The following is a 118,763-nucleotide window of genomic DNA, read 5'->3' on the forward strand; positions in this document are numbered from 1 at the left end:
CTACCCCACCCAACGTGTAGGCTCAACCCAAGTTGTTTTCAGTGACATTTTTCATACAAATAGTCTGTCTTGCCTCATGCTTTGGACTTTCCTAAAATCTTTCAAACAAGCAGCATCTGACCTCTGTATACCCTGTATCCCTTGTTAAGTGTCCTTAGGCCCAGCACTAACAGAAGCTGGCCTTGGTTTGTAGCTTGGCCTCTCCTGTGTATCTCCAAGCCCAGCATAAGTAGCAGCCATCTGCAGGTCACTGTAGCTTGTGCCAGGTGGCCCCAGGCAGGGCACAGGTGGTGGCTGACCTTGTACATCTTGTGAGGTCACAGAGCCAGTGTACCTTGTGGACATCTTCAGACCATGCCAATTACAACCCTATCACCTTCACGAGCAACACATTCAAGGAGCAAACTCAGCAAGCACCAAAGTCCACTAAAGCAATTCCTGCTTCATAGGGTTTACTCTTACCCAGCAGCTCCTTCACTGTAATTGCAGCTAGTACTCACAACCAGTCAGCCTGAGGGTCAATCCTTCCCAGTGAAGCCAACATCAGTCAAGGCTCAACTACAACAGGAAAGTGCACACAGTTCACACATGGATGCATCCCTGGAGCACCCAGCTCAGGTGACTGGGGAGGCTGCACCACTGGGCCCTATGGAACACTACCAAGTCAGGGAGATGTAGCATCTCTACCTAGTACATAGAAACCAGCATAAGGAAGCAGACAAAATGCAGAGACAAAGAAACAGGTCCCAAATGAAAGAATAGGAGAAATCTCCAGAAGAAATAAATGAAATAAAGGCAGGCAAACTACCAGATACAGAGTTCAAAACAATGGTTATAAGGATATTCAAGGAACCTAGTGAGAACTTTAGGGAACTTAATGAGAACTTTAATAGCATGAAAGAGGATGTAGAAATCATAAAAAAAAAAGAACCAGTTGGAAATGGAGGATACACAAACTGAAATAAAGGATAAGTTACAGGGTATCAACAGTAGAATAGATGAAGCAGAGAATCAAAATCAGTGATTTGTAATATAAGAAAGCAGAAAACACCCAATCAGAATAGCAAAAAGAAAAATGAATTAAAAAAAATGAGGAGTGTAAGGAGCCTCTGGACAACTTCAAATATACTAACATTTGCATCATGGGGGTACTAGAAAAAGAAGAAAGAGAGCAAGAAATTGAAAACCTATTTGAAAAAATAATGATGAAAATTTCCCTAAGCTTGTGAAGGAAATAAACATGCAAGTCCACAAAGTACAAAGAGTCTCAAGCAAGACGAACTCACCTACACCAAGACACATCATAATTAAAATGCCAAGGGTTAAAGACAAAGGGAGAATCTTAAGAGCAGCAAGAGAAAGTCAGTTATCTGCAAGAGAATTCCTACAAGAATGTCTGCTGATTTCTCAACAGAAACTTTGCAGGCTAGAGGGACTGGCAAGAAATATTTCAAGTGATGAAAAGCAAGGACCTACCACCAAGATTACTCTACACAACACAGCTATTATTTAGAATCAAAGGACAGATAAAGAACTTCCCAGAGAAGAAAAAGCTACCAAACCAGTATTACATCACCACAAACCAGTATTACAAGAACTGTTAAAGGGTCTTCTTTGAGAAGGAAAAAAAGATAAAAATAGGAGTAATAAATGGCCATAAAGAAGAACAGCTTGCCATTTGAAATAGCATGGATGAACTTAGAGGGTATTATGGAAGATGAAATAAGTCAGAGGAAGACAAATACCATATGATTTCATCTATATGTGCTAGCTAAAGAATAATATAAACAAACAAACAACAGAAACAGGCTTATAGATACAGGGAATAGACTGATGATAGGTAGAGGGGCCAGGGACTGGAGGACTGGGTGAAAAGATGACAGTATTGAGAAGAACAGGTTGGTAGTTACAAAATAGTCAGGGAGGTGTAAAGTACAGCATAGAGAATATAGTCAATAATAGTATCATAACTACATATGGTGGCAGTTGGTTACTGGAAATAATCAGGGGGAACACTTTGTAAAGTATAAGATTGTCTAATCACTATGCTCTACACCTGAAACTGTTATAGAACACACAACAAGGGGGGACCTGAGACAATATACTATTATTGAAAGAAGGCCCTGGGTCCGTTATGTCCGCCGCCAGAGGAAAGACGTCTCTCAATGCCAGAGATTCATGAAAAGGAAAGGAAATGTTTATTTAATGCTATACTAACTTAAAGTAATGACCTTAATGTCTTTATCAAAAATCCGAAAGTCCCTAAAAACACCCACAAACACGCACAGTCCTTCCTTCCTTCCCCCTTTGCCCAGCCCAGAGTACCATATCTCAGGAAAGAAAATAGAAGTCCATGGCTCAGGCAGTCCTCTGGTTCTTCCCAGTTAGTCCTCCATCTCAACTGGGAGACCTCCCTGGGTTCCCGGCACCCTCGGCTGAGTCGCCGGGCTCTCTGCTAGAACCAGGTGGTGGTTCCCCTTCTAAAGCTGTGGGGGTCCCCGCTCTGTCCAGGCCTCGTGGTTCTCCCTCTCAGGGCTGCGGGAGTCTCTACTCTGTCAAGGCCGCGTGGTTCTCTCTCCTAAAGCAGCATGGCTCTCCTTCTCAAAGCAGCATGGTTCTCTCCCCTCTCTGGGATGCGGGAATCTCCACTCTGCTGAAGACGCATGGTTCTCTCCCTCTCAGGGCTGCGCATGGGTCTCCTTCCTAAAGCAGCATGGTTCTCTCTCCTAATGGCCGCCAAATCTGGGTTTTAAATCCCCGCAGCCAATCTTCCTCTGCAGCCTCATTTCCGACTCCTCCCACACTCGGCTTCACATGCCAGAACTCGTATCCTTCCAGGTTTACTGGGCTGCCATCATGAGTCTGGGCAGGTGTGGCCCCATGTCCTGGAGCCAATCTTCTCCGAGCTCCCACGCAGGCGCTGTAGCTTGGGGGATCTGCCCCCGTCACGTCTTGGTGGGGAAGTTACTTCCATTCCCCTGGCTCAGAGATGATCACAGCTATTTAACATATCCATGCAACCAGCCAAAGGCTATAGATATGTTAAATGACCACGCCAGAGCTTAGCTGCAAGGCTGTTGCTATGCAAAACAGCTCTCAATGGCCCTGCTCCATTTGTCCCTTCCCCCAACCCACACTGTGGGGGGGATGGAGACATCTTAAAATCTCCTGGACACTTTAAGTTCTGGATCCCATTTCAAATGCCCATTTGGGGTCCCCCCTCTTGGCTGCACCCTGTAACAAAACTAATACAAATTAGTTTTGCATTGAATGTAAATCGTAATTGAACTTTAGGCCAAGATGGAGGCATAGGTAGATACACTTTGCCTCCTTGCACAATGAAAAGAAGGAAAAAAAATTTAAAAATAGCCAGAACTGCCAGGAAATCGAACTGTGTGGAAGTCCAACAACCAAGGAGTAAAAGAAGAAATGTTCATTCAACCAGTATAAGGACTGGAGATGGGCAGCCAGGGTTAAGAAGATGCGTGGCAAGGTGACAGCTGGAGTAATGGACAGGCAAGTTGGCTGCTGGCAGATGGGGCAGTCTCACATTTGTGTGCAGATAAACCAGGAGGAACAAACGAGGAGCAAGACAGTCTGGGCAACCCAGGGTTCCAGCGCTGGGAAATAAAGCCTCAAAATCTTTGACTGTAAAAACCTGTGGGCATTGTGGCAGCAGGAGAAACTCCCAGCCTCACAGGAAAGTTCATTGGAGAGACTCACAAGGTCCTAGAAATATACAAACCCACCCACCCAGGAATCAGCACCAGAAGGGCCCAATGTGCTTGTGGGTAGCAGGAGAAGTGACAGCAGGAGAAGTGGCATTGTTCCCTCTGGGACCCCACATACAGTGCCTCAATGCAGCCAAGTGGGCTGCCTTGCCCTGGCGAACACCTAAGGCCCTTACAACGTAATAGGTGTGCCAGGACAAAAAAAAAAATATGGCCCAAATGAAAGAACAGATCAAACCTCCAAAAGTAGAACTAAACAATGAAGTGATAGCAACCTATCAAATGTAGAGTTCAAAACACTGGTAATCAGGATGCTAAAAGAAGTGGTTCAGTATGGTCATAAAATAGAGGAAAAAGTGAAGGCTATGCAAAGTGGAATAAATAAAAATGTACACGGAACCAACGGTGAAGGGAAGGAAACTAGGACTTAAATCAGTAATTTGGAGCAACAAAAAGAAATAAACATTCAACCAGAACAGAATGAAGAAACAAGAATTCAAAAAAAATAAAAATGAGGAGAGGCTGTGGAACCTCTGGGACAACTTTAAACATTCCAACATCTGAATCATATGGGTGCCAGAAAAAGAGGAAGAGCAAGAAATGAAAAACTTATTTGAAAAAATAATGAAGGAGAACTTCCCCAAACTGGCAAAGGAAATACACTCCCAGAAATCCAGGAAGCTCTGAGTCCCAAAGACATTGTACCCAAAGAAGCACACACCAAGGCACATCAATAATTACACTAGCCAAGATTACAGATAAGGAGAGAAGCTTATTTCTCTTGAGAAAGCAGCAAGAGAAAAGGAGACAGTTACCAACAAAGGAGTTCACATAATACTATCAGCTGATTTCTCAAAGGAAACCTCACAGGCAAGAAGGGACTGGAAAGAAGTATTCAAAGCCATGAAAAGCAAGGACCTACATGCAAGATTACTCTATCCAGCAAAGCTATCATTTAGAATGGAAGGGCAGATAAAGTGCTTCACTGAATACTAAAGTCTCATTCATTTTCCAAGAAAGGAAAGGGGCCAAGCTTGGAGAAGTACACCAGCCCCTGCTGTTGTGAGCTTCTATTGAGTTATAAAGGGCGAGGGAGTTGCAGTCAAGTAATCAGGGCTATCACAAAACACGATGCTTCAGTTGATTTTGTGCAGGCATCACTCTATTTGGATGTTATCTTTTGGTTCAGGGTCCACTCATTGTGATAATAGCACACCCTGTTTTACAAATTTTCAGAACACCTGCGCCTTTAGGGAGCTTTCAGTAATTATACCATCCTAAGAACAGAGGCTCAGAAAAACAAGTTACTTATGCCTGACAGGGTCAAGGAAAGGACAGGGAGCTCTGATAAAGAGGGCCTAAAAAGGGCTTTTTGTCCTATTGTCAACAGCCCAGAGGCAATAAACCACAACTCGCAACGCCCACAAGAAAAGCTGGTTACCACCCAGCCCTGCCTGATAGGACTACAACTCCCTGTTTCATCCTGCAGCCAACCTGCCAGGTCTTCCCTCAACTGCAGGTTGGAGTCCTGCCCCTTTCTTCCTCCCCGTTGTTAGGGCTGGAATAATAGAAAGAAAACTGTCACGACTTCCTTGTTCTTTGCTATCCTAAAGCAGCTGAAGCGCAAGCCACTCAAACGACCTCACCTGCGGTATTAATAAAAAGCCTCAACCCCAGCACCCACCCTGAAGTTGAAACACGTACGCAGCGACGTGCGGACGAACTGCCGGAGCTCTCTTTGGCGCTTGCGCCGAGGGTCTAGCGGGGCGCGGCAACCTCATTGCGCAAGCGCCAGTGCTCTCCCAAAGCCCTCATCGCGCTCTCTCTATCTAGCTTGAGTCGCCGTTCCTGCGTAGGGGGCAGGGCTAAGGATGTCAATTGGCCTATTTTCATGCCAGTCAATGAGGTGGGCACGGTGATTGGTGGCCACCCGGAAGGCAGCGGGTTTAGGTGTAAGCCTTGAGGAGGCAACGTTTTTTGCTCTTCTCTCAAGTTCTCTCCAGAAGCTTCTGCCTTTGACATCTGGGTACCTTTGTCTGCGTCGCGTCGCCATGATGGGCCATCGTCCTGTGCTCGTGCTCAGTAAGTTGTGAGAAAACTGGGGGAGGGACCCCCTTTTCTCCCAGCTCGGTCCACGTTTTCCAGGGTTGCCTCATTCCAGTGCCGCCGTGGGACGGCCACTGAGCCTTCCAGTTCCAGTCATCCTCATTTGGGGCCGATGCCCCTTCTCCCGCTTTCCTGCCATCCTTTAACTCATCCCTCCCCTGACAATCCATCTGACTTTCCGGTCGCTGGGCCGTTGTCTTTAAGGCGACTCGTCTCAGGAGGCTCCTTGCGGTAGTAGGCCTTCGTTCTTCGCACCCTCTTATTCTGCACCCTTCCTTAGTGATTTTCAGTGTGGTGGTAAATGAGTAAGGGGTTTGGTTTGGTTTGGTGTTTATTTTGGCCTAGCTTTATAACCTCGGCCCATCCTTTAGTAGCCGCTATGGCCGCGGCTAAATTGCTTGTTTTCCATCTCTATTATTGGGGTTAACAGTATTTCCCCTTAGAATCGTGAGGGTCAAATGAATAAGTAGGTAAACTGTTTAAAAGAATGACACACAGCAAGCGGTATCTTGGGTCACTTTTCTTTTCAGCAACAGCCTTCTTGATTATCCCCTCAGCATCCCCTGTCTGTTCCTGAAGTAAGTCCGCTTCCCTCACTGCCTGAGATGTAATTACTCAGTGTCTCCCGCGTTGTAGTCTATCCCAGTAACCAACCCGAGTTTCCTCAAATTGACTCATCCTCTTCACGAACATTCCAAATTTCTGACTGTTACGTACCTCGTTTATTGTCTTTCCCTGGTGTGTTTGCATTCTGTATGTAACTTATCTGTGACATCTGCAAGACCACCTAAGATGGCCAACTCGCCGTTTTCCCTTGTTTGCCATCTTCTGTAGACTGAATGCCGTTCAGAGATTTTATCCATTTTGTCTATACCTGGAAAGTAACTTTTCAGAAAAAAAATTCTCTTAACCCCGGGGGGAAAAACTATTCTTTTTGATGAATCCATCAGAAAGGTTCATGCAGGATTTTACTTATAGCTGCCTGAAATGGAAATCTAAATCCTGAGAGTTGTGAACGTTTAGACTTGAAGGGACTGATTTGAAAATTTTACAGGTTTATTGTAGGAAGTGTGTAATTTGGGGAGAGGAAAGAAGTGAACATGTGTTGGTTGTTTTTGGTTATAACCACTTGCTTGTCCATTGAGAGCGCCCTGGGGATAGTGGTGCATTGTGAAAGCCTTTTCAGGTCTGTATTAATCCCTGGCATTAGTGGCTGGAACCTGTTGGACTCCCTGTTGAAATATGTACACAGCTCTTACTGATGGGGAATGGACTACTGAGGCATTCTTCTTATATCCAAGCATGGAGTGGCAGTATCTTGCAAACTGGGATACTTTTCAAGATTTGTGTTTCATAGCATACTGGGGGTGGGGGGGCACTATCATTCACTACCAAGAGTATGATTCTCCTTATCCAAGTAGGAACATATGAACCCCCATGCTCTTTCCCTTTTTACATAAAGTAGTGATAGGTTCTTTGTTAGGGTCAAGCCTTTTGAGAATCTAATGATAGCTGTAGAACCATTTCCCAGACAAAAATGCAGTCACTCCCATTTTATCAGGGATTTCACTTTCCCACTGAGGCCCATTCTCGAATCTTAGGTTATGAATCCTTGCTGTAAATACCTGAATGTTTGGTTAGAAAGTGATGAGCAAGATTCCAAAGTTGAAGCATTATGGGTTGTTTCTTAGCATACCAGGAGTTGAACTAAATAAAAAAGTAAGTAGCCATAAGTACATGTTTATTTTTTAACAGTTTTTGAGGTATAATTGACATATAACAAGCTGCACATACTTAAAGTATACAATTTTGATAAGCTTTTATCTACATATACACCACTGAAACCTGTGTGTTTTTGTTTCCCAAGGTTAGGGAATAAATAGCTTATCTACAATGTGACAATCCTGGGCTGTTTTCTTTTGTTTTTACTTATTTTAGGCCAGAACACAAAGCGTGAATCTGGAAGAAAAGTGCAATCTGGAAACATCAGTGCTGCCAAGGTAGCGTATCTTTGAAGTTGTTTATAGAATTTTCCTCCAGTTGCCTTCCCTATTATTTCTGTATCTGTTTGTAGTTAGGCAAAGGAAAAGTTGACTTCCCTTCTTTCTGGACATTTCCTTGAAGGTGGTAGGGAGAAGGAAGCTCTCCTCCTCTAATTAGGCCTTCTTACAATAATTTATGCATAATTTAATTGCTGTATATTGTTTTATATTTTATTTGTGTTTGTCTCTCATACTAGACTGAGTTACTTGAGAGGAAACACTGTATTAATTCCTCGTTGTATTCTTAGTGCTGCTGTAGATCCCAAATAGGTATTCAGTAACTTTGGAATGAAATAGCTCTAGGTCTGATTTAGCATGGTGTGAAGCCACTGTCATGGAAAGAAGTACTAGGACATAAGATTTCTGTTTTTCTGGACTACTGGGAATCTGAAGCTCTGGAAGGCATATCCCTTTTTTCTTGAGAAAAGTCACTTCTTTCTCTATCCACCCTGAAAACATTCCCAAGGGGGAAAACAAACAGAATCTAGCCATATGGTATGCAGTGTCTAAAGAAGCTGCCCACCCTACTTCAGAGGTGACATTGCTAAAACACTGGCACTGTGGGTCACTGATGCCTCTCTTCCTAGCATACACACTTGCATCATCCTCTGATTTGTGCTTATATGTTTTTCTATTTTCTACCCGATAGACTATTGCAGACATCATCCGAACATGTTTGGGACCCAAGTCCATGATGAAGGTAGGTTTATGTCTTGTTGAAACTTCGACTACAGATTTTCCCTTTCTGTTATCTGGAACACTGAAATACAACTTTTACTTTTGTCCTAGATGCTTTTGGACCCAATGGGAGGCATTGTGATGACTAATGATGGCAATGCCATCCTTCGAGAGGTGTGACTTTTCATTATACTTTCTAACATTTTTATAAAGTACCCATAAAGATGTGCGTAGATCATGATTAGTTTCTTAGGGCTGCTGGAACAAATTACCACAAACTTTAAACAACAGAAATTTATCTCATTAAAGGCTAGAAATCTGAAATCAAGGTGTCATGCTTCTGAAGGCTCTAGGGAAGAATCCCCCATTGCCTTTCCTAGTTTCTGATGGTTGACCACATTCTTGGCTTGTAAACTCAGCCTCCTCCTCAGCTGTCATATGGCAGTCTCCTGTGTGTTTCATTGTAATAATGCCAATGGATGGATTAGCCTACTCTAACATTCATGTGACCTTATCTTGTTTACATCTACAATGACACTATTTCCAAATATAGTCACATTTACAGTTTCCAGAGGGTAAGACATCACCCTGTCCTTTTGAAGTACACAATTCAACCACAACAGTGGTGCTCCACTGTAGAAAATATAATGTAGAAAAAAGATAATGTTCTGTTCTCAAAAGACTTTAATAGTTCAGTTTTTCCTTAAAAAGAAAGGGACTTGGAAAGGTGGTTTGCTTAAATATTTTGGGGGTCACTTTTAACCTTTCAAGTTACAGTAAAACAAGGAAAATGAAGTAAGTGTGGAAGCAAGAAGCTTAAGAATTAGGGCCAAGCAGAGCAAATTGAAGGGTCTTTGAATAATGTTGATTCTAGTGGTTGACTACATTTTCTTTTCAGATTCAAGTTCAGCATCCAGCAGCCAAGTCCATGATCGAAATTAGCCGGACACAAGATGAAGAGGTTGGGGATGGGACCACATCAGTAATTATTCTTGGTAAGAGGAAAATGGAAGGTTGATGAGGAAAATTGGATTGAAATGGGAGGATTTTTGCCAGAAACAACATCTGTGTCATATTTTAAGAAGGAAATTGTTACAAATTTAATTACAAATATTTAAGTAACTTGTTGTTGATTACCTATGTATTCTTTCCAATTGAGTATAAAACATTCATCAGTAGTGTAGCATGAACTGTATAAATCTGGTTGAATAAAATACAGTTAATTCTTATTAGTCATAGTAAGTTATATTCTATTAAGTAACCACAAACTGAATTAGTGTATACTAAGCCATCAGTCCTAGGGGACATGTGGGATTAGGTTCCTGTGAGCTCTGGGCACATTCATTAACTGAATATATACTTTATTTTATGTGGTTTGTTGTTTTTTTGTTGTTGTTTTATTGATTTATGGCTAAACAAAGCTAATGTGTTTTTTCTTTTTTTTAATTGATTTTAGAGAGAGGAAGGGAGAGAAAAACATCAGTGTGAGAGAGAAACATTGATCAGTTGCCTCATGTATATGTCCCCCAACCAGGGATTGAACCCACAACCTCTTGGTGTATGGGATGATGCTCCAACCAGCTGAGCCACCTGGCCTTGGCAATATGTTTTTTTTATAAGGCACATCACAGTGTTCTTGCATTTAAAAACTAGACAGCATTTGAGTGCTATGCCATTTTAACAGTGAAATCACCAACAAAATGCACAAAAATGTGGAAAATGTAGTACTAAATATACCACATGAGGATACTTGCTTATAGTCAGCTCAAAAAAGGCAGAACATTGTCTTATTTTTCAACTTCACCTGGGAATGTATTCACTGGAGGTTCAAATTTTTCAACTCTGCGCATGTCTGTGAGTGACCATAAAATTGATGTAAATACCTACTTTGATAGTAACAGGTTTTTAACAAGTAGTCAAATTGACATACGAAATTTGAGAATGAGTCTTGATTGTTCAAGTTTTAATGACTGGTCTTTCCACATTTACTAGGATCATAAAGGATCACTTTTGAAGACTTGACATATTGCTTTTATTTGTTGTATCAGTTTTTAAGTTTGTGAAATGTTTATAACAGAAGGGTTCGGGGTTTTTGTCTGTTTTAAGATTTTTATTTTTTTAGAGGGGAAGGAAGGGAGAAAGGGAGAGAAACAGCGATATGTGAGAGAAGCATCAATCGGTTGCCTCTGGCATGTGCCCCCAACCAGGGACTGTAGGCAACCCAGGCATGTGCCTTGACTGGGTAATAAACCAGCAACCTTTTGCTTCTTGGGACAGTGCCAATCAACTGAGCCACATGAGTCAGGAGAGCAGCATTCATTTTTTAAAATCTAATTGCAGCAACACATTGCTAGGAAATGAGAAAAGAACTGTATTTTAGAGGTGCCAGTTTATAGTGGTGGTTCACATGCCTAAAAAGTAGAGTTCTTAAAATTATTACATGAACTTTTTAAAAAATAACCGTTTAAATTATTTCTAGAATGCCTCTGTACTGCATTTTGAGAATGGTGAGTTGCGTGGGGAAGTTTTCTTGCATCATCACCAACTAATCTCATCTTTAGGTTCAATTCTTTTGAGGATTGGGTTAACCAAAAAGTCCATTTAGTTTTTTCCACAAAATAAAAGATGCGTTTTTCATTTTCACCAATAACTTTATTGATTTGGGTATTTTCAGTACTTTTTGTCTATCTCCCACTATTGGCTCCTAGTGGGTAGAGGCCAGGGGTGCTGCTAAACGTCTTCAATGCATAAAACAGCCCCACAGCAAAAATTGTGTGGCCTGAATGTCAGTAGTACCAAGAAACTTTGCAAACAACTTTCAATACATTCGATCAGTCACAGCACCTTCTCCATACCCTGCACAAATCTCATGTTGCGTTTCTGTTGTGTTTTTACCTTTCTTGAAGTAATAAAGCATAATACACCAAAATGTTGCATATTTTCTTCAATATTAAAATGGCTACACAAATATTCACCAATTTTAATTTTGTTTTTTTAATGCACCCTGGTATAACAGCTGTCACTATCTAACAAAGTTGTTTTGAATGAAGTTAAAGACAACTAAGCACTACTAGAGCCATCGTATGCAAAAAAGTAAATGGACTTTTTGGCCTGCCCAATACATATGATCAGTTCTGTACTTTGAAGCAAAACTTGGAAGATGAAACACAGAGAAGACTTCAGATGCTTTCTCACTATTTTGGGTAGAAGGTGAGCTTTAGATATCAGGCAAAATTTTCTAGCTGATAATTTTAATCGAATCTCCTGGAGATACTAGGTAGGATAAATATCCTTAAGTGTAGGTATCTCAGATATGGGTTGCTTTATTTTATTTATTTTATTTATTATTTTTTTGCTGTCACTAAAGACATCTTTTGTGTTGCTGTTCTATTTAACAGGGCATATGCTTTCTAAGCTAACTTATTTGAGCATCTTTTTAAGTATTTGATTATCTTTTAATATACATGGTGGTCACTTAGGAATTAGTATAAAGTATTGAATTCAAACATTTGAGCACATGAGTATACATGTGAACTTCAGCACATTTGAGTAAGTTTTAAAAATTAGTGTTAGATAGTATAAGCAATTTAATCTTCACCTGAGGATATGTTTTCATTGAGTATTAGAGAGCGGAAGGGAGAGAAGAAAAATAAGACATCAATGTCAGAAACATCGGTAGGTTGCCTCCTATATGTGCCCCAACCAGGGGTTGAACCTGCAGCATTTGGGTGTACAGGATGACGTTCCAAACAACAGAGCCACCCGGCCAGGTCTTGTTATACTTACTTTTGGAAACAAGGTTTTTGCGTATCTTTGTATTTTGTGTGTGAATTAATTACAAAGTAAAGACAAATTTTAAAAGAAAGGGACATTTTACCAATAATTCCTCTTCCAACAGGTAAATTGTGTACATTTTTGTGGGTAGTCTTCCAGGTGTAAAGTTTTTGTGTTTTGTTTCTTTTTTCTTTTTTTTTTTAAATTAAATTTATTTATTTTTAGAGAGGGAAGGGAGGGAGATAGAGAGAGAAACATCAGTGTGCGGTTGCTGGGGGTCATGGCCTGCAACCCAGGTGTGTACCCTGACTGGGAATTGAACCTGTGACACTTTGGTTTGCAGCCCGCGCTCAATCTACTGAGCTATGCCAGCCAGGCCTTGTGTTTTGTTTCCAATACCAGCAGTTTGCATCCTAGGTGTTGAGACAATAAGTCAATTTTATGTTAAGTATTTTTCTGTTTTCTAGTCTTTGGAAATGTTTGTTTGTTTGTTTGTTTGTTTGTTTGTTTAAAACACTGGTAACATTTAGTTAAATCAAAAGACTAAGTAAACCCTAGGATCAATCTCTGATTGTTTAAACTATGTATGATGAAGTTACTTTCTTTATGAGTTGCCTTGTACAAAGTATAAAATTTGGAATAGTATTAACAGCTAAATTGCCTATTTTAGGAAGAAGGTAAGCTATCTTTAGAAGCATAATAAAGTTGCCTTTATAGCCAGGTACTTTTTAAAACATGACATTTTTATCCCTTTTTCAGCTGGGGAGATGCTGTCTGTGGCTGAGCACTTCCTAGAGCAGCAGATGCATCCAACAGTGGTGATCAGTGCTTACCGAAAGGCATTGGATGATATGATCAGCACCCTTAATAAAATTAGGTACTGAGGGAGGACCAGAAATGGGTAGTATCAGGTATGGGAGGCCTGGAAGAGGGTTCTGTTCTTAGGTAGGTGGAGCAAGTCCAGGTGTGTCACACACATGGTGGTTTATACCCTTGTGTCATTTTGTGAGAAAGAGGACAAAGGGGAGAGCAAAATGAAGAAAAGGATGAGGGAAATGAAAGTTAGAAAATAGCAGAGAATACAAAGCAGACAAAAGGAGCTAGGTTTAATTCTTTATAACATATTTCAGTTACCTGGTATCTTCTGGTTTCCATGTAAGGTGCTGCCATGGGCAATGTATAATAAGTAAAGTAGACCTACCTTTCAAGAACTTAGCTTCTCGTTAGGAAAATAAGAAGTTAAAGTAACGATTTGGGATTTAAAATATCTTACCATATGTGATTATAACTAATTCAGCCAACACTCTAATAAAGCACCAGAAAGGATGGTAGCCAGCAGATTTCCATTAAAATAAAAAAGACTGGGACTGAAAATGATAACTTGAATCCATGTAGTAATTGAAGAACTTTATGTTAGCCTCTATTTCTGAGTGCTAATAGGGTAGTGAAAGGAATATAGAAATGAATGACTTCTAACTTTAGGGAATGTTAGTTAAATCATGACATACACAGAATGCAAAAACAAAGCCTGTAATGTTCTACCCTTTTTTATGGCAGGGTCATTGAATACCCAGTAATTTAGTGAGCTCTGTATTATACTGCCTGCTATTAATAAAAGTATATGATAATCTGGCACTTTTAGGGAATGGGGTTATTTAAGTTACATTTATGAAGTAAACTTTATAAGAATGTAGAAACACAGAGGATTTGAGTGTGTGGAATCAAACCATTAGAAAGTTTTCCTGCAAAAACTACATGCATATTTTAGGTAATACTTTTGAAGCAATTGTTTTTTTTTTCCCTAAAATATATATTCAGTAGCGTTTAGTGTTTGTATATTATGTGCCTTACCCTCTTTTATAAAATTTCAGCAATATGGAAAAGTTTGGACAAGATGGTATTCAAGTACTATTACAAATTCATTTTATGGTTCTAAATAGTCTTACCATGTACAAATGCATACTGTTGTTAGAGGAGGCAAACACATAAAAACAGTGAACACTGCGTGGCACACCACGTATTCAGGTGCTGGGTAGAGTGGAATCAGGTGTTCAAATGGATAGTGTGGACTGATGCTGATTATTAAGAGGAACTCTCAGAATTCATTAGAGGTCAGGCTTCAAAGACCAGATGTGTCTTGACTTAGGTTGTAAAAGTTTTAGAATTTACTTGGTTGAAGCAGAAGGTTAAGAACAAATTATTTTACTGTAAGATATATATGTAAGTGTGGAAGAGTTGTCAGACATGGGAACAGATTACTCAGGGGTTTTATACACCTTGTAGGGATGGGTTAGTTATAATCTTGCTGAAAAGGCAGAGGTTTGGACAAGATTACTTGATGTCACATTTCTTTGTAGTCTCCTACAAAGAAACATATTCCCCTAACTGATGTATTATTATAGTCACTGAGATGTAGATGAGAGACTTCTTAAATATCCAAGACCCCTGTTCGGCATATTATCCATTTTTCTTTTCTCCAGTACCCCTGTCGACACTAATAACCGAGATATGATGCTGAACATTATCAACAGCTCCATTACTACCAAAGCAATCAGTCGATGGTCTTCATTGGCTTGCAACATTGCCCTGGATGCTGTCAAAACTGTACAGTTTGAGGAGAATGGTAGGAAGGAGATTGACATCAAGAAATATGCAAGGGTAGAAAAGGTAAGCTCTTCTGGTCAGTACTTGGAGACGAATTGTTTCCTAGCAGGAGTCATCCCACTCGTGCAGCAGTAGGTTTAAATCAGAGCAAGATATCTTGGTAGTTAGAACTAGGAAGAAGAATATTTGCTGTCTGGAAAACAAAAACTTGGAAAAGGGATATTTGGGAAGTAATTCTGTTATCTTCAGTGCTGTGCTAATAAACACAAGGTTTATTAGGAGCTAGGGAATAGTTTATTAGTGTGTTCATTTTTGTGCATTTGTGTACGTATCAGCCACTTGGTTAGGATATAAACAATGTCTCTGTTATACTGTTAATAAATCCCAGAAAGTTTTCTCCATTTCCCTACTAATTTAAAATTAAAAAGTAGCATTAATTTCTTATAGCCAGTAGATGGAGCCCTATGCCTAAAATTCTATGGGACTATCTCAGGAAGTAGAAGAGATCTGAGCCCCTTTAATTAAATCTTTGTCCATTGCCAAGTTTCTGTGAGCTTCAACTGATCTTCAAATTAGGTGTCATGGTCTAAGATGGATGTGCTTCCTAGAGGGGGAAGAAATGTGCAACAGTATTGTTTTTGAGTTTCGTGGAAGAAAGATACTTTAGAAACCCAAAATAATCATCCTTTGGGAAAGATGAATATTTGGGAAAAGAGTTGAGAAATTGTCTCCTCCTGGTTATGGATTAAAGTGGCTCTTTCGTTCAGATACCTGGGGGTATTATTGAAGACTCGTGTGTTTTGCGTGGAGTCATGATTAACAAAGATGTGACCCATCCACGAATGCGGCGCTATATCAAGAACCCTCGCATTGTGCTGCTAGATTCTTCTCTGGAGTACAAGAAAGGAGAAAGCCAGGTAAGGTTCCTGGTTCTATTCCTTAAAATTGATATAAGAGCCCTGGCCTGTGTGGCTCAGTTGGTTGGAGCATCATCCTAACCAAAAGGTTGTGGGTTCGATCCCCAGTCAGGACGCATACCTGAATTGCTGATTAGATCCCTGCTCCAGGCGTGTATAGGAAGGCAACTAATCAGTGCCTTCTCTCTTGAATGGATGTTTTTCACTCCCCCTTCCTCTTTCTAAAAGCAATGAAAAAATGTCCTTAGATGGGGATTAAAAAAATAAATAAAATTAATGTAAGAACCTATTTTAATATGTACAAGGGAAATAAAAGGTATGTTTATTACTAAATGTCAGTTACTAACTTTTACATATACTTTCTGAATCTTAACAGCCCTTTATAAATAGTTGGTATTGACTTCCATTTTACAGATGAGGAATCTAAAGCTCAGAGAAGTTAGATTGACTGGTTAAGGAACACAGTTGATACTGGCCAAATCAGAATTTCACATCGACTGTTTGGCCTCAGGTCCACACTGCCGTGGAGCCAATTTAGCTTTGAAGTGCTAAAGAATAATTTCCAGAGGGCAGGAACCTCACAAGGCACTTGCCCTTGTATGAAACAAAGTACTTTGAGTTTATCAATCAAGGATTTCAAATAAGAATCAATTCATTGGTGGGAAGAGTTCAGACCCAAAATTAATGAGACACTGAACAGAAAATTAGAGGTAACGTTGGACTGAGGGGTCAGAAATGTTAGGTCACACTCTCCACTAACTGCCTTATGACTTTGAATACCAATCACCTTAAAATTAAAGTGTTAGCCCTGGCTGGCATAGCTCAGTGGATTGAGTGCGGGCTGCGAACCAAAGTGTCGCAGGTTTGATTCCCAGTCAGGGCACATGCCTGGGTTGCAGGCCATGGCCCCCAACAACCGCACATTGATGTTTCTCTCTCTCTCTCTCTCTCTCCCTCCCTTCCCTCTCCAAAAATAAAGAAATAAAATCTTTAAAAAAAAAAAGGTGTGATGTCATGGCTTTAACATTATTCTAACTCATACTTTCTGGGATACATGAGAGGGATTGTAGTAGCTGGGGTGACCCTGATTGGTTCCTCTGCTGCTGTTAATGCAACTTTAGATTGCACCCACTACTTCTACACTGATGCCTATGCTCAGATACCAATCTTCTTATTTTTTTTACCAGAAACATTTTATTTTATTTTTTTATTTTGTTTTGTTGAATATCTTTTTTTAAAATATATTTTATTGATTGTGCTAGTATAGTTGTCCCATTTTTTTTTCTTTTTTATTCCCCTCCACCCCCTCCCACCAGCATTCTCTCCCTCTTAGTTCATGTCCAAGGGTCGTACATATAAGTTCTTTGCCTTCTGCATTTCCTGTACTACTACTCTTAACCTCCCCATGTCTAGTTTGTATTTACCATTTTTGCCTAGTCCCTGTACCTTTTCCCCCATTCTCCTGCCACATCCCTACTGATAAGCATCAATGTGATCTCCATTTTTGTGGTTCTGTTTCTGTTCTAGAAGTTGGTTGCTTAGTTTGTTTCAGTTGTTTTTGGGGGCGGGGGGGTCAGTCTTTGATAGTTGTGAGTTTGTTGTCATTTTACTGTTCATATTTTTGATCACCTTCTTTTTCTTAGATTAAGTCCCTTTAACATTTTATGTAATAAGGGCTTGATGATGATGATGAACTCCTTTAACCCGACCTTATCCAGGAAGCACTTTATCTGCCCTTCCATTCTAAATGATAGCTTTGCTGGATACAGTAACCTTGCAGTGTAGGTCCTTGCCTTTCGTGACTTTGAATACTTCTTTCCAGCCCCTTCTTGCCTGCAAGGTTTCCTTTGAGAAATCAGCTGATGGTCTTATGGGAACTCCTTTGTAGGTCACTCTCCTTTTGTCTTGCTGCTTTAAGATCTCTCCTTAACTTTAATCTTGGCTAATGTAATTATGATGTGCCTTGGTGTGTGCTTCCTTGGGTCCAAATTCTTTGGGACTCTCTGAGCTTCCTGGACTTCCTGGAAGTCTATTTCCTTCTCTAGATCGGGGAAGTTCTCCTTCATTATGTTTTCAAATAAGTTTTCCATTTCTTGCTCTTCCTTTCTCCTCCTGGCACCCCCATGATTCAGATGTTGGAATGTTTAAAGTTGTCCTGGAGGTTCCACGGCCTCTCCTCAGTTTTTTGAATTCTTGTTTCTTCCTTCCGTTCCAAATGGTGGGTTTGAGTCCCAGTTTCCTTCCCTTCACTCTTGGTTCCCTGTATGTTTTTCTGTATTTCACTTTGCATAGCCTTCACTTCTTCCTTCATTTTGTGTCCATACTCAATCATTTCTGTGAGCATCCTGATTACCAGTGTTTTGAACTCTGTATCTGATAGGTTGGCTCTCTCCTTGTAGCCTAGTTCTTCTTCTGGAGTTTTTCTTTTTATAAATTAAAAAAATATATATTTTTAAGGAGGGGAAGGGAGGAAGAGAGGGAGAAACATCAGTATGTGGTTGCCTCTCAAGTGCCCTCTACTGGGGACCTGTTCCACAACTGACACATGTGCTGTAGACTGGGAATGGAACCCACGCTTTGGTGCCCAGGCCAGCACTCAATCCACTGTGCCACACTAGCCAGGTTTTTCTCGAGCTTTGATCTGTGCTTTCATTTGAGTCATATTTGTCTCAGAGAACCTGTTACATTGTAAGGGGCGGAGCCTTAGGTATTCACCAGGGTGGGGCAACCCATGGCACTATGTTGTGGCATTGTGTGTGGGGCAGGGGTCAGAGAGAGCACAGTGCTGCTTGCTGGGCTCTTACCCCACTTTCAGTCACTTCCTCCACTACCCACAAATGAATTGTGCCCTTCTAGCACTGATTCCCAGGTGGGTGGGTCTGTGTATATTCTAAGACCCTGTGGGTCCCTCCAAGGGACTCACCTGTGAGACTGGGAGCTTCTCCTGCTGCCTCAACCCCCCACAGGTTTTTACAGCCAGAGGTTTTGAGGCTTTATTTCTCCATGCTGGAACCCTGGACAGCATGGTCTCACTCCCCTGTTGTTCCTCCCAGTTTATCTGCATGCAAATGTGGGACCACCTTGCCTGCCTGCCTGCCTGGTCTGCCAGCTGCAGCCTTGCCAGCTGGGGCCTCTCTGCCCCAGCTGCCTCTGTCCCTCCTACCGGTCTGGGTGAATGTTTCTTATTCAACTCCTTGGTTGTTGAACTCCCACACAGTTCAATTTTCTGGCAGTTCTGTTTTTTGTTTTTTGTTTTTTGTTTTTTAATTGGTGGTGGTTGTCCTCCTTTCGGTTGTATGAGGAAGCAAAGTGTATCTAGCCTATACTTCTATCTTGGCCAGAAGTCCTGAAAACAGTCATTTTAATGCTAATTTATAAAAAAAGATAAGTCTGCCCAACATCACAGAATATATCAGAGATCCAAATCAAATTTTATATTTCTTCTTGTTCTGAAATTGCCCTGGGCATGTGTGCATATACTTCATTGACTCTACATGCCCATGAGTGGGGGGGAAGAGTGACAAATAAGAAATTAGTCCTGCATTTATTAAAATTGGGTCATACACATACTTACTTAATTTACCTTTCTCTTTGCCTGCCTTTGCATGATCTTTAGTAGAGTTTTGTTATTAGCCTTGAAATCTAACTGGCTAGTACAGAATGAAGTCTATTTAGAAATGACCACTATAGGGCATATACATGTTAGGTATGTGTAAGAAGTCATTTGTCTTAAGATTTTAAAATCAGAGTGACTTTTCTTCACCACACAGACTGACATTGAGATCACACGAGAGGAAGATTTCACCCGAATCCTCCAAATGGAAGAAGAATACATCCAGCAGCTCTGTGAAGACATTATTCATTTGAAGCCCGATGTGGTCATCACAGAAAAGGGCATCTCGGGTAGGACTCTTTTTTTATAGTCTGCTGTTAAGGTAGAAGAAGGTTGGTGATTTTATTTTTCCCATATTGGCATAGAGTGAACATAATAAATGTGATGGTTAGGGTACTTTGAGGATTTGAGGATAAAACCAATTTAAAACCCAGGAGCTGTGGTTTTGAGCTTGACACCTCTACTCTTGGGTTTGCAGATTTAGCTCAGCACTACCTCATGCGGGCCAATATCACAGCCATCCGCAGAGTCCGGAAGACAGACAATAATCGCATTGCTAGGTGAGTAGGCCAGGTAAAAATAAGATTCTTCCTTTGCATGTGTTTCTGTTTTGTAGCTTCATAATGCATCACCATTACCTGAAAATGTCTAATATAGGATGTAGTCAGCCATATGAGTTCCGGATGGGAGTAACCTGAGTTTAGCTGTCTGTCGTCTTCAGAAGTCCTCGTGTATTCGGAAAATTGTCTCCTGCAGGAGTCCCTTCCGTACTGCTCCTAACCGGTTGTAACCAGCTTACACTTAAGACTTCTACAATCACTACCTTGGTGGGAATCTATTAGAGTAGCCTGTTTTTAACCAGCTCAGAATATAGCAGAACCATCAGTTGCCTTGACTGGCTCCTTAGCTTAGCTACTGTTAATACAACTTTAGATTGCATTCACTACTTCTGCCCTGACACCTGTGCTCAGATATCAGTCATTTTTAATGCTAATTTATTAAAAAAATAATAAGCCTGCCCCAACATCACAGAATATATCAGAGATCCGAATCAAATTTTATACTTTTTGCTCTGAAATGGCTCTGGGCATGTGTGCATATACTTAGTTGACTCTACATGCCCATGAGTGGGGGAAGAGTGACAAATAAGAGATTAGTCCTGCGTTTATTAAAATTGAGTCAGACATACACTTACGAGGGGGCACCCAAAGAATAAAAGCAGAATTATCTTCCGGTTGGCAGACCCCTTGTAGTTCAGGCCTCCCCCGCTAGGTGAATGTTCTAGGAACCCCTCTGTATCAGTGCACCAGCTGGCGTTGTCGTGAAAGGCTGCCTTCCTGCTTCGGTGAATTTTTTTTGAAGACTATTTCAGTGTGTTTGCCCATTTTGTGATGGGTGAATTACGAGCACGCCTGAACACACCCCGCAGAATGTTCAGCAATTTTTGACCAAAAATGGCATGACCCCTGTGTCCCACCCTCCCTGTTCACCCAATATCTCCCCAAACAACTTCCATTTCCCCGGATGAAAAAAGTCCTTGAAGGGAAATGTTTGCCAATGTGGAAGAAGTGAAACAAACAACAGAAGCACTAAAAGGCATCAAAATTGATGAGGTCAAAAACTGTCTTGAGCAGTGCAAAAAAGGTCTCTAAGTATATTGCATCAGATGGAGAGTACTTTGAAAGTGACTGAAGTTTAAACATGTAAGAATACCCAATTTTTTTGTAAGTTCTGTTTTTTTGGGGGTGTCCCCCGCCCCTGAGTGCGGGGGGGCCCGCACTTTTGGTTTGAGGGAGGTAGGGGAGGGGAGAGAGAGAGAAAAGAAAATGTCAGTTTGTTGTCCACCCTTCCATGCACTCATTGGTTGCCTCTTGTATATGCCTTAACCAGAGATCTATCTGCAGCCTTATCAGGACAAAGCTGTAACCAATCGAGCTACCTGGCCAGGGCTGCATTGTCTTTAATAGAGTCCTATTATTGGTCTTGCAATCTAACTTGATAGTAAAGGATTAATTTTATCTATAAATAACCATTATGTGGTATATACATGTTAGACATGTATAAGAACTCATTTGTTCAAATTTTAGTATCCACAAAATATTACTCTGAATTAAACTATCTGGTTATGGTAGTTGTGTTAAGTATGTGCAATTTTACTTACAAAGCCTTATTAGCCCTGGCTGGTGTGGCTCAGTGGATTGAGCACCAGCCTTTGAATCAAAGGGTTGCCAGTTTGATTCCCAGTCAGGACATGTGCCTGGGTTGCGAGCAAGGTCCCTGGTTGGGGGCGCATAATAGGCAACCACACATTGATGTTTCTCTCCTTCTCTTTCTCCCTCCCTTTCCCTCTCTAAAAATAAATAAGATCTTTAAAAAATAAAAATAAAGCCATGTTAGTTTAAGGAAACTTGACCTGTACATGTTTGAAAATCTATTCCACCAGGCAACCAAGACCTTTTGAGTTAGGTAGCAGTGTTTCTAGCATCCGCGTTTCCCTGTTCCCAATCATAGACCCTAGGGACTTGAGAGATGAGTAAAAGTATCTGAGATCATCTGGTTCCTCCTCCTCTCTCATTTAATCAATAGAGCCTGTGGGGCCCGGATAGTCAGCCGACCAGAGGAACTGAGAGAAGATGATGTTGGGACAGGAGCGGGCCTATTGGAAATCAAGAAAATTGGAGATGAGTACTTTACATTTATCACTGAGTGTAAAGACCCCAAGGCCTGTACCATCCTCCTCCGGGGGGCCAGCAAAGAGATCCTCTCGGTGAGTCAGCCTTGGAACTGTGACTGACTGAACTGCAGGTCATTCCATTTCTTGACTTTCTCAGAGGGCTTAAATCACCCTGCCGTCCACGTAATAGCTATTTGCTTTTGATCTGTAGCCACAGGTATCTGTCTCTCCTGCTTGCTTTTTGAGTCATTCACATTCCTGTACAACAGATCTCCAGAACTTCTTACACAACCGAGACAATGTTTATTGAACAGTGATTCATCGTTTCCCAGCCCCTGGCAACCACTGCTTCCTTATTTAAGTGGAAATCATAAATATTACTTTTTTTCCTCAGAGAGGTTAAGTAACTTAAAAAAGGCACATAGCTAATAAGACAACCTAGATTCACAGAGTGACACCTCTTCCCTACCTACCAGCCCTTTTGCAGTTGTAGTTATTGTGTTTGTCCAAAGCAAAGAGCTTCTGCCTTGCCCAGTAGGGATTCCAAGGACCTTTCTTAGGTGCTTTGCTTGGTGGTTTACTGAACTTGGCAGTCAAGAAGTCCTTTGATATCTCTGATTTGTCCCTGAGTCATCAAGCTTTTACTTCATATTATCTGTTTGCTTTCCCAAGGAAGTAGAACGCAACCTCCAGGATGCCATGCAAGTGTGCCGCAACGTTCTCCTGGACCCTCAGCTCGTGCCAGGGGGTGGGGCCTGTGAGATGGCTGTGGCCCATGCCTTGACAGAAAAATCCAAGGCCATGACTGGTGTGGAGCAATGGCCGTACAGGGCTGTTGCCCAAGCCCTAGAGGTCATCCCTCGTACCCTTATCCAGAACTGTGGAGCCAGCACCATTCGTCTACTTACCTCCCTTCGAGTGAGTTCCTTTCCATGCTATTCTCTTGATGGGGTAGGGAAAGCTGAGTTTGCCTTAAGAGGATGGTTGACATCTCTCTATTCACGTTCTCTTTCATAGCTTGTTTCTTTAATATCTCCTAATTTTTGACTTGTTTGTTGTCGTTTTCTCTTAAATGTTCCTTACTAATTGAGTGTTTTTGGTTTATTTATTTGTTTTAACCTAATGTTTCCTGCCAGCCTATTTGTTTCCAGTATTTTCCCCTCCAACTGTTTATACTTGTTCCAACTATAGGCCAAGCATACCCAGGAGAACTGTGAGACCTGGGGTGTAAATGGTGAGACTGGTACTTTGGTGGACATGAAAGAACTAGGCATCTGGGAGCCATTGGCTGTGAAACTGCAAACATACAAGACAGCAGTGGAGGTGAGGCATATGCTATGCTGTTTATTCCCAGCTAACCTAGTGTGTTTGGTCCCACCATGAAGGGGAGGGGGTATAGAAGGCAAATCTCCCAAGGAATTCCATTTCCCTACTTCAGCTCATAAAAAGCAAGGTAATAGCACAAGTTGCATTCCTTGCTTAGGGAGAACTATGTTTAACGTTCGAGACTCTGAAAAGGTAGCTTTCAGATAAAATGGTAATTATGTTGGAGGTGCTAGATGGTAATGTTTGAAAGAAAACGAATGTCCCTCCCTTCTGCTAACCTCTTTGGGATGGTGGTTTTTCTCCTAGACGGCAGTTCTGCTGTTGCGGATTGATGACATCGTTTCAGGCCACAAAAAGAAGGGCGATGACCAGGGCCGGCAAGGTGGGGCTCCTGATGCCGGCCAGGAGTGAGTGGTGGGCAACATGACCTCAACACACAGAGCCACCAGTCTCCCTCTTCACTGAGCCAGACTGCCGGGACACTGTGGGTGTCTTTGTTTGGAAGGGATCAAGCTGAGGGGCAGCCCCAGTCCCTTTCTGTTCCAGCTCAGTTTGCAGAAGACACTGACATGTAATTCTTCTGTTGTAAGCTTTCCATTCAGTTTGCTTCCTATGATTAAATCTAAGTCATTTGAGACCGTCGTTCTGTGTTTTTCAACCTTGGGTCATATCTCTGCCTCCTGACAGAAAGGGAGGAGGCAGAACACCTTACTGGGGAGTAAGGAAGGTGGGAATAGGGTCATTACGTGTTTATCTGACTTCTTGAAGCAGTATTCTTTAGACTTCTTAGTAGGTGCTGGTTGAAAAGACTTTTGGAGTTCAAAGGATGATACTGTAAAGCTTAAAGAAGGATCACCTTATGTTTACCAACCAAACAACAGGAGGAACCTGTCCAAACCATGGGTGTTCCCCATCTGTTGTTATGTAGAGCAACGCCCAATTCATGCTAAGTTTCAGGCATGTGTCCTAAAGCACGTAGAATATCTGTTTATCATATTGCAGCCTGTACCTTACAGAATCGATCCTATCTCACCTGGAATTCTTTTTCTCTGCCTCCTAATGATCTCATCTATATTTTGGCTTTTTGGCTTACTGCCAGGGCATGCTTTCTCACAGTAGGACCTCTGCCCTCCCTGCTAGCTGAAACAAAATAATTTAAAATTCATTTTTCACTTTGTTTTTATTGAGGAAAAAACTTCAGTAGTGGCCCTGGAATGTTGGAGGCTAGGTAGACCTAGCCTTTAATGTCATCAGGGTCCTTCCTGGCTGTTGGGCCTTTCACCCATTGTCCTCATGGTGTGTATGATGAGCTTTTATCTCCTTCCTGACTTAGTTGTGTTAAGTTGAATACTAGGTAGAATAATAGTGCCTACTGTATAATAGACATGTTTTAGTCACTTTACATATATTAATGAATCTTCACACCAACCCTGTAAGATAGGTAATATCTCCCATTTAATTGTTTTTTAAAGATCTTGAATTTGTTAGAGAAATAGGGAGGGAGAGAAATATCCGTGTGCAAGAGATACATCAATCAGTTGCCTCTTGTACACTCCCAACTGGGGACCTGGCCTGCAACCCAGGTGTGTGCCCTGACTAGGAATCGCCGTTAACCTTTTGATTTGCAGCCGGCATTCAGTCCACTGAGCCACACCAGCCAAGGATCTTTTAATTTTTTTTAAGGTTTCATTTATTTTAGAGGGAAAGGGAGGGAGAAAGAGGGATAGCAATATTGATTAGTTTCCTCTCACACTCCCCCAACCAGAGACCTTTCAGTTCGTGAGATGGCACCCAACCCTCTGAGCCACGCTAGTTAGGGCACATACTCCCATTTTATGATGGGGAATTGAAAGCATAGATAAAGAAGCTTGTTGAAGGGTGACGAAGTGGTTAAGTAGAGACTTAGACTTCCTTTGTAAGCAGTCTGGCTATAGAAGCCGTGCCATTAGAGCTGGATATGCTGGCTGGATTGAGGTGTAAGGTGGAAAAGGTCTTGGGACAGGGCCTCTGGAGACTCTGCTGTGTTCATACTTAGTTTTTAGCTTCCTGCTTATCCCAGTCAAAAGCCCTCAGCTTTTCCTCTTCTGTAAGGAGCTCTAAGATACACCTACCTACTTTTTGTTGAAGTTCTTGCCTTTGCAATGTTGATAACTCCCTTGAGTTTTAAAACCTTAGGTTAATTCTGAAATAAGTAAAAAAGATCTTGGAAGAGATAGTGCTTGTGCCCTGAGTGATGTGGCTCAATTGGCTGGGAGTCAGCCCACAAAGCGAAAGGTCACGGGTTCAATTCCCAGTCAGGGTAGTGCCTGTGTTTGGTCCCCTCTCAGGGCACATACAAGAGGCAACTGATCATTGTTTCCCTCTCTCCCACTCTCTTAAAAACAAAGAAAAAATGAAAAATACCATCTTTATAAAACAAAAAAGTGAAACCATGAGAGTACTGGAAGAGTATGACTTTAAAATACATTGTGGGGGAATAATAAATGCAACTACATTAAAAAGTTTGTATGGCAAAAGACTAAACGGGACAGGGAGGATGTTTCAACAGTATGAGTTGATTTCCTGAAGATACATTTAGGACTTGGCAGTTGAGAAGAAAGGGTCTATAGAAAAATAGGCAAGAGTGGACTTCTGGCCAAGATGGAAGTGTAGGTAGATAGACTTTGCTTCCTTACATAACTGAAAGGAGGACAACCACCACCAATTTAAGAAAATAAAAAAAACAACTGCCAGAAAATCGAACTGTGTGGGAGTTCAACAACCAAGGAGTTGAATAAGAAACATCCAGACCAGTAGGAGAGACAGGTAGCTGGGGCAGAGAGGCCACCTGGCAAGGCTGCAGCTGGCAGACCAGGCAGGCAGGTAGGCAAGGTGGTCCCACATTTGCATGCAGATAAACTGGGAGGAACAACAGGGGAGTGAGACCATGCTGTCCAGGGTTCCAGCATGGAGAAATAAAGCCTCAAAACCTCTGGCTGTAAAAACCTGTGGGGGTTGAGGCAGCAGGAGAAGCTCCCAGTCTCACAGGTGAGTCCCTTGGAGGGACCCACAGGGTCTTAGAATATACACAGACCCACCCACCTGGGAATCAGTGCTAGAAGGGCACAATTCATTTGTGGGTAGTGGAGGAAGTGACTGAAAGTGGGGTAAGAGCCCAGCAAGCAGCACTGTGCTCTCTCTGACCCCTGCCCCACACACAATGCCACAACATAGTGCCATGGGTTGCCCCACCCTGGTGAATACCTAAGGCTCCGCCCCTTACAATGTAACAGGTTCTCTGAGACAAATATGACTCAAAATGAAAGCACAGATCAAAGCTCGAGAAAAACCTGGCTAGTGTGGCACAGTGGATTGAGTGCTGGCCTGGGCACCAAAGCGTGGGTTCCATTCCCAGTCTACAGCACATGTGTCAGTTGTGGAACAGGTCCCCAGTAGAGGGCACTTGAGAGGCAACCACATACTGATGTTTCTCCCTCTCTTCCTCCCTTCCCCTCCTTAAAAATATATATTTTTTTAATTTATAAAAAAGAAAAAACTCCAGAAGAAGAACTAGGCTACAAGGAGAGAGCCAACCTATCAGATACAGAGTTCAAAACACTGGTAATCAGGATGCTCACAGAAATGATTGAGTATGGACACAAAATGAAGGAAGAAGTGAAGGCTATGCAAAGTGAAATACAGAAAAACATACAGGGAACCAAGAGTGAAGGGAAGGAAACTGGGACTCAAACCCACCATTTGGAACGGAAGGAAGAAACAAGAATTCAAAAAACTGAGGAGAGGCCGTGGAACCTCCAGGACAACTTTAAACATTCCAACATCTGAATCATGGGGGTGCCAGGAGGAGAAAGGAAGAGCAAGAAATGGAAAACTTATTTGAAAACATAATGAAGGAGAACTTCCCCGATCTAGAGAAGGAAATAGACTTCCAGGAAGTCCAGGAAGCTCAGAGAGTCCCAAAGAATTTGGACCCAAGGAAGCACACACCAAGGCACATCATAATTACATTAGCCAAGATTAAAGTTAAGGAGAGATCTTAAAGCAGCAAGACAAAAGGAGAGTGACCTACAAAGGAGTTCCCATAAGACCATCAGCTGATTTCTCAAAGGAAACCTTGCAGGCAAGAAGGGGCTGGAAAGAAGTATTCAAAGTCACGAAAGGCAAGGACCTACATTGCAAGGTTACTGTATCCAGCAAAGCTATCATTTAGAATGGAAGGGCAGATAAAGTGCTTCCTGGATAAGGTCGGGTTAAAGGAGTTCATCATCATCATCAAGCCCTTATTACATAAAATGTTAAAGGGACTTAATCTAAGAAAAAGAAGGTGATCAAAAATATGAACAGTAAAATGACAACAAACTCACAACTATCAAAGACTGAACAAAAAAAACCCTAAGCAAACAACTAGAACAGGAACAGAATCACAGAAATGAAGATCACATTGAGAGTTATCAGCAGAGAAGGGGTTGGGAGAGAATGGGGGAAAAGGTACAGAGAATAAAAAGCATAAATGGTAGGTACAAAATAGACAGGGGGTTGCCCTGGCTGGTGTGGCTCACTGGATTGAGTGCTGGCCGGGAACCAAAGGGTCACTGGTTCTGTTCCTAATGTAGGGAAGGTTCCTGCATTGCAGGCCAGGGTCCCCAGTAGGGGGTGCACAAGAGGCAACCACACATTGATGTTTCTCTCCCTCTCTCCCTCACTTCCCCTCTCTAAATAAAATCTTTTTTAAAATAGGGGGAGATTAAGAATAGTATAGGAAATGGAGAAGCTGAAGAACTTACGTATACAACCCATGGATGTGAACTAAGGTGGGGAATGTTGGAGGGAGGGATGGAGGCTGGGTGCAGGACAAAGGGGATAAAGGGAAAGGGAAAAAAATGGGACAACTATAATAGCATAATTACTAAAATTTACTTTGAAAAAAGAAAAGAAAAATAAGCAAAGGGTGTAAATGACCCCAGAAAAGCAAAAATAAATAAAACATGAAGGGAGGCTTAACCTTAGTCCTAGGGATATGCAAATTATGTAAGTTTTATAAATACTTGGCAAGGGTGTAGGGGAATGGGTTTCAACACACGCTTTGAGCAGCAATTGGTAAGCCTCACAGGGCAGTTTGACCTGGCAATTCCACTCCTGGGTGTTTATCCTATGGATTTGGATTCAAATACATATGAAATGCTGTACATACTGGGATATTCCTTTCAACATTGTTTGCCACCGTGAAATGTTGGAACTAGGAAGGTTCTGGCTAAATAATATCCATGGAACGTTCCCCTGCAATGAAAGACTTATGGAGAATGTGACAGCTCCAAGTGCATTGATGCAGAAGAGTGTTCAATATTCAGGTGAAACAACAAACTGCAGACCAATGGATGCCCTTTTATGATGTGCACACCTATGTATGTGATAGGTATTATATACCTGAGAATGCATGGAATACCTTCAGAAGGACACAAACTGGTAATGGTGGTTGTCTCAGGAAGGAGCCAGGTTGCTGCAGAATAGAGGTGATATACTCTATGGCATCTTGAGAATTTTGTGCCATGTGCATTTATTATTAGTGAAAACAATTTTAAGCTTGAGAGGAAAAAAAAGAACAAAGTGTTCATTAAGTCAGGCATGAGCTCTTTTTGACAAATAACATGTTCTGTTCTCATATCATATTTTCAGAGGTATCCTTTTTCCTCAGCTCTCCCTGGGGGCTCAATAAATAATAATTGGCATAAAGAACCTTCTAGAGTGTGCTGTCTTCCCCACATAATTCCTTTAATTCCTCTCTGTGCTTTCCCTACTAGAGTCATTTTTGGGGATCCCATTTGGCTCTACACATCATGCCCACTTACAGGTAACTGACTATTCAGTGCGATCAGTTGGGTAGAGAGGATGGGAGTATGTCTACTTGTCTGTCTAGTCTGGAATGCCTTTCTTGCCAGCCAGGTTGGGGGTGACAAACTTCTAACCTTTCTGATTCTGTTCTCACTGAAGCCTAGACCTGGGTTGAGTGAGGCGATCTCTTTAAGAACTGGCGTAATGGTCCCGCCCTTTAAAGAGATCAGCTGAATGTAAGTCACATGACTCTGGTGTCTTCCGATCTCTGAAGCTGGGGCTGCATGCGTAGCTGTGAGGAACCCCGCTGGGGTTGGGGCCGCTATGACCCCAGCCCCATTCTCTTCCTGAGTCTTCTGTCCGCAGCTCCATTTGGCCTGCTGGGGGAAGAGACCCGCCAGGTGAGGGGCTTGAGCATTAGAGGTTTCAGGAAATGCTACCCTTGAAGCTGGTTTGGAATCTAGGGCAGCGGGTGGGGCAGGGAGGGGGGGTATGGGGGTGTGGCCCAGGGAGTGGCTGCATAGAGAAGAGTTCTTCATCTTGGGGCTGGGTATGAGGGCTTCCTGTCTTCTGGGAAGTCTGGACCCTGACTCAGCCCTGAGTGACCCAGGTGCAGCAGTGTTAGTTTTTTCCTTCTCTTATCTCTGTTCTGATCTCTTAACCTGGGTCCAGGCAGTTCTGGCTCTTCCTCTCCTTCACCCACCTCTACCCTTGCACCAAGATTGCCTTTGCCCCCACATGAATTTCTCTTGTCTAGGTCCCACCTTGTCCCCAGCATTTCCCAAGTTCCCTGCCTCTCCCCGCAAGCTTCTCCTTTGCCCTGTGTCTCTCCCTAATCCTGTTTTCTCCACTCTCCCGTACGCCAATGTTCCAGGTGTCTCTGGTGGTCATCCCTAACGATGTGGGCCCCCCCCAGAACCTGCTTCATATCCGGGCAGTGGGCACCAACTCCACGCTGCACTATGTGTGGAGCAGCCTCGGGCCTCCAGCGGTGCTGCTGGTGGCCACCAATACTCCCCACAGCATCCTGAGTGTCAACTGGAGCCGCCTGCTGTCCCCTGAGCCTGACGGGGGCCTGATGGTGCTCCCTAAGGACAGCATCCAGTTTTCTTCTGCCCTTGTCTTTACCAGGGTGAGGAGGTTGGGGGAGAACCGAGGGGAAGAGGAGAAGGTTCATCAAATTAGAGGAACGGAAGCCTGGGTGGGTGAAGCAGAGTCAGATGTGAGATTCTGGGCATGGGTTCCAGTGAGTGCTGGGTGGGGGGCATGCTTCAGGAGAGTGCTGGACTCAGGCAAGCCCCTCCCCGCCCCACTCCACCTGCCAGCTATTTGAGTTCGACAGCACCAACTCGTCTGATGTAGCAGCAAAGCCTCCAGGAAAACCATACCCCCCATACGCCTTGGCCGACTTCTCCTGGAACAACATCACTGACTCACTGGATCCTGCCACCCTGAACGCCACCTTTCGAGGCCACCCCAATCATGACCCCACCGGGGCTTTTGCCAATGGCAGCCTGGCCTTCAGGGTAAGGGTGTGGGAGTAGACAAACTCAAAAGCTGGTTTATGAGGGTGGGAGTTAATGATGGGGGCGGCCTTCAAGCACAAGCTACCATCTGCTTCCTACGCCCCCCTGCCTCATCTGTCCTAGGTGCAGGCCTTCTCCAGATCTGGCCGATCGGCCCAACCCCCTCGCCTCCTGCACACGGTGGACACCTGCCAGCTAGAGGTGGCCCTGATTGGGGTCTCTCCCCGAGGAAACCGCTCCCTTTTTGGGCTGGAAGTGGCCACCTTGGGCCAGGGCCCCAACTGCCCCTCACTGAGAGAGCAGCACTCCATCGACGATGAATATGCACCGGCTGTCTTCCAGGTCAGGCTGCCAGCGGAGAGATGGTGGGGGATGTAGATGGAACCCCAGGTAGCACCTCAGACAATCATTCAACCACTTACCATTTAGCAACACTTTATTTAGCTCTCTTAAGTGCTGGGCACCATGCTAATGAATTTGGCCCGGACGGACAGAAGGCAGGCAGTGCAGGCAGGACTCAGTGCTCTGACAAGGGGGATGTGCAGGGGCCTAGGGACCCAGAGGAGGAAGTGAGCTCAGGCTTGCAGAGAGACAGGGCTGGAAAAGCATGTGTGTTCACCCAGTCCAACTCCCCTCTCTACAGAGGAAAGGTTGAGGTTCTGGCGCAACAGCCTTTGAGTTCTAGAACCAGGCCTAGGACTCAGGACAACTAGTGACAGGTGGAGTCCGAGAAAGGGTGGGGTACAGAAGGGTCAGACACAGGGCCATCCTCCTTACCTTGCCTCGTGTGCCTTCCTCCCTAGCTGGACCAGCTACTATGGGACTCCCACCCATCAGGATTTGTGCAGTGGCGACCAGTGGCTTTCTCCCAGAGGCAGGGGAGCCGAGAATCAGCCCTTCCCTGCCAAGCTTCCCCTGTTTATCCCACCTTGGCATACCTTCTCCCCCAGTCACCTATTGTCCGAGCCTTCTTTGGGTCCCAGAACAACTTCTGTGTCTTCAATCTGACCTTTGGGGCTTCTACAGGCCCTGGTTACTGGGACCAACACTACCTCAGCTGGTGAGAGTCGGGTCCTGGGCAAGGGTTCGGGAGGTTGAAGGGGCAGAGGACTGGGCCTCTCAGCCTTCCCTCCTAAGCCTGCTTGCTTCTCTTTCCCTGCTCTCCCTAGGTCGATGCTCCTGGGTGTGGGTACCCCTCCAGTGGATGCCTTGTCCCCGCTTGTCATAGGAATCATGGTGGTGGCCCTGGGTGCCCCAGGGCTCATGCTGCTGGCAGGAGGTCTGTTTCTGCTGCTGGGCCCCAAGAGGTACTCAGAATACCAGCCCATAAATTGAAGCCCATTCTTTAAAGGGCTTCAATACTACTGGACCTGTGTGCTGTGCCTCAAACCCCTGCAGGTTTGAGGGTCAGTGTTCCCAGCCAGCTTCTCCCATCTTGCTTTACTACAGAAACTCAGAGACTAGCCTCAAGTCCTGGGAACCACTGGGTGGGGCTTCCTTCAGACTCTGGAGAGGGACCAGGGACAGGGTTATTGCTGGAGAGAGGGTGCCCTTAGAGTTGGCTCCCTGCCCCTCCAGCCCCCACTTCTCTAGGATGGGACTCACAGGCCAAAATGAAAGGCTTTCTGATGGCTGCTGCCTTGCGGGCATGAAATAGACTTATTTTTTCCACAGGGCTTGCCTCTCTGTGTGCGAGTGTTATTGGGTTGATTCCACAGAATGAGAGGGCTAATAGATGGGTGTGGAAGGCAGGTTTCTGCGTATGGCCCCGTTTTCTCACCAGGTATAGTTCTCTGTCCTGACATGAGACTGAGGTTCCTGCCAGCCACTCTCCATCATGTGCAGCAGGGAGGCTTCTGGGGCAGTAAGAATCAAACAAGGAAGGGACACTTGAGACCAGGGTGCAAGCACGAAGAAGGAAACCAAGTAAGACTGTGGTAGTCGTTTATTGTTACACCCACCCCCACGCACACCTCACATGGAGCCAACACCAACCATGTGCCTCCCAACCCCTCTCCGGCCACCACATACACGGATGCAGACAGACGGACACACACTCCTCTTGGGTTTTCCTGTCTGCTCCTCTCTTCTGAGCAGTTTGGAGGTGGGACTTTACAGGGGCCTAGTTGGCTGGAGGGGAGAAAGCAGCAGCTTTGGGCTGGGGCAGTTGTAATAGTCTTCGCTGAGGCTAAAGGACCTGTGAGGGCCAGTCGTGGAAGGTCCTCAACCCAGGCCCCCAGGATGGTTTTATGGGACATAAGAGTCCTATTTGACCTGATGTCCAGCCTTTACCTTTAGGCATGAGCAATATTTCCAGTCTCTGTGAGGCCCTCCGCTTAGACAACTGGCACAGCAACGGTCAGAGTTTTGGCTGCAGCTCTGCCCACTGCCTCATAGGAGGCTGGAGAGTGAAGCCGAGTCCAGCAGGGGTGGGCCCTAGTGGCTATGGTGGGAGGCTGCTCAGGAAGGAACTTCCTCCTGCTTCTCCTCCTGGCCCTAGCCCCACACCTTCAGCATCCTTAAGGAACATGGCTGTCCACCTCCTTCCCTGCGAGACGATGTCAGTCTACCTCCCCCACTCATGACCACCCCGGGCCCAGAAGGTGAAGGGCAGCCCTGACCGAGGGAGAAAGGTGGGGGCAGTCCAAACTCTGATTGGATGGGACCCTGTCAGGTCAGCGGGGTTCATCCCATGCAGGTACCCAGGCTGGGGACGGGATAGCTGCTCAGCCCCAGGGGCGGGGCCTGTAGTCCGAGCGGGCGTAGTCAGGGTAGTCCAGGCGGCTCTCGGTGGCAGTGAACATGCGCTCAGGCTCCACCACAAACATGTAGTAGAGGTTCCACACTAGCATGGACAGCAGGGGCAGGAACGTCAGGCCATAGCCAAAGCCTCGGAAGGAGCGGCCCACGGCGAAGGTCAGCCAGTATATCAGCCTGCCAGGGTGAGAAAAGGTCAGGCTACCCCCAGGGTAGCTAACTGGCAGTAGGCGAAGGTGGGAAGAACAGAGGGCCAGGGAGGTAGATGGGTGCTGGTGGATACGACTGATACTTTACGTGGTTCAAAATTCAGAGGTACCAATGCTTCTAGTCAAATGTCTTCCCCCTCTACTGACTGACCCACAGCCTCTTTTCGCTCTCTTCCCTCTACTCCACTCCAACCCCGACCCCCATCATCCAATATTACGGGGTTTTGTGCAAGAAGTGATTTTTTATATGTATATGAGCAAAAAGATTTGTTTTCCTCCCTCCCCCAGTTCTGCACATTGACTTTTCTCCCATTTTGTATATCTTAGGGATTATTTTTATCAGCATATAAACATCTTCCTCATTTCCCCTTTTGCAGATGAAGAAACTAAAATTCCAAAGGGGTTGAGTAAGACTGATTCAAGGTCACACATCTGGGAAATACCAAAACTGTGATTTGAACCCAACCCTGTTCATCACCCTCTCCTTCCATTTCAAAGAGGCAGAAGAAAAGAAGAGAGTAAGGAAGGCAGCTTCAGGAGGGCTTAAAGCCCAGAGGAATAAATGAGCCATAACCACAGCTCCCCTCTTATAAGATCCACTCAAAATATATACCCCTCTGGGAGAGGGCAGCAGCTTCCTCTTAATATATGAAGGACCACTTATTACAGAATTGATGTGCCTGTGTATTTTCACCTGTTAAACAGGGAAGAGTGGCTACTGTTTCTCTGCTGCACCAGCAGGCAGCATGTTCTTCTGGTGCAGCAGAGCTAATGAAAGTTCACATTTAGCAAACCGTTACCCAGCACTAGGCTACTGTACACACTCTACATGAATGAACTCATTTAATCCTCACGACTCCATTTTATAGATGATATGGATGATGAAACCGAGACATGAAATGCTTAAGTGACTTGCCCATGGTAGAGAACAGAACCTTGGATAAGGGAGGGAAAGGACTAGGATTCCCATCCTGCCTTTTCCGCTGGCTGACCTGAACAGCTGTTCTCCCCAATCTGTCATGATTCCCTCTCTATGAAATGGGTCAGATGGACCAGACAATCGCTGAGTCTTCTTTAGCTCCCTGATGATTCTTACTGCTTAAGCCAACCTGTATCTGAGACCAGCATTCCCCTACAGGGAGGTGGGGTTACGTGAGCTGAACATTTATCTCAGGAAATATCTAATGCAGGGCTGGCTGATAGGAGGGTGGAGGGGTTGGTGACCACTAGACTACACTCAGAAGTAACAGGAAGACAAGCCCTGGCTGGTGTGGCTCAGTCGACTGAGTGCCAGCCTGCAAACCCAAACCTGAAGTAACAAATTTTAGCTCGATAGGAAGAATGTTTTAGCAGTTAAAGCAATCTGGAGTTGTATATCAAAAGTGACAAAAGGAAACATATTACAGAAAAAAATGTAAAGACCTGCATTTATTTGGCTTCAGAAATTAAAAGGTACCTTCTGAGTTAACTGGGGTTCACCTAAAAGTACCCCTAAGGATTTCAGGTGACTATAAATTCTAAATGAAAGGAGAGTGATGTGGCTGCCATGAGAGCTAATGCAGATTTGGTTTGTATGAACAGAAGGACAATACCCTTGACAAGCACGAGAAATTCCTGCCTGAAGGACCCAGGACAGTGAAGGGATCAGGGCCACTTGGCAGAGTAAACACTAGGGGGGGCAGGCTGTTCGACTGGGGGAATTAAGAGCTGTTGTCAAATGTCCAAATTTGTCCTAGGCAATTCCAGAGATCAATCAGGGCAGCGGTTTATAGCACAACGTAAGGAACTGTAGTAATGAGAACCCTTGAAGAATGAAACAGACTGCCTTACAAAGAACTGAACACTTGGGTAGAGGGGGTGTTCATCTACAGGCTAACGGCTACCTGATCAGACTGTCACAGAGGAGTGGCTGCAATAGGTGAGAGGTTGGTCTGCATGACACCCGAAAGCCCTTTCAGTTCTAGATGGTATAAGTATCTCTGAAATCAACTTCCAGTAGGAAGACATACAGGCTGATCACCTGCCACTAGGTAAGATAGGATGCAAGGGAGAGAGTGAACTCACCTTTCCAGGGCACACATTTGGGCTGATGCAGGATCCAGAGAGCTCCCTGTCCCTGGCTCACCAGACATTCAGACTTGGGTCCCTCCGGCACCATTACCTTCCCTGTGCCCCACCCCCATCCCCAACTCACCGGGAGACCGCAAAGAGGCCGGTGAGCAGAGGGAGCAGTTTGAGGGTATCTTGGGGCAGGTAGGTGGAAAGCACAGCCAGGTTGAAGAAGTAGAGGATGAAGAGCTGGACTGACTGGGTCACATACTGCCGGTGGATCTCCACCTCCCGCCGTGGCTCCCCAAACGGTCGCAGCGCAGAAAAACACAACAGGCTCAGCCCATACACCAGGATCCCTGGGTTGGGGGTGGGAGCGTGGAGAATAGAACTAGGTCAGAATAGAACCATAGGCAGGAAGCAAGGGCAGGGTTTGTAGTGGAGAGCTCATGGGCATGGGTTTTCCACAGGGGGTCCTGGGAGGGGACAGGCACACCCTGCCTAGGGTGGCAGGGTGTTCGAGGCCCTGAGGGTTCAGGTTGAGTGAAGGGAAACTCTCCTGCTCCCCAAGCCAGGTAGGCTCTGACCTCAAGTCCAGTTTTCAGACGCCCCATTCCCTCAGGGCCCCAGCTCACCCAACACGATGGGGAAGGTGGCGAAGACCCCGCAGCGCAGCGTGTAGATGAGGCGGGAACTCATGGTGGGCAGCCGGGGGGCATCGAAGGGCAGGAAGGTGTATGCTCCGTATAGCAGGCAGGGGAAGAGGATGAGGGCGGCTCCCACTGAGGCCACGGCCCTCAACCCCTCATGACCCCCACAGCTCCTGCAGCTGCTACAGGCGTGGCCTGGTGGCCTTACCACAGCCTCAGCCCACTTGCACTCAGAGGGCTCTGGGTGGGCGGTTCGGATGGGCAAGAAGGTCTGGTGGCGCTCGCCCTCACCTGCCTCACAGCACACGAGGTCCTCCTGAGGCCGCCGCTCAATGCATTGCAGGTCGATGGGCACAAAGGCCCGGACTGCCTTTTCAGGCAGCAGGTTGGCGTCATCTTCAGGCAACTCCTCTAGCTTACTGAGTGGCTCCGACTGCAGGGGCTCAGGCTCAATGTCCCGCCAGCCAGGGGGGTCCGGGAATGGGGTGCTGAGCTGGGGGCCAGCCCCCCAGGGCAAGGTGGCAGCCTCACTTACTGTGCTGTCTAGACCATCCTCAGCCTCCTCTCCAGCTGTGGGAGACCCAGCTGAAGACCCCACTCTAGAGGACTCAGCACCGGGGGATTTGACCCCACTCTCCCCTTCTGGCTGCTGGCCATTGGGGACCAAGGCCTGGGGTGGGCTCTTCTCCGGGGCCTCAGGCCCCTTCACTTCCAGCAGGGCCAGGGTCTCGGGTTCTGTCATCCTGGGACCTCAGTTCTGGAGGCTATGGTGAGGTCATGTCACTGTGGAGGTTAGCAGAGGAAAACTGTCAGAAGCTCCTCTGGCCCTTCGGATGGGTTGATAGAACTGAAACTCTCCAGGGCAGCTGACCTCATGGGATTTAGCCCCTTCTGGGACCTTAGGGAGAACACGGTATGGAGGAAGGTGTTGAAAGAGAAGGAAACAGGATGGAAGTGAGCAGCTGAAATGGAGACACCCTTTCAACATCAAATGCAGTCCGGCAGGATAGGGTGCATCAGAGGGCACAGGCCCTGGCAGCTTTGGCCTCAGCCAGTCCCCACCCACACCTTCTACCCACCTCCACCAAAACCCCTAGGGTCATTGCCACCCTAATGCAAGAATGGGAGGAAGAGGAGGTGTCTAGAATTTTGTTAAGAGCTCCTTTCCCACTAAGGATCTCCTTGTGGACAGAGAGGCTGCCCCCTTCACCTTCAAACCTCCCCTTCTCCCTGCAGATCCCCACTTGGAACTTTCCTGGCAACTGATACTAGTGATCTGCTGACAAATCTGTCCCAAAGAACTGGCAAAAGAAGTGTACCCTATTCTTCAGTCTCCAGTCTGGGTACTGGGCAATCTCTAAACTCCTCACTAGCTCACCTCATCCATCTCCAGAGGGCCTAGATCTGTGCATTCTGACTCCTAAGTCCAATCATGGCTGTTTCCTATGCCTCTGCTCCTGTCTTTCTCCTCACCCTGCCATTCCTCCTCTCACTGCTTCCTGATGGGTCTGACACCCTCCCTCCACCTCCTGAAAGGTCTCCTACCCCTTGCCATTTGGACCCATGACCTCCTCTTACTTTCCATCTGGAGAGAGGTGGAGGGTCCCCAGCTTCTGTGAAGGAGCTGCCCAGCTCCCTGCTGGCTCTGCAAGTATTCCTTTCTTTTGCTTTACCTGTGTCTCCAAACCAGTCTGACCAGAGCAGGTGGGGCCCAGATTAAAGGGGCAGGCCCTGCCCTACTGAATCTGCCGACAGAAAAAGCATTAGAGGAGGATGTCATCCTTTCTGAAAGTGGAGGTGCAGCTGGGTGTAGAAGTAAGTGTGTGTATTAGGCAAATGGGATATATTGGAGCTCCCAGCTCAGGAAAAAAAGAGGGGGACCATCGTGTTTGTGCATCAAAGGATATTTGCAGTAGTTCAGAATACCCAGAAAAGAGGTGGAATTTCTACACTTATTCATTCAATATTTATTGAGCACCTAGTTTTAGCTAGGCACTATTCTAGGCACAGACAGGGGAGAGAACAAGATGACAGGCAAGGACTCTGCTCTTGAGGAGCTTGTTCTACTGGCATAACATAATAAAGAAGCCTAGCAACTAAATCAGTAAGACTGGCCCTGGCTGGTGTGGCTCAGTGGATTCATTGTCAGTCTGTGAACCAAAGGCTCACTGGTTCAATTCCCAATCAGGACACACACCTGGGTTGCTGGCCAGGTCAGCCCAGTGGGGTCCTCTTGAGAGGCCACCACACATTGATGTTTCTCTCCCTCTCTTTCTCCCTCTCTTACCCTCTATAAAAATAAGTAAGTAAATAAATAAATAAATAAAATCTTAAATCAATAACACTATTTCGGTAGGAAAAACCTCTTTTCCAAGGTGCCATTTGAGCTGAGACTTGAAGGGAAATGAGGAGTATGAAAGTTTCAGGCAGAGGAACAGAAAGTGAAAGACCAATGAGAGGAAAGACTTGGGCTGTTTCAGGAACAGAAAGAAGGTTGGTGGCTGGAACCAGGAGCATAGTAGTGGAAGGGGGATTTATGTTCCCATTACAACAGGTACACAGGGTCCCTAAACTCCTTGCTTTTTAGCTTAGGTTTAAGGCCAAGAAAGCAATAGGAATCCAAGTTGATCTTTCCAGTGGGAGGACCAGGGGGCAGAACCGCGAGGGAGTGGCTTATTCCTGTGGGACCTTACCTCTAAAGTCATTTGAGCTTTGTGAGGGCGGGAGAGTGACTGGGTTGCTCATCTTTGTGTCTCCAGAACCCAGCATTGTGGCTGGAAAACAGGTGTTCAATAAATGTTTGCTAGACTGTAAATCTTTGGGAGGGAGAGCTGAAGGGCTCAGGCACTTGTACAAGTCAAGTCTTGGAAGGTCTTACTCGTGTTCAGTCCTTTACAAGAAAACTTTCACATACATTTTTTGTTTGTTTGTTTGTTTGTTTGTTTGTTTGTTTAAATAATGGAAAAAAGGGGAAACTTGTAATCACTCTAACCAGTAATCTGAAAGGGACTTGGGAGGAACAGAATGATAGAGCTAATAACCACCATAGGACAAGGCAAAGTTAGGATCCCAGCTCCCAGCGTGAGCTCATCTACCCCACTCAGCTTCAGCCCCTTGGCTGGGTCCACTGTCCGCACTCTGGTAGCTTTGTCAATAAAGTTTTTCTTACGGGCTTGAAAAAGCCGGAAAGAGGATTTGCTGCCCATAGTTAGTTAGGGCAACTTCCCGGGAGGGAAAATGAACTTCGCGAGATTTGGTGGTAGCAGGCCACTGGTCCACTACTGTGCAGCTGCTATCGCGAGATTTGGTACGCGGAGGAGGAGCTGTCGGAGGCAGCCGCCTCACAGCGATGGCGGCCAAGCAAGGCCGGCCGTGGTGGCGACTGGGGCTACGGTCGGAGGCGGCCGTGGTGGCGGTAGCGGTGGGTGGTGGGGGCCTGTGACCGGGAGCCATCCTCGGGCCCTGGAACCATGAGCCAAGGCCCCGCCACAGGGGAGAGCAGCGAACCCGAAGCAAAAGTCCTCCACACTAAGCGGCTTTACCGGTGAGAGGGGCCAGTGCGTGAGTGCAGCAGCAGAGGGAAGTAAGGGGCAGCGAGGGGTGGGGCCTCTGGGCGGGCGGTGCCTGGGTGCTCGCGGAGGTGGAGGGTGCAATTTTGGAGGGAACAGGGGGCGGGGTCCCGTAACCCGGGCTGTAGCTGAATGAAGGAATTGGGTGGGTGGGAGATTTGGATGGAAGCACGTGGGGAATCCCCTCCGCAGTGCGTAGTGAGCTCGGAGCGGGTACCCAGCTTTGCGGATTTGGGGTAAGGCGGGAATTGAGGGGTTGAGAAGGTAAAGGGTGGGGTCAGAGATGGAGAAAACCCAGGAGGGGAATAGTGTTAAGAACCTTGTAGGACTTCTGGGAAGAGCTCTGAACTGAAATCAAGAGAGCCAGGTTCAGGGCCTTGCCACCTCTCACTTTGTGACCTTGGGCAGGAGCGCCATCATCCTTAAAAGGAGAGATTTGGATTTGATAACACCCTGAAGCCCGTTATGGCTCTAGTTTTTGGGAATCTGAATGAAAAGAAAGGCTGGAAGACACTGTTGGACTGGAAGGGCTATGATGGACTTTGAGTCCTGAGAGTTCTTAGGTCATGGGAGCCCATTTAAGGGCTCCTGGGACTCCTGATTTTTGCTTCTGACCTCATGACTACAGTCTTTTGCCAGGCAACTTACATCCTTGGTTTCTGATTTCCACAGTGCCACTCCAACATCTTCAGCCCTCTGTTGGGAACAAGCTAGTATGAACTCTCCCACCCTGGGTCAAGGATTTTTTGTGTGGAGCAGCTGGAACATGGGCTGTAGAACTGGATCAAAATAGAATGAAGCATAGAGATCAAGTTGAGTTTTCTGCCTTCTAATAGGGAGTAGGGCTTGCAGTTTTCATTTAGCTCAGGCTCTACTGAACAGGACTGTTGGCATGAGAAGACTACTCTGTGATGAGCCCCACGCCCCATCCTGGCAGGGAAAGAGTGAAGAGCATGTTGTCTTTTCTCCTTTGAGAAGGCATCCTGCCTTCTCTGGCTTCGTAAGTCAGAAGACTGGGGAGTATAGCCTTTTCCCAAAATAGAAAAGTGATCCAATCCAGCAGCTCCTGGGCTTCCACTGGGCCGCCCCAGTGGTGAGGAGGTGGCTGGGGTGGGACATGTGCCTTGTCATGCTGTCAAGTGTCAGTGCTGCCCATCAGACAGCCATGGGCAGTGTCTGCAGGATTCCTGTGTCTTAGTAGTGAATGAGATGCAGGTGAAGGCTGTGGTCATCTTTCTAATCATTGTCAAATGTAGCTCTTCCTCAAGTCACAGCCTTCATAGGACTGACTGATTCAAGCTGATGTGTTTGCATGTGTGGTTAACATGGGTATCTCCGCCTGTAGTTGTGTGCTGTTGGCTTTGAGCACAGTGGAAATCTCAGGCAGCTCTCTGTTTTTATTCTTTAAAAAAAAAAGATTTTATTTATTTGTTTTTAAAGAGAGGGGAAGGGAGGAACAAAGAGAGGGAGAGAAGCATCATTTGGTTGCCTCTTGTATGCACCCTGACCGGGAACCAAACCCTCAACCCAGGCATGTGCCCTGACTGGCAATTGAACCAGCAACCGTTCACTTTGCGGGTTAGTGCCTCTCCAACCGAGCCACAGCAGTCAGGGCTCTTTTTATCCTTTATTATAGCAAGGAAGATGTTATTTCTCTGCCAAAGATAAATTTGTTCTTAGACTACAAAACTGTTAGTCTGAGCTTTAGTAAATTTGGGACAGTCCCACAGTGAAACTGTTTTCAGAAATGAAATTCTGGGGAAAAAATTTTAGATTTTATTTATTTATTTTCAGAGAGAGGGGAAGGGAGGGAGAGAAGCATCACTAGGTTGCCTCTTGCACACCCCTAACTGGGGAACTAGCCTGCAACCTAGGCATGTGCCCTGATTGGGAATTAAACCTTTTGGTTTGCAGGCTGGTGCTCAACCCAGTGAGCCACACCATGCAGGGCTGAAATTCTGAAATGTTTTAAGCTCCTTAGAAGAAAAAGCAACTGGAGAAGAGATGTTGGAAGGGATACAGGCACCAATTAATTAATTATGCCAATTAACTTAAAATATATGTGTATATATATTTTAGAGGAAGGGAGAGAAGCATCGATTTGTTGTTCCACTTATGCACTCATTGATTAATTCTTGTATGTGCCCTGACCAGGGATCAAACCTGTGACCTTGGAGTATCTGAATGACACTCTAACAACTGAGCTACCTGGCCAGGGAATGTTTTTCTTTTTTTAACACTGCTTGTCCTGGGATTACAATGGTGAATGAGACACAGGACAGTTTTGTGGTTTTGTTCTAAAGGATATTACAGTTTAGTGCAGGAGCTTGTGATCTGATGTGGAATGGAGAAAAATGTCCTGAGTACTCTCATGTTTAAGAATTTGTAATTACCCCTGACTGGTGTGTCTCATTGAGTGCTGGCCTGCGAACCAAAAGGTCGCCAGTTTGATTCCCAGTCAGGGAACATGCTAGTTTGTGGGTTGAGAGGTAACCCATTGATGTTCCTCTACCTCTCATTCTTTTTCCCATCCACTCTCTAAAAATAAGTAAATAAAATCTTTCTTTATTTTTTGAAAATGGTGAGTGGCTTCTTAAGCGCACTGGTAGAAGGAATGGCAAGGAAAGAAGAGACATAGGAAGTATTTAAATATTTTATTTATTTTTAGAGAGGGGAAGGGAGGGAGAAGGAGAGGGGAAAAATCGATGTGTGGTTGCCTTTCATGTGCTCCCTACCGGGGACCTGGCCCACAACCCAGGCATGTGCCCCAACTAAGAATGGAACTCGCAACCCTTTGGCTCACAAGCCCACACTCAATCCACTGAGCAACAGCAGCCGGGTGCAATAAATAAAATATTTTTTCAAAAAGAATTTGCAACTAGAATGTGTTAGAGTAGTGGTTATTAAACTGTTTGCATTGAGGATCTAAGGAGAGCTCTGGAGCCTGTCCATAAAAACACACACACATACACACACTCCTCTCACCTACTGTGGGCTGAAGTTAAAAACCCTGCCATGGGGACTAAGCTGGTATGGAGTAGATCACTGATTGCTGCCTGACGCTGCCCCTGGCATCAAGGGCCGGGCTGAGCAGAAGTGCTTGGCTCCCATGTCTAGGCAGTCAGTTGGTTAGAGTGTCGTCCAGAAAGTGTTTGGAGAAATGCTGAGCTCTTGAGATTGCTTGTGAGAAGGCCTTGATTACCCTCCTACCCATTCATCTGGGTTCTGATGGTCACTTTGCCCTGTAAAGGGCAACTTTCAGTGGTGTACCACCTGAGGCACTACAGGGGGCTCACCTGCTGAGGCCCACCTTCCCCCGCCCAGGAGCACACGTTTCAGTATTCTGAAACAATCCTGGATTGTTTTGGGCCACAATGATCACTGCTTGGTTTTTGGTTGCTTTTGTGTTCAGAGTTATAGCCAGTTCAGCTGTTTTCCCAGCTGCTGTCTGTCATCCTCTGGGTTTTACCCTTCCAGAGATGACCTACATCTGGCACTTACTAGCCATCTGTGGAGTTTCCTTGGCCTTTTCTGTTAGTGGCTGGAGTCTCTCAGTCTTTTAATAAGAAGGATGGAGTCTCATACATATTGAGCACTTAATACATGTGCGGCACTGTTATGAGTGCTTTTTGTATTAACTAATTTAATCCTCACAAAGTAGGTGATAATGTTATTCCTGTTTTATAAATGGGAGAACTGAGAAATAAGGAAGTTAGGTATTTTGCTCAGGACCACATAGCTGGGAAGAATTAGAGCCAGGATTTGAACCCAGGCAGTGTGGTTCCAGAGTCTATACTCTCTGTATTGAACAAACAATTCCTTCAGCAGAATCTAGGAAACCTTATGATAAGGAAGCTCAGGAAGCCCCCCACCCTATTTTCCCATACCCCACTATTCCAAAGCAGAATTTTATATTATGAATACGGTTCCTTTCTGTCAGAGATAATATGTCCTTATATTATAATAATTCATTCATCCCACCATTATTGAATACCCACTATGTACCAGTGCTATATATAAATTATTTTATTTAACCCTGACAACAGTCCTTTGTGGTAGCTGCTGCTATTTTCTCCATTTTTATGGATGTGGTAACAGGCTTGAAGAGGTTACGTAATTTGCTGCCCAAAGTTAGAGTTAGTAAGGCGTAGCCAAGGGTCATTCCCTAGATTTTCTGCCTGGGATCATAGCCAATGCTCTTTCCCTTGGGAGGGTCTACCTTCCCATATCACAGGGTTTCTCTTCCTTGACACTGTTTACATTTTGGGTGGGATCGTTATTGTGGTGGACTGTCCTGTGTATTGTGGGGTGTCTACCACTCTCTAAATGAGTTGTGACAATCACAAATGTCTCTGCCAGATATTCCCTGAGCAGGGGGCTGCTGTACCGGGATGGAGACTAATGATCTTGTCTCTTTCTTTTTTTTTTTAAGAGCTCATCCTGCATCCTTCTCATTTCCCCACCCCTAATTTTTTAGCTCTTACTTTAGGGTCAGTGTCTTAGCACGCTAGGCGGATCATTTACATGGCTCAGGGGCTGTTTGCCTGTATTTCCCTGCAGGGCTGTGGTGGAGGCTGTGCATCGACTTGACCTCATCCTTTGCAACAAAACCGCTTATCAAGAAGTGTTCAAACCGGAGAACATTAGCCTGAGGAACAAGTAAGCTGGAGATACTAAATCATAGATCCTTGTAGTTTCTCTACCTCTCTTGACTGGAAAGCATCATGTATAGATTCATGTTCTCTCTTACCTTCTGTCCTTGTGGTACAGTAATGTGCTGTGGAGTCTCTGGTCCTCCTAAGAAAGGAGATGGCGATCCTTCACTCTCTCTGCACCTTCTACATCTAATAGACTGGTGCCATAGAGTGGCATTTGAGTTAGGGGAATTGGCCATACTACACAACAAAAGGCAAAAAAGAGGGGATAAAAAGGAGAGAAGGATGCAAGGAAAGAAGGAGAAGGTTATTAAAGTTCTTACTGCTCCTGTCTGTCTTTCGGGGCTCCCGCTGCCTTCTAGCACAGATGTTGTCCTGGGTCATACTGACTGAGCCCAGATGTCTCCTGGGAGGGCCAGAGCTTTGTTGGTAGGGTATTGGCAGATACCTCCTTGCTTTCATTTCTTGTGTTGTTCATCAAGGAATGGGCAGTCTCTCATGGTCCTCTGCACCCTTCCAGGCTGCGTGAACTCTGTGTCAAGCTTATGTTCCTGCACCCAGTGGACTATGGAAGGAAGGCTGAGGAGCTGCTATGGAGAAAGGTATACTATGAAGTTATCCAGCTTATCAAGACTAACAAAAAGGTAAGGGGAGATCCTAGGTCTTGGGAAGAAATTTTTTTTAAGAGGGGAAGCTAAGGAAGGAAGAGATAGCTAGGAAAGTGGGCTGGAGCACAGATAGAGATAGGAAAGCCAAAGAAGAGATGGCAGAAGGGAGAGAGGGCATTAGATAGAATTAGGACTGGGGAAGGATGGGAGCCTGATACCAGAAGGGGGGAGACCTAAGGGCAAAATAGATTTAAAGATGTGGGGATGGTTCATAATTAAGAGGAGTTGTGGATTAATTTCCAGAGCCAAGAAGAGTTTATTTCCTCAGTGAGATGAAAGAGGTTAGGGAGGGAGAAGCAGTACTCTGAGTTTGTTGCTTAGCCAGTCACTTCCCTTTCCAAATCTCTAGCATATCCACAGCCGGAGCACCTTGGAGTGTGCCTACAGGACACACCTGGTCGCTGGTATTGGCTTCTACCAGCATCTCCTTCTCTACATCCAGTCCCACTACCAGCTTGAACTGCAGTGCTGCATCGACTGGACCCATGTCACCGACCCCCTCATAGGTTAGTGAACTCTGAAAGGTGAGCTTAAGGGGCATGTTCATATGCCTCCACCTCTGGTCATCTTATCCCTCAGGGTTCACGTAGCTTGTGACCCAGCCAGGCCGAGAAGGTTCTGGCAAGACCTACAAATAGTGCATGAAGATTGGATTTACCCAAACAAGTATATGGATTAGGGTGAAGATCTTAAGAAGAAAGAGAGCCTTCTGATGGTCTGAGATTGTAGACTGACGTGGAGTCAGGAGGAGGGATGGAATGATCTGGAGGAAATCTGGAACTAGAAGATGGTCTTAATAGCGTTTGTTTTCTTCTCCCAGTTGAATTTCGTTGGCACTGTTTCTTTTAACTTCAGAGATTATTTCCGAGGGTTTGATGAAAGTATTGAAATTTTTAGAAATGTTGGCAATATTATGGACATTCTTTCAACCTAATGCAAATCTCTTTTTCAGCCATCTCAGGTACTGGCAGCTACAGTTTACCTCCCTTTTCTATAGCTGGTAGTTTTCTCTCCAATTCAGCCTCCCTTTAGTGCTCCTCCCTTCTTTCTGCAACCCCGCTGCCTGACCAGGGCATGGACATTGCATGCCGGAGGTGGAGGTTTTGTTCATGCTGCCACGTGGAAGCATTTTCTGGTCAGAAGCCCAGCACTGTATTTTGTGCATTTAAAACCATCATTTAAAAATAAACAACATTCATCTGATACAGCACGCATAGGCTTTATACCAGATGGCCAGAGGGTTTGTAGCCTAAAAAGAAGATTAAGAACCTTTACTTCAAAAGGTTGGTTCCCCAAACCACTTTAGTTTTTTCCCCTTTATTGATATTTTCTCCATTCAGCCAACTAAGAAATGTCTCTCTAGAAACATTAGGAAGGGCTTTTCAGAATGGGAGCTGCAAACCCAGGAGAAGGGTGCAAGGTGGAGTAGGTGAAAGGGTGGTCTCTAGAGCCAGACTTCCTTTGAATCCCGGTTCTGCCACTCCCCCACTGTTGGACTGTGGTTTGTTTGACTGTTACTTCCTTAGCTGTAAAATGGGAGTCAGAGGAGTAACTACCTCGTGAGGCTGCTGTGAAGCTCAGCTAAGTTGATATTGTAAGACACTTAGACCAGTATCTAGCACATGGGAGACTGCCTCCCAACGAGCTCAGGCTTTCTGAGCTGCAGTTTCAAGGAGGTGAAAGCCCAGCCACCACCATCCTCAGGCAAAAGCAAACTCACCTTGTCTCCTTTGTGTTCAGACTGTCCAATCTGCTGCCTACTCCTCTGTGGTTCTCTTCTCCTAGGCAGGAGCCAGGAGCCTCGTTCACATTCCATTCTTTTTTTTCTTTCTTTTTTTTTTTTTTTTTTTTTTTAGATTTTATTTATTTATTTTCAGAGAGAGGGGAAGGGAGGGAGATAGAGAAGGAGAGAAACACCAGTGTGTGGTTTGCTCTCAAGTGCTCCCTACTGGAGACCTATTCCGCAACCCAGGCATGTGCCCTGACTGGGAATCGAACTGGTGACCTTTGGGTTCACAGGCCAGTGCTCAGTCCACTGAGGCACACCAGTCAGGGCCCACATTCCATTCTTCCTGGACAAGTTTCTATTCTTTACCCAAACCTTTTATCTTTATATAGGAATCTTCTACCCAAGGCACCCATAACTGTCCTCACACTTGAACCTCATGCATTCTTCCTTTCTAGAAGCCTTTCTAGGCTTTCTAGAAGGTCTAGGTGACCTTTCACATGAACTTCCTCCAGGGAGCTGTCCTAGGTTGAGGACCCTAGTCCTTCTCTTCCATTTCTTCCTGTCCTGTGAATGAGTCCTACCTGCAAACCTGTGTGTCTCTTCCTATGTCCTTTATGAGTGTCCTCTGTTCCTTAAAATAGTGTTCCAAGACTAGCCCTGGATTCTTGAATTCTTTTGTCCACCTAGGAAAGTATTTCCTCATAGGTAGGGGGAGAGGAATAGGCTCATAAATCGCTCTCTCTTTCTCTCTCAGGATGCAAGAAGCCAGTGTCTGCCTCAGGGAAGGAGATGGATTGGGCACAGATGGCATGCCATCGATGTCTGGTGTACCTGGGGGATTTGTGTAAGAATACAAACTTTTCATTTTCTCTGTTTCAGGCTATAGGACAGGCTCAAGCTGCTTCAGTTGTTGGTACCACCTGTTATGTTATTTGAGAGCAAGACGATTATTTTGGCCTCTGATAACGTTCTCCTTTTCGACTGCTTACAATGTTCGTTTCTTTTCACTGCTCTTCTGTAAGTCAGAGAAGATCAGTGAATACAGAAGAAGGAAAATGTCTTTGAGCTTTGAGAAAGTCACGGTGCTAACTCAGTTTCAGAAGTGCATTAGGAAGATTTTAATTTCTCCTTTGAGTTTTTTCTTCTCCATGGTCCTAGAAGAATTGAAATCAGTCCTCAGGGAGGACTTACCTGACCGACAGCAGTTTCTCGGAATGGAAAAGTACTCTCTCTGTGATTCCTGGGTCTCCCGTCCTTATAGACAAAAGGTACTCATTAGGCTGCTGGTGTGTGGCTATTGGGTGCATTGTCTTTTATTGAGCTGAGGCTCCTTCTCTTCCTGCCCCAAGCCCACTCCTTGGACCCTCAGAGGCAGGTTGCACAGAGAGAATGAGCCATTTCACATTAGACCGAGTGCCATTAGTAACTTCTTCTCTCTAGAATTCAGCAGTTGCATTCCAGAACCAGTATCAGAGGACTTTCCGAGTAATTATATATGCTGCTGCTTCTCATTGGGACAAGATCATGAAAAGAGCTTGTTTATTTTACAAACACTAGATATACTTTATATAGAGTAGAACTTACCAGCAAGGAAGAGAGAGTTGAACAATTCGCCCATAGTCATGTACGTTTAAGACTGTTGGAGGCCCATGCAGCTGGCCTCCTAGTTCGGGTGTCTTCCTCCCAGCATCTTAGTGCAGCTTCTCAGAGTGGACTGCCGGATGAGGGGTGGGTTTTCTGAAACATAGGACCATTGCATTTCTTTCTTCCTCTTTCTCCTGCAGCACGATATCAGAATGAATTAGCTGGTGTAGACACTGAGCTGCTAGCTGAGAGATTTTACTACCAAGCCCTGTCAGTAGCTCCCCAGATTGGTAAGTGGACCCTTGTTTGGGCCTCCCAGCCCAGCATCATTTCCCAAGAAGAGGACAATGTTGAGATGGCAGGCAGGCCATACTCACTTTCCCCTGGGTCTTTCCCTCACTCAGTTCTCCTGTACTTCACCTTTGTTATGCATTCTCCTCCTTTGTAATGCGCACTAATAAGATGGTGGAAGGGGAAGAGAAATGGGAAAGTCTTGAACGAAGAAGGGAGGCTGAAGAAAAGGAGAGAAGAGGGCTTCCCTGTCCCTGAGATCTGTGTAGAAAAAGCAGACTGTGCTTCATCTGCCCGCCCCCAGGATGCACAGGGAGAGAAGGGATTAGGTTCCATTACAGGGAGAGATGGGGATTAGCGGAAGGAGATCTCAGAGGTGGGAAACTGAGCTGGGTTAGAGGACAAGGCCCCATGGAGTTCTGTCAGCCGTGGAAGAGTCCCGGCTGCTGCTGAAGGAACGGGGCCCATCAGTGCTGAAATCCTTAGCAGGCCAGGGAATAGACTGAGTCTGTGATCATTAATGCCCTGGAGGAATAAAATTAAGCTGCTAATCACCTAGACACCTGCAGACCCAACTCTTTTCCCCACGAGTTTTCTCTAATGTTTAGCTTTGGTTGGGCCTGGCAGCTTTGGGTGAGTATTATGGCTACAGGCTGTGTGACCTCTCTCCCCCCTCCCCCCCAGGAATGCCCTTCAACCAGCTGGGCACGCTCGCAGGCAGCAGGTACTATAACGTGGAAGCCATGTATTGCTACTTGCGCTGGTGAGTACTTGCCGCTTCTTCCCCAAGCCTGTTTTCACGTCCATGCCAGTCCTGCTTTGTTTTCTCTCCTCGTCCTCCCTTCTCTAGCTCCAGGCTGACGTGTACAGGGGACTGCTGAGATTGAGGGGTCCCTCCTGTCGAGGGCACCTGGCAAGTTCTGCTGCTTTTCACCCAGCCACCTGGATTTGTAGGCACTTGGGCAACTAATGTAACTGTTTGCTATCTTATGCAAAATACAGGATTGTCATCTTGGAGGAGGAAATAAATTTGACAGAGTTGATAAAATGTTACCAAAGTAGCCTCTGACAGGAACCTCGGAATTGTAGAGCTTCTGCGTTTTGAGGTGACAGGGATAATAGTGTGGGGGACCAGCTTCCTCAGATCTGATAATCAGCTCATAGGATAAAAAACATTTTTAAAAATAATGTTTTATTTTTCAGTTATAGTTGACGTACAGTGTTTTAGTGTCAGGTAAACACTTTCACAGGGCATCCAAAGTTGATTATGCTACTGAGTCATCATCACCAAATGCACGTGAGACTGGTAGGTAAACCAGAATGCCATCGATTACATTCTGGTGAGAAATAAGCTGCCAGGGGAGCCGGGAAACTCACTGTTGCTACCCAGCCAGGGCTGGAGTCTCCTTGTGGACCCAGTTATTCTAGAAGAGGTTTTGTAGTGAATTGGGCTTCAAAGTAAGAGAATAAGGTGGTTTTCATAGCTTAGGTAGTCAAATACTAAAGGGGAAAGAAAAATACTTAATTCTGCCTTATAAATCCATGTGTCACGATCCTGGGTTCACTTGGTCAAGGAAACCTATTCCCTATACCAACAAAGTGCATGCTCTTGCAGTGCCCCGCCTCCTTTTCAGTACAGACCGGCCGCCTCTGCCACTGTACTTACCCCTAAATATGATTGTCTTGGATCCCTCATCACATTCATAATCATGATTTAGGGTGATTCACTTCCAAAGAGAGTCAAGCACATGCAGGTGTGGAAGGTGTCCACAGAGGCCCTACTCTGCTCTGCTGAGACAGTTACACCTCATGGTCTGGGGCTTTGGCATTTGGGTAGGTTTAGTTGGGCAGGTAGGGTTTCTCACTGGTATTCAGCTGACCTGGAGGTCTCACATGTCTGAAGGGCTGGCCCAACGGGACGGACCCCTCTCCCTTTCCACATGGTCTCAGTCTCCATGTGGTTTCTTTCTCAGAGTAGACGGACTTCTTTCGTGGTGGCTCCAGGCTTCACAGTAAATAATGACCCAGGGGACTTGGAAAAAGAATCTACCCGTCTCTTAAGGCCGGACCTGGAGACCGACAGAGTTACTCCCGCAGGGTTCTGTCGGTCAGAGCAGTGTGCAGCAGTCCCCCTCTCCCCATGGCCCCGCCAAGGTTTAAAGAGCTGAGGAGACAAAAAACCCTCTTCTCAATAGAAGGAGTATCAAATTTAACTCTCCACAAACATATATTTCTTCCTTACTAGACCTTGTTTTTTATAATTAAAAGGGTTTTTTTTTTAAAGATTCGAAAGTGTAGCACACTGTTAAGGTCATAGACCGCAGTGAGACAGACTCGGGTTGGAGACTCAGCTCCACCACGTATTTAGCTGTGTGACCTTGGCAGTAGTGCTTGTTCTCCCAGGCTTCGTTTCCTCACCTGAATATGTGGACAATATTAGGGTACAAAGCCTGGCAGTAGTGTGATATATTTGCATTTGAATGAGCATTATGAGGCTCAGCCGAAATGGTGTATGTAAATATCCTTGCACATCGTAAATCCTTGTTAAATGCTGCCTGTTAAGTGCTCAGTGCTTTAGAGAAGATGAAGGATAATGTATTTCAAGGACAGTAACTAAGTTAAGTTTGTAACATGAAGTAGGATCCATTGTCTCATTTCTAGATATAGAGGAGATGTAGATGTCATCTTTACTGTGACTAACCTGGAAGCTGTAGTGTGCATGTGTGTGTGTTTTATCAGGAGAAATAGCTTTCATCCTTAGTGTATATGGAAAGACAGGCTGGGACTGACTGTATTTACCAGAAGCATTGTTCTATAAAGCCCTGGCAGAGTTCCCCCCTCTCCTCACCCTGTCCCTGCCAAGACTCAGTAGCTTGTGCTCTGTCTCCTTCAGCATCCAGTCGGAAGTGTCCTTTGAGGGGGCCTATGGGAACCTCAAGAGGCTATATGACAAGGCGGCCAAAATGTACCACCAGCTGAAGAAGTGTGAGACTCGGAAACTGTCCCCCAGCAAGAAACGGTGAGTGAGGCCTGTGGGAAGGAGAGACTCTTTCTACATCTGCTGCAGCAGAACCATCAGAACTGTGGAGCCACTCACCCTTTACCCTGGACTCCTCTCATTTCAGGTGTAAAGACATTAAGAGGTTGCTGGTAAACTTTATGTATCTGCAAAGCCTCCTGCAGCCCCAAAGCAGGTGAGTTGAAGAGAGCCTAAGCAGAAACTGTCCTGTGGGCCCACCTGTGAGAGCTCTGTTACGGAGGATGCTTGAAGAAGAGGGGGTAGGCTATTGAATTCTGCTCAGATGGAAATTTTCTAGAGTTAGCCTTTTCTTGGCATCCCTCACTGTTTGGGCCAAGGGTTCTGCTCCCGTTCTCCTGGGCATCTCTTTCTCTGGCACAAAATAGGCTCTTAACTGGATGTTGAAGGAGCACCCGAGTGGAAAGCCCACTCATATCCCTTCCACTTAGTGCCTGCCCTTCCTGTGTTTTGTCTTTTTAGAGACCAGCCCAGCACCGAGTCCCCCTGCTGTGTTCTCTGAAGTCTCCCCTGCAGGACCCCTTCGTCTTTTTCCTGAATCCTCTGACCCCAATTCTTTTTGCCTGCCCAGCCTCCATCACTAACCACCCCTGTTACTCCTGCTTTCCACAGCTCTGTGGACTCAGAGCTGACGTCACTTTGCCAGTCGGTCCTGGAGGACTTCAACCTCTGTCTCTTCTACCTGCCCTCCTCACCCAACCTCAGCCTGGCCAGTGAGGATGAGGAGGAGTATGAGAGTGGATATGCTTTCCTCCCAGATCTTCTCATCTTTCAAATAGTCATCATCTGCCTTATGGGTGTGCACAGCTTGAAGAGAGCAGGTAACTCTTCCTGGGTTCCTCTTTTCTCCCTGACTGGCTACCCTTTTCTGCAACTTCTTATTCATAAACTTCCTTCCACAAGCAGCTCCTTAATTAGTATGTCACTGCTTGGCTGTGGGAAAGTATGGAACACGGTGCCTTACCCTAAAGGGGCTGCTGAAAAATGAACAAGGCAACAGCATATTCCCTTTCCCTTCCTCCTCACTCCCTCCTACACACACCCTTGGCCAGGACCCAGGCAGACACGCGGTCAGTCCTGCAAACTTCCCTGGCGGAGACGTGTGTAGAGCCAGGTTGGAAGGAAAGAAGGGAGTGGCAGGGCTGGACGTGAAGGTGCTTGGGCTTTGAGGAGCCTGTGTGAAGGCATCAGAGCCAGGAGGATGAGGTGGGACGAGAGGGTACGCTTACACGAGGAGGCACTGGGTGAGCTGGCACACTCTGAATTATAGAATCACAGTGTGGGGACCTGGGAAATTTATTTTGCTTTAGAAGAAACTTTGGGATGAAGCTCAATCCTTGGAAGGGCTGAAACTACGAGAGATGGGGTTGGAATTACTGGTGCCGCCTCCTCCTCGGGGTCCTGGGCCCTGGACCCCTAATACCTACCTGGCTTTTCCTGGCTTTAGGATCCAAGCAGTACAGTGCAGCCATTGCCTTCACCCTGGCCCTGTTCTCCCACCTCGTCAACCATGTCAACATAAGGCTGCAGGCTGAGCTGGAAGAGGGGGAGAACCCCGTCCCGGCGTTCCAGAGTGACGGCACAGGTGCGAGGATGGGGAGGATGTGACTGGAAATGTGAGCGTGCGGATCAGGGAAGGGGGAGCACAGGCGTGACAGGGTGGCAGTGTCTGAGGGTGCCTTCCAGCTTCCAGCCTCCAGTTTGTCTCTAGGCCCCACCTGACCATCCTCTTTCCACAGATGACCCAGAGTCCAAGGAACCCTTGGAGAAGGAGGAGCCTCCTCCTACAGAACCTCAAGTGGGCGAGGTCCGAAAAAGCCGGAAGTTCTCCCGCCTCTCCTGTCTCCGCCGCCGCCGCCGCCACCTACCTAAAGTTGGTGATGACAGTGACCTGAGTGAAGGCTTTGACTCTGACTCGAGCCGTGACTCAGCCCGGGCCAGTGAGGGCTCAGACAGTGGCTCTGACAAGAGCCTTGAAGGTGGGGGAACAGCCTTTGATGCTGAGACAGACTCAGAAATGAACAGCCAAGAGTCCCGATCAGACCTGGAAGACATGGAGGATGAAGAGGGAACACGGTCTCCAGCCCTGGAACCCCCTCGGACCAGGTCAGAGGCTCCTGAGTCTCTCAATGGCCCTCTGGGCCCCAGTGAGGCTAGCCTTGCCAGCAATCTACAAGCCATGTCCACCCAGATGTTCCAGACCAAGCGCTGCTTCCGACTGGCCCCCACCTTCAGCAACCTGCTCCTCCACCCCACCACTGAACCTCACAGCTTGGCCAGCCACAAGCCTTGTGTCAATGGAGATGTGGATAAGCCCTCAGAGCCAGGTATTTGGGCCTCTGTTTATCATCCTGCTCTGGTCCACACCTCCATGTCATCAGCACTTACCCAAGAGAGGCCACCTCACTGTGCTAGCACCTCTCACCCTGACCCTGGCTGCCTGCCCTTTGGCCCTCTGCATAGCCAGTAGTTTTTTTCCTGACAACCCTTCTGCTCACTTTCTCATCCCCAACTCCCAGCCTACTTCATGGTTTTATTTCTCTGCCTTCACCCTGTCTTGTGGATTTGGGGCTTTCCTCTCCATGTGACAAGTGCACCTACGTTTTTTTCCCCTGGCACCATCCCAGGTCCCACCATGTCTCCTGGAAGTCAGAAAACCAGCACCACCAGGGCAGGTGGATTAGAGTTGAGATTATCTCCTGAGAGTCTTCCCTGCAGAGGGGCCGCCCAGTCAGCATCAGCAGTGAGCACTGCTTGAGTCTGCTGTCTGCCAAGCAGTAGGCTGGGCTTTTTTGGGGTGTTGTCTTAACTGAACTTTCACAGCAATCTGATGGTGGAATAGTCACGATCTGTGATCTAAATGCTGTCCTTCCCCTCCAAGCTGCTGTGCGTGGTGATCCCTTGGTCTGGAGTGTATTTTTCCTCTCTCATCCCTGTTGCTTGACACAGTTCTTACTGGCTGTATAGATTTTACCTTAAAAATCGCATGGTCTGGGACTACCAAGGTTAGGTTAGATTTTCTTCCTGTGGGCTCCTGCAGCCTCTGTACCTCCTCAGCTTCCAGCCCTGTCCCACTCAAGTGAAATTGTCTGTTTCTTGACATGTCTGTCTCTCCAACTAGCCTGTGAGCCTCTTGAGGGCAGGATGGTCCATGTTTTATCCTCAGTGTCTAACGCAGTACCTGGCATGTGGGTGGGCGTAGGAAATTCTGGCTGAATAAGAGAAATACGGAAGCTGATGCTCAGGTGGAACGACCCGCTCAGTGTTCTGACCTGCAAAGTTGAAGAGCTAGGAGCTGGAAGTAGTTCTTGTGATTCTGTGCCCTTTTCTTCCTCCCTACAGCCCCCTTATCTCTGCCCTGCCTTCTAGCAGAGTAGCACTTCATAAATATCAGTTGAGTGTGGCTGTAGACCAGCCTCACAAATTAGCTTGAATGAAAAAGAATCATATTTTAAAGGGTACCAGGCTCTTGGTTTAAAAGCAACCAGTTAAAAGTTAGTAGGCCTGGAAAAATTAGGCAGAGGTCTGTAAGTAAATTCCCTATCTTTCATATCAAAATTCTTCAGAAGAACCAGACAGGCTGGGGCACACTTCCCCCACAGAGTTGAGACCTGTGCCAAATGCCTGCCGGTTCATCGCGGTTCTCTTCACCCACCTGCAGCCTCTGAGGAGGGTTCTGAGTCGGAGGGCAGTGAGTCCAGTGGGCGCTCCTGTCGGAATGAGCGCAGCATCCAGGAGAAGCTGCAAGTCCTGACTGCTGAAGGCCTGCTTCCCGCCGTGAAGGTCTTCCTGGACTGGCTGCGGACCAACCCCGACCTCATCGTCGTGTGTGCACAGGTCTGCTGCTCCTCCCCCTAGTCGGGTCTCGGCGTTGGGGGCGGGCGTCAGCCAGAACGGGACCTGGGACTCCCACTGATGGTCTGATGAAGATAAGAATTGTTGCCAAGGGCCTACTCTGTGCCAGGCACTTTCCACAAGAAGATTAGGCCTGATCTTTGTCCTGGAAGAGGCTGTGCCCTGGAATACAAATCGTGTGGATGGGAAAGCAAGAGAGCAGCCTACTCTGCTCTGTGTCTCCAGTGTCGGGCACGGTGCCTGCCGTTACGATGAGTGTCGACAAGAGTATTTGTGCAGGGTCTCTGTAGAAAGGAGAGCACGCTAAGTGGTGACGGAAGAGATGGGGTCTAGGGAACGGTGGGGTTTTCAGACAAGGGCCTTGAAGGTGCTCTGGGCAGGGGAGCAGCTTAGGGAATAGCTTAGTCCTGCAGCCACAGCTGAAGGGGTCAGACTGACAGCTCAGGAGGCTGGCTGGGGTGGTGGCTGCCCTCGTCTCAGGTTCTGAGTCTCAGTCTTGAGCCCCTGGTGCCCTGAGGCTTTGTTTCAGGGATGCCGTACCCTGAGTAGCACACCTGCCCTGCGCAGAGGTCCCCTCTCCCTGCAGGTTGCCCTGGATGAGAGAGAGGTCAGGTGCCCTCGGGTGTGTGCTTATGTCTGATGACAGCCTGACTATTCAGTCACTGTCAGTTACTGAGGGAGTTGTGGTAAAATGGACGTGCAGTGTCATATCCCTGAGAAATACTCCCACGTGGGCATGGTGAGAGTTTGTGCCAGATGGAGAGAAGCCTCCTGCAGTGTTCTGGCTTTTCCCGCCACTGTATCCAGAAAGTGCTTCCTGTGGTCTCATGCCTTCTCTTTTTTTGAATCCTTTAGCTGGTGGTAAAATTCATCAAGGTTCCGGGGCCCCTTTCATTCCCCATGGGACCAGCTCCATGTTTCCAAGTCCTCCACAGCCCTCCTTGGCCTCTGTTCATTTTTTATCAGATCCCTCTGGGCTTGTGACTATAGCCCTCAGGCCTCCCAAGTGTAGTGGATTTCTTGCTCACTGCTGTCCCCCTGCACTGCCCTGGCTGAGGTCCTCCTCTGCCCTCTCTCCCCAGAGCTCTCAGAGTCTGTGGAACCGCTTGTCTGTGTTGCTGAATCTGTTGCCAGCTGCTGGCGAACTCCAAGAGTCTGGTGAGCGAGTCCCTGGTGTTACTCTCCTTTCCCGTCTCCCTCATTGGTCCTGTGAAGTCCACCCCCCACCCCCTTCCTGGTAACCTGGCCCCTTGGGTAAGGAGGTTAATGGGATTCACCGCCAAGCCTCCCTCACACACAGCAGTCATTGTGGCCTTGGCCTCTCTGGTTTCTCACCCCAGCACTGCCCCACTGGGCGAGCGCCTGGTCTGCCAGGGAGTGTGCTCCCTGGGGATAGCAGTGGAGTGGGCAAGAGCAGAGTGAGGGGAGCCTGGAAGCCACCCCCAGTCGCTGGGGTCACACTGGTGCGTTGGTCATTGAGAATTGATCTTGACCTCCAGTACTCATCTGCCTGGCTTATTCCCTCCTGCACCTTCTGGCTGGAAATCTCTACCTTCTCGTACCTCTGGACTCGCCCAAAGGCTATTCATTCCTTCCTCCAGAGCCCTTCTCTCACTTTCATCCTCATGTAATTGCCCTGCAGTCAGGGAGCCTTACTCTGAGCTGTCCTGGTTGTCACCACCTGCTCTGCATCTCCAGCCCTTCCAGCTCTGGGCCTCTAGCGCTCTGCCGCACAGCCCCATGCATATCTCTCTCCTTTCCTCCCTTCACCTCTCCCCCGATTCTGGCGCAGGGATATGTCCTATCTCATTAGCCTGATAATTCTCAAAGGGCAGGGCAGGTGGTCTCACAGGTCCTCTTTCTCCCCAGGCTTGGCCTTGTCTCCCGAGGTCCATGTTCTTCTTGAAAGTTGTGAACTGCCTGACCTCCCCTCTACCCTGCTGCTCCCAGAGGACATGGCCCTTCGCAGCCTGCCTCCCCTCCGGGCTGCCCACAGACGCTTTAACTTTGACACGGACCGGCCCCTGCTCAGCACCTTAGAGGAGGTGAGGACATCATTTCTCAGGCCACAGCTCTGCTGTTAGTCATACACAGCAGCCAAGTAGGGGCTCAGAGTCGGAGGGGGCAGGCGAGAAGCCCTCCCATCCTGGCAGGTTGCGGGCTGTGGTTTCCTCCTTAGTCATCGAGCCCCTGGAACTTTCTTTCCTTCTTGGCAGGATGTCTTGCTGTGGGTGGTGTCTCCTGTTGTAAAATGAGCCTTCCTCCCTTTATCCACCTTTTGTAGAGGGCAGAGCAGATGGATTATTAGGGCTTCGACATCTTTTATCAGGCTTTCTTTACTGTGGGCCCAGGCTCATTTGAGCTGAACATCAAACAGAGGGTTGGAGCTGGAAGGGCATGTGCTGCCTTAGTCCAGTGACCTTCACCCTTGTGTTGCCACATGGGCCATCTGGGGGCAGCAGAGGAAGGCCGAGCCAGTGGGTCTCCCGGGCTTGCTTCCTCACGTGCCCCCACAACACACACACACCTTTTGTTTGCTCCCGCTCTGGCCAGAGCAGCAGTTTAGTCTATTTAATATTTCTGGGTTCTAGATAAGATTTTTGTTTGATGGGGAAGAAGCGTTCTGCTGACAAAAAAGAGTAAGTTGGAAATGTTGGTCTAGCTCAGTCCCTCATTGTACACCTGAGGAGCTGAGACTTGGAGGAGAGAGACGGCACTAGAAGCCAGGTCTCAGTCCCAGCCCGGTGCCACAGCTCGCTCTTCTCAACCCAAGTCCTGGTTCTCTGGTCCTGTGAGTCTCCCCGCCCTTCTTACTCCTTTCCTGGCAGCTATGCTAGAGCCTTTGGGCCTTGGAGCTCCTCTCTCTCCCGCTCTGACAGACCACAGGCCTCTCCGAGGAGCACTGTGGCTAAGGGGCCTGGTACAACAGGGAGGCAGGAGGGTGGTGGGAGCCCCGGTGGGCAGGAGCCCTGGTGGGCGGTCCTGCTCATCTGGGCTGGGCTCCCATGTCTCTTCACAGTCTGTCGTACGAATCTGCTGCATCCGCAGCTTTGGCCACTTTGTCGCCCGCCTGCAAGGCAGCATCCTTCAGTTCAGCCCGGAAGTTGGCATCTTCGTTAGTACTGCCCAGTCCGAGCAGGAGAGCCTGCTGCAGCAGGCCCAGGCCCAGTTCCGCATGGTGAGTTGGCCCCTCCCCAGGTACACTCTGCTCCCATTGGGCTCATTGGGGAACCAGGGTAAGAGGCCCAAACTGGTGGCCCATGACTGAAGAACATGGTGAGGGGGTTTGGGGAAACCAAGCTTAGGGAAGCAGGAGGCAGGGAGGGAACTGAAGGATAGTTGATGGACAGGAATGAGCGTGGCTTAGAGCAGAGGCAGCATGGCTCTGCACCAGTAGCCAGGCTGCCTGAGGGTCGAGGGCCATCTCCGTCACCTCCTTGTCTGTGAATTGAGCAAGTCACTGGCCCTTGCTAAATCTGGTGCCTTATCGGGTATGTGGGAATAATAGAATTAGCTTTTGGGGGTGTGTAATGGTAGAATGATAGTGCCTGTGGGGCACCTTGCCCGTTTTCACAGCAAATGCTCCCTTCCCGCCCCTTTCCGAGGGATGCAGACTGAGCGATGGAAGGGAGTAGAGGGACCTTGGTATCAGGAACAGTGTGCAGGAACCCTCCCATCCCAGACCTGATGCCATCCCACAGAGGCCCTGAACAGGACGAGATGGCCTGTGCTGTCCTCTTTTCCATTCAGTAATTCATTCCATAAATGTTTACTGAGAGTCTACTGTGTGTCAGTTTTCTAGGCACTGGGGTTACAGCCCCAAACAAGACAGAGCTTTCTCTTGTGAGGCTGACACTGTGAGCAAGGGTCTAGGGTCCACGGTGGGGCCTGCACAGCCCTGGGGCACGTTGTCCTTGCATTGAGTGGCACCAGCACGTTTGGGGGTTGGGGGATGTCTGGCACAAGAGGCATGGCCCCTGTGGCTCGGCAGGCCTCCGGCTCTTCTTCATCCTCAGCTGGTCCCCTCCCCCGAGTTCTTCGCTTCCTGGGGGAAGCTTCCCAGGCTTCCCCATCTCTCCGACTGTCCTCTTCCTGTGGACACTCTGTGGGAAGGGGCACAGGCTCCCCAGACACTCCCTTCCTTGCCGTCTTAAAAGCAAATACATCTTGTTAAAAACAAACCCTTTCTGTTAAGACTTTTATTACCGTTCCATAGGGGAAAGCACAAGGGAGTTACATGGGGAAGTTATACAGCTTCAAAAATATTAGTGTTTTTGCAGGCATTTCCTCCAGTCAGATTTTTTTTTTTTTTGAGGATTTTATTTATTCATTTTTAGACAGGGGAAGGGAGGGAGAAAAAAAGGGAGGGAAACATGAGTGTGGTTGCCTCCCTCGTGCCCCCTACTGAGGACCTGGCCTGAAATGCAGGCATGTGCCCTAGAATTGGAATCGAACTGGTGACCCTTTGGTTCGCAGGCCAGCGCTCAATCCACTGGGCCACACCAGCCGAGCATAGCCTGAAATTCTTGAAGACTCCTCCTGGGGGCAGGCAGTACCTGTGGATATGGGCCACATTGCCTGCTGGGGCTGCCTCCTGCTGTGCCTGAGTCACAGGTTTGCACCCATGGAGTTTATGCCCTAGCAGCAGTGTGGTCATCATCATATTGCCATGCCATCTCCTGTCATTTACTGAGAGCTCTCTATGTACAAAGCCTGGTTTGCATGTGACATGTCAACCCTTACAGCAGTCTTGTGAGGCGTGTGCTGGACCCTCATTTTATAGATGAGGAAGTGTTGGGGCTCTGAAATTGGACAGCCCAGGCTCTTGTCTTTGTTCCAACATAATGTGGGGCTCGGCTTTGCTACAGGCAGGTAGGTGCCAGAAGCCACTCTGACTTTCTGGGTTCCAGCAGCTGTCTGGTTTAGGGACCCCTCTTTCCTGATGGGACCTTGGGTTTCCCCTGAGGAGCATATATCCCACTTCTCTGAACCGCTGGACCAGTGATAGCAGAGCCGAGATTCATGCAGCTCTCCTCTGCCTGGTCCCAGGTGGATCCCCACTCGCCTGCGCTGGTTCTCTGGCGGAGACTTACCCAAGTGCCCACGTCCCCCTGTCTGGAACATGGGGTTTCACAACTTGAATTTTAGCCTAAAAGTAAGATTCCTGGGCTTGATTTCTGCAGTGAGAAGAGGGGTAGTTTGTCCACAGTGCTCCACTTTCTTAGCAGTTGGCCGACAGGGCCTTTTAGGAAACAGCTCTCACTTAGGCTCCAGTCTTCTTTCCTTCTTCTACCAGCATTTCTCAAAGGGCACACTCTTGGCATTTTGGGCAGGACCACTCTGTGGTGCAGGACTGTGGGGGTGGGGGGGCGGTTGAAGCGGGGTGGATCTTGTATAACCTTAGTGTAATTATCAAAACTAAGAAAGTAAGGAATGGTACATACTGCTGATGGTACAATTTATTTAGATTTCACTGTTTTCCACTAATGTCTATTTTCTCTGCAAGGGTCCCACATTGCATTGGTTGTTCTGTCTCCTGTCTCCTGCATTTTGTGTCAGTTTCTGTCTCTCTGTCTTTCACGACCATGACACTTCCGAAGAGTATTGGTCAGTTATTTTGCAAAGTGTCCCTCATGTTGGCTCATTCTAGACTCATGTTTCAAAGCACCACTCTGATGCTGCCACTTCATTCCCCATAGAACCTTCAGGGGTTCCCCATATCTCTTTAGGGTAAGCCCGCATCCGCAGCCTCATCTTTCAGACCATATTAAGAAATCTGGACTTCATCCAGAAGACAGAGGAAAACCAACAAAGGACTTTTAGCCAGGGCCATGACAGACGCCGGCTGGTTTTTAGAAGATGCCCTGGTTATAGGTGGGAGAAATGGATTGGGTTAGAGGCAGAGTCAATAAGGAGGTGGTTACAATGGTCCAGGTGGGAGGTGCTGGCTTAGACTAGGCTTGTGCGGTGGAGATGGAGGGATGTGGAAGGATTTGAATGAATGATTTTTGGGGAAGTACAGTTGACAGGACTGGGAAGCCAGTAACTGATGGGGCTGAGAGAAGGAAAAGTCAAAGCCAGCTCAGCTTTCTGACTCTGGCAGATGGTGCTTCATTCGCCGTGCTGGGGAACACTAGAGGGAGAGGAACGAGTATTGAGCAGAGGAGGCCGCCAAGCAGGCAGTTGGACACGTGGGTCAGGGGTGGTCAGGTCTGAGCTGAAGCTGCAGATTTGGAAGAAGCTGGCAAGTGGATGGTGATGGAAGGCGAGGGGAGTGTGTGGTTTCCCTGGAGCAGAGGGGCAGAGCTCAGACCCTGAGGCACAGCCAGGCGCTGCGCTGTCTGCTCCCCATTCCTGGGTCCTGGAACAGAGTGAGGAATGTGTTTCTCCCATGTGCCTTTTTACCTAGCAGGATTGACAGCTGACTGTGTGAGGCCATACCTACTGCAGGCCTCAGAATGCTTCCTGGTCGTCTTGATCTCTGGAGAAAGGAGTATGGTCCCAGCCCCTCTTCCCAAGCTTAGCACTTGGTTTTTTCCCTCACAGGCGCAGGAAGAAGCTCGGCGGAACAGGCTGATGAGAGACATGGCACAGCTGCGACTTCAGGTCGGAAACCAGAGCCCAGGTCCTCCTCCTGCTCGTGACCTGTTATCGCCTCAAGCCCTCTGTCAGGCCCTCATCCTTCAGCTCAGCACCCGCCCCTGCTCACCTGTGGCCCCCCACTTTGCCCAGCATACCTTCCTGGCTTCCCAGGTCCCCCTCCTGAAGCCCATTTGTCACAGAGCCTTGGTGTCCTCTTGCTGCCTCCACTTATCTTTCCCTTCTCTTCCTCTCTACGAACCTTGGATTCTGTTTACTTTTCTTTCAAGGCCATTGGTTGAAGGAATCCCCTGTCCCTGGGACATTAAGAGGAACCCCTTAAGAGCCCCTTGGAGTACCATCTCCACGCCCCCACCCCTACCCCGGCCCAGGCTGCGGGCACCACACAGCTCCACCCACTCTGCCTTCTCTCACCAGCTCGAGGTCTCTCAGCTGGAAGGGAGCCTACAGCAGCCCAAGGCCCAGTCAGCAATGTCACCCTACCTCGTCCCTGACACCCAGGCCCTCTGCCAACACCTCCCCATCATCCGCCAGCTGGCCACCAGTGGCCGCTTCATTGTCATCATCCCAAGGACAGGTGAGCATACTGGGGAGGTGGGAGGACAAATAAAGTGTGATTAAAAGACACTGTGTGCTTGGGATTGAGAGAGCCTTACCTGGGGTCCAGTTTATACACAATGGCCTTGGTCAAGTCCTACCACTTCTGAACTTCAGTCATTTCATCTGTGAAATGGGTGTGATAACCCCTGGTAAACACTGGCTCGTGACATGGTCGGGAAAAGTATGAGAATGTGTGAGTGAAAGCACGTGGTAAACTGCCAGGTGCCTGGCTGGCAGATGGTCATATTTTGAAAAGACTTCAGGGGCCCTGTCAGACCCATGGTCCCCTCCTTTTCCTGCAGTGTGCCGGAGGGGCTCAGACGCCCCCTGCAGAGCCCCATGTCACAGCAGTCTGAGTGCTTGTTTTGTCCTTGCCCACTAGTGATCGATGGCCTGGATTTGCTGAAGAAGGAACACCCAGGGGCCCGGGATGGGATTCGATACCTAGAGGCAGAGTTTAAAAAAGGAAACAGGTGAGTGAGTACGAGCCTGCCAGACCTCTGCTTCCAGACGACAAGTGCTTACGTGTCACTTGTTACCTGTGCCACACAGTTGCAGTCCCTGCTCCCAGTTTGCTCATTGATGGGGAAGAAACCCAAAGACGTAATAATAAGCCCAGGTCTTAGGTGCAGAAATAGAGGGTGATGGGGGGAGCCAAGAGCCCTGCAGGGGAGCACTTACCTGCTGTCCACTTGCCAGTGGGGCGAACATGGAATCAGCCTCACGGAGCGAGGGGAGCAGACCCCCCCAGCTCCAGGCTGTGGGTGCCTTTGCTAGAGTTTCTTCTGCTTTAGGGTTAGGACTGGTGATCAGGTTTGCTAGGGCGGGAGCGCTTTCCATGGTGCTGCCTGGGGCTTCCCACCTCCTGCCCAAGCCACCATGAGCAGACTGCAGCACGTCGGTGCTCAGCCCCATACAGGCCTTTCCCTCTGACCTCCCTGCTAGCTGACACCCCTCGTGCCCCACCCCACCTCCACGTCTGCCCTCGCCTGCCCAGGAAGCTGCACAAAGCCTGCTTGTTTGGACCTTGTCTCCAGAAGCCCTGGCTTGAAAAGCATCTGCTGCTCTCCCTTCCCAGCTCCTCCCCCTGGGAGGAACCGAGGAATTGATGTTATCAGGAAGAAAAGCCAGCCGGCCAGGAAACTTCAAAACCGGCCATGACTCCCAGTAGACCTGCAATGGGAGAGATGGGCCCCCCCCCACTGCTGTAGAGCCGGGCCTCTGAGCCACAATGGTCTGCTTTGTATGCAGTGCCTTCCCTTCGCCCTCACCTCCACTCTCCTGTGTCCTTTGCAGGTACATTCGCTGCCAGAAAGAGGTAGGGAAGAGCTTTGAGAGACATAAGCTGAAGAGACAGGATGCAGATGCCTGGTAAAGTTTCAGCCCCCACCTCTAGAACCTCAGATAGGCTTCCTGCCTCGCTTCTCTGTGCCACCCCCTGAGAGAGCAGGACAGGGCCAAGGAACTTGGAAACAGGTAGCGGGACCAGCCTGGGGCCTCCTGCAAGTCTCATCTTGGAGGAAGAAGCTGCTTCAGCACCCGAGTCCCTGGGGCCTTGAGATACTCAGTCGTGGTGTCCTCCGTGCGCCCTTGCCCACTCCCTGTAGCACGGCCTCCAGTGTCAGTGTTGAGGACCCGCTGTCTCGGCTGCCTGCCTTCGTTTGCTCCCTGCTGTCCCCTTCCCTGTTCCCTAGCTTCCCTGTGCCCTGGAAATGCTGTGTTCAGGCTGTGCTAATACCGGGCCTTAGCCTGCCTTCCCTCTCCTCCTCACCAGGACTCTCTATAAGATCCTGGACAGCTGCAAACAGCTAACTCTGGCCCAGGGGGCAGGTGAGGAGGACCCAAGTGGCATGGTGACCATCATCACAGGCTTTCCACTGGACAACCCCAGCGTGCTCTCAGGCCCTATGCAGGTGGGTTACGGGGTGAGGTGAGGGGACTGGAATGGGGAAGAGGTACCAGAATAGACTCCTCCTCAGATCTCCCAGACAGCTGCTCTTTGCTCATCCAGCCCCTCAGTGACGTAGTTCAGGAGATTGGACTCTTGCCCATCTGTCCTGCCCTCTTCTACAGGCAGCCCTGCAGGCCGCTGCACATGCCAGTGTGGACATCAAGAATGTTCTGGACTTCTACAAGCAGTGGAAGGAGATTGGTTGAGACTGACCCCCAAGCCCTGCAGTGGGGCTGACTCCAGATCTCTCCTGCCCTCCCTGGCTGCCAGGACCACCTGTAGTCACCCCACCACACGCAGACTCACGCACGCACTCAGAAAGGAAGCCCAGCTGCACAGGAGCTGAGGGAGGGCCCAGGAGCCAGTTGGGAGGGTGGGGTCCCCCTGTTGCCAAGACGAAGTCAGGAAAGTGCTTGGAGCAGGAGAGGCCTGTGGGCCCCTAGACAGCCTTTCTGCCTCAACCCTCCTGCTGTCCCTAGAGGTGGGTGGCAGGCATGGGTGTCTATGTTTCATTGGAGTGATTCCTGGACCTCCAAGGGGAAGGGATGGCAGAAGAGGCCCTTCTTCCTTATCCAAGACACAGGGTGGTTGGGGCTAGGAGTTTGGACCTGCCAGCCCTGGGGGAAGAGTGGGTAACAGCCATCTGAGTGGTTTTCTGCAGACCCTTCTCAAAGACCACCCACTGTTTGATTTCCCCTTGAGCGGGCTGGGCAGCTCTGGAACTTCGGGGACTCAGAGAGGAGTGGTGTGGAGCTGACTGCACTCGTAACAGGGCCCGGGCTTGTACGCTGCCTCACACAGGGGGGCTGCACACCCAGTTGCCCTGCTTCTGCTTCCTGTCTCCCTCTGTCTAGCTTCCAGGGTGGGGGGCAGGCCCCGCCAATGGCTGCCGGCGGTCAGGCCTCTATGCCAGTGAAGGTTCCTGTGCCCACCAGACCCGCAGTCACCGTGCGTTGTGCTCTTGGCTGCTGTGCTGGGGCAGAGTGGGATACCAGTTGGGGGGGTGCAGTTTGAGGCCAGCACCCCCCGACTGGAGAAAGGAGAGGCCTCCTGAAGCTGCTTAGTCAGGGGTCCTTGTCCTGATGGGCTTCCTACTGTGTCCTTCCCCAGGCCTGAAGGCCTGGTGGGGTGGAGCATGGGGCTAGTATTGGAGTGTGGAGGTGACTGTGTGAGCTGAGATCATGAATAGCTCGGAGCAGTGAATGGAGCAGCCAGAGCGGGGCTGTGGGAAGTGGCTTTAGCCAGGATTGCCTTGGCCACTACCCCTAGGGGGTGGAGGGTGGGGAATTTCAGCTCTGCTGTCCCTCACCCCCATGCTAGTCTAGCTTCCCAGGCTGTTCTCTGAGGAGAGCAAGTTCCTGCCTCCTTCCTCCAAGAGAGCAAGTCCGAGACAACCTGGGGTGGGGAGTAGGGTCACCCCACTCCCAATCTCTGACAGAGACTAAAGCATCACTTAATAAAGATCCCTGGTGCCCACACCTGTCTCCTGGTGCCTTTCTGTACAGTTTTGTTGAGATGTTGGAGATGGTATGCAAAAAATGGCATTTTGGAAAGGTTTCTTTAAGGTGGACTCATTGGAGGAAGATGTTGGCAATTCCAGGAGAAAGCTCCAGAGATGGTTTTGGGACATTGTCAGGTTCATTGATCTTGTGAACTGAGCTGGTGCCTTCATAAGGGTGATGAATAAAGCCAATATTTTGAAGGCCACAGTGCTTCCTGGGCCTAGTTGTCTGTCTCCAGCTGGGTCCTCTGAATCAGATAAACTTTTCCTCAAGGGGGAGGAAGGGATAAGCCTTGAAACAAGCCTTAACCCCTATGTCTGCAAGGACTGGCACCTCAAGTGTGTCTCTGGAGGGTAAGCTTGGCAAATCCCTTGTGCTTGAACCAACATACTTGCAAAAGGCATTTGCTCCGGACACTGCTAAGTACCAGGTGCTAGGAGGCAGTGAAGCACTGTGAGGTAGTTTCTGAAGTCCAAACCCAGGATTTAGAAATTTCTGCCTAGCCTGTGGCAGAGCCCACTGTCAGCTCCTGGTTGAACCAGAATGGTGGTGGGGCGTGTTCTGAAGGGGGCTTGCAACACACTAGCTGCATCCTGGCTGGGCCACAGCCTATTCTGGCCAGTCTGATCTCAGTGGGTTTGAGGCAGCTGGAGGGGCGGCTGTGTGCAGAAGGCCCAGTGAGCTGCCTGCTAATGGGGTTGGGCCACCCTCCTCTGTTCCCTGGAGGCTGCACAAGGCTGGGATTGTTCCTGGCTCCCCTTTGTCTCCCGATCCCGCCCAGGCCCAGCCTGCTGGCCTGCCACTCTCCTCTCCCTCTTCTTGGCCTGCCTGGCAGGAGGACCCCAGGCCTGCTGACCCACCTGCTTAGGATCGCCAGTCAAGCTCTGGGTAAGGAAGCTCACCTGGGGCTCTGCCACCCATTCTGGGGAATTAGGACCTGCTCCAGCTGCCACCGCCCCCATCTCCAAGGCTACAGTACACACTACACAGGCCTCTAAACCCTGTGCTAAGTGAAGGGACCCTGAGGGCAGCTAGAGTGCAGGCAGCAGCATCTTTCCCACCCCTGCCCCAGGTTACTGGGCAGCACTTGGGTTGGGTCAGACCACCCTGATCCTGCTCCTTTTGAGGCTGTCTTACAGCTCAACCAGGGTGCAGGGACTAGGGACCAGGGTTGTCTAGTGCCCAGCCCAGTCCAGGAGCACAGAGCCCCCAAACTGGGGACTGACCGACTGGTGGTGTGAGGCCCACTGTACATCAGGGAAGCTGGTAGCAGGAAGAGGGACGGGCCTAGGCTGTGAAGGTTTGGCCCTGGGAAATGGCGGGGTGTCCTGTTCTCCTTCCTGAGGTGGTTCCAGCCGCCTAGGCCCAGCCCCACCACTGGTGCCAAGGAATGTGCCTGGGAGAGGGGGCCTGAGGCCGGTGAGGGCGGCAGAGCCACCGCCACCCAGAGGCAGCACACAGGTCTGGGGTGGAGGGGCATGGGGCTCAGGAGGGCCAGGGACCCTGAACATCCCCAGGGGCACGTGTCTCCCCAGAGAAGAGTCAGGCATCTTCCTAATTCCTTGACCCTGGCATCTGGCCTCCTGGAATTCTCCCTCGGAGGACCAGGAGTTTTCTGTGCTCAGCCTGCCAACATCTATCAACATCTGGACGTGGGCCAAGGGCTTTTGGTGGTGGGTGGGCTTGGGGTCTCTGTGCGCTGACCTCTATGAGCTAGGCTTCTCTTAAGACAGAACTGGGGGGTTGGGGACCTCTGCCCAGAGTCTGGGGTTACTAATTGAGGCAGCATTCCCACTGGGGAGGAAGCCCCTCCACTCTGCTGGGCTAAGGCTGACCAGCCACCCAGTGGGGAAACTGAATGCCCACAGGCTAGGATCGCGAGCAGTCAGGGAAGCTGGGCCAGCCTCCCCTGGCCTAAGGGAAGCAGCTGGGGGACCAGCTACCAGCTGCCCCAGCACCCATGCACGCACAGCCCACCGGGGTGCTCAGTGACCAGGTGTAGCCTGGACCTGGGGAAAAGGAGTCGATGGGTGGGGGCAGACACCTGATTTCCCACACCCCCACTCTGCCTCTAGGTCAACGTGGAGGTGCCCAGCCACCATGCTCAGTCTCAAGCTACCCCAGCTCCTTCGAGTCCACCAGGTCCCCCGGGTGAGGAGCTACACTCTCCAACTCCTACTCCCCAGGGGACTCACTGGGGCTGAGGTTCTTCTCTTTTAGCAGTGGGGAAGTCCCTCCTGCAAGCCAACTCTGTTCTCTCCCATTCCAGTGTGACTCTCTGAGGACAGGCTTGTGACCCCACTCCCTAGGCCCAGAATTCTCCTTCAGTCCCCTTCTCCAGAGTGCCCTGTCTTCGCCCCTTCTGCTGACTTCTGTTTCTCTTCTGCTTTCGGGGTTTTGGAACCTGTGCTAAGAGGGAGTCAGATTTATTTTGGCTTTGGGGCCATTGCGACCCCCAGCCCATTCTCTTTAATCCTGCTTCCAAAGCTCTCTCATGGAGAGAGACAGTCCAGCGTAGTGACCCCCGCCCCCCACCCCACCACCACTAGGTGTTCTGGGAAGACGGCATCATGTCTGGCTACCGCCGTCCCACCAGCTCGGCCTTGGACTGTGTCCTCAGTTCCTTCCAGATGACCAACGAGACTGTCAACATCTGGACTCACTTTCTACCCACCTGGTGAGGGAGGCTGTCCCCAGCTGCGGCGGGAATCGAGACACCCCCTACCCCCCCCCCCCCCCGGCGGCCCCCTGAGCCTGTGCCACCGCCGCAGGTATTTCCTGTGGCGCCTACTGGTGCTCGCGGGGGACCCGGGCTTCTGGGCGGAGCCCTACCACTGGCCGCTGCTCGTCTTCCTGCTGCCCGCCTGCCTGTACCCTTTCACTTCGTGTTGTGCGCACACCTTCAGCTCCATGTCGCCCCGCGCGCGGCACATCTGCTACTTCCTGGACTATGGCGCGCTCAGCCTCTACAGCCTGGGTGAGCCCCGCGGGAGGCGGGGACGCCGGGACAGCGGGTGCCATGGCGGGAGAGGGGAGGGTGGGACTTGCCCCTGGAAAGGGGTGGGGTGTTCCACCCGAAGCACGCCCTTCGGGCCTCAGCGCCTGCCCCGCCCCCTCAGGCTGCGCCTTCCCCTATGCTGCCTACTCCATGCCGGCCTCCTGGCTGCACAGTCGCCTGCACCGGCTCTTCGTGCCTGCCGCCGCACTCAATTCCTTCCTGTGCACTGGCCTCTCCTGCTACTCGCGGTGTGTTCTTGGCCTGTGTTGGAGGGGATGATGGAGGGACAGAACAGGGCGCCCACAATCACACTTGACACTTGGGAGGCCAGCAGTCCTGTGCCTGTGCTTGTCTCTGGAACAACACTAAGAGCAACAGGACCATTTATTGAGACTGACTGTATGCCAGACAGAGCCTGTGTGCTAGCAGCATACCTACACTGTCTCCTTTAATTCTCCCAGCCACCTAAGAGGCCCATGTCTTTACCCCCATTTTGCAGATGTGGTCATTTAGAGAGGGGTCATGTGTCACTAAGCTACAATGACATTCCATCCTGGTCAATGGCTCCCTGCTTTCCTCTGACCCCCACCCTAGCACCAGATGGTGACCAGCTTTTCTTCCTGCCTCCCAGGTTCCCTGAGCTGGAAAGCCCTGGGCTTAGTAAGATCCTCCGTACGGGCGCCTTCGCCTACCCCTTCCTGTTTGACAACCTTCCACTCTTCTACCGGGTAAGGGCGCCTGGGACCCCTGCCCAGGCCCCTGTTTTCCTGTCCTGGGCCTCACAGTGCCCCTTCCAGTCCTGCCACCCTCCCTGCAGGCCCAGCACCCATCCTGGCTGTGCACCCTCCCACCCCCATTCTCACTAGATCCCAGACAAACCCCTCCCGCTCCTCCCTGCTTTTCCTTTGCCAGCTGGGACTGTGCTGGGACAGGGGCCACAGCTGTGGGCAGGAGGCACTGAGCACCAGCCATGGCTACCACCTCTTGTGCGCACTGCTCACTGGTTTTCTCTTCGCCTCTCACCTGCCTGAGCGGCTGGCACCGGGACGCTTTGACTACATCGGTGAGAGCAGGCCTGCCTGGCCTGGAAAGGGCAAGGGGGAACAGCTTTCCAGAGCACAGAGTGAACTGAGTAAATGGCGTATTACAGCCGGAGGATTGGAGGGTCCTCAGGGCCCAGGCCCACTCACACTTCTCAGATAGCAGCAAAACTAGTAGCATGTACACCAGGGCATATGTTTTATGTATACCAGCTCACTCACTCCTTCCAAGAATCAGGTTTTCTTACTCCTAATTTTAGGATAGTAGCAGGTCCAGAGGGTGGGGTGACTTGCCATGGGTCAGAGGGTGAATTGGGGCAGCCCTAGGAATGGGGATATATGGTGACCGCCCACCTTCCCCACAGGCCACAGCCATCAGCTGTTCCACATTTGTGCGGTACTGGGCACCCACTTCCAACTGGAGGCGGTGCTGACTGATATGGGATCTCGCCGAGCCTGGCTGGCCACGCAGGACCCCCACCTGGGCCTGGCAGGCACAGTGGCCACACTCGGCTTGGCAGTGGCTGGGAACCTGCTCATCATTGCTGCCTTCACAGCCTCCCTATTCCGGGCCCCCAGTGCTTGCCCCCTGCTGCAGGGTGGCCCACTGGAGGGGCATACAAATGCCAAATAACAGTGAGTGAGGCCTCATCACTGAGCCTGTCCCTGGAAGGAGGCAAAGGCCAGGCCTTGGTGTTGGGGAGTAGCCCAGACCCAGAGCTGAAAAAGTGGGAGCACATTGGAGCCTGGAACCAAGAGGGACTGAGGGGAGAGTGCAAAGGATAAAAGGCAGAGGAGGGGGAGGTGCTGGTGGAGCTGGCAAAGAGCAGGGGGTCTGTGGGGGTGCCCTTGATGGGGCTTGAGGAAGTGCTGAAGGTCTGAGAGTGGAGGTGACTGTGTTCAGGCTGGAGAGCCCCCAACCCAGCAGAGGCTGGGATGGGGGTGGGTGTTGGGGCCCTTTCATCTGGTCCTGTTTCTGGTGCTCCTGGAAGTCTCTGCCCAGCCAAGGAAGAACTAACATGACCAGCCTAGGCCTACCCTGAACGCTTGTCAGCCAGGCCAGCAGGCCCACTACTGTCCCCCTCCCAAACCAGGCAGTGCCTACTGCTCTCCTTGCCTGTAGCAATGAGTCTGTCCTGGCCACAGTCATGTACTCAGAGTGCCCAGGCCTTTGGGGTCTGGATCTATTTGGGTGTGTCATCATGGATGGTGCAGTGGGCTAGGGTGAGGGGAGGGTGCTGGGTCAGAGGGGAACCCTGGTTAGACTTTAGAAAGCCACCTTCAATGATTCTGAGGCAGGTACAAATAAAAAAATCAGACTTTGGAAAGCACTTTTTGGGACTTGCCACACCCCGTTCTCTCAGTAAACCTTCATCCCACAACTCCATAGATGGACAAAGAGTCGGAACCCACCAATTCCTCTTCTGGATTTTATTCTGGAGCAGCTGGGCAGATGGTGACCCCACACTTGTAGGGCAGGGAGGTCAGGGCGAGGGGAGGGGAAGGGGTCATAGAGAGAAGCCAGGGTGGGAAGTGGGTTGGGGGCCAGCAGGCCGGCAGGGGTGCAAGCTCTAGGCAGTGCCGTAGAAGCGCAAGTAGGCCTCCTGGAAGCCGATGTGGTCAGCTAGCTCGTCACAGTCCGGGTTGAGCTCACACACCTCCCTCTTGGGCTCCAGAGGGTCCGGGTAGGGGGCTGGGGCTCTGAGAACCCAACACAGTGGCATCAGCCTCCACACAAAATGCCCCCTCCCCTCCCACTTCGAGCAGGGCTCCGGAGTCCTCACGGGGGCCCCTCCTGCCCCCCCCCCCGCCCCCAGCATCTCTCTCCTCTCACCCCAACCCGTGATCCAGGTAGCGCCGGAGTCTCTTCACTACCTCACTGCCCTCCTGCTTGGACACGAAGGCTGTGGAGCACAGGGGCGGGGGTCAGGTGGCTGTGAGTTTGAGGGGATGAGGTGGGAAGCAGGCTGGCCTTTCTGACAGCCAGGCAGGCGCCAGCAGGGTGGGGGGAATGGGACCGAGGGGACCCGGGTGAGGGGGTGCTGGGCAGCTGAGTGGTGTGGCAAACGGTCCCCATCAGGCCTGCCTCCTACCTGCACCTCTGCCAGACTCTGCACCGCTGGGCTTTGCATCTGTGAAGTAAAGAAGCTGGGTTCACCCCTCCTCACCCCTAGGTCCCCTCCTCCCCTCCCGCTCTGGCAGCTTGCTCTTTCCCCTCTCCCTCCACAAGGACAGGATTGGGGCAAATGGACTGAGGCTATGGGAGGGTGGTTAGACAGCCAAAGGGACTGCCAGTGGCAGGGTGAAGGGAAGCGAGGCCTTGGTGCTCCCTTCCTCACCGGCTGGGGTGGGCAGAGGGACACTCACCTGCCTGGGCAGCGAGGCAGAGTGCAGCCAGGGCCAGGAGAGCGAGGAGCATGAGGGGCCTCATGGTGCGTCTCAGAGTCTGCGTTTGGTCTGCTGCCTGGGACTCTGCTGGGCTGTTTCCATCAGCCTCCAGCACCATTTATACTCTCTGGGCTGTGCCCCGGAGGCCAGGGTGGGGACGCCTGGTCATGGTGCGGGTGGGTCATGGGGAGTCTGCCAGAGCTATTTGGGGGTCATCCGCCCAAGATCTATAGGCCAAACCCCAAAGGATGTTGTGGTTGGAGCTGGGGCAGCCTAGGCAGGCCCTGGGAGTGAAGGGTGGGGGGTGGTAACCGGGACTGCTAGCCTCTGGATGTCCCCTACCCCTCCCTAAGGGAGTCACCCACAGTCCCCCAGCCCCTACTCCCTCTTGGAGACCCAATCTCAGCCTCAGTTTAAGCACCAGCTGAGCAGACCAGGAGGGGCATGGGGGGACCCAGAGAGGAAGGGGCCCAGGAGTCCGAAATAGATTGGAGCAGAGCTGGGCTACAGCTCTGCAGATTGTGATTTCCACTGTCAGCCATGGGCAGGAGCCAAACCCCAGGGAGGAGTGCCTGGCGATGGCCTCATTCACCCCCGAGACACCAGAGGCAGGCCTGGTGTGGGCTGGCTCAACTCTGGTCAGGCCCTCTGTGTCGGGACAAGAGAAATAGTCAGGCAGCACAGGGCCAAGGGCCAAGAGCCAACACAAGTAGGGCTGGTTGGGCATGAGATTAAGGACAGCCCTTCATGGGGGCAGACCAGGCGGTCAATGTGGTGGGGACACCCTCTCTTGTGCCTTGAGGAGCAGGAAGAGGGAGAGCACCTCTGGGCTCGTGCCCCTCCCTGCCCTTGCAGCCTCCCCAGTATGGAAAGCCCAGGGGACCTGTCCTCCAAGGAACAGAACATCCAGCCTGAAAACCCCCATCCTACACCTGAGCTCTGCCTCTGCCTCAGATCAGTCCGGAGAGGGGAGGACGACCCCACTCCCCTGTTGGGCAGGTTGAGGGCTGTGGCTCCAGGGCCAGAGAGAGGACCATGGGCTCAATTTAGGGGTTGGGGCCGAAGTACAAGCAGGGGCCACCTGGTACCTCCCTGAGTGTCCCAGTGCTCCCAGACAGGCCCACCCCTACCACTCTCCACAGAGTTGGGGTGAGACCCTCACCAGGGAAAAAGTCTGGCCTGCTCACCCTCTCCTCTTCACTTTGTGATCTGGAAGAAGCACCCACCCCGCTGGTGCTGGGCCCCTCCTGCTGCTCTGCTGGCCGAGTGAGGTGTGAAACCCAAGGACTAAGTGCCCAGCTACGTGAAGGGCTGTGTGTACGCACTGACCAGATGCAGGCATGGAGGCCCACCATGGGCCCTCTCCCAGAATTAACCCAAACTGGCAAAGAGAAGTAGGCTCTTCTCCCTTGAAAGCTTGTCCTGGTCTCAAGGAACCCAGGGGTCCTGGTTTCTGTGTCGAGGGCCTTCATTATCCTTCTGCACGTGGTGGTCAGATACACGCCTGTTGACCCAGCCGAGACTGGCGTCTCTCAGTGGGCTGCAGCAGAGGCCTCGAGGAGCCCGAACTCAGGAGCCAGGAGGGGTCTCGGCCCACGAGTGCCCCAGGCAGAGGAAGCATCCTCACAGATTACAGTGTAGTGCAGGAAGTTTATTTACGGATGTGGAGAGAACATGGCAATCAGTGGAGATTGAAAACAGATTCCCTGAGCCAAGTCCTAGGGAGGGCTCAGCAATGGGCAGGGGTATGTGGGGTGGGATGGAGGTAGGTTTTGCCAGAACCTAAAAGAGAGAAGGCATGGTGACTGATTCGCAGGTGGGACCTGGCCAAGAATCCTTGTTATAAGGAAACAGAAAGGAATCTGAAGGTTGTGTATGACACCTCCAGGGAGTCCCAAGGCACAGTGGCAGTGGGGACTTTTCAGACATCGGCCCCCAGCAAATTCCTTCACTGCTTAGGGGTGGGGCAACATTTCAGCTGTTCCTAGGGGCTGCTTGCCACAGGATGACCTTGACCTTGACCACCTTTTGCTCCTGGGCCTGGCCATCCTCCTCTTACTCAGACTCCCTCAGCACGGCCACCAGTTCCTTCTGTCCTCTGTGTAGAGCCTGCCATCAGTGGGAGAGAAGAGACAGACACATTCGGAGAGGAGGAAATCCAAACCCTTTCCCTTTTCATCTACTGTCCTTGCCCCCAGGCTGGGTTCCCCCAGAATGGTATGGGTCTGTGGCTCATGTCACAAACTCAGCAGGGCATGTGCAGAAGTCCCCCCGCTCCACTTAGCAGTTGCTTATGGCAGGCTGGGTGCCTTGGCGACCTAGCCTGGGCCTCTCCAGAGTAGGACCCATCTTCAGTAAGAGCCCCAAAGCATCCCCCTCATCCTCTGACCTCACTTGGCCCAGCTGCAGCAGGGGAACAGGGGGCTGAGGGCAGGGCCAAGGCACTCACCTGCCAGGCCTGCCACTGGGCCTGGCCCTGCAGCTGCAGCTCCTCCACCTGCCTGCGCCCAGCCAGGACAGCGTCTGCCAGCTGCCTGTTCTCAGCCTCCTGTTTCTGCACACAGCGCTGCAGGGCGTCCCGCTGCTGTAGGAAGTAGGGCACCAAGGTGCTGCGCAGGTCTTTCTCTGGTATCCCACTAGGGCGCCTGGAGGGTGGCAGGGAGCATGGGACGGGAGGCGGAGGACAGTGTGGGGTGAGAGCTCTACTTGCAACTCCAATTGGTGATCTTCCCACCTCCAATTTCAAGTTGGACTGGCTTTCAAGGTCTCTCCTTGGGTCCCTCTCACCTCCTTAGACCCAACTGCATGGCTCATGCTCCTGATAAAAACACTAACCTCCTGCCCCTCAGCTTTAGTGCCCAGGAATCCGCCTCCCCCCTCTCACTCTGCCAGTAGCCTCGCCTTCCCAGCTGCACTCACACTCTCCTCCCATCCACATGCACTCCCCATCTCTAACACTCCAGGGCAAGAGGTGACTTTTCAGCTTTTGCGTCTGTCCTACTGACCAAGCCGGAGAGGTGTGGGGGTGGGGGTGCAAGATGAGTCCTCCCAGATGGAGTGGTTGCCTGAAAGTGGGCCCAGACCTGGGGAGGCCCTGGTATGAGCTAACAAGGAAGCATAAGTAAAGACAGGTCTGGGGAGGCAAGATTATAGGGGCTTCTGAATGTCCAGAGAGGAGATGGGTCAGTTCTGACGAGCACTAGGGTAGAAGCCACTGTAGGTTCTTTTAAAATTTCTTTTTCAGTTTAAAAACTTAAATTTTTTAAGTATTGTCCCAGCTGGCATAGCTCAGTGGATTGACCTCGGGCTGCAAACCAAAGCATCGAAGGTTCGATTCCAAGTCAGGGTACATGCCTGGGTTGCAGGCCATGACCCCCAGCAAGTGCACATTGATGTTTCTTTATCTCCCTCCCTTCCCTCTCTTAAATAAATAAATAAATATTAAGGTCACAAAGCATTAAAAAAAAATTAGAATGCACAAAAACTGTTTTTATTCCCTCTCCCTAGCATCCTATTCAGGCGGAAGAGGGTGCCAGGAGCTCAGGCCACTTGTGGTCTTGGTGGCCTCAAGTCTCCTCTTGTCTCAGGGCCTCCTCTCCCCCCTACACAGGATACTCCAGGCGGCAGAGCTCCCACTGAAATGCCAGCTCAAGGGAGCAGGTCTTCTGTGTCTTGTTCACTGTTAACTCTCAGGCATGTAAAACAGTACTGGGTGTACAGTTCGTGCTCCCTAAATATTTGTTGAATGAACAAATGAATGAAAACCAGATGTCTGGGCCAGCCTAATGAACATAAGACTCCAAGCATACTATTCTGCCTCCTTCTACGCCCCTCCCTACCCTTCCTCCCACAGGCTAGATAAACCCTGAAACCCCTCCCCAGGAAGGTTTCTCTCGGTCCAACACAAACCCTGGACAATATGCGCCTGCCCCGGGATTCTTTCCCCAGAGCGGGCTGTGCATTTCACTGTTTTGGGTTACTCTCTGGTGCCTGTCCTCCCCACCTGTCCCTGTCCCAAGGTCCTCTCCGTGAGCCCAGAGTCTCGTGCATATGGGTCCATCACAAAAGCTCCTTCAAGATCCTAAGATGCTTCCTGTTCCTCCATGAGCCCTCCCGTGGTTCTTTCTCACCAGGCGGGCTCCTTGCGGTCTTTGCCTTCTTCCACAATTGTATCCAAAGCGTTCAAGACAGCCTCCAGGTTCCCCTCTGCTTTGATGTCAGAGATTTCCTCCTGAAGAGAGGGGAAAGCTACAATACTAGACAAGCCTATAGTGGAAATATGCTAAACTGCTAACAGCACTTAGTAAGATTTGGGCTAAATTCTATTGTGCCTTTATACAAACATTCCAGTTTCTCTACATGTGACTTTCACATGAAGAAAATAAAGGATAAAATGGGAAACATTTAAAAAGAGCCTGCAGTACATTGACAAGTGTGGCTCAGTTGGTTCGCTGTTATCTAGCAAAGTGAAAGGTTGCCAGTTCGATTCCTAGTCAGGGTGCATACAAAAGGCAACTAATTGGTGTTTCTCTCTCACATCAGTGTTTCTCTCCCTCTCTTTCTCCCTCCCTTCCCCTCTCTAAATATAGATAAAATCTTTTTAAAAATAAGGAAAAAGAGCTTGAAGCAATCAAAAATAAAATATTTTTCAAAAGAGCTTGCATCAAGCCTTTCCTTCTGCCCATCATCCGGGCGCCAGAGGCCTTGCTGTTACCCCCACATTCTTGCTGGTTCCACACTTGGGTGCTTAAGAGGCTCATCCTGCAGTGTAACAGCAGGGCAGTTTAATTCTCAAGAGAGATCGTGAAGGGAACACTGTCTTTTTTCGTATTCCCTCTAACACACAGTTCTATTGGATCCGACAATCTGTGAAAGGCCTCCTTTGGGCCAAGCACTGCACTGGGTGCTGAAGACACAGAGGAGTATGACCCAGTTGTGCCCTCGCTGAACTCACAGGTCTGGCGGGCAGACAACGTATAAACACAAAATTACAATACAGAACAAGGGGCATTTAAGACACCCACGTTGTTGAAGGGAGGGACAATTGCCACTGCAGCCTGATGCACACAAAGGATAGTTATAGGGCCTGAGGACAGAAGGGGTGACAGCATGGAGGCAGGACCTGAGCCAACAGTACCTGCTGGGCTTCTCGCCACTCACCCGGACAGACGTCTGCAATTGAGTCATGAACTTGTCATAGATTCGCTGTGTCATCTCAGGCTGCAGCTGGTAAAAGCGCTTGTAACAGTCAGTGAACCTCTGGTAGCTGGTGGGAAGGAGAGAAGGCAAAGGTGGGGAGGTTCAAACACATGGCCAGTCATCAGTCATCAACTTTTGCTGGGGCACCACTGCCCGCCATCACGGGACTCTGGGCCTTGTCTTCACCGCCCTGGTCAGAAGCAGTGCCATCTGCAATGCCAGTCAGTCACTGCCGAGGGCTCACCTGCCCTGGTCTTCACCAGTCTCCCCGCTTCCCCTCTGCAGAGTCCCCCGCAGTGGGGGAGTTCAGGCATTTCCCCCGAAGGGTGAGTCACAATTAGTCCAGCCACATTGTGTGGTTCCCATAACTTCACTGAGCATCAAATCACCAGGAGGGCTTTTTAAAACAGGTTGCTCAGCCTCATCCCAACATTGTCTAACTAGCTCCCCAGTGATGCCTGTTTTGCCGGAATGGGCACCATACCATGAGAACCTTGGCCATTGCAGTCCCCTTTCAAGGCTGGATTAGAAGGCATGTGGCCTCTGTGAGAACTTCCCTTGTTTCTAAAGAGCAACACAGGAAGGAACTGATGCCCTTCCCACAGGATGGGACTATGTCCAGGTGATGCCAAGTCCTCACAACCACAGAGGGTCTGGCCTGAGGGCCGTTTATCCCTAAGGAGGCTGAGCAGAAAGAGGGAAGAACTGGGGTCGCTGAACATACTGTCAAACTGCTGAAAACAGCACCTGGAGCCACCCTACCTTGGGGCTTCCTGTCAGTGAAGAAATGGATTTTCCTTATGGTTCAAGTAATTTAAAATAGCTCTCTGTTCCTGGCAGCTAAGCACACCTCATTGATACATCCCTTGTATCCAAAGGCACTCGGGACACTCCCAGTGGTTGTTCCTCTCAGACAAAGGAACCAAGTAAGTTAGATGGACTCCCCTGGCCGTCTTCTCCCCTCTCTAAGGACTTTGACTGAGTGCCCGCTGGGTGCTGGTCGCCCACCAGGTACTGGGCGGTCTCGCCCCAGAGCTTCCATCCCCCGTAGGGGTGTCCAACCTTTTGGTGTCTCTGGGCCACAATGGAAGAGTTGTCTTGGGCTGCACATTAAATACACAACATGAACGAAGACTGATAAGCAAAAAAAAAAAAAAAAGTTTTTGAGTAAATCGACGACTTTGTGTTGGGCTGCATTCACGGCCATCCCGGGCAGCATGTGGCCTGCAGGTTGGACGCCCCTGTCTCTAAGAGATGGCAGCAAACAGCGAAACCCACACATGAATGTGGTGGTGGCCATTTGTGGAGAGTGCCTCTGGGATTACAGGACTAAGAGTGTATCGTGGGGATCGTCTTGGGGATCTCCCCTGTGTGGGGAAGGAAGTCAGGGGACACAGTAAAGGCCTCTCTCATGAGGCAATGTTCAAGCAACCTACAGAAAGGAGTTCTCGAAGGCGCGGAAGCTCACGGCTGCGCTTTGCCGGGGTCTGGACGCTGCCCTGCAGTGTGTGGCAGGCCAGCGGGCCGCCAGACAAACAGGGCAGGTGCCTGGGGCCCAGTGCATAGCCCCCGCTTCCTTCCCCACACAGGGAGCTACTGCTGGGTCTTCCCTTTCCCATGGCTCTCTAGGCTCCCCACCCTACATGAAAATTCCTTCCCCATAGCAATGTTTTCTGAAACAGAGGAAGAGTAAGAGCAGTAATGGGCTGGATGGAGCCCACTCACAGTAGCTTGCTAGAGATAATTGTTACATTTTCAGGAAGTCTGTGAACCAGTTGTTACATACAGCCATTATTGAAAATTAAAGTTTATAAACTTACAATAAATTACATTAAAAACAAAGGTACTACTAAACTAGTCAAAACATACTTCCTACTTATTCTAACACACTTTGCTCTGCCCTTGAGACTGCGGACACTGCTGCCTTGTCCACAGGAACACAAAGCACAGATGTGCTGCCGCCCGCCTCCTCTGCGCTCTGCACACGGCGACACTGTGCGGCTGCGATCAGGAGTGTTCACACCTCAGACACTGACAAACACATGAAGCCGGGGCTTTATTTTGAGAGCTGGTTGTAAGCGTCCAGCAGCACACCTCTGGGTAAGCGTGACATATCTCTCACCTTTCTGGCAATACACATTCGATGTTAGCACCCGTTGGAGGGTGACCTAGTCACAAAAGGACAACACAAAGACCAGATGACGGTCAGAGTCCCAGACACCTTGTTGTTTTGCTGCTGGCCCCACCAGCCACGCAGTCTGCGGCCACATGAAGGGTGTGGGAGGGGGGCATGTGACGCCTGGTCAAGCGGGGCTGGAATCGAAACCAGGTAATTGTGGCTGGAAACGGGTTTGGCTGGGACACAGGAGATCCTGCTCCTCCTCCCAGCCCACTCGGCAGGCAGAGGGTCTGAGCTGGACACATCTCTCCTCGGTCCAGGCAGCAAGCAGCAGAGAGGGCCCAGGGTGGGGCGGGGCAAGTTCTGCGCACCAGTGCTGCTCACAAACTCTTCTAGCGCCCCTGTGGGGCCTGAGAATTCTGTGAGAGTGAAGGGCCCCAGAAACGAGCACACTCGTGTAAGATGGGGAATGCTGCTGCGAACACTAAGAGGGAAGGCAGCCAAGCTGGAGGCCAATGTCAGTGAGGAAAGTGATTCTTCTCCTTTTTTCCAGCTTTATTGAGATGTCACTGACATCCAGCACTGTGTAAATTTAAGGTGTACAGCATAATGATCTGAGTTACATGTATTGAAATGATTACCACAGTAAGTTTAGCTAACACCCATCACCTTTTGTGAATAAAAAGTTTTTTCCTCATGATGAGAACTCAAGATCTTTTAATAGCTTTCAAATAATCCACACAGCAGTGTTAACCAGTCATCATGCCATGCATCACATCCGTTCAACATGTTTATCTTATAACTGGAAGCTTGCACATCTGACCACCTTCATTCCATTTCCTCTCCTCCCATCCCCCAGCAATTCCTTTTTTGAGAGCCAATTCAGACTTGGGAATGGTTTGAACATCCTTATGAACTTCCTGAAAAAAAATATATAATCAGGGAAGCACAGAAAAAATATAAAAATATAATCAGGGAAGCACAGAAAAAGTAAAGCACTTTAGAAAACATTCATGATCATCCACCCCCACCCCAGAACCGCCCATCCACTCTCTCATGTAAACTGCAATAGTCTTGTGGATAGGGATGCCATCTACAATATCACTGTCATCTCCGAAGTTTCCAGAACAGTGCTGGATACATAACAGCACACAGAACATGCTGTAGACTAGGTGACTGGGACTGAGGTGAGGCAGGCCCCCCTCCCAGCCATCTCCCCAACCCTGGACCCCCAGTGTACCAAGGCCTGAGTTACAGGGGTAGAGGAATACTCCCCCAAGAGCATCCTCGGAGGACTATCTGCCAAGCACCCCTTTGTCCTCTCCTGGAATGGTCTTCCAGACTTGGCCTTCCAGGAGTGCATAAGGGGCCACCCATCTAGGCACTGGGTAAGTACACTGGCTCTGAGGACAGGCTGCCTGGGTTCAAGCCCTACCTCTTCCACTCATCAGTTAAGTGACTTTGAACAACTTCTTTACCTCCATAAGTTTCAGTTTCTCCTGTGTCAGATGGGGTAACAACTCTCTATAATTCATGAAATTACTGTGAGGATTAAATGAGGTTATATATATATAAAAATACAGTTCACAGTATATTGAAATGCTCCACATTAGCCACAATTACTATTACTAGTCTTAAAAGAACAGTCCTCACCTGTTCTTAAAAGAACAGTCCTCCACCCTCCTCGGAGGTATAGAACATAGCAACTAAACTTCCTAGAGTTAAGAAGGGTTAAAGCAACCCAGCTGCAGGAAGAACAGATTGGCCCCCAGTAGAGAGAAAAGATTAAATTGTGCTCCATCCCTAAAAATGCTACAATTGCCCTGGCTCTGTGTGGCTCAGTGGACTGAGTACCAGCCTACAGACGGAAAGGTTGCCAGTTCCATTCCCAGTCAGGTCACATGCCTGGGTTGCCTGCCTGGTCCCCAGTTAAGGGTGTGAATAGGCAAGCCATCGATGCATCTCCCATGCATTGATGCTTTTCTCCCTCCCCCCTCTCTAAAAGTAAGTAAATAAAATAAAAATGCTACATTTATCATCAATGAAATTTTTAAAAATTGCCGTTACTGAGTTTCTTTCAAAACAGAAATGATTCCATTAACTGAATTTTAACCTATTTTTTCGCTTAAATAATTATGCAATATTTGAGATGCCTTCATTGTTTTTAAACTCATTTTGTCACCATTTCATTTACTGTACTTAAAAGCTCACTATAAAGTGAGTTTTCACAGAAATTTAACTTTAAATTTTAAAAATACATTTATTGATTGGAGACAGAGGAAGAGAGAGAAACATCAATGTGAGAAAGAAATATCAATTGGTTGCCTCCCATATGCGCCTCACCTGGGGATCAAACCCCATAGCTTAGGTATGTGCCCTAACTAGGAATCAAACCTGCAACCATTCAGTGTGTGGGAGGACGGACACTCCAACCAACTGAGCCACATGGGCTAGGGCCAAGTTTAACTTTTTTTTTAAGCTTTTATTTATTTACTTTTTAGACAGAGGGGAAGGGAGGGAGAAAGAGAGGGCGAGAAACATCAATATATGAAAAATACATCAATCGGTTGCCTCTCACACACCCCCAACTGGGGACCAGGCTGGCAACCCAGGCATGTACCCTGACTGGGAATCGAACCAGTGACCTTTCAGTCTGCAGGCTGGCACTCAATCCACTGAGCCATACCAGCAGGGCTAACTTTTGAAAAATTGACTTCAAAATATTTAAGCCTAGAATCAAGCCCTGGTGATGTGTCAGTCTGTCAGTTTATACAGGCAAACAGACTGTGCAAGGAAGGGAAAGATGAGAGGCACAGACAAGTAAACACACACTTCCACAGTAGTGCTAGGGAGCCCCAGCTTGCCTTCCTCTGCCACAGTAACTTGCTTGTTGCCCAACTGTAGGCCTATTTCATAGACTGTCCACCAGAGGGCAGGCAGGGACTGGCACTTCAGTGAGATCAAGACTAGCTGGGGATGGAGAAGACAGGGATCCTTGTGACAGAAATTGATGCTCTCTGCCCAAACCAAACCCACCACCCAAACCCTCCCCTTTTCATTAAGAAATGTTTCTCTGGTCTTTTTCCGGCTCTTCTTCTCATCCTGTGTACACTAGGCAGCCCCAGGACTGAGAAAGGGAAAGGGGGAAAAAACAAACAGAAATGTCCCTTGATGAAAATAAGAGGTCAGTGACTTATGATGAAGACTGTATTAAACAATGTCTTTTAGCCATGGCTGGTGTGGCTCACTGGATTGAGCACCAGCCTGCTAACCAAAGGGGCACTGGTTCAATTCCCAGTCAGAGCACATGCCTGGGTTGAGGGTCAGGTCCCCAGTTACAGGCATGCGAGAGGCAACCACACATTGATGTTTCTCTCTCTTTCTCCCTCCCTTCCCCCTAAACATAAATAAAATATATTTTTTAAAAGTCTTTTAAAAATTAATCTCAATTATGTCTTCAGGTTATTAGGGCTCTTGGGTTAATTTAAACTTCTTTGGAAACTTCTAGAAACTTACTGAAAATTTGAAATTCGGATACTTTTTCTGAAAAAGAAAGAAGAAAAAAACTTCAGATTTGATAAGTATTAGCATGGAGATAAAAATACCATCACAAGCCCTGGCTGGGTGGCTCGGTGGATTGAGTGCCAGCCTGCAAACCAAAGGGTCACTGGTTTGATTCCCAGTCAGGGCACATGCCTGGGTTGCAGGCCAGGTCCCCAGTAGGCGTCGCATGAAAGTCAATCACACATTGATGTTTTTCTCCCTCTCTTTCTCCATCTCTAAAAATAAATAAAAATATTTATAAAAAATACCATCACGATAACTATATTCACCTATACATTTGACACTGAGCACTGACCTAGCTCAGTGGTACAAACCCAAGTACAATTCCTGCCTTTAAAGGGGGTACAGTCTATAAGGAAAGCATCAATCACTGGAAAATGAGGATGGAATGCCATGGGGGGCCTAGCTGGGGGCTCAGGAAAGACTCCCTGGAGGAAGAAACGTTGGAAATCTAAGAGAGAAGTAGGAGTCAGCTGGAGGACAGGAGAGGTCCAGCCTGCATAGCTGAAGAGTGGTGTGCACACTCAAGTGCATGTGTAAAGATGTACAAACAGGAAATGGCTATTGACCACAGGCTAGAACCAGGCACTATTCTAAGGACTCTACATAGAGGAACTCACTTAACCCTCACAATTACAAGGTAAGTTCTACTACCATCATCCCCATTTTCAGAAGAGAAAGCTGAGGCAGGGAGAAGCTTGCCCAAGGCCACACAGCTGAGAGATAGATGGTGGAGCCATCTGGCTCTGGGTCAGGCGCCCCAGGCCTCCCTGGCACATAGCCTGCAGGTTGGCAAGGTAAGCAGGGAAGGGCCAGACACACAGAGGCTGGACTGTGTCATGACCCAAGGAGCTAGAAGGGTTTTAAGCAGGTATGGAACATCAGATGTGTACTTTCGAGAGCTCCCTCAAGCTGCTGTGTGAAAATGGACTCGAGAGGCACAGCTGAGAAGATGGCAGACTCATGCAAAGCAGACACAGTGGGGGCAGAGATGGGGGGATGGACTGGAAACATGAAGAACAGAATCAGCTCGATGGGGCTGAAGCCGCAAACCACAGTCTGATGAGTCATACCCACACTTCAGAAACAAATCACTGACAGCGGCTCACATCAGCAGCAGACTCAAAAAGGGCGAGATATTGTATTTCTGAGGCATTTATTCAGAATATTTTATATATTAAACCACTCTCTTTCCTGTAAAGAACTGTTTCCTGTGAACACCAATAGTGTTTGCCACTAGTTTAAAACTCTACCAACCAGTTCATGTACAATTGCAGTTAGTTCTCTTTCCTCTGTTGCTGTCAGATGTAGGCTTTAATCAGCTTACCATACAAATCATACTCTGCACAGCACATTCCAGGATGGAATTCCCGACCATGCCAGGACAGGCATGGACACAGTCTGGCATCCAAGAACCTAAGAACTGTCAATCGCCTCTGGCTCCCTCAGCCCCACAAGCTGACACCACCTGAGGCACAGCTGTGGGGTGCCGTGGGCAGCTGCGGCAGACCCACCTTTCCTCTGAACAGCGCTAACTGGTCTGCAGCCAGGGCCCCGCCAATACCACCTCTGTCTGACCAACAGCCTCTTTTGGAGGGTCCTGATCTGTAACAAACATAGAAAGATGATAGATAGCCACAAAAGAATGGTTGTTTCTCAGAAGGTCCAGGACGCTGTGAGGGCAGAAAAGAACCCTTCATTTTCAAAGGACAAGGCAGAGGTCACAAATGGTAAACTCCTTCAGGGCCACATTTCTAAGTTCTGAAGCCTAAGGGGACAGATGCCAGAATCTTTGCCTCAGCTGGTCCAATGGCAGGAAGAAGCCTCAACAGAAGATGGTAAGTTGTAGGGTCTGTGGGATCTGAGAGCTCAATGCGATTGATTATCTGTCAATTAGAGGTGCATCACATAATTTGCCCTCCTAGTCAAGTGAAAATGTACATGAAAAATATGCTAAGTTCTGGGGAAAGTCATTCTGGGGTTTAAAATATCCCTTTGGATCACTGACATGTGAATAAACTAGCTTTTACTATGTAGAGACTTCTGTCCTGAGTATAAGTATTTGGTCTTTGAGATTGAGGACTTTTAACTAGCTGTTGGGGTCACTTTCACTGAGAGGGTACAGGTGGCAGGGAAACAGAACTGGCTTGGAGTATGAGACTCATGGGTTCACTGAGGGCCCAGCTAAGCCCAAGACCATGATTTTGTGGAAGCACCATTTTCCACCACAGGTGAGACTCTGCAGTGCTGCTCAGCAAGGTGGGTGTAGGGACAGAGGAGTACAGAGAAAACACTGAACGTGGGGTTTTGCCAGTGGTTGCAAAGATGAGTTAGCCAAGGAGCCATAAGAAACAGAAGTGTGGCTGTCTTGCAACTCCAACTGAACCTGTTCAAACAGATGTCTTGATTTGTAACCCCAGACCTGTTTCTCCTTAAACTCTCCGGGGGTGGGGCAGGATTTTCTCCCCATCTCAGTAGATGGCGCCACCCTCCACCCAATCACCATCATGAAGCGATGGCAATCTCCTGGAGTTCCCCTTTCCCTCATCTTCCCCTCCAAACCATCCTCCCTCCAATTGGCTAGCATCCACCCACATTTCTCCGCTGCATCATGTCTCTTACCTGGGCCTCTGTGGCCCCACCATGGGGTTAGCACCCCAGGCACAAAACTTTTGGCTTGACAAGCTTTTCAAAGACAAACAAAACTTTAGACTTAAAAAAATTAAATGGCTTTAAAAATAAAAGCTCCAAATTGAATAATTATTATCTTAAATGAATAAACAAATCTAAAATATATTATATCAATTGCAATTTTAACTAGATAAAAATTGTAGTTAATATGAGATATGTTTTTCTCTCCATAATCAATTTTAAAATTTAGCATTATAACATAATTTTTCCATGTGCCAATATTAGTCAAAAATGGCATTTTTAGGAATTTTAAATACCTATATAATACTTTATTACATAAAGTTATTATACTTATGTAACCACCACTATTCAAATGTTGAACATTTTAGGTGGTTTTCAATCATTTTCTACTATGATAACTTTTTGTACAAAAACTTTTTTGAACTTTTCATTCTGAAGTAATTAGAGATTTATATGAAGTTGCAAAGAACTATACTCTCCTCAGTGTTAAAATCTTATATTAAGTACATCAAACCAAGAAACTGACATTGGTGTAACCCACAGAGATAATTCATATTTCAACTGTTACACAGATGTGTGTGTGCACGCACCTTTGCAATTTTAGCACAAGTGTGGCTGCGCACAACCACCACTTCAGTCAAGACACTGGGTGCTTTCTAAATGCATTTGACGTGATGTGCGCTGGGGTCTCACAAAAATCAGAGTCTAGAGCCTAGGAAGACTGTAGATGGTCTGGTCAATAGTCTATTCTCTACATAGCAGAGTACTTTTTAAGAGACCTGTCACTGTATTCAGAGCACTGCAAATAAATGAAGGTTTTTAAGCAAGTAGAGAGGGCCATTTATCAAACATTCTAAAACAATAGCTTTCCATTTCTCTTAGAATAATAAATTCCCTTGCTGCTAATAAAAATAATAACCCCTACATATTTAATGCAATACAGATAGACTATGGAAAGAAATAAATATAAGCAACTAGGATCAGAGATTTTATAATAGAAATGGATGGCTCAATTAAGATTTTAAAAATAAGCCCTGGCCAGGGGGGCTCAGTCAGCTGGAGCATTGTTCTCGGTTAGGGCACCTACCTACGTTGCCGGTTTGATGCTCGGTCCTGCATGTAAGGGAGGCAAATGATTGATGTTTCTCTCTTGTATCAATGTTTCTCTTTCTCTTTCTCTAAATCAATAAATGTATCCTTGGGTGAGGATTGAAAAAATAGTAAAATAAAAATGAGCATTTAAAAAATTTCAGTGATATTTAAAAGTTCAAACTAATAAATAAGTATAGAATTTTACACTCAAGAAACAGAAATTGCAGCCCTGACTGGTGTGGCTCAGTTGTTGGGTGTCATCCTGCAAAACCAAAGGTTGCCTGTTTGATTCAAGGTCAGGGCACATGCCTAGATTGTGGGTTTGGTCCCCAGTTGGGGCACATAGGAGAGGCATCCGATTGATGTTTCTCTCCCTCTCTTTCTCCCTCCCTTTCCCTCTATAAATAAAATTTTAAAAAATTTTTTGAAAACTCTGGCTAGTGTGGCTCAGCAGAATGAGTGCTGGCCTGCAAACTGAAAGGTTGCTGGTTCAATTCCCAGTCAGGGCACATGCCTGGGTTGCAGTCTAGGTTCCGAGATGGAGGCATGCAAGAGGCAACCAATTGATGTACCTCTCACATATTGATGTTTCTCTCCTTCTCTTTCTCTTTCCCTTCCCCTATCTCTAAAAATAAATACATAAAATCTTTTTTTAAAAAAAGCCCATTATCTAGTTATGCACAGTAGGAAATTGATAACATACTTGGGTTCTGTAAAAATAGAGCTTAAAAAGAATTTTTTAAAAAAGATTTTACTTATTTATTTTTAGAGAGAGGGAAAGGAAGGAGAAAGAGAGGGAGAGAAACATCAGTGTGTGGTTGTCCCTCCCATGCCCCCATCTGGGGACCTGGCCCACAACCCAGGCATATGCCGTGACGGGGAATCAAACCGGTGACCCTTTGGTTCACAGGCCGGCACTCAATCCACTACACCAGCCAGGGCAGAAAATAATTTTTTTAAAAAGAACAGAAACTACATTCTTTTCAAGTCCTTATGTACCATTCACAAAAATTGACCATATACTTACACTATAGTGTCAAAGTGCAAAATTCCAAAAAAAAAATCAACGTCATACAGACTGTGATATCTGACCATAAGGCAATAAAATTAGAAATCACAACAAAAGGAGAAGTTTTTAAAAATTACATGTTTGGAAAAAAATAACATACTACTAAATAACCATTGAGTTAAAGAGAAAATCATAGGGAAAATTACAAAGTACATAAAATTAAGTGACTACATTCACATATAAATGAATGAAATTGGACCCCTTTTTCTTTAACTTTTATTTATTGATTTTTTTAGAGAGAGAGAGAAGAAGGGAGAGAGAAAGAGAAACATCAATTTGTTGTTCCACTTATTTATGTACTCATTGGTTGATTCCTCCGTGTGCTGACCAGGGGACTGAACCTACAACCTTCACATATCGGAATGATGTTCCAACCAACTGAGCCACCCAGCCAGCATGGACCCTGTTTTCATACTATATACAAAAACTAACTCAAAATTAATCGAACACCTAAATATAAGCTAAAGCTATAACATTCATATTAGAAAACATACGTTTAAACCTTAGTGACTTTGAATTAGACGAGTTCTTAGATACAGCACAAGCAATCAAACAAAAAATTCTTCGCAATTTTTATCTAAATAATAAAATCTAATTTGGACTTCTCAAAATTAAAACTCTTACAAGTTAACAATAAAGACAAATAAGCCAATTAAAAATGAGGGAAGTATTTGAATAGACATTTCTCCAAAGATAAACAAATGGTCAATGAGCACATGAAATATCCTCAGCATCATTATTCATTAGGAAAACGCACGCATGAGCCACCATGAGATACCACTTTATACCCAGGAGGATGGCTATGGACTGTAATAAAAAAAAAAAACAACAGATAAGCCCTGACCACTGTGGCTCAGTTGGCTGGGCATCGTTCCTCAAAGCAAAAAGTCGCTAATTGGATTCCCAGTCAAGGCACACATCTAGGTCGCAGGTTTGGTCCTGGTTCCCAGTCAGGGAACACATGAGACAATCGATTTTTTTTCCCTTTCTCACATCATGTTTCTCTCCCTCTCTTTTTCCTTCTGCTCAAAGAAAGAAAGAAAGAAAGAAAGAAAAAGAAAAAGAAAACAAATGAAAAAAAGAAAAAGAAAAAGAAAAAGAAAAAGAAAAAGAGACAGACAAGCTCTGAGGAACATGGCTCAGCTGGATGGACCATTGTCCCATAGCCAGAGGGTTGCAGGTTGGATTCCCAGTTAGGGAAATCCAACTAGGTTGCGCCTAGGTTGTGGTTCAATGGCCGTTCCGAGTGTGTACAATCCTCAGTCTGGGCACATACAGGAGGCATCAATATATGCTTCTCTCTCTCGCATCAATGTTTCTCTCTCTCCCTTCCTATCTCTCTGAAAGCAATGAAAAAAATGTCCTTGGGTGAGGATAAACATTTTTTTAATAAATAAAAATAAAAATAAGAAAGATTAAAAAAATAAAAGACAGACAATAACAAGTGTTGGTGAGGATATGGATAAATCAGAACCATCATAAACTGCTAGTGGATATAGCTGCTTTGGAAAACAGTTTGGCTATTCCTCAAAGAATTAAACGTAGAATTACTGTATGATCCAGCCATTTCACTCATAGGTAGATCCCCAAGAGAACTGAAAGCACTCATTCACAGATGTTCGGAGCCGCATTATTACAAAAACAAAAAAAAATGAAAACAACCCCAAATATCTATCTAATGATGAATGGATAAAAATGTGGTATTACCTATACAATGGAAAATTATTCAGTTATAGAAAAGAGTGAAGTACTAATACATGCTAAAACATGGATGAACCATGTTTTATGCCAAGTATAAGAAGGCAGGTAGCTCTGATTGGTGTAGCTCAGTGGATTGAGCACGGGCCTGCAAACTGAAAGAAGCCAGGTAGATAATGCCACATATTGTATGGTTCCATTTATATGAAATGCCCAGAAGAGGCAAATCCATAGAGACAGAAAATAGCTTAGGGGTTACTACCAACTGGGAGATGGGGGTGAGAAATGTCCAGTGACTGCCAATGAATACAAGGTTTCTTTCTGGGGTGATGAAAATGTTCTGGAATTAGGTAGTTGTGATGGTTGTACAACTTTGTGAACATACTAGTTGTATACTTTAAAGGCTGAATTTTGTGATATATAAATTAAATCTCAATGAGAAAACTGAAATGACACCCTGGCTGGTGTGCCTCAGTGGACTGAGCCTTGGCTTACGAATTGAAAGGTCACTGGATTGATTCCCAGTCAGGGCACATGCCTGGATTGCTGGGCAGGTCCCCAGTTGAGGGAGTGCTAGAGGCAATCCATTGATGTTTCTCTCATACATTGATGTTTCTCTCACACATTGATGTTTTTCTCCCTTTCTCCCTCCTTTCTCTCCAATAATAAATAAATAAAATCCAAAATAATTTTTTAAAAAAGATAACATACTATATGATTTCACTTAATAAAGTTAAAAAAAATAGGCAAAACTAATCCATGGAAACACAAGTCAGGAAAATGGTTGCTCTTCCAGCTTAAGGTAAAGAGGGAGTGGAGCACATGAGTACCTCCTAGGGCTCTGACCATTGATTTGGGTGCTGGTTTCACACATGTGCTCATTTTATAGCATGTTATCGAGCTGGGCACCTATGATTTGGGTACTTTGAAGGAGGTTAAACTTTAATAAGATGAGCAAGACTGTTAGATACAAAACAATCTTACAAAAATCAATAATTTCTCTAAGACATCTGCAACTAATTTTAAAAGAAAACGGAAAATAAGAGCATTCACAATAGTAACAAAACTATAAAGTATTAGGCAGTACCTAATAGAGAATGCATGTTCTCTAAAGATCTTTGGAACTTCATTGTACATTGCAGAGACAGCCAGTTCTCGCAAACTGATCTATAAACTCTTTACAACCCCAACCAAAATTGCAGCTGAATGTTTTGAGGAATGAGAAAAATTCACTTTAAAGCTTACAAGGAAAAAATCAAGGTCCCCTGGGCCAATTTTAAAGAGGAGGGGATTTATGTGCACCACACCTAAGGTTTCCTTTGAAGGCCTGGTGTTAAGAATCCACATGCATAGGCACAAAGATGGCCAACACATCAATGGCGCAGAAGAGAAGCTGAGGGGCACAGTAGGCAGAGGGACTTGCCATGTGATAAGGGGGCTCCATAAAGCAGTGGGGATGAGTGAACTGTTTAGTTGACAATGACTGGGAAACAAGAAAAATGAAACTGGCTAAGGCCACCACTTTCACCTTAATCCAGAAAGATGATAGATTTTAAGTAGAGAGTAAAATGATAAAATAGCTAACAGAAAAAAACATTGGAGACTATCTTAGTGACTTAGGTGTGAGTATAGCCTCTATAAACAAGACCCCCAAAGCACAAAACTATAAGGGGGGAAATGTAATCACATGAAAATTAAGAGTTTAAATAAAGTGTCCCAGGTTCGATTCCCAGCCAGGGTACATTCCTGGGTTGCAGGCCATAACCCCCAGCAACCGCACATTGATGTTTCTCTCTCTCCCTCTCTCCCTCTCTCCCTCTCTCCCTCTCTCTCTCTCTCTCTCTCTCTCTCTCTCTCCCCCCTCCCTAAAAATGAATAAATAAAATCTTAAAAAAAAAAAAGATTTCTGTTCCTCAAAGGACATTATAGACAAAGTTAGCACCTAACAGACAAAGATAATCCCTTCTTTGGTCTAAAACTGATAGACTGATTTCTACACTATACCAGGAACTGCACCAAATCAAGATAAAAACCTCCAATTTTAAAAAATGGGACTGAAAAAACAACCCTGGAGGAAATGAGTAGGCGGTTTGCAGAAGAGGAAGCCAAATAACAAACAGGTATATGAGGAAATGCCCAAACCTATGAGGAAATCAATAACATGCAAATACAAACAATAATGAGATACCCCTTTCACAACTTCAGAATAGCAAATACTAGAATGGTGGATACCCATTGAGGGCAAAGCTATAGGAGATAGAAACAGCTTTTCTGGAAAGCAATCAGATAAAACTCTTAGGCTCAGTGATCCCTCTCCATTACAGACTCAGAAATTCCAGCAATGCTCCAAGAGGGGACGTACAAGATATTCACCCTGACGAAATTTGTGGAGGCAGGAGTTGGAGGCAAAGAGGTGTCCATGAGAGACAATGGGTATGAGCTGGATGCTTATCATCGAAAGACAAGCAGCTCTGAACCACAAGCACTTGCCAGACATGGTGAGATCTTTTTAAAAAATGGCATTGATGTGACCATGTCCTTCAAACTAGATGTGTGTTCACTGCGTGTTATATAATTTGTGGTTCCTTTACTCGACATGCCTAGTTCAACTTTTTCCTCCAATTGATCACATCCTGGAATCCAATATTGCATGTCTAGTGCATAACTATTCTAAAGGATCTTATTTTGTGTACTTATGTATCAGAATAGTGTACACTGACATATAATGTAAAAAGTCTATATGTCAACAACGTAGCCAACTATCCAAGTGTCATACCAACTAAAACACCAAATAAACCTTAACAGTGAAAAAAAGGTGTTGAGTGAAAAAAGATATGTAGTATAATAATCATTTATATAAACTTAAAACACACACAAAACAACATGCTTTACAAGAAAACAAACATATTAAAATGTCACTTCCTTGCACTCACACTAACCCAGACCCCTCTCCTATTCCTTTCTGTTCCCTTACCTTGATTTCCTTGTCTTTTAAAAAAAAATTTTTTAATGATTTTATTTACTTTTTTAGAAAGAGAGGAAGGGAGGGAAAAAGAGAGGGAGAGAAGCATCAATGTGCAAGAGAAACACCTACCCACTGCCTCTTGCACACCCCAAACCGGGGACCCAACCCACAGCCCAGGCATGTGCCTTGACTGGGAATCAAACCAGCAACCCTTTAGCTTGCAGGCCAATCAATGCTTGATCCACTGAGTCACACCAGTCACACCATTTTTCTTTATGGCACTAGAATGTCTACTCCATGAGAACAGTACCTTCCTGTCTTGATCACTGTTATATCTCCAGCTCCTAGAACAGAGCCTGGGACATTGTAGATGGTTGATAAGTATTTGTACCTGAATAAATGAATAAATGGTAGACATAGAGCCAATAGACAGCAGGGCCTACGAGGAGGGGAAAAGGGCAAGGATGAGTAGCGGGAAATCAACCAATCAAAGAAGGGACATATAATAGTGTGTCATGAATGATCCATAAAAATAATTACAATTATTTTATCAAATTCATTACTGTGGAAATTAGACCCTGCATGATAAGGCTGTCACCTGGCTGTCCGGCTTCCTCTGATTTTACTCTCTCTGCCCACTATGTTGTAGCCAACCAGACCTCCCTCTGCCAGTTCCTAGAATGCCCTCACTGTCTCTGTGTCTTTGCACAAGCTGTACCCTTTGCCTATATGCTTTTTCTCTAGTACTTTCTCTCATTCTTCAAGTTTCAGCTTAATATCACTTCCTCAGAGTGGGCTCCCCTAATCATCCTAGTTAGTGTTTTCCTTTCCTCCAAATTACTCTTATCACATCACCTGTTCTTTACCTTTTCAAGCTCTGTGATTATTTTGTTCACTGAACGTCTCTATCCATTAAATATAAGGTCCAAGATGGGGGCTCCATCTGCTTGGTCTTATCTCCAGCACCTGACACAGTGCCTGGCAGAGCGGGTACTCAAATAATTGCTGTGCGAATCAATGAAAGAATAGATCATAACGTTTCTGCGGAAAGGAGGGAGGGAGGAAGACTGGGAGAAAATGGGAGTCCTGAGGCGGTCAAAGAACAGGTGTGGGGACAGACAGGGCTGGAGGGAGAACAGGCTGCGGTCAAAGCCCTTGAAGTTCTTGTAACTGTTTCAGCATTAACATTTTGGGTGGTGGGATCATGGGCAAAAAGCTTCCTTTAGAATTCCAATATTGTTACAATACTGTCCACATAAAATGAAAATCAGGACAGAAGTGTTTCTATGGTAATGCACTAAGTCCTCACCCAGTGAAGGCATTATTATTCCCAAAATAACTAAAATCTAATGCTTTCTCTGTGGCAGGCACTGTCTAGCGCCTTTCATGTATCTACTCATTTAAATCCCAAAAAGACCTCTGAGAAAGATCCTCTTGTTGCCATTTTACTGATCGGGGCGAGGCACAGAGCGGTTAAGACTTGCTCACATTATGTTGGGCCATGATTCCAACCCTGCTCTAATTCCAAAGCCTGTACCTTCCCTCTCAACCACCTGAAGTTCAGGCGCAAACTAGACTGGCTGGAGGACGCTGTAACTAGTCGTTCTCGGTAACTTGCGTAAGCACACCTCACGTGACTCGCTAGGCTCCGGGACGCGCAGCGGTCGACTAGACTGCCAGTCGATACCCTCTCGCACCCGGGACCCACGTGACGGACCTTTCTTACCGTTTTACCACCGCAGTCTCGCGGGATTTACACTGACAGACCAAACTCGGTCCTCTGTGCTTCTGCGAGATGGGTTCTCGTCCCCGCTTCCTCCACCTTACCTCCCGGCAGCGACTAGCTTCTGGAGAAAAGTATCCACTGTGGTGTCGAGGAGTTTCAGTCTGGAAATGGTAGTGCTGTGGGGCACGGGTTCGGCAGACGACCCCTCAGGCCCTTTTTCCTCACAGCTGCCGCCTACACTGGCACTGTTTGCTTCGGCCATGTTGAGGTCGACCCGCCAAAACTAACTGGCCCGGCTGCCCCACCCACCGGGGCCTCCGATTGGCCGCCCCCGGCATGGCTGCTTCCGATTGGAAGCTGCGGAACGTCTCTCAGCGAGTCGCTGGAGGTTGACGGTTGACGGCAGATAAAAGCATTGCTGTAGCGCTCCAGAGTATTTCGTCCGCAAGCCGGCAAAATAAGCGCCAGCCAAAGCTCAGGGGCTTAATACAAACTTTTAATTACAATTCACAGACTTGGTACAGTGCAACAGTGAATGAGTGTTTGCAGTTAATATTCACAAGAGTCCACTTTATCAAATGTTACCGCATCTGTCTTTTCGTTCCTCAGTCCCTCAATACTCGCATCAGGTTTCCTGTCTCGCTCGGTCTCCCGAGTTTCTTCCAGTTTTGCCCACGGACCAGTACATTAGAACTGCTGTCTACGGTCCTGGGGAAACGGAAGCCCACTGTCCCATTCCCACCAAGTCATGGTTTAATTGAACCCAATTAGATGGGAAAGTAGGGGCCAGGGGTTCTTTCATTATATAAAAAAAATAAGCTCATCATCCTTTGAAACAAGAGAGGGAGAGAAAGAGAAAGGCTGAAAGGCTATGAAATACTGTACAAGAAAACAGAAGGAAAGGAGTCTGGAAAGGAGAAACATCCTAAGGCATGAGGGGCAGGAGACTAGTCCTGACTGTGACACTCCACCCACTTTGCCACAGTGGAGACAAGTCTCTAGGGAGGGGAAGGAGTGGAGCTGGAAAACAATCTCCAAAGGTGTCACTAGAATGAGTTTAAAGAGAGAGAAGGTGAGCTTCTATTATGTTGGGGGTTCTAAGGTAAAGGGGTGGCTGAGGGGCAGGAAAATTCAGAATGATCTGTGGCCCAACCCTTTGGATGACCATTTGTAGACAGAAATAGAACCCTTGACAAAGTACAAGAAAAGGCAAATAAAAATAAAGATAAGTTAAAGGGAAGATAACCCTCAAAGATAAAAGACCAGGATGGACAGTGGTGGTGGTGGTGAAGGTAGAAAAATGTGGTTTTCAGATTCTGATCTGAATCTGGCCAGGATGTCAGAGTGTGGGGCAGCCACAAGAAATAGAAAGGCTTCAGAAGGCAGCTAGCACCTTTCAAATTGGCACCATGGCCCTTCCCGGGGGGTGGGACCAATAAGAAGGTTTGAAGAATCATCCTGGCCAAATGTCTCATGTAGAAGTGCAGGGTTTGATACGATTTCTTCTCATCCCGTTTCCTGCATCTCTCTTCACCTGCAACACAGGCTAGGTAGACAAGGTGGGGAGGATGAGGCAGGGAAGCAGCGTTCATCATCTAGCTCCTGCGAGCATCAACAGTCTCGGCAGTATCAGGCTGGTACGCAGTGGTCCTGGTATTGGGTGATTTCCTGACCCACTCTTTACTCTCTTCCAAGCATCCCTCTAAAGGGCACCGTGACTGGCATGAGTTCACATTGGGGAGAAGAAAACGCAAACAGTTCCACATATCAGAGACTCCCATTATGAGACAACCACTGTTTCCACGAGTCCAAGTGATTGGGTATATATGCGTTATGTTATAATTGCTTGGGGCTGAAAACCTACAGTGCCCTCTCCTAGGCCTTGCCCAGCTGGTCTGGGGAGATGGGCTGGAGCACACACACCCTCTTGTTGTTTTCCAAACCTGACTTTTCAGGGTAGTGCTCCAAGTTCTGTGTGCCCCAGACAGCCCGATCTACTTAGAATTATGCCTACCACGAGTCATTTGGGTCAGAGGAAGACAACAGCTTATATGTCCTGGGGCTACAGAGACGGAAAGGACATGGAAGGAATGGGGAACTGAGATTGAGGGAAAAGCTACATTACACTTTTCCACCTGTCTGTGGGAGGGGTAAGCACTGACTGTGGGACTGTACTGGTGCTTTAGCAGGACAAAGACAGTACCTGGTTCACAGATGTTAAAAATTATAAACACACAAAATAAAGTATTAACATTTCTCCCCAACCTAGTAACTCCAAAGAGAGGATGAGTACTCTGAGGTTTTGTTGCTGTTTCTCCTCCCTGTGCAAAAGTGCCTGGCACCTTGCCCCCAGTGGCAGGAAAAAGCATAGTAGTCTGGTGGACAAATCAGTCCCAGAATAAAAATAAGCAAGCCTAAGAGATAAAGCAGGAAAGGGTTGGTGGCAGCTGCTTGGAATTTGGGCTGAAGGCCCAAGTAGAAGAACCAGTGATAGTAAGCAAGCTCTATGCACAGCTCTTACCAGGATCTCAGGGACAGAGATGGAAGAGAAAGCCAAAAGAAGGGTCAGCAGGGGTGGGGTGGAGTGGGACTAGCGGGGAGGGTGGGTTTCCTTAGGGCAGCATTGAGTACGAGGACTGAGTGAGGGAGCCCAGCTTGGCAAGAAAACTAAAAATAATCGGCGCAGGAGATGCAGGTGTGGAGCCTCTTCAGCGAGAGCACTTCAAAGTCTCTGCTCCTGTCCCAGACAGGGTACCCGGCCCAGGGCAGGGCTTAGGTATATGTCAGGGGCACTCGGAGAGGGTGCTACCCTCCCTGCTCTGCCCCGGACCCAGAGTAGTGTGGAAACAGCAGGCTTCTCTCCCACCACTGGTTACCAGTGTCTCGAGTCCACCAGCTCAGGTCGGAGGCTGAGTTTCTTGAGGCTCTCATAGCCCACCACAATGACAATGGTAGAAGGTGTGGCTGAGATGATTCTAGCTGAGAGGCCCTTCATGAGGCCCCAAGGCCCCTCTTCTGCCATCAGCTGTCTGAAGGTCAGGATGATGGAGTTCTTGCCCTCAACCTAGAAAAGTCAGTACAGTGGAGGGTCATGGTCTGCAGTCAAAGCTCTGCTCCTTCCCCCTCTGCCTTAGGGTGAATTTGAATTCTGCTCCCCAGTTTACTAACACATAACCTCAGGCAATTTACTTAACTCTTTGCACCTCCGTTTCCTTGGATGTAAAACAGTGATAATTGTTCCTATGCCATGTGGTTGTTCTGAGCAGTATACAAAAGAATACTAGTAAATGTTGAGAATGGGGCCTGGCAGACAGTAAGTGTTCAATAAACATTAGCCATTACTTAATATCACTAGATGAGCTACACAGCTATGAGTCTTTGGACTGGGTGCTTCTCTCTGGTCTCAGGGCGGCTGGATTAAATCACCTCTAAGGTCCTCTGCAACTCTGCCAGTCTGTGATTTTGACTCTCACCATCTCAATCCCTCTGAACCCCCTTGGCTAGAGTCCTCCCCTATGACTCTGGTGTCTCCTGGGCATCTATCTTCCCTATCACATTGGAAGCCTGGCTAAGGCAGGAATCTCTTTTCTTTCTCCACAGTCCTGTCCCCTTTCCCCCCGCCCCATACTCTGCCACCAAACCACACCTTTAGAGGCTGCCCACTCAGACCCTCAGCCAAGGCAGGACAGATACACTCCTTGTTATACACCCCCCTGCACTGTGACTTTCACAAGGTGATCTCACCCATGGCTAAGAACCTTTCCCTACTCGTCATGCCTCTCCCACACTCCTCTCACGAGTCCTCTCATCTAACCACCTCCGCTCCCCTAACCCTCACATTTATCCACGGCCATGCCGAGGGCTTTACAGCTATACCTCCGGCCCTCATATGCACTTCATGTCCTCCAGCCTGGGAGCACCTCACAGTAGAGACCTGTCCTTTCCCTGGATCTCCTTGTGAAACACCTAGGATAAGGCTCAGGAGAGAATAAAGATGGAACCTATGTACCTTATGATTTGCAAACCAATCAGATGCCAATTTACTGATTTTCAAATGTGTGTGGTGGGGAAAGGACATTCCTGAGACAAAAGTACCTAGATTTTCCCAGACAGGAAAAAGTTAAAGGAAATCATCACCACCAAACCAATATTACAAGAAATGTTAAAGGGACCTTTTTAAAAAGAAGGAAAAATAAGATAAAAAAATGTAAATAAAATGGCACTAACTACATACCTAATTACTTTAAAGGTAAATGGATTAAATGCTCCAATCAAAAGAGGTAGGGCGGCTAAATGGACAAGAAAACAAGACCCACACATATGCTACTTACAAGAGATCCATTTCAGATCAAAAGACACACAGACTGAAGGTGAAGGGATGGAAAAAGATACTTCGTGCAAATGGAAATGGGAAAAGAAGCTGAGGTAGCAACACTTACATCAGATAAAGTAGACTTTAAAATGAAGCTATAACAAGAGACAAAAAAGGACCCAGCAATTCCATTTCTGGGTATTTATTGGAAGGAACCCAAAACACTACTTCAAAAAGACATATGTATCCCTATGTTCATTGCAGCATTACTTACTATAACCAAAATATGGAAGCAATCTAAGATATGGAATCTAATATTCCATATACAATGGAATATTACTCAGACATAAAAAAGAATGGCCAAGAGGCTCAGTTAGTTGGAGTGTCATCCCATACACCAAAGGGTCGCAGGTTTAATCCCTGGTCAGGACATGTATGGGAGGCAACTGATCAATCTCTTTCTCTCTCTCTCAAATTAATAACTACACTGAAGATGAAAATAAAAAAAAGACCTGGCTGGCGTAGCTCAGTGGATTGAGTGCGGGCTGCGAACCAAAGCGTCGCAGGTTCAATTCCCAGTCAGGGCACATGCCTGGGTTGCAGGCCACGGCCCCAAGCAACCACACATTGATGTTTCTCTCTCTCTCCCCCTTCCCTCTCTAAAAATAAATAAATAAATAAATCTTAAAAAAAAAAAAAAGGAAAGAAAGAAAAACAGTGCCAGGGATGTAAGGTTTAGCACAGGGAATATAGTAATAACTATGAATGGTGTCAGATGGGTACTAGATTTATCAGGGTGATCATTTCATAATTTATATAAATGACTAATCATTATGTTGTACACCTGAAATTAATATAATATTGCATTTCAACTGTAACTGAAAAATAAAAAAATTATTTAAAAACAATACCTAGATTGACCCTGGCTGGGTAGCCCAATGGGTTAGAGCAGGGGTCCCCAGCTTCCCTCTTCCTGGTATGTGGACACGACTCACATTACCACCTAAGCTCAGCCTCCTGTCTCCTCTTACTCCATCCTGGTCTGTGGAAAAATTGCCTTGCACAGAAATGGCTGCTGGTGCCAAAAAGATTGGGACTGCTTGGGTTAGTGTCATCCTAATACGCCAAGGTTGCGGATTTGATCCCTAGTCAGGGCACATACAAGAATCAACCAATGAGCCCTGACTGGCGTGGCTCAGTTGGTTGGGCATTGTCCTGCAGAGTGAAGGGTTGCTGGTTTGATTCCCAGTCAGGGTACATGCTTGGGTTGTGGGTTCGGTCCCCAGTTGGGGGTACATGAGAAGCAACCTACAGATGTTTCTCTTGCACATCAATGTTTCCTCTTTCTCCCTACCTGTCCCCCTCTCTAAAAATAAATAAATAAAATCTTAAAAAGAAAAAAATAACCAATAACTGCATAAATAAGTGGAACACCAAATCAATTTTTAGAGAGGACTACTCTCTCTAAAAATCAATAAATAAAATTTAAAAAATATTGGAGGGATTGACCAAAAAAAGAAAAAAAAAAAAAAGAACTCATGGACATGGACAACAGTGTAGTAATTGTTGAGGGGAGGGAGGTGGGTGGAAGTGGAAGAGGGTACAGGGTGATAAATGGAGGTGAAAAAAAGTGTTAAACACACCTAGTGGCTCATGGGGGAGGAGGCTGGGGAAGGAGGCTGGTCTTACCTGCACTCGGGTTCGGATGACATCCATGGGATTGGTGAGGATGGAAGCGGTAGCTGCAGCCAGTGGCCCTGAGATGGCTTGAAAGACAATGTGAGGGCACTCCTTAGGACAGAGGTGTGAGAGCTGCTCTGGAATGGAGGGCAAGACAATGCCTTAAGACACGAGGCGTCACCTGGTCTGCCCTCACACTGCTCCTACCAGTTGGCCCAAACCCCCTACCCTTAACCACTTTAGACTGATCCCTGCCCCATCCCTGTAACTCCCATCTTTTTTTTTCCTCTTTGCATCCTTCTGAACCAACAAAAGACTATACATCTCTGGCTCTTTCCAGAAGTCATCTTGGTTAAATCCTCTGGAGAAGGAAATTTCAAAGCCTCTTTTCTTGTTTATTCCTTTCATCTGATGAAGTGAAATCTTTCCTGATATAAAACTATATGCCTGGGCTCTGCTCCACCCAACTCATAGGCTGGAAAAGCACACATTACATATTCTCCATGCTATGCACTGGGTAACTGGTAAGACACCTTGAAAACTGGTAATGCTGCCTGTGGTGGGTCAGGGGCCTTTTCACAGTACACCCCGTCTTCCCTTTTGAATTTTGAACCATGTAAATGTTTTTCCATATAACAACAATTACAGTTTAAAAAAAAAGAAAGTCATATTCTACAGTGAAAACTTTTCTCCAACCTATATTGAGAAAGAAAAATTCATTTTTCAAAATGCTAATGAAGAAGATTGAATAATACCCAGATTCATCCACTTCCAGTACCACTGGAAAGTTCATCTGCAACTGAGTTGTTTGCTTTACACTCTTTGGAGGTGAAAGACAAGATTCATGCATTTACTCAACAAAGACATATCGAGTGGCTACCGTGAGCCAGTCACCCTGGTTTTTGAGGATATGACAGTGAACAAAAGTGCCTCAAAATCCCTGCCTCTATGAAATTTACATTTTAGTGGGGAGAAACAGACAATAAACAAATAAAAAACAAAATACAGAGCTTTATCAGAAGGTGATGTGTGCTAGCTATGATAAAAATAAAGCAGGAAAGCCCTGGCTGGCATAGCTCAGTGGATTGAGCGTGGGCTGGGAACCAAAGTGTCCCAGGTTCAATTCCCAGCCAGGGTACATTCCTGGGTTGCAGGCCATAACCCCCAGCAGCCGCACATTGATGTTTCTCTCTCTCTCTCTCTCCCTCCCTCCCTTCCCTCTCTAAAAATAAATAAATAAAATCTTTAAAAAAAATTAATAAAGCAGGAATGCCAGGCCTGAGAATCAAAGGGTTGCCGGTTTGATTCCCAGTCAGGGCACATGCCTGGGTTGCCAACCATGTCCCTGGTTTGGGGCATGCAAGAGGCAACCACACATTGATGTTTCTCTCCCTCTCTCCCTCCCTATCCCTCTCTCTAAAAATAAATAATTTAAAAAATCTAAAAAAATATTAATAAAGCAGGAAAGGAAGATAGGAAATACCAAGGGTAGGGGATGAAGGGGTTGTCATTCTAAACAAGGCAGTCACAGAAGCCCTCTTCAAGAAGGGGAAGTTTGAGCAAAGTGCTAAAGGAGCATGCAAGCCATCTGGCCCCGTGGGAACAACTTTCCAAGCAGAAGTGACATCCTATGGAAAGGCAGGAGCATACCTGAAGTCTTCGAAGGGCAGCAAGGCCAGTGTGCCTAAAGCAGAATGAGGAAAGTACAGGAGATGCTGAGGTCCAAGTGGCAAGTTATTTAGGACCTTGAAGCCATTGCAAAGCTTTGGCTTTTACTCTAAGTGAGGCTGGATGTAAAACAGATTCATCATCTCAAAGATCCACTCAGTTTCCTCTCTACAATTCCATCATCATAACACCTTTCAGAGTTTTTTCTGAGGCTCTGAGTGTGGGTAATTTGTGGTTGGGCAACTAAATATTAGGGGGCAAGTATGATGGTGGATGCTGGCAGGGCAGAAGTGAGAGCCTCGAAGTCCCGGCAGCAGGCAGAACTCCTTAAGCCCTACCAGAACCACCTGTCCTTGGTTTCTAATCGCTTTCTTCCCCAGGGTCAGCATACAAACAGAAACAGAGAAAACCAGTGGCTCCACCTCATGGGTGTCCTGTTTCTCTTAAGAAAGCATTTCATAACCATTAGAAGGGAGCCTCTGGACTGGCACTGCCAGCCTCCCTGGGCCTGTCTGCACTGGCCCCAAGCCTGTGAGCTGCAGTGGGGCCCAGACTCCTATTCTAGTCTTGCACACATGCCCTTTTCCTGGGGCTTAGGAAGAGGATGGGAAGTCAAAGGCAAGGGGGTGGGGGAAAGAGCCCCAAGTCTTTCCTTCTCCATTATTCATTCAGCAAGTGTTTACTGGACACCTATTATCTAACTTGGTTTAAGTCCCTCCTGGCTAAATGACTTTGGACAAGTAATATGAATAAATATTTATTTAATGCTTACTAGATGTCTGGCATTGAAATAAGCACTAGACATAAAACAGAGAAATGAACAGAGAAATGCCTTCATGGAACTCAGTCTAATTAAGGAGCTGGGAGTTGGAAACAAAATGACTGCAAATTATAACAAGTGCTCTTATGGAAACAAGGTGCTGAAGAAGAAAAGATAAACAGTCCTCTTTCCAAATGGGTAGTTAAAGAAGTTTACTTTGCAAAGGTGGCATGGAAGCTAAGGCCTGAAGCATGAGAAGGACCAGCCACACAAAGACTAGGGGAAAGGGTATTCCAGGCAGAAAGAACAGTATCTGCAAGGGCTTTAAGGTAACAACAGAGCCTGGTGTGTTTCAGGAACTGAGAGAAAGGCAGTGAGGATGGGCCAGAGTGAGGAAGGGGAGAAACACAAGATGGGGCTGAAGAAGAGACAGGAGCCAGATCGTGTAGACTTGTGCAGACAAGGGGAAGCACTAGATTTTATTCTAAATGCCCATAAAGCAGCATTGGTAGATTTTAAGCAAAAGGGAATGACAAGAACCAATCTACTCATTCAACAAATATTTACTGAGCACTTCAATTCCCCGGGCCCTGAGACACACAGTGGTCGCAGAGCCTGGCATGTAATGGGTATTCAACAAACATTAATTTCCTCCCCTTTCAGGAAAATTTCCAATCAATTATATCTAAAATAGCTGGGAAAATAAGCATTAAAAAATAAAAGAACACTTCCACATTGTAGAAGAGATAAGGCATACACAAATAACATCAAGGCAAATGTTATAACTGCCTTAAGCAAGATACAAGCAATACCATGGAGGCTAAAAGGAAGGAAAGATCACTTCTGGGTTAAGGGCTACATGGAGAGGATGGGAAAGACATTAAGAAGCGATTAAGTCAAGATTTTGCCCGGGGAAGTGTCCCTGGAAGGCATCGGGGCAGAGGAATGATACGAACAAGCACAGGGAGGAGGAACGATGCACGGCTGAAGAACTGTATGTTTGCTGGCCCAGCTGCAGCAGGGACTGTACAAAGGGGAACAGCAGGAGGTTCCACTGTAAAGGAAGGTTGAAGCCAGGCTGACAAGTTTGGATTTTTACTCAGCAAGCAGTGGATCCATTGAATATCACGACAAGGTTTAAAAAGTTAATTGATTTAAGAGGTGAGTGAGGGACAGGAAGGCACAGACTTAGAGAGAACAGGCTGATGCTGTGGTCCAAGGGTGTTCTCAGTGACACGGTTTCCAGCAAAGGCAGCAGGAACAGAGAGAAAGTTGGGAAAGGTATTCTGTGTCACAAGGACTACATGTGGTAACAAGGAAAAGGGAGTGGCCAAGCACAACCCCCCAGGCTTCAGTCTCAGTGATTTGGAGAATAACATGACTACTGACGGATAAAAATAAGTCAGAAGGGAATGAAGAATAGTTCATTGAACAAAATTTCACATGAATATACATGCATCCAGGTCATGAGATCAGTCAGAATGTTTGTCAGGAGCTCTGTACAGGTTAGTCTGGGAATGGAAATAGAGATTTTTAGACATATTAGAGAAGTATAACTCAATTGTAAATAAAATCAAATGAGGAAAAAAGGGCAAAGATAGACTCCAGAGAAAATATTCATATTTCCTAGAAAGTTGTTTTTAACATTAAGATTGTTAGGATCACCCTGGGTGGCACAGCTCAGCAGGGTGGGCTTCGTCCTGCAAACTGAAAAGTTGCGGGTCCAGTTCCCAGTCAGGGCACACGCCTGGGATGTGGGCCAGGTCCCCGTTTGGGGGTGTGAGGGAGGCAACCGATCCATGTTTATCTCACACATTGATGTTTTTCTCTCTCTTTTATCCCCTCCCTTTCCCTCTCTCTCAAAATAAATAAATAAAACCTTAAAAATAAAAATAAAAAGATTGCCAGGATCCAATCCTAAAGATCTGCTACAAAGGATCAGAGTTAGAGTCCAGGTATGTGAATTTTACCAAATACTCTATTGTGTTACATAGAGTAAATATTGAAATACTGTAAATAGTAAATAGATGAAATATTGTGTTAAACAGAGGAAAAAAGAAACAGAGCTAGCAAAAAAGGAGGAGGAAAAAGGAAGGGAGGAAGGAAGGGGAGAAGAAGGGGAGGAGCAGGAAGAAGAGGAAGAAGAGGTACAATCAGAAAAACAGGAGAAACTGAAAAGTACAGTGCCCCAAAAACACAAAGACCATAGGCTAGGAAGTCCTATGTATAATACGGTTAGAAAAGTCTCAGATGGGATGAGACAGAATGTCGACTGATAAGGGTGACAAGCCAGCAGCAGGATGAGGGAGGCTGCAAGTGTATACTACCCTAATTAGAATTTGATAGTTACCAAAGCTGTGGGTGCCACAGGGTAGCGGGCATGCTCTGATCCTACTCTTGGCAATGTGTTCTGTCCTTTCAGAAAGCGATCTGGCAATATGTTCACTGAGGCCCTCAAAAATCTTATCTTTTGACACAATAATTCCACTTCTGAGAAATACTTAAAAAGAAGCAAAATGTGTTATGAACAAAACTACATTATAGCCCTGGCTGGTGTGGCTCAGTGGATTGAGTGCTGGCCTGTGAATCAAGGGGTCGCCAGTTCGATTCCCAGTCAGGGCACATGCCTGGGTTGCGGGCCAGGTCCCCAGTTGGGGGTATGAGAGAGACAACCAATCAATGTTTCTCTCACACATCAATGTTTCTCACCCTCTATTTTTCCCTCCCTTCCCCTGTCTAAAAATAAATAAATAAAAGTAAAAAAAAAATACTCCCCAGCTGGTATGGCTCAGTGGATTGAGTGCCAGCCTGCAAACCACAAGGTCACTAGTTTGATTCCCAGTCAGGGCACATGCCTGGGTTGCAGGCCAGGTCCCTAGTAGGGGGCACATGAGAGACAACCACACATTAATGTTTCTCTCCTTCTCTTTCTCCCTCCGTTCCCCTCTGTCTATAAACAAAATCTTTAAAAAAATTAAAAAATAAAAGTGAAAAAATACATTATACAAATGGAGAGGTTCATGGTTATATCACATCTTGAATTTAACAATGGCAAGAGAAGGCATCCAACTCTAAAGCTCACTATTATTCATTAATTTTATCTTCAAATACCAAATACCCCTTAATTTTGTCCTTTCCTATCTTCCAATTCTCTGCCAATATTTCACTAGCCCCAGTCCATTCCAATGCACCCAGAACACACTCTGTGTTCTACGATCATCTAATTCACTTGTCTGATTCCCTCCACTCTAATATAAGCTCCTTGAAGGCAAGAACTATGTATTTTTTTTTACCAGTTTTTAAAAAGACTTTATTTATTTAAAGAGGGGAAGGGAGGAAGAAAGAGAGAGAGAAATATCAATCAGTTGCCTCTCGCACACCCCCAACTGGGGACCTGGCCTGCAACCCAGGCATGGGCCCTGACTGGGAATTCAACCAGCAACTTTTCAGTTTGCAGGCCAGTGCTCAATCTCCTGAGCCACCCCAGCCAGGGCAATTATGTATTATTCATCTTTGAATCCTCTTGAATCAAATGTCTGCTGAATGAATGGCCCATTCTCCCATTAATCTCCTATTGTCACATATATAGAACTATGGTATCTTAGCCAGATTAGTAAACCCACCCTCCACCCCACTCTCCTGGTCCCCGCTTACCTGCGTAGAAGTGATAGAAGGGCCACCAGACAGCACTGTTCGGGATGTAGGTAAGCAGTGAAGCCACATAGCCTCGGTAGAAGCCTCGAAGACCATCAGCCCGCAGGATCTGCTTGATGATGTCCTTGGTTTGACCAAAGGCAACTACTCCTTGTCCCTCTGGGTTCCCTTGCACTTGGAAGCGGCCCATTCTCTCACCCTTACGCTGCATCATCAGGTGCTGGGAGACCACATCAATGGGCACTGTGATGCTCTGGGCCACAAGAGAGGCTGAGCCGCCAGCCACCAGCGACTTGACTGTATTGCTCTGGCTGTAGTCAGCTACAAACTTCCGTGTGAGCTCATAAGTGGTGACATAGCACTGGCCCGAGATGAGGGTAAAGGTGTTGACCAGGAACCCCCGGTAGAGGCCAGTCACACCATCTGCTCGCAGGATCTTGATGAAGGCGTCGAAGGTCCCATGGTAGAGGCTCTTGCCTTTCTGAACCTGCAACCGAGTGCGGATGAGGGTGAACGGATAGACGCTGACACGGATCATCATTGTCATTGCTACACCAAACACATAGAACTTCTTCTTGTCCAGGTGTTCCCACTCGATGATCTGGATGTTGCGCTTGTCCTCCATTGTGCCTGAAGTCCTGGAGATTTGAACAGGGTGGGGGGATGTGAGGAAGGAGGTCAGAACTTCATACTTTCCCCTTCCGGCTAGGCTCTGAAACTGCATTCTCAGGCTTCATCTCCCAGGGTACTCACCTACCCAAAGCTTCAACTTCACCCAGTCTTGTTCCGGGTCTTCCTTCACAGCCCAGGAGACTGCCCCCTTCTCTCTCCTTTCTCAGTGCTCCTCAGCAGTTCCAGAAACCCTGGCTTCACTCCCACCTCAGCTCCCTACCCTTGGCTTATCGGCTATTTTGGTCTTTCTGCCTCTGTCTTGTCCCATTCTCCTTCTCTGGCTCACCCAGGCAGCTTTCAGGATGCTGTGGACAAACCGACTGGCTGGCAGGATGTAAGGACTTGTCCTTTCAGTGGGCTCATAAGATGTCACTAGGTGACATTCAGGAGGTTCCGAAAGGCTGGAGGGAGGAGCTCCATTTTCAATGCTCTGGGCTCACTGAGGAGGCACTGCCTTCGTTGGCCTTGCATCCTCAGCTGGGTGCCTCTTTCACCACCATTTATCAGCTGACTCTCCTGACTCTACTTCTGGTTTCCATGCCGGCCCCTCTGAGCTCTCCTGGCCTGCACTCACTACCCTCAAATTTTCTTCAGTTTGCATTAGAAGAAAGTGTGGTGAAGAAGCTAAGTGGGGCTTTCATACCACAGGGCATCCCCCCCACACCCACCTCCCCTCCCTCCAATGAGAGTAGAATGTTAGGGACAAGGCAAAGGTCAGAGTCCTCTCTGGTTATTAGATAACTCACTCTAGAGAAAGAAAAGAACCATCCAAAGAGTCTTGAGAACTACAGGGTAAAGAACATGCTTGACCCCTTTCATTCCTAAGCATGTAAACCATAAAAATCATGGAACTTCATTATCATTTCCAGATAATGAAGGGAGATCTGAGTAACATAGTATAGGTTCTGCCTTCAAGGAACTCACAGTGTGTTCAAGAGATACAGTATCTCTCTGGGAAATGGATGTCAGATATAGAGGTAAAGAATCCAGGGCAAATTAATATACATGTGACCCTCATGTTAAGTGTATCCACTGCCTGAAGAAAGAAAACTAAAAAGTTTAAAATCAGGACCTTCCAACTGAAGAACTATCAAATGAGAGGACATCATATATTGGACATATTCTTAGTAACAGTGTAATATGCTCCCATGTGGGGTACTGGACATTTTCAGCCAGAAGGGGAAAGTGGGAAGTTCAGTTCCAGGAGTGAGAAGTCAGGGGCTCCTCAGGGCTTGACAGAAATTCTGAGGGCTGGGAAAGGAGGTGGCCACATCAAAGGGACAACTCCAGAGGGCTGAAATGTTCTACACAAGCAGTCCCAGCGCTAATGCAGGTGTCAGTGGGGAAGCAAGGTTAGCTTAGAGAAATATCCGTGTTCCTCAGCTGGACTATATCACTCTCATTGAGTACAGAATACCTGCAGTGCATACTGAGTACCTGGTAGGCAAGGGAAAACCTCACCTTCAAGATGAGTTCAGTCATAGGTGAGGTACATGTAACCAAGACAGGCTTCCTGGAGGAGGACAAAGCAGTTTGCATGATGTGGCCCCCAGTGAAAATGAGTGTGACACCCCTGCTCTAGAGAAACCAAGAGCTGCCCTGCTCTCTCTGTATGCTCGTGGAGTGATCAAGCTGAGTGGCTAGTCACATTGTTGTCACAGGACAAACACAGCAGGGCTCAAGGGGGAGAGCCTCCCTACAGGGCTCATGCAAATTGTGCCCTGAGCAGGGCAGAGAGGCAGAGCAACAAAGGATTCTGTTCCAGGACCTGGCTTTGTGGGCACAACAAGCTGAATCACACAGTACCAACATATCCTGACGAGAAATCCTAAGGCAGGAACCAGTGCCTGCTTTTCTCTACCTCTGACATGTGCCAGTCTATTTTAATCTTTTTTTAAAATCGTCACCCAAGGATGTGTTTATTAATTTTAGAGAGAGAGGAAAGGAGAGAAAGAGAGAAATATTGATCAGTTGCCTCCTATACCACCCCAACCAGGCATCAAACCTGCAACCTGGGTATGTGCCCTGACCTGGGCAATCGAACATGCAATCTGTTGGTGTATAGGATGATACTCCAAGCAGCTGAGCACAGGGCCAGGGCTGTGCCTGTCTATTTCAAATTCCAAGAGGGAAATGGGGACTCTCCAAAGCTGAAGCAGGTAACTTCTATTGCTGTGGTGACAGGAAGCCACTAAGAGTCATGTCTCAGAGGGATAAGCCTCTATATTTGAAGAGGGAAAGGGGCATTGCATCCCCTCCCCTCTTCCCTTCAAAAAGTAGGGCTGCTCCTAAAAGGTGGAATCTCAACCTGCTCTTGAGTATATAACCTCCAAACTTCCTGCTGAAATATCAAAACGAGTTCTTGTTTTACCCTTTGGAAAATACTCCTTGCAGATAGCTGCATGTACACTTCCTTCAGCCTCCCTCCCCACAGTGCAATCAGCCCAGGTTCATTACGGCTCTTCCCAGACCCTTATTTGTATACATCACTCCAGTTTTAAATTTTCCCCATCCTTTAACACTGCTCGGGTACAAAGGCTGAAGTGCTTCCTATGAAGATCCGACAGCTAACCCAAGATATTCTGAAGTTATTGAACAAGATGTCAGAGGCAGAACCCCCATTACCAAGCTCACCAGTGAAAAGGGACCAACTGGTGGGCTCAGCATACCTTCTCTCCAATTCTACCTTCCTTGTACCAGGAAAATCACACTAGACTATTCACTAGGTTCTGAGGTAAGACTCTGGTTCCAGACGAGCAGCGTCGCCTGGAAGGCAAGGTCAGGCAGTGTGACACTAGTAAGGTCAGGAAAGGACACTAGTAATCAGGAGATCCAAGTTTGAGCTCCACTTCCATTATTTACTAGTAGGACTGGAACCAAGTCACTTCACTGAAATTCCGTTTCCTCGTCTGTGAAATGGGTATAATAAAGCCTGCTATAGCTATACAGTCATGTGCCACTTAATAACAGGGACACATTCTGAGAAATGGGTCATTAGGTGATTTTGCTGTTGTTCAAACGTCATAAAGCTCACTTACACAAACCTAGACTGTATAACCTACTACCCGTAGGCTGTATGGTACAACCTGTTGCTCCTGGGCTACAAACACTTACATCATTACTACTTCACTGAATGCGGTAGGCAACTGTAACACAATGGTAAGTATTTCTGTATCTAAACATAGAAAAGGCACAATGTAAATGCAGTATAAAGTATAAACCATGGTGCACCTGTATAGGGCACTTACCGTGAACGGAGCTTGCAGGACTGGACGTTGCTCTGGTTGAGTGAGTGAGTGGTGAGTGAATGGGAAGGCCTAGGACATTACTGTACATACACTACTGTGGACTTTATAAACACTGTGCACTTAGACTAAACTAAATTTATAAAACAATACAAGATTAAATCAAGCACAAGAGAAAGTTATTCTATCAAGAGACTTGGTACATATGAGATGAGTGAGCCCGCTGTCGGTGTGATATGGCATACTCTTTACAGCAAACTTTTTTTTATAAGTAGAAAGAGAACATTCTAAAATAACATTTAGTCCTGACCGGTGTGGCTCAGTTGGTTGAGCATCATCCTACAGAGCAAAGGGTCACTGGTTCCATTCCCAGTACAGGCACATGCCTGGGTTGTGGGTTCAGTTCCTGGTCAGGGTTCCTATGAAAGGCAGCCAGTAGATGTTTCTCTCTCATATCAATGTTTCTGTCCCTCTCTTTATCCCTCCCTTCTCCTCTCTCTAAAAATAAATAAATAAAAATAATTAAATAAAAATTTAAAATGATGTTTATGGTAAATATGTAAATCAGTAACATAGTAATAGTAACAATTATCAACTATTATGTATTGTACATAATTGTATGTGCTGTGCTTTTATACAACTGGCAGTGCGGGTTTTTTACACCAGCATCACTACAAACACATGAGTAAAGCGTTACACTACGATATTAAATTATGACAACTATATCATCACTAGACAGTAGAAATTTTTCAGCTCCATTATAATCTCATGGGACCACCATCATATGTGTGGTCCATCACTGACCGACATGTCATTATGTGAAGCATGATTATATATAACAGTGTGGTGTGGGGCAACTAATATGAACTAATATGTGTGGCGCATTTTGTTAACAGCAAAGCATTTCTATAATTGCAGAAAGCTCTTTTGGATGGTGCTGCTCTAGACCCTTGCTGTTCAAACTGGTATACAGGACAGCAGCATGGACATCATCTGGGAGCTTGTGAGAAATACAGAATTTTAGAATGCACCCTAGATCTGCATTTTAACAGCCAACATTTTAACAAGATCTGGAATGATTAATGTGTGTGTCACAGTTTGAGAGACATTACTGTGAATATTAAGGATTGTTAGTACTGTAACAATGATAACCACACTCTAAAAGCCCAGGACCACTGTGACTAGGTTAGGAACCCTGATTCCATCCGGGCTTGTCACCGGAACTTGGCCAATAATGTCTACTAGACTCATTCATATCTTTTCAGTCAACCATCCCCTGCCAAATTAAATCACCTTCTGTAACTCCTGAGATCAATCCCATGGAGTTTGATCCCCACTGCTCAGCTGGAAACAAGATCTTTGCTTCCTCCTTCAATTCTTCTGTTCTCCCTACTGCATCTGCATCAAGGCTCTGCATCCTGGGAGCTATCTACATGAACGTGAATACCTTTACATGCTTGCTCATCTGTGTTAATGAATATGCATTTCCTTAGAGGAACTCCAGGATGATATCTCCGACCCCTCCCTCCAGAAAATCTCCCTTGGATTACGTGAGATTCCTATCAAGCCTTCCTTGGGTCTTCAGTAGGTACTCATGTGATCCCTCATCACAGACATCACGTGACAATCTTCTCCACCTACTGTACCTGACACCCCCTTATACACTTCTGTCCTGGCTCCCACGGAACTGCAGCGGGGCACTGCAGACAGACACCCGTTGCCTCCTTGACATGTCCAGGTCCTCGGAGATCTTAGTCTGCAGGCACCCCAAACCGATGGTTTCTTACCTCTCAGATCAGGGCGGTCCCGCCGCGTCTGAGGCGAACTCCAAGCCCGGACCGCTAGGCCGACGTTCCCACTCTATCCGCGATTCCTGGCGACTGCCAGCCTCGGTGTTCATTTCCCCCCATCTTGACCCGGCTCCCGGCACTACAGGAAGCGGAAATGCGGCCGCTGTCATTCCCGCCCCCTCCGGGGACGGGAATGAACGGTGGGAAACTCTACCAATGGTGTTCTGAGTCCGGAGCGAGGGTGGATGCTCCTGATGGCCATCTTGAATTTGGTCAGAAGCCACGCCCGTATTAGCTTCACCATGCCCTCAGCTCTTCAGCGCATGCGTACATTTTAATTCGCAAAATCAAGTAACCCGGCGCTTCTCGAAGATCCAGATCAAAATGTGTCATCTGGTGTTTGTGGTCTATTGGAATTCTTAAATTAAATCTAACCTTTAACTTTTGTGTAACTTTTCTCATCTATGGAGACAAAACAGTAGAGGCCAATGTGCAGCAGGAAGGTCTAAGGGTACACAACCAATATACAAACTTGGAAACAAAAAAGTGCAGAAATAGGGAGCATCCTGGGGTTGAGGTAAATGACATTAAGCGTCTCTTCAACCCTGAAACTATTTACCTATGCATGGATTTAACAAGAGGAATAGTTCTTTAAATGAGTGACTGGGAGGCCTGGAGTGGAGAGTTAATTTATTTCAAAATACATAGATATTTCTATAACTCAATGACAAAAAGGCAAACAACCCAATTTTTAAAATGGGCATTCCTGACTGGTGTGGTTCAGTGGGTTGGGCGTCATTCTGCAAACTGAAAGGTCTCTGTTTTGATTCCTGGTCAGAGCACATGTCTGGGTTGCTACTGGCCAGGTTCCTGGTTGGAGGTGTGCAGTAGGCAGCCGATCGATGTTTCTCTCTCACATGGATGTTTCTTTCTTCTCTTTCTCCCTCCCTTCCCCTCTCTATAAAAATAAATAATTTTTTAAATGGGCAAAGGATTTGAATAGATATTTCTCCAAAGAAAATACACAAATGGCCAAGAAGCATATGAAAAGGTGGTCAATATCATTAGGCATTAGGGAAACACAAATCAAAGCCATAATGAGATCCTACTTCACACCCACTAGGATGCCTATAATTAAAACAAACAAACAAAAACCCAGATTATAACACACATTAGCAAGGATGTGGAGAAATTGGAACCCTCATACATTGCTGGTAGGAATGTAAAATGGGGCACCTGTTGTGGAAAACACTGTGGTGTTTCTTCAATACATTAAACAAAATTACCATATGATCAAGCAATTTCACTTGAATATATTCCCTAAAAAATTGAAAACAACTGTTCAAACAAAAACTTGTACAGGAATGCTCATAGCAGCACTATTCACAGTAGCAAAAAAAATAGAAACAAACCATGGTATATTCATACAATAGAATATTATTCAGTGATTAAAAAGTAACAAAGTATCGATACATACTACAACATGGATGAATCTTGAAACCACTATGTTAAGTGAAATAATGCAGATATAGAAGTCACATATTATATAATTCCATTTATATGAAATATGCAGAATAAACAAATCTATGGAGACATAAAGCAGGGTGGTGGTTGCCAGGGGCTGGGGGAAGAAAGAGTGAGGAATGACTGCTTAATTAGTACAGAGTTTCATTTTCAGGTGATAAAAATGTTCCGAAAGTAGAGGATGGTGATGACTGCACAACATTATGAATGACTAAGTGTCACTAATAGTAAGTTTTGTATTACATGTATTTTACCACAATTAGAAAATTGATACATCTAGGATAGATCCCTCCCAAACACTAGATTAGATATTCAAAATATCTAATGGAGATTCAAAATATCTAATGGTTAGTTTTATGTCAATTTGGCTAGGCTATAGTACCTAGTTATTCAAACACTAATGCTGCTGCTGTGACGTATTTTGTAGGTCTGGTTAGCATTTACAATCAGTTCACTTTAAATAAAAGAGATTATACTCTGGTTTCTCTTCATATCATATGAATCTTTCACCTTTTAAATAAAAGATATTACCTTGATAATGCAGGTGGGCCTTGTCTAATCAGTTGGGAAAAAACTTTAGGCAAAACTAAGTGTTCTATGAGGAGGGAATTCTACGTCAAGACTTTGGCACCAAAGCTACGTCCTGGAAGAGGCTGAGGAAAACTATTCCTCATGCCAACACTCAACCAGGCTAGACCAAATGCAGTGGCAGCAGCAATGGCCTCATCAGAAGGCCCCAGGGACCAGAGAGCCTGCTCCAAAAGCATGGGCCTTGAGACAGATATGGACACCAGTTCAGGTGGCAAGCTGGCCCACCATCTAAAGGCCATCTCCACAACTCACCTAACTTTCATTATTGACTGTGCTTGTGGGAAACAGCTCTCCCTGACAGTGTCCCAGGTGCCTCCCCAAGCCCCTAGTCTCAACCTAAGATCTGTCACCCTTCTGATAAATTCCTACAACTTGTTCTGTGGGAACAGACAGCCCCATCTGACTCAAGCGGCCCTAGGTCAGAAGGGTGTGCACCTTGCCCAGCTTCCTCCCCAGTCAGCACACTCTGAAGCCAAGGGGAGCCCTTTGAAAATGGTGTCCACAAGGTCTTGGGCTTGGGGAACAGTAACGGGCCTGACCATGAGAGGACGGGGTTGGCAGGCCAGGCTCAAGTGTCCAGGGGCTGCAATTCCTAGAGCCCACTGCCTCTTTGCCGGGGTCTGCAAGATGCCAGGGAGAACACCATAGCTTTTATGGAACTTATATTCTTGGAGTGGGGGATGGGTGGGAGGAGGGGAGGGAAGAAAGTTAAACAACTAAATAAAGATGATTTTGAACAGTGACAAAATGAACACTGGTAGAAACTGAGATGGGGTGCGGGAATGGAAAATGATTCAAGTACGATCTAAAGCATGAGAAAGAGCCAGCACTGGGAGTCACCCTCCCAGGGGCATCAGCCCAGCATCTGATCCCAGGGCGGGGTCAGGACGTCCTAGTATGACAGGCAGGGACAGCACATTGGCTGTTGTCATCTTGGTTTACATGTAAGTGTGTAGGTCACCGAAGGACATGAGGCACAGACCAGGGAAATTCAAGAACCTAGGTGGGATCAGGCAACCTGAGAGTAAATAAAGGGAACAGGTGGCCTAACTAGTGTGACTCAGTGGATTGAGTGCTGGCCTGCAAACCAAAAGGCTGCTGGTTCAATTCCCAGTCAGGGCATGCACCTGGATGGCAGACCGGGTCCCCAGTTGGGGTCTTGCGAGAGCCAGCCCGATCGGATTGATGTTTCTTCAAATTACACTGATGTTTCTCTCCGCCCCCTTCCCCTCTCTCTAAAAATAAGTGAATAAAATCTTTTTGAAAAATGGGGGGTGGGGGATACATTTCTCAAGAAGGGGCGGAAGTGTGCAAAAAGAAATGGAATATTGTATTTGAACAAAAAAAGGGAGATATTATTTATTGGCCATCTACTACATACCAGGTCTATGTTGTTCCCTAGAGATACAGAAAAAAGGGGAGTGGGGGGTGGTTCCTGCTCCATAAGGCAGTCATGCACTCCAGCAGGAAGTGTGGTCCCTGGTGTGAGTGAGGGCGTGTGGAGGTCTAAGAGATGCATAAGGCTGTGTGAAACACTAAATCAACCCATATGAGGAAGTGTCTCAAAGCTTTAAGATGGAAACTGCTGAATGTTCACTAACAACAACAACAAAAAAGCCCTTGCTGGTGTGGCTCAGTTGGTTGGGCATCATCCCACAGAGCGAAAGTTCTCCTGTTCAATTCCCAGTTGAGGCACATGCCTGGGTTGCTGGTTCATTCATAGGTCAGGGTGTGTACAGAAGGCAATGGATCCGTGTTTCTCTCTCACATCAATGTTGCTGTTTCTCCCTCTCTTTCTCCCTCTGTTCCCCTCTCCACCAAAAAAAAAAAAAAAAAAAAAAAGAGAGAGAGAGAGAGAGAGAGACTTCAGCTTCAGGTCCTGCCCCCAGAATTTCCAGACTGCACACCTGCCCTACAGATTTCAGATGCACCAGCCTCTACAATGGGGAAGGATATATATTGGAGAACCCTGACTTATACTTAATATGTAAAGAATAGAACTATTTCTTCACCCAAACACGAACTACCTGCTGTCTTCCTTATCTCGGTTCACTGGCAACTCTGTCCTTCCATTTGTAGAGACCAAAAATCTGGGAACCATCTTTGAATATTCTTTTTCTCACACATACCATAGAATCCAATATCAAATACCATTAACGTCATCTTAAAAATACATCCAAGCCCTGGCTGGCGTAGTTCAGTGGACTGAGCACGGGCTGCGAACCAAAGTGTCGCAGGTTCAATTCCCAGCCAGGGTACATGCCTGGGTTGCAGGTCATAACCCCCAGCAACTGCACATTGATGTTTCTCTCTCCCTCTCTATCTCCCTCCCTTCCCTCTCTAAAAATAAATAAATAAAATCTTAAAAAAAAATACGTCCAGCCTTGACCAGTGTGGCTCAGTTGGTTGGGTGTTGTCCCACAAAGTGAAAGATCACCAGTTCGGTTCCTAGTCAGGGCACATGCCCGGGTTGCAGGACAGGCCCCAGTCAGGGCATGTGCAGGAGGCAACCAATTGATGTTTCTCTCCCTCTCTTTCTCTTTCCCTCCACCTCTTTCTAAAAATAAATAAAATCTGCCCTGGCTGGTGTGGTTCAGTGGATTGATTCCTGGCCTATGAACCAAAAAGCTGCCAGTTCGATTCTCAGTCAGGGCACGTGCCTGGGTTGTGGGCCAGGTCCCCAGTTGTGGGCATGTGAGTGACTACCAATTGATGTACCTCTCTCACATCAGTGTTTCTCTCCCTTTTTCCCTTCCCTTCTCTCTAAAAGTAAATAAATAAAACCTTTTAAAAATAAATAAAATATTAAAAAATATATGTCCAGAGCTTGACCACTTCCTACCACCTCCATGCTACCAACCCTGGTCTCAAGCACTGTTCTCTCTCACCTGGATTATTGCAGTAGCTTCCTCACTGTTTTTTTGTTTGTTTGTTTGTTTTTTTGCTTCACCCTTGCTTCTGCTACATTCTAATCACAATAAAGCAGCCAGAGTAATACTTTTAAAGGCTAAGTCAGATGAGGTCCCTCTTCTGTTTAAATCCCCCCAAAGCCAAAGTCTTTGCCACGGCTGACAACTGCCCCACACGCTCCCATCATCCTTCCCACGTCATCGACCGCTGTCACTCCTGCCCCAGGGCCTCTGCATCGGCAGCTGCTTGTTTCTGGGGGCTGTTATTGCAGGCAGGCACATAGCTCATATTTTCATTTATTTTGTTTCTTTGTTCAATTCATTGTTCAAACTTTGCATTATCAGTGAGACCCGTTCTAAATTCCATGTTCAAAACTGCAGGCACCCCTCCCACTCTCCATCTTCCCACTCATTTTTTTTCTCCATAGCACATCACCTTCTAATGCACCCTGCCTACTTTACTCAGTTCAATACATAATCCGTCTGCCACACTAGAATGTGTGCTCATGGCAGCAAGGGTTGTGTCTTTTTGTTCGTTGATTTGCCCTCAGCATCTAACAGTGCCTGTCATGTAGCAAATGCTCAGTTAATATTTGTTGAATAAATGAATGGATTTCAGCTTTGAGGGAGTACCTATCATATGCTAGGCACATGAAAACACAGCAAAGCTGCAACATTGTATAACAAGAGTTATACTGAGGTGTGCATAGGGCACCAACTCTGATTGGGAGATTAGAGGAGAATCCACAAAGGATGATGGTCTAGGTGGCAGAAATAGCAAGCCCTCAGGAACCTCATTGTCAGTTCCTTTAGGCTGGATGGTATTCATCTCTGTGTAACCAAGGCCTGGAATAATGCTGGACATGCAGTATAGTTTTCTAGGACATTGTACAGAGGGGCTCAGGAACTGCAAGTATTGCCA

The 118,763-nt window shown here is 47.2% G+C and overlaps 8 protein-coding genes across 12 annotated transcripts; 4 read left to right on the top strand and 4 right to left on the bottom strand.

Moving 5' to 3' along the window:
• Positions 1 to 5,667: 5,667 nt before the first annotated feature.
• Positions 5,668 to 24,100, top strand: CCT3 (chaperonin containing TCP1 subunit 3). Its single transcript, XM_045817328.1, has 14 exons — positions 5,668 to 5,813; positions 7,776 to 7,837; positions 8,529 to 8,579; positions 8,669 to 8,731; positions 9,456 to 9,552; positions 13,091 to 13,208; positions 14,812 to 14,998; positions 15,703 to 15,852; positions 19,623 to 19,755; positions 19,944 to 20,025; positions 22,052 to 22,232; positions 22,812 to 23,057; positions 23,331 to 23,462; positions 23,772 to 24,100. The coding sequence occupies exons 1-14, from the start codon at positions 5,783 to 5,785 to the stop codon at positions 23,874 to 23,876; spliced, it is 1,638 nt and encodes a 545-aa protein (XP_045673284.1). The 5' UTR covers positions 5,668 to 5,782; the 3' UTR covers positions 23,877 to 24,100.
• Positions 24,101 to 29,543: 5,443 nt separating this feature from the next.
• Positions 29,544 to 32,496, top strand: LOC123804650 (glycosylated lysosomal membrane protein). 2 transcript variants are annotated; one of them, XM_045817025.1, is made up of 6 exons: positions 29,544 to 29,695; positions 30,169 to 30,495; positions 30,620 to 30,820; positions 30,944 to 31,162; positions 31,624 to 31,880; positions 31,990 to 32,496. In XM_045817025.1, the coding sequence occupies exons 1-6, from the start codon at positions 29,579 to 29,581 to the stop codon at positions 32,153 to 32,155; spliced, it is 1,287 nt and encodes a 428-aa protein (XP_045672981.1). In that variant the 5' UTR covers positions 29,544 to 29,578; the 3' UTR covers positions 32,156 to 32,496. The 2 variants fall into 2 exon arrangements, with proteins under 2 accessions (XP_045672981.1, XP_045672982.1); XM_045817026.1 differs by having other exon boundaries at positions 30,169 to 30,426.
• A 254-nt stretch (positions 32,497 to 32,750) lies between these two features.
• TMEM79 (transmembrane protein 79) lies at positions 32,751 to 38,166 on the bottom strand. Its single transcript, XM_045817027.1, has 4 exons — positions 38,064 to 38,166; positions 36,471 to 37,268; positions 35,981 to 36,194; positions 32,751 to 33,754 (listed from the first exon to the last, which is right to left on the bottom strand). The coding sequence occupies exons 2-4, from the start codon at positions 37,225 to 37,227 to the stop codon at positions 33,547 to 33,549; spliced, it is 1,179 nt and encodes a 392-aa protein (XP_045672983.1). The 5' UTR covers positions 37,228 to 37,268; positions 38,064 to 38,166; the 3' UTR covers positions 32,751 to 33,546.
• Positions 38,167 to 39,803: 1,637 nt separating this feature from the next.
• Positions 39,804 to 66,500, top strand: SMG5 (SMG5 nonsense mediated mRNA decay factor). 2 transcript variants are annotated; one of them, XM_045816718.1, is made up of 22 exons: positions 39,804 to 40,029; positions 44,615 to 44,713; positions 45,230 to 45,353; positions 45,727 to 45,883; positions 47,861 to 47,950; positions 48,891 to 48,980; positions 49,666 to 49,744; positions 51,875 to 52,000; positions 52,107 to 52,175; positions 52,631 to 52,839; positions 53,466 to 53,603; positions 53,758 to 54,345; positions 55,680 to 55,855; positions 56,956 to 57,031; positions 57,743 to 57,918; positions 58,893 to 59,051; positions 62,420 to 62,479; positions 62,891 to 63,050; positions 63,456 to 63,546; positions 64,370 to 64,444; positions 64,848 to 64,986; positions 65,147 to 66,500. In XM_045816718.1, the coding sequence occupies exons 1-22, from the start codon at positions 39,956 to 39,958 to the stop codon at positions 65,228 to 65,230; spliced, it is 3,039 nt and encodes a 1,012-aa protein (XP_045672674.1). In that variant the 5' UTR covers positions 39,804 to 39,955; the 3' UTR covers positions 65,231 to 66,500. The 2 variants fall into 2 exon arrangements, with proteins under 2 accessions (XP_045672674.1, XP_045672675.1); XM_045816719.1 differs by lacking the exon at positions 39,804 to 40,029 and adding an exon at positions 40,807 to 41,054.
• An 839-nt stretch (positions 66,501 to 67,339) lies between these two features.
• Positions 67,340 to 71,857, top strand: PAQR6 (progestin and adipoQ receptor family member 6). Its single transcript, XM_045816945.1, has 8 exons — positions 67,340 to 67,414; positions 68,602 to 68,677; positions 69,076 to 69,203; positions 69,298 to 69,503; positions 69,646 to 69,772; positions 70,156 to 70,252; positions 70,437 to 70,587; positions 70,930 to 71,857. Exons 2-8 carry the CDS (start codon positions 68,627 to 68,629, stop codon positions 71,196 to 71,198), a joined length of 1,029 nt encoding a protein of 342 aa, XP_045672901.1. The 5' UTR covers positions 67,340 to 67,414; positions 68,602 to 68,626; the 3' UTR covers positions 71,199 to 71,857.
• Positions 71,858 to 72,135: 278 nt separating this feature from the next.
• On the bottom strand, positions 72,136 to 72,995 carry LOC123804454 (bone gamma-carboxyglutamate protein). The gene is made up of 4 exons (XM_045816753.1): positions 72,932 to 72,995; positions 72,658 to 72,696; positions 72,399 to 72,468; positions 72,136 to 72,265 (listed from the first exon to the last, which is right to left on the bottom strand). Exons 1-4 carry the CDS (start codon positions 72,993 to 72,995, stop codon positions 72,136 to 72,138), a joined length of 303 nt encoding a protein of 100 aa, XP_045672709.1.
• Positions 72,996 to 74,588: 1,593 nt separating this feature from the next.
• Positions 74,589 to 95,314, bottom strand: LOC123804453 (polyamine-modulated factor 1-like). Of its 2 annotated transcripts, none has more exons than XM_045816752.1 (5): positions 95,138 to 95,314; positions 78,113 to 78,218; positions 77,083 to 77,183; positions 75,402 to 75,536; positions 74,589 to 75,061 (listed from the first exon to the last, which is right to left on the bottom strand). In XM_045816752.1, exons 1-5 carry the CDS (start codon positions 95,296 to 95,298, stop codon positions 75,022 to 75,024), a joined length of 543 nt encoding a protein of 180 aa, XP_045672708.1. In that variant the 5' UTR covers positions 95,299 to 95,314; the 3' UTR covers positions 74,589 to 75,021. The 2 variants fall into 2 exon arrangements, with proteins under 2 accessions (XP_045672708.1, XP_045672707.1); XM_045816751.1 differs by having other exon boundaries at positions 75,402 to 75,597.
• A 197-nt stretch (positions 95,315 to 95,511) lies between these two features.
• On the bottom strand, positions 95,512 to 112,985 carry SLC25A44 (solute carrier family 25 member 44). 2 transcript variants are annotated; one of them, XM_045817087.1, is made up of 4 exons: positions 112,815 to 112,980; positions 107,111 to 107,748; positions 101,038 to 101,165; positions 95,512 to 98,100 (listed from the first exon to the last, which is right to left on the bottom strand). In XM_045817087.1, the coding sequence occupies exons 2-4, from the start codon at positions 107,733 to 107,735 to the stop codon at positions 97,909 to 97,911; spliced, it is 945 nt and encodes a 314-aa protein (XP_045673043.1). In that variant the 5' UTR covers positions 107,736 to 107,748; positions 112,815 to 112,980; the 3' UTR covers positions 95,512 to 97,908. The 2 variants fall into 2 exon arrangements, 1 of the variants encoding a protein (XP_045673043.1); XR_006783191.1 differs by having other exon boundaries at positions 97,965 to 98,100; positions 101,038 to 101,160; positions 112,815 to 112,985.
• Positions 112,986 to 118,763: the final 5,778 nt, after the last annotated feature.

This window comes from Phyllostomus hastatus, unplaced genomic scaffold (genome assembly GCF_019186645.2).
Source record: "Phyllostomus hastatus isolate PE091 unplaced genomic scaffold, TTU_PhHast_1.1 phas_scaffold_216, whole genome shotgun sequence".
Classification (NCBI taxonomy): Eukaryota; Metazoa; Chordata; class Mammalia; order Chiroptera; family Phyllostomidae; genus Phyllostomus; species Phyllostomus hastatus.

Excerpts from the sequence above, each read along its gene's own strand:
- CCT3 (XM_045817328.1), top strand. The coding sequence starts at position 5,783 with ATGATGGGCCATCGTCCTGTGCTCGTGCTCA. Across the intron at positions 23,058-23,330 it reads GTCTACTTACCTCCCTTCGA|GCCAAGCATACCCAGGAGAA; the intron begins GTGAGTTCCTTT and ends TTCCAACTATAG. Across the intron at positions 23,463-23,771 it reads CATACAAGACAGCAGTGGAG|ACGGCAGTTCTGCTGTTGCG; the intron begins GTGAGGCATATG and ends TTTTTCTCCTAG.
- SMG5 (XM_045816718.1), top strand. The coding sequence starts at position 39,956 with ATGAGCCAAGGCCCCGCCACAGGGGAGAGCAGCGAACCCGAAGCAAAA. Across the intron at positions 40,030-44,614 it reads CACACTAAGCGGCTTTACCG|GGCTGTGGTGGAGGCTGTGC; the intron begins GTGAGAGGGGCC and ends ATTTCCCTGCAG. Across the intron at positions 45,884-47,860 it reads TGTCACCGACCCCCTCATAG|GATGCAAGAAGCCAGTGTCT; the intron begins GTTAGTGAACTC and ends TTTCTCTCTCAG.
- LOC123804650 (XM_045817025.1), top strand. The coding sequence starts at position 29,579 with ATGCGTAGCTGTGAGGAACCCCGCTGGGGTTGGGGCCGCTATGACCCC. Across the intron at positions 30,496-30,619 it reads TTAGAGGAACGGAAGCCTGG|CTATTTGAGTTCGACAGCAC; the intron begins GTGGGTGAAGCA and ends TCCACCTGCCAG. Across the intron at positions 31,881-31,989 it reads GACCAACACTACCTCAGCTG|GTCGATGCTCCTGGGTGTGG; the intron begins GTGAGAGTCGGG and ends TGCTCTCCCTAG.
- LOC123804453 (XM_045816751.1), bottom strand. The coding sequence starts at position 95,298 with ATGGCCGAAGCAAACAGTGCCAGTGTAGGCGGCAGCTGTGAGGAAAAA. Across the intron at positions 75,598-77,082 it reads GACCGCAAGGAGCCCGCCTG|GCGCCCTAGTGGGATACCAG; the intron begins GTGAGAAAGAAC and ends GCCACCCTCCAG. Across the intron at positions 75,062-75,401 it reads CCCAGTGGCAGGCCTGGCAG|GCTCTACACAGAGGACAGAA; the intron begins GTGAGTGCCTTG and ends CACTGATGGCAG.
- LOC123804454 (XM_045816753.1), bottom strand. The coding sequence starts at position 72,995 with ATGAGGCCCCTCATGCTCCTCGCTCTCCTGGCCCTGGCTGCACTCTGC. Across the intron at positions 72,469-72,657 it reads AGAGTCTGGCAGAGGTGCAG|CCTTCGTGTCCAAGCAGGAG; the intron begins GTAGGAGGCAGG and ends TGTGCTCCACAG. Across the intron at positions 72,266-72,398 it reads TACCTGGATCACGGGTTGGG|AGCCCCAGCCCCCTACCCGG; the intron begins GTGAGAGGAGAG and ends TTGGGTTCTCAG.
- PAQR6 (XM_045816945.1), top strand. The coding sequence starts at position 68,627 with ATGCTCAGTCTCAAGCTACCCCAGCTCCTTCGAGTCCACCAGGTCCCC. Across the intron at positions 69,204-69,297 it reads ACTCACTTTCTACCCACCTG|GTATTTCCTGTGGCGCCTAC; the intron begins GTGAGGGAGGCT and ends CCACCGCCGCAG. Across the intron at positions 70,253-70,436 it reads ACCTTCCACTCTTCTACCGG|CTGGGACTGTGCTGGGACAG; the intron begins GTAAGGGCGCCT and ends TTCCTTTGCCAG.
- TMEM79 (XM_045817027.1), bottom strand. The coding sequence starts at position 37,227 with ATGACAGAACCCGAGACCCTGGCCCTGCTGGAAGTGAAGGGGCCTGAG. Across the intron at positions 36,195-36,470 it reads CACCTTCCCCATCGTGTTGG|GGATCCTGGTGTATGGGCTG; the intron begins GTGAGCTGGGGC and ends CCCCCAACCCAG. Across the intron at positions 33,755-35,980 it reads GGCCTCTTTGCGGTCTCCCG|GCTGATATACTGGCTGACCT; the intron begins GTGAGTTGGGGA and ends TCACCCTGGCAG.
- SLC25A44 (XM_045817087.1), bottom strand. The coding sequence starts at position 107,735 with ATGGAGGACAAGCGCAACATCCAGATCATCGAGTGGGAACACCTGGAC. Across the intron at positions 101,166-107,110 it reads CTTCTATCACTTCTACGCAG|AGCAGCTCTCACACCTCTGT; the intron begins GTAAGCGGGGAC and ends CCTCCATTCCAG. Across the intron at positions 98,101-101,037 it reads TCATCCGAACCCGAGTGCAG|GTTGAGGGCAAGAACTCCAT; the intron begins GTAAGACCAGCC and ends TGACTTTTCTAG.